Genomic DNA, 144,179 nt, shown 5'->3' with positions numbered 1-144,179 from the left:
TTTCTTAAGGAATCTCCACACTGTTTTCCAAAGTGGCTGCACCAACTTGCATTCCTACCAACAGTGTAAGAGGATTCCCCTTTCTTTACATCCTCTCCAACACATGTTGTTTACTGTCTTGTTAATTTTGGCCATTCTAACTGGTGTAAGGTGGTATCTCAATGTCTAACCATACTATTGAAAAATATTCCAAGTGTCTGGCAGGACAATTTGAGTTCTAATGAACCCAGGACTTTGATGGCTTCTATACATAAGGTCACCAAAATAAAATCTAAATTGGAATTGGGTTCTGAGTAGACATTTTAAAAGATTAGCAAAAGGCGGTTGTTTAGGAATCTGACTGGCACATTGTAAGTGGCTTGTAAGGTTTTATATGTGCTTGCAACAAGAACTCATGCAGACTGAACCCTTTGGCAGAAATTGAATACCACTATTCATCCAAAATGTCTTACGTTTTGAGCTCTAAAATTGCCATACACAGGCAATATTATAGCTTATTTGAGAGACAATTTCCAACATGTTACTAGGTATTGAAAGAAACCATTCCTGCCACTGAAATATATCAGATAATTTTGAAACCAGAAATAGCTATTATGTCTCAGGTAATGTTGGAGAAATTCCATAGACAGAGAGCAGCAAAACAATGTTCACTGACAAAATGGAGCTGATAGATCCAAAACCATGATGAGGAAAATTTCATTATGAGTTCATGCATACAAGACCTGGTTTCTTGACTACTTACAGAGTCCTATGATAGAACCCTTCAGGGATTTCCCTATCCCCATCTTAGTGCATCCTAAACCTTATGTTTCTCTTTCAGCAAAGCCTATTTTTGTCCCCAATTAGAACTGAGGGTTGAGTCACTGTTTTGGAAATTGATTGCAATCTACTTGATAGACAGTATAAAACTCTAGTGGGGTAGGCAAAGATACACACTAGGTGAAACTGGTGTCAGGCCATTTAACAGACACAGGTGGAATTAGGCTCCCACACTGAGAATACCACTTGGAACTATAGCACCCTTGTGCTATAGCCAATGGCCTCAGAGTATAATGAGACAAGGAAATTCTAGCTAATTAGATGAGAAACTCCACTTCTGTGTGATTTACTCAGTTATGGATGTCTCTTTGTAAATTTACAGAAAGACTCAAGGTAATTCATGTAGAAGTCCTCTCAAAAAACCGGAATTGTCAGCCAAGGAGAGATTGGAAATCTATGGAGATACCATAGTCAGATCCCTAGAACTAGTGACCTGAGTTCATGAAATGAGTATGCATGGGTATAATGAGGTTGTACAAAGTTAAACCTCAATCAAGTGCAACCACTAATGTGTTAAGAGACTGCTCTATGCTGGTACCAACAGGAAAGAAATCTCCTTAAGATGTTTCTAGGTGATATTCTACTGCTTAGACGCCATCACTTTGCTACAATGTATGAACTCCTACCCATAGCCCCAGGGGGCTAAAAATGGATATTGTTTAGAATTTGGAGTTGTTTCTGTTTTTGTTTTTCCTGTGCTTTGTTTATTCATTTCAGAAGCAACTGTGGCAAATACAACTGAAGTTTGGGATAGCAAACAGGCTATCAGTTTGCCCTGACAGACTGTATTTCGTCCAACCTACATACACATTTTATTTTACAAATGTATAACTATAAGCAAGAAAACATTTTAAACAAGATATGTTATATTCCTTAATACCCTCTGACTAGTGGTTTTATTGAATGCACAATTTCAAACACTAAGTTCCTTAAAAGAGGTGATGGGAAAGGTTTGAGAGCCTGGCTGAGTTAATTAAATGAGTATGTCCTGACATTGAATTTAGAAGGCATAAAAAAAAGGGACTCTCCAGGAGCAGTTATTAGGATCCGAAGAAAGGAATGAGATGTTAAAGCTCTGAGTGACCCAGAGTAAGTAATCAATAAATCATATTTGAGTAATTGCTTCATGGATAAACAAAGTCAGTGAAACTATTGCTCCATGCTCTGGTGCACTGTTATAGAGTCTTTCTTCATCATTGGGCCACTTGTCCCCAATTCAATTTTTAGTATCATTCATTCCTAAAAGTGGTCAGGAAAGAGGAATTTTGTCATCAAGAGAAAGTTATGTCAATATGTTGGCAACTCATAGGATTATAAAGCAACATAGATGAAACTAATGAAAAAGTCAGTCTGGTGGGCAAAAGTCTCAACCAAGGTCTGTGGTGAACCTCAGAATGTATTTTCCTTGATTCCATGGGGACTTAATCTTTCTCATCTCAGAATTATTGAGAAAGCCAATATCTTAACACTCAGTCACCTCATGTGTCAAGGAGAAATCTCATCAAAATGGCTTATTCCTTGCCATGATATTTTAAAATTTTTAGCTTGATTTAGAACTATCCATTGTATTCAGGGGTAAACAATGAAATTCTGAATACAGAATTTAAATGAAACCTCAGTGACAGATTGGTGTAGTTAGGGTTAGAGTGTTTGAAGTTGTCCTATGTGTGTTCTATGCTCAGTGCAGATTATTCTTTTGGAACTCACAAATGTAAATGATATGATTTTGACAATTTATTATAGACCAAGGGTAATGTAAAGTAATTAATGTGATCTAAAATACCTTGTAAAATATAAATAACATAATATAAATGCAAAATTTAAAAAAGGGGAATGAGATGTTGCCTGATAATGCATTTATATAACTTTTTATCTCTCCTCCTTTTCAAAATTTTTCTTTTCATTTACTTGAATTGGCTACCCTAAGGCAAAAGCTGCATTTACATATGCCAAGATAGGGAATGATATTGATGCCTAAGATATAATATCTATTAGCTAAATTTGTCAGTGCACATTACTAAGTGATTAGAATGGATAAAATTTTGCCCCTTGCACAATTAGATATAATTGTGATTGTGCCTTCATTACCAAGGGGAAAGGACAGTCTTACAACTTTTTACCTATCAAGTCCTAGACTTCCTGGAAACAGGATAAAGACCTGGTGAGGCAGTTATTATTGATGTTTCTGTTTACCTATAAGTAAGAATTACGACCAAACAGAGCCCCGCATCAAGGGAGGGAAGATATAGGTTAAAATAGATAATGAAAGGGGTGCCTGGGTGGCTAAGTGGTTAAAGCCTCTGCCTTCAGCTTGGGTCATGATTCCAGGGTCCTGGGATCGAGCCCCACGTTGGGCTCTCTGCTCCATGGGGAGCCTGCTTCCTCCTCTCTCTGCCTGCCTCTCTGCCTACTTGTGTTGTCTGTCAAATAGATAAATAAAATATTTTTAAAAAAATAGATAATGAAAGACAAAAGGAATTAATAGTAAATTAGAAGGACACCTATAAGTGTTTTGTAATTCCAGGGAAAGATGCAGTAATTTTATTCCCATAAGAGTGTCTCAGAACAAGAGCATAATACTGTTAGCTATCTCTAAGAGCCAGTATCATTTAGTGCCAAATAGAGGAAAAGCCATAATACCTATTTTATGCAAAGAGTGAAAACTGACTTGTGCTGATTTATGGTTTGCCTAAAAACTCGCTCTGTATAATCAGGGGAAAAAAGATGTCACAGTGCACACCTAGGATTCAACCAATAAGAACTAACATTCAATGCATGATTTGTGGACGGTATTTACTCTTTTGGTTCTTTTAAAATGTATCTGGAGGTAAGTATTACACTTGAGTTATGCTGCTTAGCTTCTGTACATGGTGTAGATTTAAAGGGAGATGCCAAATGAAGGCAGCTATGTGGGTGGAGTAGGATGCCAGTTGATACCACCTTTCCAGAAGATCAGCACTTGACCTGCTCCATTGAATACACTAAAATGTGAATGTAGATTAAGTACCTTTAAGAAAAATGGCATAGAAGCAGGGCAGCCTCAAGAGAAGGGAATTCAGGATTAGGAGGCAGTCATACATCACGAAGACTCTCCTTTTGAGATGCAGATGTGCTATTTATGGCAACCTGTACTGAGCTGTTTTTAGAGTTAGACTCTGCCCAGTGGAGAGTTTCACGCACAGTTCTTCTGTCTTATGCCAAAGGACATAGGCACAGCTCTTCTGTCCTATGTCAAAGCACCCCATGGCAGCAACAGTGTGGTGACTTGATGACAATTAGACATGGTAGGCAAGATGTGATGTAGGAATTTCAGTTGATTTATGATTCTAGGAATTTAATTTTCCCACTAGTTCAGGGGAACAGCATCAGCAGTCAGTTGGGAATGATGAATAATTTGTGAGTTGGCTAGTCATATCATTAAGCTGATGAAATACCAAACTCGTTATTGTTCTGATAGAGGGCTTAAATCTTCACTCAAGAAGGACAGTATAGATTCTGGTGTATTTAAAGATCCAGTCAGTAAGCTTAGTGACCTGGGCTAAGGTGGTATATTTTAGAGGACACTATGACAGATGCCACAGAGGGAAAAGGAGTGATTGTTGCTCCGTAATGTCTCAGGTGCCAAAGATGAAAAAGGAAATTCCATCTCCTATGACTCAGCTGGGATTGAATCCAAACGATCAATACCACGTTATTCTTATGTGGGGAAAAATGGATAATGTCCTATGATATAAGGGAATTTATATCTATAAAAGCTTATATTATGACATCCAGGATATGCATATGTCCATAAACCAGACAGAATGTGCAATTTACTGAATAATGGCTTCTTATAGCTACTCTAGTCACTGGAAACAGGAAAAGCTAATTTCTATTGGGAATGAAGAGAATATGATAGTGTAACTTTTAATCTCTATGTCATGGCATTATGATATAATGCAGAATTTGTATATTCATTAATAGAATTAAATAGAATCACACCTATTTGGTACCCTCTCTACCCCCCCCCCCATGAGAAAATATTTAGGGAGATTGATTTGAAATCCAATGATATAAAAATTACTGGCCAGAAAAATAAGAAGTGAAATCGGCCTCAAGAAGTTGAGAACCTTAAAAGGTCAAGAACATTTCTCTGAGATTCAGGGTGTAAATGATTGATCTAGGACTCTACCTCTTATAAAAATGCTGCGATGTTTGCTAGTGGAAAGATAAGGATGGTATTCTATACTTGGAAAGAAATGCCTTTTTATTAGGATCCACCAGTATGCCTAAATTGCTACTTGTATGTACACTTGAGAGTTTATGGATTCTTTTAAAGAATAGCTGACTGGAGAATAGGAGGTAGAAATGTAAATGTCCTTTATATGTGAAACTGAAGAGCCCCAAAAGGAAATGACTTCTTTTGAGAATGTTTCACACACATTGTTTATACCTTGTCCATTAATCCAAAACCACAATGCACAATGAAGTGGGAATGATGATTTTTTTTTTTTCTGAATCCATGTCTGAAAGATTTGGGTTATTTCACATAGAATGCATTTACCTGTGTCAATAGAATCATCATTTATTTTTGGTATTGGCTAAGAATTATGATTTTTGTGAATCTTTGATAATCAGTTTTCTGTGTTATCACATCATCAACTTAATTATAATCTGTATACTGAATAATCTCACTTTTTTCCCCAGCTGAGACCTATACTCTGAGCTGTAGACTCATACATTTTTTAACTTGATATGTCTACTTAAGCCTCTCACTTAACTCAAAATTGTATCATTTGACTTGTATCTCTCCAATTCATGTCAAATCTGATTTTTTCTCTTTCTCCCTGATGTACCCTCTTATTTATTTTTCCCTTGTCATTACCCAGAGAACACAAAACCCCACAGATTCTCTATTAAACTATTTTTAACATATCTATTTTTCAATAGAAAAATATTCAATAGAAAAATATACCATAAGTGCAAGATATGGGTTTCTCTCACTTAGATCATCACAGATCATCAAGTTGACCCTTCTGAGTTCCCACAGTCACAATATCCACACATGGTAATAAATATCATTGGAAAACGTAAAAGGTGTTAAGAAAAAGATTGGTAACTTTGGCTGTCCTGAAATAGCAGCCTCCACATCTCTGCAATTGAAGTAGTTAATTGAAGTGGCATTGTTAATCTTAGGTGAAGGGAATCTTCGATAAAGAGGGTAAAAATCCAAGATAGAAAAAGCCAATGTGAGAACAATAAGAGCTTTAAACTTATTATCACACTTAGCCCTTGCCACACTCAATCCTAGCAAATTCTCTGATTGTTATTATTTTGTAGATTATGAAACTGAGGCACCTAGAGATCAATGGTACCAGAATTCAAAATTACAACAAAGGCTACTGTAGGAGATTGGTAGTGAAAAGAAGATGGAAAGAACAAGAAAAAGGGAGGCAGAGAGACTCAAGAATCTAAAGTAGATTGAGTAATAGAACTTATCTTTCCACTTGAAATAACCAGTGAATGGAAATATATTTAACAGCAGTTTATAAGACAAGGAACATCAGAAAATGAAAGGTTGTGATCCCTGATGGATGGGAAACAAATGTGATGAGTCCTATGATTGTCCTGGATTATACCTTGAGAGAATTCTCAGGTTAAGTTTAGTGAGGGGAAACTCAGGTGGAGCATGATGGATTGATTCCTTGAGTTGAGGAAGTGATGGTTCAGGGAGACAGAGACAGCAAGAATTTGCAGCATAGAATATCAGAGAGGCAAGAGCTACATTGATAGAACACTCTGATGTATTTAATTATTGATAATTTTTTGGTGCCTTATCGAAGAAATCTTTGCCTAACTGAGGTCACAAAGATTTTTCTTATGTTTTCTTCAGGAAGTTTTCTAGTTTTACATTTTATAATTAGGTCTATAATCCATTTTAAATTAAATAATGTTGTATGGCAGTAGGTATAGATTAAAGTTTGTTTTGCATGGGAATTGGTATTCCTGTTCTAGTACCATTTTATAAAAGATTATACTTTGCCTTCAGATGAAACACAAGCCCTGATGACACCTCAATTTCAATCATGTGAGACCTTAAACACAGAACCCAGCTGTGACATGCTATACTCCAGAGCCATGGAGACTGTGAGATATCAAATATGAATTATTTTAAGCTGCTAAGATTGTGGTAATTTTTTATATAGCAATAGAAAACTAATATATATATTAATAAAAAAAGAGTTATGGGTAAACTAAAATAGTTACAACTGGTGATCACATGGTCTATCTAAAGGTAATATCACATGTGAAGTGTCTTCTTGGACTGTCCCAGATATAACAAAACTAAATCCTCAATATATTAAAAATATGATTTTTATAGTACTTAGTATATGGCTACATTTTACTAAATTTGTTAAGGATGGAATCAGCAGGGCAAAACCCCTGGTTCAAAAAGGAAATAAATGAAAAACAAAAGATGATAGAACAAGATTGCTCAATAAAACACAAAAGTGGTTAGTGTCCTCAAAGAGAATGAAATCATAACTTTTAGAAATAACTTCTCCACCAGATGAATCATTTTCATATTATTGACTCTACAAATCAACCACTAGAGTTTGGTTTCCAATCAATAGCAAATACAAGTCAAACAAAATTAGCTTCTTCTAGCTAATTAACCCTTAGGTGATTTTGTTAGGCAGGGCTCTCTGGTATGGAAAGGACATGCTGTCATTGTCCATCTTTATTTCCACATTTTGAATAATTTTTTTATTAATGGGTACTATTGATTGTGGGATAAGGTGATGAGTGAGAGCCTACTCATTAACACATTAAGGATCTAACCATTAAAATGACTTCAGAATACTGCAGGCTAGAAGAAATCTAGGAGTATTTAGACCTGCAATTATCAATGAAAGACACTACATTAAATACATTTATTTGTAATAATTAAATACAAATTTCACTAAAATAAAAAAATTCTTCTGAAGTTTATCAGTACATCTATATTATATGAATATATATTATTAAATAACAACAATAAGCAATTCCTTTTTAAACTCAGGTAGTTGAATGAGAATTCATACAAAAGTTATTTTTCAAATGATTGCCTTAGAATTACAATGAGAGCTCTGGATCCCATTAAGATTTTAGATTTCTGCTGATAAACTCTTTATTCCCTTCGGGACAGTCTCATTTTTATTTCATTTGTTTCAATGTCTTGGTTACCTCAACCTTCATCCACTTGTTATAATGCTATAATCTAAGTTTAGGTCCACCAGTTAAGTGACAATTCTCTGGGCAAGTTACTGTCAATTAATTGCTAAACCCCACCAAAAGGAAAAAAAAAAATTCTTAACCTATTTTCCTTTTTGCTATCATATGTTGTACTTTTCTCCAAGAGGATGTAAAAATACTTGTTTTTGTTTGTTTGTTTGTTTGTTTTTACCATTGTTTCCTAGAGAATATTTCTTAGAAGGAAAGGAAATATTCATTACTTCTCATCACTCAATCTAACACAAAACTGTTACTTTAGCTGGCATTTATTCAATGAATACAGGTAATTTAAGAGATAGGTGTTATACACAAACAATGAATCATGGAACACTACATCAAAAACTAACGATGTATTTTATGGTGACTAATATAACATTTAAAAAAAAAGAGAGAGAGAGAGAGAGATAGGTTAGTTAAGGATGAAAGTTCACATCTTGTGGGTAATTATTGGCCATAACTATGAGGGAACCAGTTTCTTGAAAATATTGTAACACTGTATTGAACTAACTAGTTTTAATATTCTAATTTAAGATGCTTTTAAACTTCTGGAATTTCTCTAGTGTTCTCTGTTAAGTCTATCATTTCAATTATAAGATTTTCTATAGTCTTAGTACCTTGTTTGTAAATCAAATGCATATAATTAAATGAAGATTTGGGGAGGAAAAACATTAATATTCCCTTTCTTTTTTTATTTTAATTTTCTTTTTATTTTTAAGTAATCTTCACATCCAGAGTAGGTTTTGAACTCACAATCAAGAGTTGCATGCTCCACTGACTGAGCCAGCCAGGCACCCCATCTTCCCTTTATTTCTTAATCAAAATTTGTCATTTTTAACTCATACTAACCTCAATTGATATATATTTTACACCTGTAGTTTAAATATAAATAACAATGTATGCCTGAATATTGTAATAGAATTTCAAATGTGATGCAAATTAGTCACTTGCTCAATATGTAACCAGTTATCACAAAGAATGTAGGCTAAATATTGTGGAATTTAGTCTTTGTTTACAAGAAAATTAATATAAAAATTTTATTCTGGAGGAATTTGAACCAGTGTCAAGTTTTCAAGCTCTTTTCACCTTGTGCTAAATGAGAACATCATCCCTAATATTGCTTTGTTCCTCTCTATTTTCTGTTGGGTGAATAAGCCTACCCTTTTTCAAATATGATTACCCTCTTCTTCAGTTTTACTATTCCTGTGGAATTAGATCACCTTATCAAGTATAGCAGTTCAATAATAGCCTTCCTTAAATAGGTACATGAAGGTCAACTTGAGACTTCCTTCTCTACAGGGATCAAAAAGAGGTATGAAATGCCATTACAGCCTAAATTCTGATTGTCTCTAACCAAGCAGAAGGTGTTTTTCTAAATAAATCAAAATTTATAACAGATGGCTTAGCACAAGCAGAAAGGAAATCATAAGAAATGTGAAAACAACTAAAAACTAATGAATATTAACAGTTTAATATTAAAAGGATCATATTAATTCATAACAATTGTATGTATTATTATTTTAATGAAGAAAGGATGTATTATTGTCAGTGATGGAGTTTGTTCTTTCAGTACATACTTATCTCTAACATCTGTTTTCATATAATTGTACACTAAAGCAAATTACAGTATGACTATAAATAAACAGCATGCTTATATTTCTGCATATTTTCTAAGCCCTGTGAATATACCATTTATTGCTCTTATAACTATCAGAATGTCAAGAGTTTTCAGTTCAACCACCTGCAATAGAATTTGTGTAGAATGATCTTTATAATTTCCCAGATGGTAGGATAGAGAAGTCTTTTTGCACATGTTTATGAATTTTTATATCCTCTGATGTTTTTCCTTAAAAACGAATTGATTTTCTCTTTTTATTCAAAATCTTATTGCCAGCAAAGTACTTAATGTTAGAAAATCCCCCCAAAAGTGAATTAGAATTCAATCATTCTCAATCTCATTTTAACTTATAGATTATGCTGAGCTTTAGGTAAAAATATGATGTGAGGTAGTCATATATCTCCACTGAAATGAATTTCATATTGGACTGACTTCCTTTGTCAAATTTGTGAAGATGATTGCAGACACACTCTTTTTCATATTCTCTCTGTTTGTCTTGTATAATAAATTACTTTAGTGAAACTTGACTCAGTTTCTGAAAATGGCAATGACATTGTAACTGCACAGTGAGCCATGCTTAACGTGGACTATGGGGCCATTAAGCCTATTCTCAACAGTGCAGCCTGAGTAACACACTTGAGGTCCATTATTATCCTACTTTTCAACTCAGAAACAATAATGGTGTCCTACATTACTCAAGCATAAATATTCCAAGAGACTTTCTATGATTGGGAGTCCATTAGCTCTCCAAACTCATCTCCTAATATGCACCTTGCTCCTTCCTTCCAGCCACACTGGCCTTCACACCTCTTCCTAGGTGAAACAAGACCTGTTCCTGCCTCAGAGGTTTTGCCCTTTGCCATTTTCTTTACCTGGAATGCTCATCTCCAGTACACAGCTAAGCACATGGCTGGATACATCACCTCTTTCAGTTCTTAGGTCAAATATTATTGCCACAGTGAGGCTTTTCCTATGCACCACCCTACCTAAAATGATCACTTTTTTCTCACCATGTTATTTAGTTCTTTGCTGCTTTAAGTTTTTCTTATCACTTATTTAAGTGTGTGTGTGAGTGTGTGTGCATGAGTGTGTGTGTGTGGTATAATTCTTACTACAAGCGAAGGAATGTATATCTTCCATTTCTTATTCTCATATTCTCTCTCTCTCTTCTTAATTTTCACTTTCCTGAACTAATTTCCAGTCTGTTAATCATTCTCGGTTTAACTAAGATCCTAGGCATACCAAAACCCTGTCCGATGCCCTGGGTAAGTTTGTTTCTTACATTTTTCTTTTTGGTATGGGGCACCAGGGTGTTGCTTCACAACCTTGGGAGCTTCCTGGGTGCAGTCTGACACCAGCAGGGAGAGACTGAAGGAAGAGGCAGACCACTTCAGAGTGATAGGGGGCAGTTTTTAATAAGGAAAGGAACTTACTTACAGGACTAGTCTTGAGTGGACACAAGACAAATAGATCTCCATATCCACCTGCTAATTTCAAAAGTTTACATAGAGGCCTTAACTGGGTTCAGTCCTGTATATTGTCCAGATAGTCTCATCACCACATTACAATCACAAGTCTGCATCTTTAGGGAGCTTCTGGGAGCAGAGAAGGCAAGTGGAATGCACAATGCAAGAACAAGGGAAGGCATGAGGAACCTTCAGATTGCCTGGGTCCAGCTTGAGGGATAACCAGTGATCATGTAATCCCCCAACACAGGGCTTATTTATTTCCTGAATTTGTAGTTTTAACATTTCCTTTAGATGGATGCCATATGGGACCTTTCTCTCTGCTGTTAACTGGGGTTTCATCTCAAAGCACTGCCTCTTGAACCTGGGCAGCTGACTCAGAGTCTATCATCTCCAACATGTGGACTCTCACTTTATCTTAAGTGTATTTGTGCATTAAATGAGGGGTGTCAGATAATTTACAAATATGCTGAAGTGGAGTGGGGCAGAGATAATGCTTTTCTGAAAGATGGGGTGAGTAAGCTTGTGGCTTACCACTTGGCTAGTGGTAGTAAAGACAGGTGCTGATACACAGCAGATAGCTGAGACGGCCGTCGTCTGGATTCCCAGGATGCCCTAGTAGTGTATCACATTGAGACATGGAAAGTAATATAATTGTTTTCTTTTTATTTAGTTACCCCAACAAATCATATTTTACAAAGGCAATATTTCTTTGGGCACTTAAGTAAATAACTTCCAAAATACTGCTAATGTTTTTATTTCATTTTCAAATGGATTCAGTCTTTCAATTAGTCGTAAAACATGGCATTGGTTTTAAGCTTCAAAAACACTTGTCAATGTGTTGTGGGAAAAAAGTATTACTTTAAGATGTTCAGATTTGCCTATTATTTTTAAAAGTTGAAGGTCTCACTTTTCATTACTTAGATTTTGGCATTACTTGAACACATTAAGCAGGCTAATACAAAATACCTAAGACCAAAATATAATACATATGTAAAGAGTTTCACTTGCATATATGGTCAAGTGATTTTTAAAAAGGATGTCAAGACCATTCAATGGAGAAAAACAACTTTTCAAAAATGGTGTTGGGAAAACTGGATATCTACTTCAAAAAAATGAAGTTGGACCCTAACCTTACATTATATACAAAAATTAATTAAAAATGCATAAAAAATCCTGCCAACTATGACAAAGGAAAAAAAATGCATTAAAAGCCTAAACGTTTCTAATAGTTTTTTTGGTGGAGTAGTTCAGGTTTTATGTATATAGTAGCATCATGTCATGTGCAAATAGTGTAATTTTTATTTCTTCCTTACCAATTTGGATGCATGTTACTTTTTTCCATTGTCTGACTGCCTTTTATCATGAATGGGGATCTTACTTTGTCAAATGCTTTTTCTGTATTTATTGAAATGAGCATATGGTTTTTATCCTCTCATTGATTTGATGTATCATGTTGATCACCCTGGCAACCCGGAAATAAATCACACTTGATCATGGTAAATAGTTCCTTTAAATAGTTCCTTTAAATGGTTTCTTGAAATGTTGGATTTTGTTTGCAAGTATTTTTTCTGGGGATTTTTTAAATCTATGTTTATCAGACATATTGGCCTATATTTATCTTTTTTTTTGTGGTATCTTTATCTGGTTTAGGTATCAGTGTGGTATTGGCCTCATAGAATTAACTTCACAGTTTTCTTTCTTCTCTTATTTTTAGAATAGTTTCAGAAGAAAAGGTATTAATTAATTAATGTTTGGTAGAATTTTCCTGTGACATTGTCTGGTCCTGGATTTCTGTTTGTTGGGAGGGTTTTTTTTTTTTAATATTATAAGCTGGTATAGGATTAACTTCTACCGTATATAAATAACTTCTAGAAGTCAGCAACACAAAAGTTCCCCATTAAAAAAAAAAAAAAAAAGTGCATAGGTCTTGAATAGTCATTTCTCCGAACAAGATATACAAGTACTAAGTACTTGATGACTAAGTACAGGAAGACATACTCAACATCACTAAACATTAGTGAAATCCAAATCAAAACCACAATGAGATATCACCTCATACCCTTTAGCATAAAATAACAACAGAAATAAAATTTTTTTCAAAAATGTATAAAAATTGGCACCCTTGGGCATGGTTGGTGGGTATAAAACATGGGAAAACTGCTATGCAAAACAATGTGATGGCTCCTCAAAAAGTTAAAAATAGAATTCTCAGGGTATATGGGTAGTTCAGTTGGTTAAACATTCCACTCTTGATTTCAAATCAGGTCATGATCTCAGCATCATGAGATCAAGCCCTGAAAGGCTCTGGGCTGGGCATGGAGCTTGCTTAAGATTTTCCCTCTCTTTCTCTCTCTAATCCTCCCCCCTCCCATCTCTCTCTCTCTCTAAAAAATAAAATAAATAAAATAAAATAAAAATAGAATTATCAACTGACATAATAATTTCATTTGGGGGTATATACCGAAAAGAATTGAAAGCAGGATCTTGAAGAGATAGGAGTATGCTCATTTTTTTAGCAGCATTACCCACAAGAAGCAAAGGGTGGGGCCAAACAAGTGTCCATCAATGAATGAATAGATAAGTGAAATGTAGTGTATAGTACAATGAAATATTATTCAACCTTAAAAAAAAATCTGAATCATGCTACAGCATGTATGAACCTTCAGAACATTATGCTAACTGAAATACACCAGTCACAAAAAGACATGTACTGTATGATTCCACTTTTTTTTTAATTTTTTATAAACATATATTTTTATCCCCAGGGGTACAGGTCTGTGAATCACCAGGTTTACACACTTCACAGCACGCACCAAAGCACACCCTCCCCAATGTCCATAATCCCACCCCCTTCTCTCAAACTCCCTCCCCCCAGCAAACCTCAGTTTGTTTTGTGATATTAAGAGTCACTTATGCTTTGTCTCCCTCCCAATCCCATCTTGATTCATTTATTCTTCTCCTACCCACTTAAGCCCCCATGTTGCATCACCATTTCCTCATATCAGGGAGATCATATGATAGTTTTCTTTCTCCAATTGACTTATTTCGCTAAGCATGATACGCTCTAGTTCCATCCATGTTGTCGCAAATGGCAAGATTTCATTTCTTTGATGGCTGCATAGTATTCCATTGTGTATATATACCACCTCTTCTTGATCCATTCATCTGTTGATGGACATCTAGGTTCTTTCCATAGTTTGGCTATTGTGAGCATTGCTGCTATAAACATTCGGGTGCACGTGCCCCTTTGGATCACTACGTTTGTATCTTTAGGGTAAATACCCAATAGTGCAATTGGTGGGTCATAGGGCAGTTCTATTTTCAACATTTTGAGGAACCTCCATGCTGTTTTCCAGAGTGGCTGCACCAGCTTGCATTCCTACCAACAGTGTAGGAGGGTTCCCCTTTCTCCGCATCCTCGCCAGCATCTGTCATTTCCTGACTTATTGATTTTAGCCATTCTGACTGGTGTGAGGTGATATCTCAAGGTGGTTTTGATTTGTATTTCCCTGATGCCCATTTATATGGAGCACTTTTTCATGTGTCTGTTGGCCATCTGGATGTCTTCTTTGCAGAAATGTCTGTTCATGTCCTCTGCCCATTTCTTGATTGGATTATTTGTTCTTTGGGTGTTGAGTTTGCTAAGTTCTTTATAGATTCTGGACACTAGTCCTTTATCTGATATGTCATTTGCAAATATCTTCTCCCATTCTGTCAGTTGTCTTTTGATTTTGTTAACTGTTTCCTTTGCTGTGCAAAAGCTTTTGATCTTGATGAAATCCCAAGAGTTCATTTTTGCCCTTGCTTCCCTTGCCTTTGGCGTTGTTCCTAGGAAGATGTTGCTGCGGCTGAGGTCGAAGAGGTTGCTGCCTGTGTTCTCCTCAAGAATGATGATGGATTCCTTTCACACATTGAGGTCCTTCATCCATTTTGAGTCTATTTTTGTGTGTGGTGTAAGGAAATGGTCCAATTTCATTTTTCTGCATGTGGCTGTCCAATTTTCCCAGCACCATTTATTGAAGAGGCTGTCTTTTTTCCATTGGACATTCTTTCCTGCTTTGTCGAAGATTAGTTGACTGTAGAGTTGAGGGTCTATTTCTGGGCTCTCTATTCTGTTCCATTGATCTATGTGTCTGTTTTTGTGCCAGTACCATGCTGTCTTGATGAAGACAGCTTTGTAATAGAGCTTGAAGTACGGAATTGTGATGCCACCAACTTTGGCTTTCTTTTTCAATATCCCTTTGGCTATTCGAGGTCTTTTCTGGTTCCATATAAATTTTAGAATTATTTGTTCCATTTCTTTGAAAATGATGGATGGTACTTTGATAGGAATTGCATTAAATGTGTAGATTGCTTTAGGTAGCATAGACATTTTCACAATATTTATTCATCCAATCCAGTAGCATGGAACATTTTTCCATTTCTTTGTGTCTTCCTCAATTTCTTTCATGAGTACTTTATAGTTTTCTGAGTATAGATTCTGTGCCTCTTTGGTTAGGTTTATTCCTAGGTATCTTATGGTTTGGGGTGCAATTGTAAATGGGATTGACTCCTTAATTTCTCTTTCTTCTGTCTTGCTGTTGGTGTACAGAAATGCAACTGATTTCTGTGCATTGATTTTATATCCTGACTCTTTACTGAACTCCTGTGTATGTTCTAGCAGTTTTGGAGTGGAGTCTTTTGGGTTTTCCACATATAGTATCATATCATCTGCGAAGAGTGATAATTTGACTTCTTCTTTGCCGATTTGGATGCCTTTAATTTCCTTTTGTTGTCTGACTGCTGAGGCTAGGACCTCTAGTACTATGTTGAATAGCAGTGGTGATAATGGACATCCCTGCCATGTTCCTGACCTTAGCGGAAAAGCTTTCAGTTTTTCTCCATTGAGAATGATATTTGCGGTGGGCTTTTCATAAATGGCTTTGATGATATTGAGGTATGTGCCCTCTATCCCTACACTTTGAAGAGTTTTGATTAGGAAGGGATGCTGTACTTTGTCAAATGCTTTTTCAGCATCTATTGAGAGTATCATATGGTTCTTGTTCTTTCTTTTATTGATGTGTTGTATCACATTGATTGATTTGCGGATGTTGAACCAACCTTGCAGCCCTGGAATAAATCCCACTTGGTCGTGGTGAATAATCCTTTTAATGTACTTTTGAATCCTATTGGCTAGTATTTTGTTGAGTATTTTCGCATCTGTGTTCATCAAGGATATTGGTCTATAGCTCTCTTTTCTGATGGGATCCTTGTCTGGTTTTGGGATCAAGGTGATGCTGGCCTCATAAAAAGAGTTTGGAAGTTTTCTTTCCATTTCTATTTTTTGGAAGAGTTTCAGAAGAATAGGAATTAGTTCTTCTTTAAATGTTTGGTAGAATTCCCCCAGGAAGCCGTCTGGCTCTGGGCTTTTGTTTGTTTGGAGATTTTTAATGACGGTTTCAATCTCCTTACTGGTTATGGGTCTGTTCAGGCTTTCTATTTCTTCCTGGTTTAGTTGTGGTAGTTTATATGTTTCTAGGAATGCATCCATTTCTTCCAGATTGTCAAATTTATTGGCGTACAGTTGATCATAGTATGTTCTTATAATAGTTTGTATTTCTTTGGTGTTAGTTGTGATCTCTCCACTTTCATTCATGATTTTATTTATTTGGGTCCTTTCTCTTTTCTTTTTGATAAGTCTGGCCAAGGGTTTATCAATTTTAATAATTTTTTCAAAGAACCAGCTCCTAGTTTCGTTGATTTGTTCTATTGTTTTTTTGGTTTCTATATCATTGATTTCTGCTCTGATCTTTATGAATTCTCTTCTCCTGCTGGGCTTAGGGTTTCTTTCTTGTTCTTTCTCCAGCTCCTTTAGGTGTAGTGTTAGGTTGTGTACCTGAGACCTTTCTTGTTTCTTGAGAAAGGCTTGTACCGCTATATATTTTCCTCTCAGGACTGCCTTTGTTGTGTCCCACAGATTTTGAACTGTTGTATTTTCATTATCATTTGTTTCCATGATTTTTTTCAATTCTTCTTTAATTTCCCTGTTGACCCATTCATTCCTTAGAAGGATGCTGTTTAGGTTCTTTCCAAACTTCCTTTTGTGGTTGAGTTCTAGCTTTAGAGCATTGTGGTCTGAAAATATGCAGGGAATGATCTCAATCTTTGGTACCGGTTGAGTCCTGATTTAGGACCGAGGATGTGATCTATTCTGGAGAATGTTCCATGTGCACTAGAGAAGAATGTGTATTCTGTTGCTTTGGGATGAAATGTTCTGAATAGGGACGCCTGGGTGGCTCAGTTGGTTGGACAACTGCCTTCGGCTCAGGTCATGATCCCGGAGTCCCGGGATCGAGTCCCGCATCGGGCTCCCAGCTGCATGGGGAGTCTGCTTCTCCCTCTGACCTTCTCCTCGCTCATGCTCTCTCTCACTGTCTCTCTCTCAAATAAATAAATAAAATCTTTAAAAAAAAAAAAAAAAAAAAAGAAATGTTCTGAATATATCTGTGATGTCCATCTGGTCCAGTGTGTCATTTAAGGCCTTTATTTCCTTGCTGATCTTTTGCTTGGATGATCTGTCCATTTCAGTGAGGGGAGTGTTAAAGTCCCCTACTATTATTGTATTATTGTTGATGTGGTTCTTTGATTTTGTTATTAATTGGTTTATATAGTTGGCTGCTCACACATTGGGGGCATAGATATTTAAAATTGTTAAATCTTCTTGTTGGACAGACCCTTTGAGTATGATATAGTGTCCTTCCTCATCTCTTATTATAGTCTTTGGCTTAAAATCTAATTATCTGATATAAGGATTGCCACTCCTGCTTTCTTCTGATGTCCATTAGCATGGTAAATTCTTTTCCACCCCCTCACTTTAAATCTGGAGGTGTCTTCGGGCTTAAAATGAGTTTCTTGGAGGCAACATATGGATGGGTTTTGTTTTTTTATCCATTCTGATACCCTGTGTCTTTTGACAGGGGCATTTAGCCCATTAACATTCAGGGTAACTATTGAGAGATAAGAATTTAGTGCCATTGTATTGCCTGTAAGGTGACTATTACTGTATATGGTCTCTGTTCCTTTCTGATCTACCACTTGTAGGCTCTCTCTTTGCTTAGAGGACCCCTTTCAATATTTCCTGTAGAGCTGGTTTGGTGTTTGCAAATTCTTTCAGTTTTTGTTTTTCCTGGAAGCTTTTAATCTCTCCTTCTATTTTCAATGATAGCCTAGCTGGATATAGTATTCTTGGCTGCATGTTTTTCTCATTTAGTGCTCTGAAAATATCATGCCAGCTCTTTCTGGCGTGCCAGGTCTCTGTGGATAAGTCAGCTGCCAATCTAATATTTTTACCATTGTATGTTACAGACTTCTTTTCCTGGGCTGCTTTCAGGATTTTCTCTTTGTCACTGAGACTTGTAAATTTTACTATTAGGTGACGGGGTGTGGGCCTATTCTTATTGATTTTGAGGGGCGTTCTCTGAACCTCCTGAATTTTGATGCTCGTTCCCTTTGCCATATTGGGGAAATTCTCCCCAATAATTCTCTCCAGTATACCTTCTGCTCCCCTCTCTCTTTCTTCTTCTTCTGGAATCCCAATTATTCTAATGTTGTTTCATCTTATGGTGTCACTTATCTCTTGAATTCTCCCCTCGTGGTCCAGTAGCTGTTTGTCCCTCTTTTGCTCAGCTTCTTTATTCTCTGTCATTTGGTCTTCTATATCACTAATTCTTTCTTCTGCCTCATTTATCCTAGCAGTGAGAGCCTCCATTTTTGATTGCACCTCATTAATAGCTTTTTTGATTTCAACTTGGTTAGATTTTAGTTCTTTTATTTCTCCAGAAAGGGCTTTTATATCTCTCAAGAGGGTTTCTCTCATATCTTCCATGCCTTTTTTGAGCCTGGCTAGAACCTTGAGAATTGTCATTCTGAACTCTAGATCTGACATATTACCAATGTCTGTATTGATTATGTCCCTAGCCTTTGGTACTGCCTCTTGTTCTTTTTTTTGTGTTGAATTTTTCCGTCTTGTCATTTTGTCCAGATAAGAGTATATGAAGGAGCAAGGAAAATACTAAAAGGGTGGCAACATCCCCAGGAAAATATGCTTTAACCAAATTAGAAGATATCCCAAATCGGGAGGGGTGATAAAGGGGATTAAAAGAGGTTCAAAAAGGTAGAAAGAAAAAAAAAAAAGGAAAAAAGAAAGAAAAAGAAAAGAAAAGAATTAAAAAAAAAAGAAAACAAATAAGAAAAATATAAAAAAGGAATAATATATATATTAGATAAACTAGTTAAAAAACGTTAAAAAAGAAAAAGTAAAAGTTAAAAAAAAAATTTACCAGAAGGCAAGAAACAAAACAAAAAGTGAAAAAGAAAAAAATTAAATTAACTGCAAGACTTAAAAAAATCACATTAAAAAAGCCATGAGTTTCGTGCTTTGCTTTCTCCTCCTCTGGAATTCTGCTGCTCTCCTTGGTTTGAATCCGCACTCCTTGGTAGGTGAAATTGGTCTTGGCTGGATTTCTTGTTGATCTTCTGGTGGAGGGGCCTGTTGTAGTGATTCTCAAGCGTCTTTGCCCCAGGCGGAATTGCACTGCCCTTACCAGGGGCCGGGATGAGTAATCCGCTCGGGTTTGCTTACAGGAGCTTTTGTTCCCTGAGCGCTTTCCGTAGAGTTCTGGAGGATGGGAATACAAATGGCGGCCTCCTGGTCTCCAGTCCGGAGGAGCCGAGAGCCCAGGGCCCCACTCCTCAGTGCGCCCTCAGAGAACAGCGCCCAGTAACTCCCGTCTGCCTGACCTCTTGCCGCGCTCTGAGCTCACCGAGCCTGCGACCAGTTCAAGGTAACACCGAGCTGTGAGCTTACTGTCGGCTCTGTCCCCGTAGCCGGCTTTCCTGTTCCAATACCCGCAAGCTCTGCGACACTCAGACACCCCCGATCCTTCTGTGACCCTGCGGGACCTGAGGCCACGCTGACCCCGCGTGGGCTTCGCTCCGGTTTAGCCTCTGGAGCGACGTCCCTCAGCGGAACAGACTTTTAAAAGTTCTGATTTTGTGCACCGTTGCTCCACCGCTTGCAGGGAGCCGGCCCTTCCCCCCGGGGTCTATCTTCCCGTCACTTTGGATTCACTTCTCCCCTGGTCCTACCTTTCAGAAAGTGGTTGTTTTTCTGTTTCCAGAATTGCTGTTCTTCTTGTCTTCGATCTGCCGATGGATTTTCAGGTGTTTGCAATCTTTAGATAAGCTATCTAGCTGATCTCCGGCTAGCTGAAGTAGTCTCAGCCTGCTACTTCTCCGCCATCTTGACTCCTCCTGTATGATTCCACTTATATGGAGTACGTAGAATAGTCAGATTCAGAGAGACTAAGATTCATAGAGAATCTTAGTTGCCAGGGGCTGGGGGAAGAAGTTGCTTAATGAATACAGATTTTTAATTTCACAAGTTGAAAATGTTCTGGAGACTGGCTGTGCAACAATTCGAATGCATTTAACATTACTGAATAATGTGCTTAAAAATGATTAAAGTGGTAAATTAAAAATAAAATAACCTGTAATTCACAGGGTTGCATACTTGAGATTGGACCTCTGGCAAATTCACAAATTCTTTTAGAGAAACATCAGTTTTAGTAATGTGAGAGGAATCACCCTGATTTATCTAGTAATTCCAAGACCCAGCACTGGAGGAGACAGGGATATGTAAATCAGAGGATGGTGTTCACAAACCGGGATCATAGTATATTCTTTAGTGTTCTTAGTTGTATGTAAAATTAATGTTTCAGCTATGTTAATATAAATAGATCTGGAGAAGTTAAATGAGAAAAATGCATAAAGATGGATGTCCAAGGGACATTGGTAAACATTTGTCCTTTGTTTCCTGTAGAAAAGTGGTTAAATATCCAAAATAAGAGTAGAACAATGATTTCAGCATTACAGAAGAACATATTTTGATAATTAATAAAATGTTGATACCTCTTGCTCTACTGCCTCTATTCAAACAAGTTATGATTCATGGTGATTTTTATTCTTTTTTCCTGTGCCTTACATTCTATGTAATGGAAAGGAATTTGTTTGATGGGTCAAAGTTTTTTGTTTTGTTATTGTTAAGAATTTTATTTAAGTTTAATGGTACTAATAATTTGGTATATTGCTAAACATAAATAAATCTTGAAAAGATTTGTCATGTCAATTTTTAGCACTATATATATGTGTGTGTATGTATATATATAAATATACCATTACAACCTAATCACTCTTATGAGTGACAAAAATTTTTATCGATATTTTCTAGAATGCAAACTTCTTTCTCATTCCCTATGAACTCCTGCAGATTTAAGCTACTAGAGAATCCTAAGGAAATATGCCCCTCTCTACCAAGCCAAAAATGGGGTGGGAGGTGCTATGATTGCATATGAAAAGTCTATAATCATTTATACCCATCCAGGAAACCTAAGGCATGTTATAATAAAGGAGAAATCTTACAGAAGATAATATTCCTGGGGACATTTTAGCATATGTTGAATTTTTCAAATGTGGACATGATCCCACTCAGATCTTATTCACTTGTTTCTCTTCCTTAATTGTCACTGGATATCCCAATAGCTGACTCTTTTTCATCTCTCCGGTCAGATTACACGGCATCTCTTCTGTGGGCCTGTTCATCTTGCCTGAAGAATGACTTGTCAAAGGACTTAATTTTTTTCTCATAGCATTTGTAACTATCTGAGGTTAGTTTATATTTTACTTTCCCCATCTATCTCAGTGGAATAGTTTCATGAATACAGAGCCTTTTCTGTCCTCTTGAATGGTAGATCCTTCATGCTTATTACACTGCCTGGCACAGAGAAAGTGATGTTTTGTGCATATATGTGTGTGTGTGTGTGTGTGTAAAATCTATGAATTACTACATGGTAACTGATATCAATAAATGCCACATTGTAAAAATTATTTTAAGTTATTCTAAATTATTAAAAAATTATTTTAAACTCAGCTTGAACTTCTTAACAATATTGGCAATAATCTAATATTTCTTTTGTTTTCAGGATCTCTGTCTCTATCCATTTTAAAATATCAGAACCAGAGGCTTATGTAGCTCCAGGAAAATGGTGGAAAATCTACTCTTAAATTTGTAGTATTATAATTGTGGTTCCTCTTTGTACTGATTTACATGATCCATTTAAATATTTTATTTATTTATTTGACAGACAGAGTAGGCGGAGAGGCAGGCAGAGAGAGAGGAGGAAGCAGACTCCCTGCTGAGCAGAGAGCCTGATTCGGGGCTTGATCCCAGGACCCTGAGATCATGACCTGAGCTGAAGGCAGAGGGTTAACCCACTGAGCCACCCAGGCGCCCCTCTACATGATCCATTTAAACGTAGTCATCTGGGACACCAGCTAATTAAGCCATCTGGGTGGCTCAGCTAATTAAGCAACTGCCTTCAGATCAGGTCATGATCCTGGAGTCCCAGGATACAGTCCCACATCAGGCTGCCTGCTCAGCGGGGAATCTTCTTCTCCCTCTGATTTCTCTCCTCTTATGCTCTCTCTCTCTGATTCTCTCTCTCTCTCTTTTTTTTTTTTTTTTAAGATTTTATTTATTTATTTGACAGAGATCACAAGTAGGCAGAGAGGCAGGCAGAGAGAGAGAGAAGAGTTAGCAGGCTCCCCACAGAGCAGAGAGCCCCATGCGGGGCTCTATCCCAGGACCCTGGGATCACGACCTGAGCCAAAGGCGGAGGCTTTAACCCACTGAGCCACCCAGGCGCTCCCTCTCTCTCTTTCAAATAAATAAATAAAATCTTTAAAAAAACAAACAAAACAAAACAAAACTTTTAAAAAACAAAACAAAACAAAATATTTTGATTTGTTTTGTGTTTTTAAGGTGATCATCTCTACTCCAGTACTGCAAAGCTCAGCCACATGGAATCTCATGGAAACTCTATAGCCATATCAAATGGGCCCAGCACGCTTCCGCTGTGCGACTCTGCTAGGCACTCTATAGCTATATCAAATGATCCATCTTCCCCTTTGAGGTGTCATCTCCTAGTAGCACTCATTTTCCGGTCCTCATCACTTTCAGGATCTCCAGCCTTTCTCAATTTTCAAAGATTCGAACTTCCATATTAAGTTTGTCTTTTTCAATTCTCTAAACATAAAGCTTTGTTTTTTAACACCCCTTTGGAAAACCAGTGGGCTCTTCTAAAGGGCCTCAGTGTTCTAAACAACAAAACCATTACTTTGACTTACCCAATATCTGCTGTAGAGTTGAAAAACAAAAAAGAAGAGATCAGACAAAACATATTTACCTTCTTCCTAAGAGTATGGAACTATCTTAATCACTTTTATGAATTAAATTCTTTTATCTCACATATAATTAATGAGAAGAAACTCAGTGAGATGTGGTGACAACAACTGTAAAAAATGCTCTTTGAAAATTTCTTAACAAAATACTCCTTAATTTATATCACACTATATATTATATATATGTAAATGATTAATAAGTTTAAACTTGAATAATATTTCCATTAAAAGCTGTTGCTAATTATTAATAAAGCAAACACATATTGTATATGAGGATTTAGACCACATCAAGTTTCAACTAAAGTGATCAATTCATGAATGAGAGGAAAGATGACATTTTCCCCAAAGATTAAAACTTGTCTTTGTTGAGACAAAGTGAAAAATTTAACAGAAAAAAAAAATTCTGCATATATTTTCTACTTCCTTCTACCACTTAGAGAAAGATTATAATCTGACATGCATGAGTAGAGGAGAAATAATGGAGAATCTAAGCATAGAATTTTAAAGATGTGTGAGTTTCTAGATGAAAATCTAGTTTGACATCCTTTATGCAAGAGAGGACAATCTGAGGCTTCTTAGTAGTGATAAAACTAATTAATACCAGATGCAGGTCTAAAATTCAGAAACCCTTACAGCTTGGTCTTGTTTTTTTTGTTTGTTTGTTTTCAATCTGATATAGATATTGAAAGGCTAATAGAGTAAACTTTTTTGTTGTTCTTACTGTTAGTTTGAAGTCCTATAAGAGAGTCAAAGTCCTCAAAGTTTTTGGAAAATAAACTAAATGTTTGGTAAGGCAAGAAAGAATTAGATTGAAAAAATAAAGATAGGTAATTATAGCATTTATCCTATTGACTCTTTTTTTTTTTTCTTTGTTAAAAATATGTATTCTTTGATTGGTGTGTATTTTGTCTTAAGACTTTTAATGAATGTATAATGTGATTTTTTTACATGTGTAAATATGGATCTAGAATCAATACACAAACCTGTTCCAGATACAGCCAATGAGTTATCAAAATCCATCACAGAATTACACTGTCCATCAATTCAAGCATCACTTTTTAAAAGCTATATTAATTATTATAAAGTAAAATCTTTGAAATAAATTTTGATATAAAAGTCAATAATCCAGATGTAGTTTTAAGTGGGAAATAAATAGATCAAAATCCATTTACAAGTTTATTCAAAAAGAATCTTTTTAGTCAATATGGAAGAGGGAAATAGGTAAGAATTATTATCTAGATCTTTACATGACAAGTCATAAAATACTACTATATTATTTTATTTTCCATATAAAACTGTCTTATAAACTTCAGTATACTCTAAAATAGTTTTTTTTTTAAGATTTTTATTTATTTATTTGAGAGAGTACAGGCAGAAACAGGGGAAGAGCAGAGAAAGAGGGAGAAGTAGACTCGCTCTGAGCAGGAAGCCTGATACAGGGCTTGATCCCAGAACCCTGGGATCATGGCTTGAGTGGAGGGCAAATGCTTAACCAACTGAGCCACTCAGGTGCCCCTAAATTTTAATACATTTTAAATGAAGAAAATAATGTATAAAAGATTTCTATGATTTACACAGATTTATACATTTAATCGCAATAAAAATAAGAAAGAATATTACTCTATGGATCTGATTTTAATAAATTCTCATATAAAACTATGTAGATAATGTAACTTCATGTCCAAAATTGGGAAATATTTTAGGCTTTTAGATATCTGATAAATTATCTTCTTCTATAACTTTTGGAAACTTTGATAATTTCTTATAGTGATCTACCTAATCAATTATTTGAACTCCTTTGGTAGTTCAGTTATAGATTTATTTGAATCCACTTACAGGGCTTTTTTTTTCTAGAACACAGGTAGTAGGTGAACTAATATGTAGCTCATCCATATGATAACTATCACAAATCTAAATGTGGATATGTTCACCAAGAACAGTGTATCTATATGCCTCTCTTGCTTCACTTCAAAAGTTCACACCAAATATATGTATGTTGTCATTCTCTTAGGTTTATATCTGAAGTACTAAAATGACAGGAAAACTGGGCAATGAGCTCTGATTTATTTAGGTGAATTCATAGTACTTCCTCTGTGACCTTGCTAGAAAGACTCCTATTCTTCCAGGTACTTAGTACTTTCTACTTCTGTAATTAGCACAGCACTGCCACCTAAACACAAGGAAATGGCATAGCTATTTAAGTATTTTCAAGGCACGCATGGAGGTAGATAGACCCCCTTCCAAAAAACAAGTTGAATGTTGAGTCTGGAGATACTCCAACAGCAAGGTAGTTACTCCTCCAAGGGAAACCAGGGGAGAGATGGCCCCAATGCAGGTAGTTCCAGGCTGGTTTGAGTGAGCCAGAGAGCAAGTCTGGCTACACGGTACATCTGGGAGAAGTTCCCACTAGGGAGCCAGGTTTTCTGAGGTTTAAATTTCCTTTCAGAGGCAAAAGAGGAGCTCAAGGGGTTTCTTAACAGTCTTGCCCAGATAAAAGGCAAAGGATATCTTAGTTTGTTTGAGCTGCCATCACAAAGTATCACAGACTAGGTGGCTTAAAAACAACAGAAATGTATTTCTCACAGTTCTGAAGTCTGGAAGTTCGAGGTAAGAATACCCACAGCATCAGGCGAGTGCCTGCTTTCCTGGTTCACAGGCAGCGTCTTCTCCTGAGTCTGCCCGTTTTGTGGAAGGAGGTAGGTTAGTTAGTGGATTTCTTTTATAAAGCACTAATCCCAGCCCTGAGGGCTCCACTCTCATGACTTAAGCACCTTCCTAATATTGTCACCTTTGTGTCTAAAAATTTCAGCATGTGAAAAAATGTGAATTTGGGGGAACACAAACTTTCAGATCAGTACAAAGAGAAAGGAAAGGTGGGGCTTGAAAGCCATCACCTGTTAAATACCAAAAAAATGGAGTCAGATGATGGCATTGATATTAATATTTTAGGATGAATATGTCTCACAAAGGCATAAGAGGGGAACAAAAATTATTTTGCCTGAACTTTCCTGTTTCCTGCCTATAAATCAATAAATGTGCTTTACAAAATAAATACAACTGTAGTCAAGATCTCTAACTTGTTAACAAATTACCCATATACTTCGTTCTAATTTCAGAATATTATAAGGTCAAGAAACAAAGAAGTTGGAGGAAAATGCTGTGACTATTGAAAGTCAAGAGGACCCCTGAATGGGATCTGAAAAGAGTTAAAGGTGAATGCAGTAGGTCAGGCAGGAGAAAATTGAATCTAATTGAAATTAACACAAGGTGCTTAAAGTTTATTCAAGAAATTCTGAAGAGTGTTGATTAAAAATAGGACAGGTAATGCATGCAAAAACAGGGATAAAAGAAATTAGGAAATAAATTTAATGATGTTATAATTTTTAATCATGGAATTATGAAGATTGGAAGCTCATAGATTCCATTAAAAAAAAAAGAATGAGAATGGTTTATTCTTTATGCAGCAAAATTCAATGCTAAGTTTTCCTAATGACAAATGACTATTACAGTGTTTTTCTTTTGTTTTGTGTTTAAAACCATGATTGGAAATCTGCAGTTATGTTTGCTTCATTTTTGTATGTTTCAAGCAATCCGCTGGCATATGAATTTACTTCCTGAATGGAGCTAACAGGAAGAACGGTGTAAGTTCCTAACTGATTCCAGGTTTATGAATAAATTTGCTATCAATTTCATTTTGATTTTCAGTAGCAGAAACACATTCTCTAGAATCTGATCACCACTAGATGAAAGAAATTGTAAGGTTCTAGACTTAGTGTTTGGAAGCATATGCCCCAGTCCATGGTGAACTCACTGAGATGTGTTAGCCTTTAAAACTGGGCATCATGGGAATGCCTTGGTGGCTCACACAGCTGAGCCTCCAACTCTTGATTTTGGCACAGGTCATCATCTCGGGGTGGTAGGATCAAGCCCCACTGCTGGCTCGATGCTCAGTGGGGAGTCTGCCTGAGATTCTCTCTCACCCCCTGTCACCACCCCCCGACCCTACATGCTCTCTCTCACTTCTCTAAATTAAAAAATCTTAAAAATAAACAAAATAAAACTGGGCGTCACAAGTATTTTCATATTAACTTGCTTTAAATACTTCACATGTAGGTCAGGATTAGATCATGTCTATTTGAATGGTTACTGTTAACCTTTTTTTTTTCTTTTTAACACAGAAATAACCAGTAAAATCAAGGAAAAAACTGAAGTTCTATAGTTATTTGTCATTATTTAGGGACAAAAAACCTTGTCATTTAGCCAGTAGAAAATAAATGGAGGCTCTGAAATAAAATAAACATTCTAGCTTTCATAAATTAGATTACTAGACTGAGATGCTAGATAAAATAATGTGTTTCAAGCATTTTGCTTTTGAGTTAGTTTGGTGTCAAAATTACTCCATGATTTTCATGCAACGTGCATGAGTCCAGGCTTCCCACCTTCAAAAGGGGTCACCTTTTGAATAATACGTAACCAATGTTATCTGAGCCCCCAAACTGAGTAAATGCAGAATATATAGTTTTTATTTTATTCTTCTTTAGCTTTGCTGATTTGCCTAAGGAATTGTTCATAAGTTGCAGAAACAGATCGGTTTCTCCTTTATTACATCCTGCTAGGATCCTTGCTCTGTATTTCTCCCTTCTCGTCTTTCCTTCTAATAAGTAGATTCTTTGCTCTACTTTGTTCCAACCTAATTCCTTATTGCCCAGCTAACTTCTAAGGTGAAGCACCATACGAAAACAGTAGAACATTTAGGAACACCACAAAAAAATTATCATACTAAGTCCAGTGTGTTCACTACACACAAATACCAGATTAGTATAAGCATCTATAAAGTGTATATTCTTTATCTCCTTAATAACGTACTGTCAACATTTCCTAACCAGTAAATATGCTTCAAAAATATTATTTAAGGCCTATACATTATTTCATGATATGGAAAAAATAATCATTTTAACCATTCCAAATAAGAAGAGTAAATCTGGGGCGCCTGGGTGGCTCAGTGGGTTAAAGCCTCTGCCTTCGGCTCAGGTCATGATCCCAGGGTCCTGGGATGGAGCCCCACATTGGGCTCTCTGCTCCGCAGGGAGCCTGCTTCCTTCTCTCTCTCTGCCTGCCTCTCTGCCTACCTGTGATCTCTTGTCTGTCAAATAAATAAATAAAATCTTTAAAAAAAAAAAAAAAGAAGAGTAAATCTTTTTTGTTACTATAACATTGAGATGTGTATTGTATACTTCAATCATTTATTTTTTCAACTCTGATGATTTCAGAAAATTGACTTGGGATGGATACTAGATAACTAGTATATGGTGGAAATCATGTTTTTAGTTGGCTATGGTAAAAATATTTCATTTACTACATTTGATATTACCAGATTCAGTCCTAGAAGTAAATAAAATTAGAAAATTATATTAGCATATGATTTTTAGAACCTGTAATTGGTGTACTGGTTCTTGTTCATTTTGTGTACAAAGAATAGTAAGTAATAGGAATTAGTTCTGTGTCGATAAGTATCTGCACACAAAAGCAATAGCTCACCAAAATAAATGTGCATTTAGAAACCTTGTTTCATTCCTCTGGCTATACTTATGTAAATGATATGTAAATACAGAATTTAACAGAAAGTTAAAAATGATTTCTAATAAGCATAAGAAATCGAGCCCCACTTTCCATGTTTGCATCAGCTGGGGGCAGAATCCTGCTTTTCTAGCTCCTGGTCTAGAATTTTTGTCATTACAGCACAATTAGGTTACATGTGCAGATGTTTGACCAAGATCTAATAATTCAAAATATCTAGGGCATTGCCTCAAATTTATTTCAATTTTATTTGTAATTTATTTGACAGAGATCACAAGTAGGCAGAGAAGCAGGCAGAGAGAGAGGAAGGGAAGCAAGCTCGCTGTCAAGCAGAGAGTCCAATGTGGGGCTCAATTCCAGGGCCCTGGGATCATGACCTGAACTGAAAGCAGAGGCTTTAACCCACTCAGCCACCCAGGCGCTCCCGCCTCAATTTTTAAGGATGTATTATTTTTATGAAAATGATACATTAATCTAGTTTGTCTTATCCAGAAGATTGTCTCTGAGTTTCATTCTGTTGCAAGAACCACAACATCTAGGCAGAGAAGATTTCGTGACTTACTTGATTCTGAACAGGTTTTTCTGTGGTGATTTAATACATTTTCTAGATAGTTTTAAAAAAAAATTATAATTTTTTATAAATATATTTATTTCAAGCATGAGCCTTTATGCTGAGGAAGAATGTTGGCTGCTCAATGTTCTTTTGGAGTCATTGTTCTGGAATTTATTTCTTATAAAATATTGATCATATTGCATATTGCCATCAAGGAGTTTGTGAAAAGATAGGACAAAATTGAGTAATTACATAGCTGTCACATTTCAACTTTATTAAAATTTACAATTTTAATATTTCTAGGCTTGCCTGAAGGGGAAAACAAATGTAAAATCTCACTGTGGCTACTAGGATGAGATGAGACTTGGTGTGAAAGTCATTTAAGAAAAGTGAAAAAGCAATAAAATTCCAGCTGTTTGGTTAGGAAAGGTTCTCCGAACTGCTTCAAACTCAGCCAAACAAACAGTCAGGGTTCTTCATGGAGCTCACTGTGGTTGATAATTGAAAGATTATTCCCATTGTATATTGCCCATTTGAAAAGTATACGTGAAACCAACACTAATATTCTCCTTCCTGCATGTGATAGTTTATTAAAAGGAAAGTCTTCCAATATTCTCAAAGATGAAGCATACTATATTTTTTACCTTCACTTTTTCAGGATTACATTTAACCATGCAAATGCTGCTTGAGAAAGAACAAAGTCCTGAGTCCATTATCCTGCAGCGTGTGCTTACTCCAGTTTGGAGAGAAGCGTTGCAGTCCTGAGTAGGGGAGGATATGGCTCTAGGACAAAAACCAAAAGAGAACAGAGCTGTCTACATTGTGCAAAACATAGTTTGTCTGTTTGGTTTTTATTTTTATTTTTTTTTAATATTGTATTTATTTTTTGACAGATAGAGATCACAAGTAGGCAGAGAGGCAGGCAGAGAAAGAAGGGGAAGCAGGCTCCCTACTGAGCAGAGAGCCCAATGCGGGGCTCGATCCCAGGACCCTGGGATCATGACCTGAGCTGAAGGCAGAGGCTTTAACCCACTGAGCCACCCAGGCACCCCTGTCTGTTTGTTTTTAAATAAGAGCTCTGGTTACCGATAAGTAAGTAAATAAATAAATAAATAAAATAAAGATATTTATTTGTTGTCAGTCAACATTTAAAAAAATATTTTAGGGAAGAGTTTTTATCAGTTTTGCTCAGAAACGCCCTATAATTCCTGATGTGGAGAAATGGGAGATCATTTTCAGTGGCAACTATTTTGGACAGAGGAATATTACACAAGGATTGGGAACAATTAACAATTGTAAAGGAATTATTTGCTAGAAGTCTTAGTTTCTTATGCTCACAGGTATGGAGATATAGTTTACATTGATATTTTCACTAATTAAAAACTGTACTTTAGGAATGTTAAACTAACCAATGTTTACATTCACTAAGTAATGAGAAAGTTGTAAAGAATCACTTCTGTTATCTACCCTTGTTTCACAGTTGCATAAATCCAAATGATCACAATTGGATCAATCTGTGATCAAAAGAGAAAAACAGCGATATTAAAATCACACATCATAAGCACATACATGCAGTGTTCAAAAGAGAGATGGTTTTTTTTTTTTTTTATCATTATTGTCAGGCACAGAGAAAGAAAAGAAAGCTTTACTATCAATTTGCTTTAGTAAATGCATTTCATTTGCATTCATTTTCAGAACTTAAAGGAGACCTAATCTGTCACAGGGCTGGAGTTATTGAAAAGCTCTTAATGTGTTGTTTACATATTAAGATTGAGCTCCAAAGTTCTCCAAGTCATTTATTTAAACCCTGGTGTGTGTGTGTGTGTGTGTGTGTGTGTGTGTGTATGTGTGTGTGTGTTTGAATTTTCTGTATAATTTGAGACATCTACTCAATGATTTAAGAACAGGAAGCTTCACAGTAAATCTACATACTACTTACATAATTCCATAATATTTAATTTGATTATATCTTATGTAATAAGCCATTACTTATATTCTAATATCATCTGAAGTATAAACAATTAGCCAACATACATATATTCACATTATGGGAGATGAATGGGTTATTACATTCTGCATTGAATTATCTTTTGTGGCTGGTCAAAGGTAGACATTAGAAGAATGAATATGTAAATTTTGACCAGTGATTGGCTTAATTGTAACACAAAATTCATTTTGGGTTGGGTGCAAAGAGATGAATTATACTGTTTAATTTTTACACGGAAAAGTCAATTACAATAAATTTTTCAGATGAGGGAGTCAAGCATAGATTTCTACTTCAAATGCCAAAAGGCAGGCTTTAAGAGCAAGGAAGACCATGGGTCATTTTTTAATGAACCATGTATTATGGCTGACATCTCTAAAACAAGGGAGTGACTTTGTTATCAATTCAAGAATCACCTTAAAAGTGAAACACTGTGCACTTAACCTTTATGAAAAGTATATAATGAAGAGGAAATCTTTTTTTTTTTAAAGAGATTTTTGTGAAATATCAGCTTTAAAGTATTATCTGTGCAAAATGCCAACCTGAAATACTGGGTTAAATGACAGCCAAACAATGTATCTCTACAGCATTTCTCTTTGCAACACAAGATGCACAACTAAGCATTAAAATCTCTAAACAGGATCAAAAGAGTAATGAAATGGGAACTTCTTCCTCAGGGTTATTTACTTCTGGATAAGTAACACCAATGTTACATGAAAAAATGAATTAATTGGAATATTATATATGTTAGCAATTTTAAAACATTAGAAGCAGAAACATTCCTTGAAAAGAACCTATGAAATACCCAATACCTGGTTGAGATGAAATTCCAAAAAACTCCCACCTCCCTCCTCTTCCTAGTCACTTTTTTCCTAAACACAAATGGAGCATTCTGGGGAGCTGCTGAGATGACTAATAACAATGAGAGCAACTCTGATTTTAAAATTTCCTCAGTGTCCCTACCCCAGCAATCTTTTTCTGTATTTCTACCAGAGAAAATGCATTTTTAAATTCTTGTTGATGTTAAGTCCATGGCAACTATTCAAGATACTCTGTAGTAAAGATTACTGGGGAAGTTGGAAGGAGACTGAGAATTGCGGTAGATGTGTCTTAAAAAATACCCTCAATGTGATGACTGAAGCGTGGCTTTGGACTTGAAAGGGAAGGCCATGGCTAGCTCTGAGCCAAACAGTCTCTGACAAGAAGTCTAGAGTGTAGTGCTGAAGCTGAGAGGATTGACCACCATGTCCTCTTCCAACTGACTTAGGGAAGGAAGTAGATAGCTTACTACTAATTTTAATACTCAAGTTGTAGGAATACAGTCTTAAATGACTCTTCTCCAGAATCAGTTCTAAAAGGTAAGTAACTTTTAGGAGTCTCTTAAAAAGCTTCATCTGGGAGCACCTGGGTGGCTCAGTGGGTTAAAGCCTCTGCCTTCAACTCAGGTCATGATCCCAGGGTCCTGGGATCGAGCCCTGCATCCGGCTCTCTGCTCAGCGGGAAGCCTGCTTCCCTTCCTCTCTCTCTGCCTGCCTCTCTGCCTGGCAAATAAATAAATAAAATCTTTAATAAAAAAAAAAAGCTGCATGTGGAGATATTAAACTATGGTGTAAGAAGAAGAATGTTTTAAGATACTGGAGACCACATATAGACACTCTGATTAATAAGCCATTTGAGAATAAATCATCTTGAAAGTCCAATCAAAGCAAACCTTCAGACTGCAAAGCCATTTACAACAGACTACCACCCTCTGAGGGAACACAAGTGAGAACTTCTTTGCCCACTCTTGAGCTACAAAATTTTGAGCTAAATAGAGTGGTTGTTATCAGGCATTGAGTTTTTAGGTAGTTTGTTTTACAACATGAACCACTGGAATAGCGCTTCCATAGTCGTGTCTCCTTATATGAGCATAAAATCAAAATAATAGTGATTATACATATAAAGTAAGGTAAGTAATAAGAAAATATTTGTTCATGAACTTAATACAGACTCTGATTTCATGATTGCATTTCATTTTAAACCCCTTGGTTGATAAGGCAAAATGAGGTCAAGAAGTCAAATTTGGTATATTGGTTGATTTGAGGAAACATACCTTCAATTACGAGGCGCAAAATCTCCTCATTCTATGTTCTGAGGGAAATTGATTTACATCAATCCATAAAAAATAGAATTTGAGCAATGCACATTCATTTATTAAGCAACTATTTTAAAGGCCTATTAAAAGTCAGACGTTATTCCAGTAACTTTGTTTAAAATGAACTTTGTTCCTTTCTATCAGAGTTTATAGTCTTGGGGTTTTGAGAGCAGGAATTCAGTTCTCCCACTCTTTATTTTAAAATCATGTGACTTGTGAAAAAAATGATAGTACAATGTATTTATATTACCTCCTTTACCTAGGTCTATGAATCAGTATTTTATCCAGTTATTTCTTTTTTTCCTTCTCTCTCTCTCTTTTTTTTAAAAAGATTTTATTTATTTATTTGACAGAGAGAGAGAGATCACAAGTAGGCAGAGAGAGAGAGGAGGAAGCAGGCTCCCTGCTGAGAAGAGAGCCTGATGTGGGACTCAATCCGAGGACCCTGAGATCAGGACCTGAGCCAAAGGCAGTGACTTAACCCACTGAGCCACCCAGGCGCCCCTTTCCTTCTCTTTTTATTCTTTTCCCTTTCTTTTCTTTCTCCTCCCTCTCCTGCACCCCCCTTCATTGAGACTATGGGAATACATTCTGAATAAGCTGTTTCTATCAATTAATGGGATAGATATTTAATATTAAATATAAGTAATATTAAATATTTTAAAAGCCTACAAAGTAGGTTACTTTTCTATTTATTACAAAGGATATAAAATGAGAAACTAATTAAAATTGTGTGATCAGGTGAGCCCCCTTTTTTTTTTTTAAATTTATTTATTTGTCAGAGAGAGAGGGAGAGCGAGCAAGCACAGACCCACAGAATGGCAGGCAGAGGCAGAGGGAGAAGCAGGTTCCCCGCCAAGCAAGGAGCCCGATGTGGGACTTGATCCCAGGACACCGGGACCATGACCTGAGCCAAAGGCAGCTGCTTAACCAACTGAGCCACCCAGGCGTCCCTGATCAGGTGAGCCCTATCTGGGAAGCTGGAATAAAGCTAACATAGACAAGCAGGCATCCAGGAAGAGGAGAAATGGTGGAGGAGAAGAGAGTGTCCCATCATCAAATATTTAGAAGGCCATCTCCAACATAAAGAGCAAAATGGAAGAATGGCTTGATATGATACTGGAAAGTTAGGTAGATCATATCACAAATGGCCCCCCTAATAGTTATTTTATGAAAACTTTATTCCTTTCCAGTTGTAACTGGGAGCCATTGAAATGTTTTAAGCATTGATCTGATGTGATTTAATTAACATTTATTTAAAATGCACTCTGCTGTGTAGAAAGATTACTGGGATAGCCAAAATATAAGTAAATTAAGATAATATGGGGATATTATAGTTTTAACTAAGATAGATAGGATAGTGGCATGAATTGTAGAAATGTAGACATATTTAACATATATTTTTAGCAAATTTATTGAGATACAATTTATATACCTTTATATTTTGGCAATTTAAAATGTACAATTTGTTTTTAGTATATTTATAGATATATGCAACCATTACTGGACACAATTTTTTTTCAAATATTTTCTCAAATTGGCAGGTTATCTTTTCTTTCTTTTTTACTCTACCCCTCCCCTGTTTTAAAAATACTTAGAAGCTTGTACCTCTTTCACGTATTTTGCCCATCCATTCCCTCTCTTCCTCTCTGGTAGTCACCAGTTTGTTCTCCGTCTTTATGAATCTATTTCTGCTTTTGTTGTTGTTGTCTATTCATTTGTTCTGTTTCTTAGATTCCATGTGTAAGTGAAATCACACTTTATATTCTAGTTTTCTAAACTTATTGAAGTTTGTTTTATGACCACATTTGAGACTCAGTGCCAGCATCCAGCTGGAGCCTGGATGAGAAACACTGACATCTTACTGCTCCCAAGGGGGGGAAAAATCCTTCTAATATCTGGGAAAAGATAGATCATTGTGTTCTTGGCTGTACAAGTCTGGAGTGGAGTTTGCACATTGTTGAGATGAGAGGGAGGAAGAAGAAAGGAGGAAGTGGTCTTGGTTCAAAATCATAGACTCTCACATTTAGTAGCAGTTTTTAAAGGTATTCTTGAGTAGATATTTCTTTATTGGCTTTTAATCCTTGGGACCATTCTCAGGGGACTCAAACCATTGGTTTTTTAAAAGTTTCACTAGTTTCAATGGGAACAGATCAGTGGAGATCCTCACACTGTCATGCCAGAAATTGATCTAGTAAGATATATTTTTTAAGGTAGAATCCACTAGAATGTTTTTGAGTTAGATGTGGTAATTAAGTGGAAAGAATGGGTAAAGTGTGATTCCCATGCTTATGGCTTGAATAAATTAACAAGTAATGGTTTTGATGACTAAAATGAGGAAATCTAGGGCATATCAAAATAAGACACACATTAACAGCAGTGCAGTGTCAGTAAAAAAACCCCAAAACATTTTGGAGACATAGATTTTAAGTGTTCTGTTTTTATAGAGATAATGTGAGATATACAAATGGACATCTCTATCGTATTCCTGTTTGGTTTTTATTGTGGGAGTTATAGGAATAAGTTGGCCTCTTATAGGCTGGATTTGCCCCGCAAGTATGTTTTATAGGCAGCAAGAGAGTTCATACAGTTAAATGTAACGCCTTCACATGTTTTCTTGGGTTTGTGTAGAGCTCCATCTCTTCCTATCCTGCATCTGGCTTCATCACAATTAGAAAACAATCTCTTGGTCCTTTAAGGTCCTTGGCTGTCTCTGTACTAGGGTTTGTCTGAATGAATATGGATATGATTCTGTAAGAAGGGGAAAGATTGAGAAGACATAGTCGCCAAAGAGATGAAGTCCCTAATATGGAATAATGGAAATAATGAAAAAGAAGGTGAAATTAGTAAACAAATGAAGAAATGGTGGAAAAACAATTTGTATACTCACAACTATAGTTGAGTTATAAATTTGACAGCAGAAAGATACCTTCTCTTTTCTTCAGACACACCATTTGAAAGTGAGAGGGGAGCCAGAGATTTGAGGAATATTGTAATAGAATGAAATCGACTTTGTCCTATTGGAAAAGCATAGTTATCAAGGGGGGAGGAAGATGTTCTGGGTGGTATAGAGTGCCCATTTGATGATCATGATTATGAAATAAATTAAGAACAGAAAGAATAATAATGAAAATTAGAAAGGTATCCTAACACTAATAACAGTGATTGTTAATATTTATTGCACATTTACTATGTTCCAGGAATAATTTAAGCATTTTATGTGCATGAATTTATTTATTCCTTATACCAACTCTATCAGAAAAGTAGTATTACTATGTTCATCTACCAGATGAGGGAACAAAGACATACAGGACTTAAATTATTTTCTGAAAGTCACGCAGCAATATTTGCAAAATCAATAGATTTGACTTATTGATTTGGGGAAAATGTTATAGTAGGAAGTTTGAGTTAGTGGTTTAAAGATAGTTCACTTTATGATAATGAAAACATACACAGTGTAACTACAGTATTGTAAAATAAAGGAAAATTCTTTGGAGTTGAATATGTTAGGATCTTAAGGAATAAAGTGAGATATACAGAGTATTGATGTATCATAGAGAGTAAAGGAGTGAAATTTAAGTGCTTGGGCTGGTTCATATGGTCTGTAACCAAGGGGATAATGCTTGAGACTGTCGTTGAAGAGCACTGGAGGGAGTATAGAGCAGGTACCCAGCTAAATGTTGTGAATTCCAAAGACACAAGAAATAATGATCTAGACACAATAGTGAAGAGTAAGGAGAATGCCATTCTTGTTCTCAAATTTAAGATATATGGCATGGTAGAAAAAAACATGTTCTAACTAAAAGGACTACAGGAAATAGTATATTCAGAGAGGGGGAAACATGTTTTATTTAAAGAATAGATGCAATGGGGAAATTCAGAAATGATTTTGAGAAATATAGCACTTGAGGAACTGACATTCCAGGAAATAAACTGAGGGAAGAGGTTGGGCAAAGACTAATGAGCTAAGTTAATGAATTGGACACGTGGGAATGAGAGTTCAGAAGCAAGGAATGGGCAGAGAGGTTTTCATTTTCATATCTACAGAGATAAGTAAGGAGGATGTGACATTTGGTAGATTTCATCTTGCTTATTGACTTTGTGGGTGGGCATTTCAAGCCCTATGGACAAAAGGGTATTGGCTGGACAATAAGGGATTATGGGCATAATTATTATTTTTAAAAATATTTTATTTTTACTTATTTATTTGAGAGAGAGATAGAGAATGAAAGAGAGAGAGCATGAGAGGAGAAAGGCCAAAGGGAGAAGCAGGCTCCCCGCTGAGCAGCGAGCCTGATGGGGACTTCAGGATCATGACTTGATCTGAAGGCAGTCATTCAAGCAACTGAGCCACCAGGCACCTGGGTATAATTGTTTTTGACCTTTCAAATGGAGAAGAATATCTGAATGTGGTGAAAGGTCGCTTTGATGAGATAGCCCACCTTATCTTCTCCTTGCCAGTAATTCTGACTTTTACTCTTATTAAATTGTGGAAAGTAGATCAGTATCAGCATTTCTTGGGGAAATGTGAGCTCTGAGTTTTTGGAAGTTACCAGGAGAATTAGAGGACTGAAGTGTCTCATAATTCATCTTCAGAATTGTCCTGTGGTGACTAACAACTGACGTCAATAAAGATTAGAAATAGAGTAACCAGTTTTTCAAAAAAATCCTACAGTTTGCATTTGAAAGCCTACTGTCTTTCTTTTCTTTTCTGCCCGGCTGCTTTTGGCTGCTTTTGGCTGCTTTACACAGGTACTTCAGCCATCTAACCTGAACTGAATTGATGTGTTTTACTAATTATTATGATGACAACTAATACGTTATAAAGAAATAATTCCAGGGGCACCTGGGTAGCTCAGTGGGTTAAAGCCTCTGCCTTCGTCTTGGGGCATGACCTCAGGGTTCTGGGATCGAGCCCCCCTCATTGGGCTCTCTTCTCAGCGGGGAGTCGCTTCCTCCTCTCTCTCGGCCTGCCTCTCTGCCTACTTGTGATCTCTGTCTGTCAAATAAATAAATAAAATCTTTTTTTTTTTTTAAAGAAAGAATTCCAAAAGAAGTTTATGTATACTGTGTATAAAAGGGATCATATGGCAGTAAGTAAATTAATTATTGGCTGAAACAGAATATGGACTTTAGTATATGTCAGTCTTGTTATGGCTATAGTGCTTTTTTTTATTAAAAATGAAGATTGAAAAGAGCAAGAATTTCAAGAATATTTGAGAGAGTGCTTATTTATCTTAAAAATTTTATTTTTAAACCTTCCAAGCACAGCAATGTGGTGAAGTTCACATGGCGAGAAGCACTTCTCACCATGTACAAACTGTGAAAATAACACATTTCATTAAAATAGGCATCTCTGAGCTAAGCACCAAGTCATGAAAGCAAACATGAGAAGCGGAAAAGAACATTTGGAAAAGTAGCTATTCCCTAGAGATCCTGAATCAGCTGTTCTTACCCAGAAAGACTTTCTATTCTTAATGTTCCATTATCCCAAGTCCCCTTCAGCTGCCGTTAGGTAATAACAACAACTCTTGAACTCTTGAGAACAGATTTTTAAATTTGGGGTTACATATATTTTGTGGACTGGGGCAAGTAGAGATGGGGAGTGCTTCTCCTCTGGGACCCAACAATCAAAAAAGTAGAGGAATAATGAAGAGAATAATATTGATCTTATACCAAGACCATTTCTACAAGGGCATGATAAGTGAGCCCTCTCCCCAACAGATTTAAGAATTCAAACAGAAGGGACTTGAACAAAAATTAAAGGAGCAGATGAAGGAAAAGATGTTTTAAGAAAATATTTAGAGGAATTCTTTAAAAATGCAAATAAAGTTATTGTTCTGCTTTTGTGAAATTAAAAATAAGTTTCCTATTGAAAGGTATGCAGGTAGTACAGAAAATTATAATGATAAACATAAAATGACACATAATTCTATGTCAACAGATGTAGATATTAATATTGAGGTGTACTTATTTCAGGAATATCACTGTGTATTATCTCTGTAAGCTCATATTTTGTATACATATAAATGACCTTATATAATGGTGAATAATAGAATATATCTATATATTTAAAATATTAAATATGTAAATATAAATACACATATTTATATTTTAGTTTACTTATTGAATATATAAATATATATCTATATAAAGATATATTTAATATATATACATATAATTTATAACTGTGTATAAAATATATACCCTTTTAAACCTGCTTAAAGTAATCAAATATAATTAAGATTTTACATATGTATATTGACTGTGTCCTAAGTAAAATGCCTAATTTAGCAAATTTAGTTTTCTTTTTTTCTTTGCCAAGTAATTTAGCGGTGAGTATTAAAATCTTTTATACAACTTTTTACATTGTTTTGTAATTATGGACATTATTCTATGTCTAATTCATTTCATTCAGCATCTTTCATCAAATAAATCATTTTCCACATTCTTCAGTTGCTTATTTTGATTAATATCTATTTCATCAGAATACTATTCTTAAACACTTATTTTGGAAATATAAAAGAGATGCTATATTTTCTAGAATTATAAATATAATTATTTTCCATTTTTCTCACCAAAAACAAAGAAAAATCTTTGGTTTTTAAAATTTGTGGATGAGGCTTATTTTTTCAACTCTGAAAGCTCAGTAGTCATTTCTTTATTGGTCTTAAAAATTAGTCTGAGGACAACCTGCCTTTTTTTCTGTAGATGAAATAACACTTTTTTTCTCTATAAGAAAAGATGCAGATTTTTTTTTTTTTAATTTTAGTTGGCAAGTTTTGCTTTCCTTTGACCTTCATCTTGAAGTCTGAGTTAATAACAGTCAACTTGACGTGATCAAGTACCCATTGTTGACAACAGCCCAACAGGGGGTACTAAACTGTCTTTCCTATCCTACCCCTGAACTTCTCCTTCCTTGAGATAAAGACACAATATTGCAAAGACATATTATTTTATTGGCTTGAGGTGCAGAGCCTAAATGTAAGGCCAGTAACACATGCTGTCTTGGTATCTGGTAAAATTGGCAGGACCTTGAGTGTCCTAACCACAAGTTCTCATTCCCACTCTTCTCCCATGGATGAAGTCCTATGGCCAAAGAGCCCTTGTTAACAAAGAGACAAGGCAGAGTTCCTACTTAACCCTGAGGAATGAGTTTCCGTTTTCTGACAGCCCATGGGATTATTCAAACAAACCAATCTCATCTTCCTGGGACCAGGGAAAACCTCACTCTCTTGGTGCTACAAGAGTGCCTAGTTTTATTGGTTCCCAAGTATAACTTCTGGGTTGCCTGAGTGGTAGCCAGTGTTACCTTCCCCTGGGTTGGGAGAATATATGACTAATAAACCCGTATCAATCTCACCTTTCCAGTGTTAGGTATTGTGTGTTTGGTCACCCTATAACCCCAAGTCAGGAAGCCCTTCTTCAACAATGGTGTGAATAGGATGCAAGTAAGACTTGGTTGCTCTTATCATTCAAAACAGTTTTTGAGATTGACTACTTGTAAATCTCTTTCGAGGGAGAATTTTAAACAGAGTATCATAATTTTCTTTAAATTTCTTTTGAATTATTTTTGTAAGTCTTCTAAATCTCCCCTCTATTCTAAAGCATTCATTCACTTAAATCTTTATTGAGGAGCTACTTTTCAAGGTGCTGATAAAATGCCAGTGGATAAAAAAGAGCCAATTACAGATGGAACTTTTATGCTAGAGACAGATAATAAAAAATAACAATACAAATGACAATAAAAATAGTAAATATGTAGGGTTACCTGGATGGCTCAGTTGGTTAAGGGGTTGACTCTTGGTTTCTGCTCAGGTTATGATCTCAGGGGCTTGGGCTCTGTGTTAGGCTCAGAACTCAGCAGGGCATCTGCTTGAAGATTCTCCCCTCAGCCTCTCCCCCCATACACTCATGTGCACGTGATATCTCTAAAATAAATAAACAATTAAAAAAATTGTAAATATGCAGTGTCCAAGATAGCAATGAGTGTTATAGAAAAGGGAGATTATAAAAGAACTATGGAGGTGATAGCTATATCACCTATGGAGGTGATAGCTATAATTTTAGCAGAGTGATGTTAGGGCTCTGCCCTGGAAAAGATGAAGGGAAGAAAGAACCACATAGGTATCTAAGGAAGAAGAATTCCAGGCAGAAGGAATAGCAAGTACCAAGTCCTGAAAGTGAAAGAATCTAGCTCTTCATCTTAAGCACATTAAATTATTAGTTTGATCTCCATATTTGTATGTTAAAGCTTTAGGCATAGGTGTAATCTTTTCCCAATATTATAATTGGGGGCTTCCCCCCCCCCCCAAGTGTGGATAGGTTCTTGACGTGACAGAAGGTTGTCAAGGCTATAGAAGTATCTTTCAGAGTAATTTCCTTTACTCTTTCATCCCAATACTCTCTCAAGAGGTAAGTATGTATTCTCTTCAGGTACATTACATATTTTATATGCTTAATCATGGTTGTTTGATGAGTAAATAATTTTTGAATGAATGACTAGCCCTATCTTTGCACAATTGCTTAATATAAATTAATATATGTAGACTAAGAGTTTGTTCCTACAGTATTCTTTATTCTTTATGCTCTTTATGTAAACAACAACTCTCCTCTAATAGGTTGTAAAAGACTCAGATTTCAATCTGGCCAAATCTAGCATTCTGACTATAGAATCTATACTTAGTGTGTTCAGGGATGTCTAAGTGGACCTAGGTTTTTGAAATTCCCTAAATTCAATTTTAATTTCTTCTGTATGAGTTTAGACAAGTCACTGAGATTGTGATAGTTTCTCATCTGAATATAATATCAAATATTACACTTTCTTACGACAATATAATAATGTATAGGTAAACATGCCATATAAACTACCAAAAATGTGTTTATTAAATCTTACACCTTATACTTTGTGCCTTTATAGCTGTCCTACATTCATTTGCCCCTCGTGGAAATTATGCCAAGCTTGAAAGTATGAGAGAGTGAAAAGGATTTTATTGCATACATATTTTCAAGTGGAGAGAAGAAGATGGAAATTTCATACCTGTGTATTTTCTCAGTAAGTAGGAAGGAACGTTCACTTCTTGCTGTGTTGGGGCATTTGGGATTTAGAACTATAATAGTGAGGAAAACAATTAGAAAATATATCATAGGGAATCCAAAAGTGCATAAAATAAATGAATTTTAAAAAACAGCTATAAAGGAGGTAAAGTGATTAAGAAATGATAAGTTCTTAAGAATACAGGGGGGAAAAAAAATCCTTAACAATATGCCCAAGAAAAGAGTTCAAAATCAGAATGTTTCGTGAATTTTGGCTTTAATATCTTCTCTTGCAAACTTTGGCAACGTAAAGAGAAACTGATTATGGATTGGCTTAAATTTACTTCCAGTACAAAATTGTTTGATGCAAAATGCCTTTATTTAACAGACTAAAGGAAACCACAACCTTATAATTTAGCATAGCTAATAAAAACAAATCAGTTAAAATGTCCATCAACTAAGTTCACTGTACTTCAGGTAATTAACATACTACAACCTTCCAGAAATTGCTTTTATATCCACCCATTCATCCTCACCCTAGTCTATGTTCTCATTTACTTGCCTCTATGAGCATCAAATTAGATTGTGATTGGGAACCTTGTTCCTGTTTACTAAAGTATATTTAAACACCCCTAGAACGAGGTAGGACTCAGCATTAGATACCAATATAACACTTGTGTGTTTTATTAGATACACAAAGCTTTTTTTTCTCCTCGAGTTTTCCTGACAAGTTATTGATCCTGTCTTACTATGTTCTTCACAGTGTCATTTTTGTTCTCCTCATACATCTCTATTATTCAGGCTTATTAACTATCCACTTTTTCTGACTTTTTCTATTTCTATATAAATTGACTAGGAGATACACTTTGTCTTTACAAAACTTATTTCCACTGACCAACATATATTTCTGGCCGTCAAGAGGGGGTATATTTGCCAAGTGAAATGTAGGACACTCAGTTAAGTTTGTTTCAGTTAAACAAAATAAACTTTTAAAATTTAAGTATGTCTCAACTATTTCATAGACATACATATCCTTTAAGAAACGGTTCTTTTTTCAATCTGAAATTTCAATTTGACTGCATATGCTACATTTATTTATTTTTACTTATTTTTGCCCAAACTGGTAAGCCTAGGCAAAAGATAAACCAAACTGAGATATAGTAATTATATAAATCAATTTTTTAAAAAATTAAATAAAAAGCACTGCTTTTAAAACTATGTCAAGCATACCTGGGTGGTTCATCAGTTAAGTGTCTGCTTTCAGCTCAGGTCATGATTCTAGGGTCCTGGGATCCGGTCCCGCATCAGGCTCCATGTTCAGTGAACAGCCTATTACTCCCTCTCCCTCTATCTCTATTGTTCTCTCTTTCTCTGACAAATAAATAAAATCTTAAAAACAAACAAACGAATGAACAAAACCCTATGCCAGTAAGATGTACATATGTGCACTAACATTTCTATTTTATGCTTAACATGTGTATTTAATGTGAGTTGCGCCTAGATTGACCCCTCCCCCCCCAAAAAAAGATAGCTCAGTATCACATCATAAATAAAGTTTGAAGTGTGATATCTTTTACTTTTATAAAACTTTCCATCTATCTGAAATATAGGATGTTGTAGGCCGTTAATTTATATCATGATGTATAAAACAGTGTTGTGTTGCAAACTTTAAGAAGTCAAGTTTTAGTGGGTGAAATGAGTTCAAACTTACGGAAAATGGGACTTCTACTTTTAGGTTGAATGGACTAACTAAAGTAAGATGTCATTCCCACTAAAAGAAACTAAAAAGCCAAAACTTCTCCACAAAAGTTATTTGTTTATAGACATTTAAAAGTGATAAAGCAGCATGGACCAGGGGACTAAAATTCTGGAAAGGAGAGCCCTGCAAAAAGATGAGCTAGAACTTTGTAGCTGGTTACCTATGATTGCATTAAATAAAGAAAGTTGTAGTTTGAATTTGTTCGAGTATACAACATTAGAGTTTGAAAATTCAGATTTTACCCAGTTAGGTTATTACTGCTGAGGAGGATACAAAGAACTATTTTAATGGTTTATGAGGCTGGAGAGAAAAAACAGGCAGTCTGTGAGGGCTAAAATACTGAGTTTTTTACAGATATGAATCTTGAAGTTGTACGGAATTAAATGCTAGGCAAAAAGACTCTGGAAATTAAAGAATTTTATTCATTTTCTTTCTGCAAAGCTATCATAATATTTAAATCTTGGAAACAATAAAATATTGCTTATTATCTAATATAGTAAATACATCATCTTTTTTTTCTCAATTTCCTTAAATCATTTGTGGTCAAGTCACAAAGATGGTTCCTATCATCCTCAAATAGTTCAGTATTTATTTCCAATAAATAAGAACATTATTTTATATAACCACAATATAACTGTCAAAATATGAAAATTTACATTGATATATTGCTATCACCCAATCAAGAATAACTCAATCCTAAAGATCTTAGGTGAAGCCATACAAGATAACTGACCATGCTGTATTAGAGGGAAATACAAGGTTCCAGATTCCTATGTTAGAACCAGAGAAAGCTGAGAAAGATATTTGCAAATGGCAACAATGTACAATGCAAGGAAACAAGCTCCAAGCAGAGCGAAACATGTGGGTCCATGTGGGGGATGGGGGCAGCTTGGTATATAGAGGTTAGAGTTTAAGTGGAGTGAGAAAGTCTTTCACATGACAGGGTGACCCAGTTTAGGATGGCAAGGACACTTAGGGCAAACAATGTACCAATGATGGGCTAAGAGTACAGTGAAGGACAGGCTGCACTGAGTGTTGGAGGCTGACTGAGCTGAAAATGATATCCACATGGTAGAGGGTGGACTGCTACAGGGAGTCAAAGACAGAGCTGGGTGAGAGAACTTTCCCATGGGATGGGATATGGGGTCAAAGCAGAATAAAGAAGATATCCCCATGGAGCAGTAGCCCTGGATAGGGTGTCGGCATGCTGGTTTATTTGATAATTTGGCTCAAATCATGTGACATTTGAGTGAGCAGGAATATCTTGTTTTCAAGTTTGATATTTTCTTCTATGTTTTGTTTCTTCAGGTTTGTTTCAGTTGGATTGGGATAGGTGTTTTGGTAAATCAATAGTTAAGGTTCTTATCATTTTCAAGGTAGATTATAAATTTTTATGTGCTTTATGATCTCAGTATTTTTTATTTAGTCATTTTTGAGGAAATATTTTACATTTCTTTTCAAAAAGTATATATCATACACTTCTGTAATAAAACTTTTATATGATTTAAAATGTGTAATACTTTGAAGATTTTCTCATCAATAAAATAATAAGAACTTGACAGTGCAGACTGATCACACAACCCCAAAATGTATTATAGACCGCAATTGTTATTGGAGGTATATAAATAACTTATATTCATGCAGGAAATTGATTATAATGGCATATTTTTATTTTCAGATAGCCTTAAATTTAAAAATTAAAAAAAAAACTTGAAGGTATTGAATACTGTAAACCAGAAGAAATCAGATGATTAGAGCCATCATATTTATAGAATGCTATCTGTAAAATCATTTTAATGTGTCAATGCTGAAATGCAACAGAAATCTTAATGCTTTTCAAAAAAGACTAGTGTTGGGGCACCTGGGTGGCTCAGTCGTTAGGCTGCTGCATTTGGTTGAGGTCATGGCCCCAGGGTCCTGGGATCTAGCCCCACATCAGGCTGCCTGCTTTGAAGAAAGACTGCTTCTCCCTTTCCCACTCCCTCTGCTTGTGTTCCCTCTCTTTTTGTGTCTCTGTCAAATAGATAAATAAAATCTTAAAAAAAAGAAAAAAAGACTAGTGCTCAGTAACAAATATATATTATCTTGTATACTTCTTTTTGATTATGTGGGTATTTCTGATGAACAATGCCAATTCTTAGTTCAGTTAATAAATGGGCATCATTAATTTTCTAATTCAGGATAGAGCATTGCAGTTGGCTTTATAAATGCATTTGATTTCTTTCAACTTTGATGAGTCAAAGAAATATGATACTTCTAGTATATTACAAGTTGGAGATAACAATCAAATATATTTTTCTCTTACAAAAAAATTAATATATTTTAATCCATGGGAAATGGGTAAAAATGAAAGTATAAAAAAATTTGTAGATGTCTATAAAGAACTATTCATAGGCATTTCAAATAGCAGGTTTATAGTGTTTTGCACAGTTATAGGCACACCTTGTTCTATTGTGCTTGTCTTTTATTGTGTTTTACAGATATTGCATGGTGTACAAATGGAGGTGTTGTGGCAATGCTAGGTTAAACAAGTCTATCAGTGCTGCTTTTTTTCCAAGAGCATTTGCTCACTCTGTGTCTCTATGTGACATTTTGGTAATTCCCACAATATTTCAAACTTTTTTATTGTATTTGCTATATTGATTATAGATCAGTGGTCATGGATATATTGCACGTGTGATGGGGCACCATAACACCCACACCCATCTGACAGTGAACATAATGCGTATGTTTTGACTGTTCCAGAAGCTCACTATTTCCCCATCTCTCTACCTTTCCTTGGTGCTTTCTATTCTCTTAGGCACAAAAATATTGAAATTTGGCTAATTAATAACCCTCAGGTGTTCAAGTGAAAGTTCATTCAATTAGGCAAACTTTACTGTTGTCTTACTTTAAGAAATTGCCACAGCCACTTGAACCTTCAGCAATCACTGTCCTGTTCAGTCAGCAGCCAATTACATCAAGGCAAGATCCTCTACTAGCAAAAACATTGTGACTTGCTGAAGGCCCATTTGGTGATTAGCATTTTTCAACAATGAAGCATTTTTAATTAAGGTATATACATGTATTTCTTTTAGATAAAATGTTATTGAATAATTAACATTTTATCTAAAAAAATACATGTATATACCTTAATTAATTAGTAAATTACAATATAGTTTAAAAATGACTTTCACATATACTGGGAAAACAAAAAACTCATTTGACTTTCTTTATTAGGATATTAGCTTTATTGTGGTGGTCTGGAACCAAATCTGCAAGGTACCAAACCTCCAAGGTATGCCTATAATCATAATCTATTAAGGAAAAACAAACTCAAAGGAAATCATTTCTAAAGTGAGATTTATTTAAAAGTAAGTTAAGTGAGATTATGACATAGCAAATATTAACAGTTAAAGACTCACATTTTAGCAGGGAAGGAGTAACATGGAAATGAAAACAGGGACCCATTGAGTCCATGGATATCATTGTATATCTGACATCTAAATGTGAGTTTATAGCCCAAGAAGACACTGTGTTGAGTTACTATGAAGTAATTAAAAATATATAAAACTTACATGTATATGGTCCATAAAAAGAATCCTAATATAAACAGAGAACAAAAAAGTTGAAAAGTACAGAGAAGAGTGTAAAGATACATGAGGCATGTAATTAACATACATGGAATTCGAAGCTCAGAAGAATAGACTTAACAGAATAAAATAAATATTTATAAAACTACTGTGTAAAGATTTTCAAATGCTGATGGAGTACATCAAACTAGATTCAAAACATTTTTTATACCCCCAGAAAAGAGAAAAGAAAACACATATAGTTCCATCATAATTCAGCTGCTGATAAAAACAAACAAAAGGCCTAAAAAAAAATTGGAAAAAATCAGTAGTTTCAATAGTACTAGAAAACAATATGCTAGCCTAGAATTCTATACCTACAAATATATTTTCCTTTGATAAAAAAGTAACATTTTCAAAAAAAAAACAAAAACAAAGAAGAAAGATATATATTAAGGGACTCTTAAAGAGAGTTCTGACAGAAGAAAAATGAGCCCAAGTTGATTGATAGAAAATATTAGAAAGAAGGGCAAAGACAGGGTGAAACAGAACGATTCTTTAGGTAAATGATGATAAAGTCTTGTGGACTTTAGACATATGTACAAATAAAATATATGGTAGTTGTTTCAGAGTGCCCAAGACTGCCTCTCTCTGTGGTAGTTCACTAGAAGGATTCAGGCTCAGCATACAGTTGGCCCCGCAGCCCCACATTCTGTATTACAGAAATAGCAACATAGTAACGTAGTTCAATAAGGGAAAAACATAGGTGAAGTCCGAAGCAATCCATGTGCTAGCTTCCTACCCATTCTGCCTCCCAGAAGAGATTACACAGAGGGTACCATCCTCACAGCAGAAAAAATATAGCAGCATTGTGCAGTGTTTCCTCCTCAAAGCGAGGCATTGGAGACTCCAAATTTAGGTTTTTGATCAGAAGCCTTTCACGTTGGCACACCTTTTTCAATGACCAGACTCTCAGAAGGAAAGCAGATGTTCACTATAAATCACACTGTAGGCACAGAGAAACAACTTACCAGTTAGGGAGCATTTCACAACCTAAGTTTCCAGATGTTAGGCAGCAGGCCTTCTAAAGATAGCAGTCTTAAGCCTTCTTTGTTAACTGTTTTCTGGGCAGTAACAATAGCACAAAAACTGGGAAGAAAAACTGTTAACCTGAAATTTCTTTCATTGCTCAGAAAGTGATAAATTGTTATCTCTAGAAGAACAACTAAAATAAAGATTGGAACTCTCAAGATAATAAATGAGAAAAGTCAAATGATATGGAAATGTCCAACTGATGCAAAAGAAGGCAATAAATAAGACATAGTGGGGAAAAAGGTAGTGCCATAAATAGATAGCACAGAACAAGTTGGTAGATACAAACCCCAAGATAGCACATACTAATGTAGTATGGTATCATAAAACAAAGATGGTCAGACTGGAAAAATGAATAAGATGTCAAAATAAACTAAAACCTAATTATATGGTGTTTATAAAAGGTACATTTCAAATGCAAAGATATAAAAACTCTGAAAGCAAAGGAATGGAAAAGATACACTAAATCAATGTACAAATTAAAAAAAAAAAACTAAGACAAAAAATCTCCAAAACTCTTAATGTTGATACCACACAGCAGATGCATCCAACAGGAATAAATAACCGTCTTAAATTTGTATACATCAAACAGTAGATGTATAGAAAATCCAATAGAACACGATATTAAAATAATATTATTTATAATTACAAATGCCAAGACATAAATTTAATGAAATATTTTTGTGATTTCTACAATGAAAACCAGAAAATATGAGTTTCACTATGTGTGTGTGTGTGTATAAATTTAGATACTCTAGGTGCTTTAGATATTTATGTATTTGTAACCATTTCCCCATAGTGGTTGCAGGGGAATAGGGGAAATGGACTTTTTTTTCCCCCGAGGCTATAGTTTCTTTTATGCTAGGTAAATACATTCTAGATATCTTCTTTACACCATAGTAACTGTGGATAACAGTACAGTATTGTACACTTCAAAACTTTTAAGCAGGTAGATTTCAAGTTAAGTTTTCTTAAAACACACACACACACACACACACACACACACGGACACAAAGAAAATTTCAGAGGTGTTGGATATGTCCAATACCTAGAAAGTGGTGATAGTGTCATGGGTATTTCCATATGTCCAAATTCATCAAACTGTACAGATTAAAGTTGTGTTCTTTGTAGATCAGTTGTACCGCAATAAAACTGTTAAAAAATAAAACAAAAAGACCACCTTTACACCAGTTAGAATGGCCAAAATTAACAAGACAGGAAACAACAAATGTTGGAGAGAATGGGGAAAAAGGGGAACCCTCTTATACTGGTGGTGGAAATGCAAGTTGGTGCACCCACTTTGGAAAACAGTGTGAAGATTTTTAAGAAATTAAATATAGAGCTACCCTATGACCCTGGTGGTGGATATTAAGGAGCATACATATTTAATGGAGCACTGGGTGTGGTGCATAAACAATGAATTTTGGAACACTGAAAAAAAATAAAATAAAATAAAATGGAAAAAAGAAAAAAAAGATCTAATACTTAGGAATATATCCAAGAAAAGCTGTCCAAAAACTTCCATATGAAAAACAGTTAAATAAATTGAGAAATATTTAGGAAGACCAAAAAATTTCTTCAGGTGTGGCATAATCATTATTTGAAAATTTATTTACTTTAAAAATGTCAATTTAATAAAAATGTTCAGCAATTTCAATGCAAGTCACTTGACAATTCTAGTATTTTTTTAAATTTTAGTAGTTTTTTATATTTGTTTTGCAAAAATTGAAAAGAAGATTTTAATTTATAGGGAAGTATAAGGCCAAGTATAAGCATGACATTTTCAAAGAAAAAATAAAGGTGGAGATTTGTTCTGTTTATCACACCCTTCAGTTCAGCCTCAGTAATTAAGACAGTGCTGCATGTGCGGACTGGGCAAGCATTGACATGTTGATGGAACAGAACAGAAGGCCCAGGAAAAAAACTTAGGCAAGGCCACTTGATTTATGATTCATTATAATTTAACTAGTTATGTAAAACCATGCCCAACTTCATTAGTAAAGAGGGAAATATACTCAGTTTTCTTGTACATGGCAAAACCCCATTAATTTCCTAAATGCTACATATGGCTTATTTACCTAAGCTGTGAATTAGCTGGGAATTGACATCACCTTTAACATTAATGAGATTTAGTCCAATTGGCTGGTTTACACACAGTTTAGTAATCCCAGCTTCAGTTTTGTGAAATAGTAGTTATTGTATATCATTGTTATGACAATAGGAAATAAGAAGAAAAGTGTATTGACTGCCTATTACGATCTTTTAGATGCTTCACTGTGATTATTTTGAAACTTTTATTACTTCTAATTTTTTTGTCAAAACATAAAAACAAAAATTCTATGTCCATGGACTTTACACTACAAATTTATTCTTCAGTCATCTGTGACAAATTTGCTGACAAAATAACTAAAATTCAAAAGTCAATATTGTGAGTTACATTTTTATTAGTATCACCTTACTGAAAAAAATCTTTTGACAGTTTAGTCTATTGATCGCTCTATTAACTAAATTTATTTTATAGACATACGTGGAATTTATTAGTTTTCAAGGGGAATACCATCAGGATGAATGTTGTCTCATTTTGATTAATAGTGGAGCTGAAAGTTGATGTTTGTACACTCCCTTCACATGATAACTAAGTGCTAAGATGCATATTTTGGAGATATTTGAGTTATTGTTATATTTTAATTTATATATTTCCACAATATTTAAATTTTGTATATTTTCCAGTAGAGAAAAACTGAAGAAGAAGGAATAAGAGAACTTCATCCTTTCTTTTCAAAACAGCTATTTGTCAAAATGCAACATTAAATGTTTGTCATTTTCACATTTGTTGGTTTCAAATACAGGGTTCAGAGAAACAGGCATTTCATAGTAACACTCATAGAAATTTGACTTATTGGGCTACCTGGCTGACTCAGTTGGTAGAGCATGAGACTCTTGATTTAAAGGTTGTGAGTTCAAGCCCCATGTTGGGGGTAGAGCCAAATTTTTAATAAATAAATAAATAAATAAATAAATAAAATTTTGACTTCACAAAATAATCTCCCAAATGGAAATTTTTTCCAGTTGAGTATTTCCCCATCCTCAATAGACTCATTCTAAATTCTCTAGACCATCTCCCTGTCAAAACCTGTTGTCAAAATCACTTAGGATGAATTCTGATTCTCATACTTTTCTGCCATTTGTGAATGTGAATTATTTAATCTATCTGAGTCTTAGTGATATCTCTATACATAGGTAATAAATCTATTTCTAAGTGAGGAAATGCAGATGAAATGAGGTAGTACATGAAAAGCATTTAGTAATGTGACCACCCTATATAACTTATGTTAAACTGTTAGGGTCCTTATTCAGAATTGCAATTCCTTGACTTGTTTTAATGTCTTTAGTATTCATTCAAAAGACTGCAATTTGGGCCTTAGTATGTTTTTATTCCCTGACATAGTATACTATACCTTTTAAATACTTCTAGCCTTTGGACAGAAATCCTGAATAAAAATAATCATAAATTTATTTCCATGAGTACTTAAAAAAGACTAGAAAATATTGTTAAATGTTTAAAAATATGGGAGAATTTTAATTTCATTTTTTGTTATATCTTGGAGAAACTGATTAATTAAATGTACTTAATTTTGGATTTCTGGATTCCTTATCCACCAGAGGCTTTTCCACTTTAATATTTATATTGCTTTCAGATGAATAAGAATTCAGCTTTTGATAATATGTATCAAAATAACCCACTGTAGAGAATTAGTAAAACCCACATATTCAAATAATTTTAGAATTATTTAGCTTTGCTTATTAAAGGGTTTTTTCTAATTATATTTTCCCTAAATTTGCAAAGTAATGCTGCACTAAGGTGGATTTTACATTATTCTTTTTGATCACTTGCTTTCCTCAGGTGAGCATAATTAATAAATTAATCATTTTAAGCATGTCTTAAAGCTGAGTTGATTCAATATCAGTTTCATTTCTGGAACACTATTGTTTGATTTTTGTTCTTTGAGAATAATTTACATTTAAACATTGTACCTAATAGAAATAATTAGACAACTTATTACAATACCATTTACTGTGCATCACCATGATTTTTGACACCCGCTCACCGAAAAAAAAATGATAGCCACAATCTGAAAATAGCAAATTACCTGAAATAATATCATATAAAAAGCAGCATCTCTTTAAAACACATTTACCTCCCTTCCCATCATGTTACTTTTCAAAATCCAATTAAAATTGATTGTGATTATATGATAGCTTAGAAAGACTTTTTTAAATTAAAATATTGATATGTTAAGCAAAAGAAACATTCGAGTTCTGATCTTTAAAAATTCTTGTCTTTTTTTTAATATGTTTTACTTGGAATATCTTACAGCTGAGATTTCTCTATCAATTAAGAAAAGTCCTGACTACGAAACTTTTCCCTTCAAGTTATAGGACTTAGGTAACTGCATATTTTAAATATGATTAAGTGGTTTTATAATATATGTTGTGAATATTTTTCAATTTGAAAATGAAAATATGCAGATTGATTTATAAGGAATTAATACAGACTTTCTGGTTTCCCAGTAAAATTTAAAAAAAATTAGATCAGACTATTCAAATATGGAGATGAGAAAAAATGAGATAGATATATATGAATCTGAAAAAATATATTAAAATGTTGGAAGAGACTACTGGGACAGAGAAGATTCTTTTTGTCTTCCACTATTTTTTGTCTTTTGTGGTTTTAATTGAACATTCTGCATAGGTCTATTTATCTCCTTTCTTAGTATTTCAGTACACTTCTTTCTAGCGGCTGTCTTAGATTTTACAACACACATTTATAGCCAATGAAAGTCCACTTTCAATTAACACAATATATATTATTTGCAGGTAGTATGAGTACATTATAACAACAAATAATCCTAATTCCTTCCTCCCATCCCTTATATCATGGATGTCATTTACCATTTTAACTTATATTTAGGTATTCATAAGTGTATCTGAATATATAAAATGTATATATATAAGCATAGGTAATTAAATACAGTGTTGCTATTATTTTGAATAAACTGTTTTCTGTTAGATTGAGAATAGGAAATGTTAAAGTTTTTATTTTACTTTCACTTATTCCTTCTTCTATTCTCTTCCCTCCTTTCTATAGAACCAAGTCTGACCTATATTATTTTCTATTCCTATAAACAACTTCTGTTAACATTTGTTGTAAGTAAGGTGTGCTAGATACAAATGCCCTCAATTTTTATTTGTCTGAGAAAGTATTTCCCCTTCACATTTGAAGGATAATTTCACAGGATACAGATTCTCAACACTTTCAATATTTCACTTCATTCTCTTCTTACTTCCATGCTTTTTAAGGCATCAAATGTAACTCTCATCTTTGAGCTTCTATAGGTAGGGTTCCCCCCCCTTTGGCTACTTTCCAGATTATTTTTGATCTTCTGTAGTTTGAAAATGATATGCCCAGGTATAGTTTTTAGACTTTTGCTTGCTTGATGTTCTCTGAGCTTTTTGTGAGTGGTATAAGACAGGAGTTCAATTTAATTCTTTTGCATGTAGCTATCCAGTTTCCTCAACATCAGCTACTGAAGAGAAAAAGCTGTAATTCACAATAGCAAGCAAACATATAAAATATCCAAGAAGAAAATAAGTGAGAAATAAGTCAGATTTATCAGAGAAAAAAACTATATACCATCAATAAAGTATATGAAACAACAAATACAAAAAATATATATCTTACTTAAAAAGAAAACGTATAGTTTTCAAAGATTTTTTTATCGAGAACTTAAATCTTTTTATCACAATGGTACTTTGAAATATCCACGGAACTAGAAATAATCTTTTTTTTAAAATCAGTTTTGTTGAGGATTATTTACATGCTATAAATTCATCAATTTTAAGTAAATAGTGGTTGTATTTTGACAAATGTATGCAGTGCTTTTCAGTATTACCATAATAAAAATAAACATTTCCATCATCTCAAGGCATTCCTTCATACTGCTTTGAAATCAATCCATGTCCCAAACCCAACAAACAATAATCACTGATCTTTCTTCCTCTAAGTTTTATTTTTCAAATTTCAAGTAAGTGGACTTAACATAGTATGAAAGGAAATAAAAGAAAAGAAAATATTACTACTGGGTTTTAAGAATAGCCTGTGCTTATAAAAGTCAAGCGAAGGACTTGACCTTTACTGTCTAGTGATATACCCTACCAGTGTCATAAAAAATGTTTATGAGTTCTAAGCAGTGGTTTTACTGTCTGCCTAAATCAATATTTTTAGTAACTTAAAAATTATGACCAATGAGAAGAATATTCTATATACTTTCTAAGAGACAGGCTTGCAAATACAAATAAAATACAAATGTCTAACATCTCAGTAATATAATATAGAAAACACTCTGTTGGAGCCAGGAAGCCTACGTTCTAGTTCCACCATTTTATTACCTTGCTATGTTATCCAAATACATTTTTAAATTTCTCTGAGACTCAGTTTCTCAGATCAAGGGTACTCATGATCCAAGTCTTCTAGCTACTGTAGAAATACAAGGAAACTCTCATATATACAAATATGTTTAACTCCAATCCTTCTAAATTTTCCCATGTTCTAAAAGTAAGCTAATCTGCCACACCTTAAAACAGACTCACAGCTACTAATTAATAGGTTCAATTACTCATTGAATGATATGTTGTCTGTCTGTATGTATGTATATACATATCTTTATATTCAGACATATACATAATCATATATATATAAATATGTAAATACACATAAATTCACATAATATATACATATAATCATTTAAAATAATATCCTAATTTATTGTGGATAGCACCACAATAAAAAAGATTTACCTAATGTAATTCTATTGTAAATACTCTCAGTTGGTAGGGATATAGAGATACTATATTTTTCACTTTAAAAAAAAAAATCTGGCTGTTTCATTATCCTTGTTTGAGATTCAGTCTTCTTTAGTTTGAAAATCCACAACCATGACCATGTTCAGTGTTCTTTCATCTTCTTTGTCTTAGAAGTGTTATAATTTTGACAACTAAACAAATATATTCAACATCTTGCAAAATTTACCAGGAGATGATGGTTTCACACAGCTGTATTCAAAGCACTGGGGAAAAAAAGTTGTCATTTTTTTGTGTGTATCTAAGTAACTGAACTACAACAATGCCATGAAGTACTTGTTAATTATAATATAAAATGGTTTACACAATCTGAATTGTCCCCAAAATGCATGGTTTTAGAGCAGCTGTTAGGAGGACACCTTAGTTTCCCTCTAATCCTTAATCTCATAAATGGATTTTATATAGAGAAATTCTTCTATGTGGAGGAGAGTACATAAACCCTCTTTTTACATCTGAATAAACATTCATGAGGAAAATTGTTTAAAAACAAAAAAAATATATTTTAGAAGGGGAAAAGTGTGGAATTTTTAAAATATAATGAATTTTTGGGTGCCTGGGTAGGTCAGTTGGTTGAGCCTCCACCTTCCACTCTAGTCACGGTCTCAGCGTCCTGGAATTGAGTCTGGCATTGGGCTGGCTCCCTGCTCAGCTGGGAGTCTGTTTCTCCCTCTCCTTCTACCCCTCTCCCTCATCATGCTCTCTCAAATAAATAAATAAAATCTTAAAAAAATAAAATAAAATGAATTTTCCAAGTTTTAAATAAATTGAAACATATTATTCTAATTATCAATAATTTTTATAACTCTCAAGTACTGTATTAGCAACTTACTTTATGTGTTTGACATCAGTTTTTTTCTTCATAAATGTCCAAATATTTCCAGATTTCTTTCAAACTCTGATTTTGCATGTAGGTTATATATAACTAAGTCTAAACCTATGATCCTACATTAAAACCTTGTTTTGTAATAAAGACGAAATATGGGTAGTAAAATAATAATTAAATAATATGCTAAAAGATAAGGAAATTATCTTTTCTCCAATTTATCTAATAAAATATATTAAAAATCATCCTTCAGTAATAATACCACTGTGTGATTAATAACTGTATTGTTAGCATAAAGTTTGTTTTAGCAGACTGCATTCTAAAAGCATGGTTTAAATCAGGGATTGAAAAACTATGGCCCATGTGCCGAATACTACCTGCGATCTGCTTTTGCAAGTAAAATTTTTTGGATAATAGCCTCATCCTTTCATTTACATGTATCTGTAGTTGCTTTCATGTTACAATAACAGAGCTGTTTAGTTGTGGCAGAGACATTATGGACAAAAATATTTGCTATCTGTCCCTTAATAGGAAATGTTTACCAAATCCTGGTATTTGAAAATAATCTCTTATCACACCACAGTAAAATTTTAACCACTTTAGACTAAAGTAGCAAGGTCAGAATTTGGTAAGTGATACAAAATCACAGGGAAGCAACCAATAAAACTGGGTGAGAGAAACTTTAATGGACCCACTCTGTGATAGGGTGTGTGGGGAAACCTAAGATTTGAGAGAGATTTAAGAGTCAAAGTAACCAATTGCCGATATGGACTTGGACACAGTTTGAATCCCAATTCAATGAGTTTTGTTTGTTTGTTTTAATGTTGAAGACAAACAAGATTATTGAAATGTTGACAATCAGAGGAATTCTGAGAACAATTAGAGATAACATCCTTGATAATTGGTTATGCCTTTAAAAATATTTTTTTGCTTGAGTGCGTGTGTGTGTGTGTCTATCTGTGTGTGGAGTGTTGGGTCAATGGTTATGTTCAAAATTTAGTTCTTATCTATAGAGATACATGCAAAAATATTTAAAGAACAAATGATGATGCTTTATCTTTGTTTCAAAGTAATTTTGTGGTTGTTGAGGGAAGGGAGTAGATGCAACATAAAGAATATATGATTAGCCATAAAATAATCTTAGTTAAAACTGACTAAAGAACATACTGGGGACATTACACTACTATGTCTACTTTTGTATAGGCTTGAACATTTCCCTAAATTTTTATAATAAATTTTTTATAAATAATTTTATAGTGAAGTATAATAAAGTGTTATATATATTATAATATTGTTTATAAAATTTATTATTTTGATTTTTATGATAATGAAATATTGTTAACATTTATTAAAAATGCCTTAAGGAACAGAGTTAATAGGGTGAGGTAGATTTGTTTAGAGGACTACTGTTTTCATGATAAAATTCTTGGTAATATTTGACTCTGTTTAATTATGTGACTATACTACTAGAAACTAGAAATCTGCAGAATAATCCAGAATATTAATGATGTTTTATCAACGATCAAGTCTTTCTTCTGCTATCATAAAGCACAAAGGCCAGATGGTCCTACTGAGAAATTTACCAAATTTGTGAGCTGAATTAAGTAAAGTTTACTTAAAAGACATCACAATTGATTAACCAATTTAAGGAGAATAAAAGCTAAATTTGGAAAGTACTTTTAAACTGCTACAAATTCAAATAAAAATAAGTTAGAGAAAATGTTAAGAAAAATATGAACTAATCAAGGTTCTTAAGAGTAGGTGTTTGCTCCCTAAAACATACTCTTAACTATAGAGAAAAAACTGAGAGTTCCTGGAGGGCTGGTGGATGGGCTAGATGGGTGATGAGAATTAAGGAGGGCACTGGGAGTTGTATGTAAGTAGTGAATCACTAAATTCTACTCCTGGAACTGATATTACACTATGTGTTAACTAACTGGAATTTAAAGAGAAACTTGAAACAAACAAACAAACAAACAAACAAAAAATCCAGAAATAAAAACAAAAGAGTAGGTGTTTGCTGAGAGCCATTTCTCAGCTTTATCACAATTCATTACCTCACTTCATTTTTGTCACATTTCAATTGTCACTTATAAAAGTTCTCTTGGGCCATTTTATATTAAATCCATAGCTCACCCCAAACCAGTATGTGTTTTTTTGTTTGTTTGTTTTTTTATCATGTAACTTTCCTTAATGTACTGTATTTCTACTGGTGTTTACTGTCTTTCAAAGGCACAAGTACCATAGGCTCCCTAGAGTCTAGAACGCTTCTCAGTAGTTAGGAGGTAGGTAGATAGACTAGTAGGTAGAAAGGTAGATACATAGACAGAAAGAATAAAATAGAATAAAAAGAAAAATACGTAGGTGGAGTTCATCCTGTATCAGTCCGGCTTTCAGTGGCAGCATAGAACAATTTTCCATAAAGTGTATTTTTTAATGTTTACCTTAGCAACCTGAATTAATTATTTGAATATGACCAAAAAAGGCCATTAAATTCCAATTTGAAAATAAATTATTGGTCAATACAGATGTTTCCCCCTCTATCAATGAGTCAACATATATAATTAACCAAATTCAGGGTCATCACTAATATACACATACCCAATTGATAGCCAGAGAGAAACAATAGTGATTACTATGAAAAAGAGGAAATTTAAGATTTGGGGACAGTGGTTCTTCATTTATTTATTAATATAGTTACTAATTTATATCACCATGACTTCATGTATCTTTATTTTATATTTCAGTAAATAATCTAATATTGTATTATTTATATCTTTTTAAAATTTTTCTCAGCCTTGGCTATTGGAACATTTTCCATTTAACCCCTGTGTGCAATGTGTTTTTTGTTTGTTTTTGTTTTGTTTTTAGCACTTTATTCTCTGACACCACAGGATTTTCAGGTTCACATTGTATTTTATTCTTCCCCAGTCCTAGAATCGGACTTTTCTTCGAGGCACCTTCATTCCTTAAATTGGAGAACAACATTAGAAAACAGGATCTGTACACTAGGTTTGCTCATTGCTCCTGGGGTGTTATTGCTTCTAAGCCACCTCAGGCAATAGAGAAAAGAAATATATGTGTGTATACTAACCTATGTGTAAATCATACATCCATAAATATTTCTATACATAACCATCTGTATCTATATCAGCTAGACAAGAGCTCCTGCTTAATGTCTCCCACTTTAATCCATGAGTGCATGGATCATTCTAGCTTTCTCCGCTTGCTTACCTGTAAATCTCCACTCCAACAATGATAAACCTGCTCCCATCATCTGCTAACCATTTACTTAACTGTTGAATAATAGCACACACTTATAGTAGTGTCAAAATTGTGAACCCATGCCCTGGTAGGAAACAACATTATCAAATAGAGTAATGCTTCCATATATTTTCTTTTGGGTTTATTCTTAAAGATTTTTCTTATTTCCAAAGTTACTTAACTCACACAATTTTCCTCATCCAATTCAGTGAGATTATTTCATACATATATATTTTTAAAAGACTTATTTATGTATTTTAGAAAGAAAGAGCAGGAGTGGAAGGGGCAGCAGAGGGAGAGAGAGAATCTTAAGTGGACTCTGTACTCAGTGTGTGGGGCCTGATCCAGGGTTTGATCTCAAGACCCTGAGATCATGACCTGAGCTGAAACCAAGAGTCACATAACAAGTTTTTATTTTTTAGCACAGTTTTGGGTTCACAATAGCAATGGGCCAGAGAGCACAGAGATTTCCCCTATATTTTCTGACCCCACACTGCACAGCTTCCCCCGTTATCAGCTCCCACACCAGAAGGGTACATTTATTATAATTGATGCACCTATACCAATACACTATCTCCCAAAGTACATATTTATATTAGTTTCTTGTACATTCTATAAAATTGGAAAAATATCAAATGACATGTATCCATAATTAGAGTATCATGCAGCCTAGTTTCAATGCCCTTGATGTCCTCTGTGATCTACCTATTCATCCCTTCCACCTCCCAACCCCTGGCGACCACTGATCTGTCCACTGTCTCCACAGTTTTGTTTTTTCCAAAATGTTATATAGTTGGAGGCATATGGTATGCTGGTTTTCAGATTGATTGTTTTCATTTAGTAATGTGCATTTAAGGTTCCTCCATGTCTTTCGTGGTATGTAGTTCATTTTTCTTTTCTTTTTTTTAAATCAGTTAGAATGGGAACCAGAGAGTAGAGTAGATAGTATTGACCATACTAATTTGAAAACATTTTAAAATAAGATTTATTTATGTATTTTTAGTAAAAGAGTGATAAAAAGAGCACAGAGATGGGGAGGGACAGAGGGAGAGAATCCTTAAGCAGACCCCTGCTGAGTGTAAACCTGACATGGGGTTCATTACCATGACCCATGAGATCATGATCTGCACCAAAACTAAGAGTTGGATGCCCAACCAACTGAGCTACAGTGCCCCTCTAGTTAATTTCTTTTTAAAGATGAATAATATTTCATTGTCTTTGTACCACAGTTTATCCATGTATATCTGTTGAAGAGCAGCTTATTTGCTTCTAGATTTTGGCAATTATGAGTAAAGTGGCTAGAAGCAAGTGTGCACAGGTTTTTTTTTTCTATTTTTGTTTTTCTTTTTTTTTTTTTTTTTAGATTTTATTATTTATTTGACATAGAGAGAGACAGCAAGAGAGGCAACACAAGCAGGGGGAATGGGAGAGGGAGAGCCAGAACTACCCGTGGATCAGGGAGCCTGACACGGGGCTCGATCCTAGGACTCTCAGATCACTACCTGAGTCAAAGACTGATGCTTAACAACTGATTCACCCAGGTGCCCCACAGATTTTTGTGTGTATATACATTTTGAACTCATTTGGGTAAATATGAATGAGCCCAACTGTTGGATTGTATGGTAAGAATGGGTTTAGTTTTATTAAAAAAAAAAAAAAAAAAAAAAGTCAAATTATCTTCCAAAGTGGCTGGATCATTCAGCATTCCCACCAGCAGTGCTCCCTATCCATGTGTCACCAGCATTCTGGATTTTTGCCATCCTCATTGGTGTATAGTGGTACTCATTGCTATTCTAATTTGCATCCTATGATGACATAGGATCTGGAACATTTTTTCCCATGCTTATTTGCATTCAGAAATTTCTTTGGTGAGTTGTTTCTTAAGAGCTTTGGCCAATTTGGGACACCTGGGTGGCTCAGTTAGTTAAGGCTCTGCCTTCGGTTCAGGTCATGATCTCAGGGTCCTGGGATCAAGTCCCACATCAGGCTCCTTGCTCAGCAGGGAGCCTGCTTCTCCCTCTGCCTCAGTCTGCCTGTGCTCACTCTCTCTGACAAATAAATAAAATCTTAAAAAAAAACCAAAAACAAAAACCCTTTGGCCAGTTTTTTAATGGGGTGGCTTTTTAAGTTTTGAGAGTTCTTTATATAATTTGCTTTTTGTTTGTTTGCTTATCTGAGCAAGTCTTTAATTTTTCCTTCATGTTTAAAGTATAATTTAACTGAATATAGAACTTTTCAGTTGTTTTTTTTTCTCTCAACTCTTTAAATATTGCACTCTGTATTCTTTTTGTTTGTTTGATTCTGTTGAGAATTCCACGGTAATGTTTTTCTCTGTTCTACAAAGATAGGAGATTTTAGTTTTCTTTTTTCAAGATTTTATGTTTGTTTTGGTTTTCTTTAGTTTGCATAAGATACGGCCAAATTTAAGTTTTTTTGCTTTTATATTTCTTGATTTTGAATGTTATACCTTTTGAAATTGTCACATAGTTCTCAAAAATTCTGTGGTTAAATTTTTTTTTTTCCCCCTCTGGTTCTTTATTTTGGGATGTCTCTGGTGACCTAATGTCAAGTTCACCAAGTCTGCTGAGCCCATCAAAAGCATTCTTCCTTTCTGTCACAGTGCTTTTGATTTCTATTATTTTCTCTGATATATCTTGTAGTTTCCATCTTTCTACTTACATTGTCCATCAGTTGTATGTATTCTGCTTTATTTTCCTTTAGAGCTCATAAATATATCTATCATATTTTATTAAGTTCCCTGTTTGGTAGTTCCAATATCTGTTGTTATATCTGTGTCTGTTTCTTATGCTTGCTTTGTCTGTTCAGACTGAATGTTCTTATTTTTTAGCATGCCTTGTAATTTTTGTTGAAAGCTTGAGTGTATGGTTTTATGTTATTCTGCTTCATGTTTAGTGGTCCTTGTAGCTATGTGTGTCAGATGCCTAAAACATCTCTGCTGGTCTTGTTTTGCCTTTTTTGCCTCCTCTGTTGTCTTTGACTTTATCTAAGGACTCTTCCTTCAGTAGAGACCGGATGGTTCATCTTGCTTAACTACAGCCTAGTATAATTATGCTGGAGACTTGGTGGCTGGGGATGAGGTGGGAAGGATAGGAGACAGCTTTAATCCTGATTAAATCCTTTGGTGGGTATATGTACTGGACTGTGACCTTCAAACATGTTCTTTGTTCTCCTCATTCTTTGTTCAGATGAGAAGACTGGAGGGACTTAAGAAGGAGAAGTCTTCTTTCCCCAGGTTGGTTAAAGCTCTGGTAAAGTCTTTCTCTCTGAAAAGTGGTACTTGGCTGTATGGAATCCTCCGGACATATTTCACAGTGGATATCCTTCCTCCACCCTCCAGAGCCATGGTGGAAACTTTCTCAGCTCTTTGCCAGTAACTCTGGTACTATTCCTGAAGGAAAACCCTGCAAGTGTGAGGATTCGTCTATGACTTCTCAAGGGCTTCTTCACTTTCATTGTGGTCTACACTCAAACTCTATCTAGCTCAAGAATTACTATTTAAGAATTCCTACCAGTTTATGATACCATCAGCTTCTGTTCCAGGGAGGCTTATCTCAGCTATAACCCTGGATTTACTTGTCTCTTTAGGTTTCAGGGTAGCAATTTGCTGTGCAAACCAAGATGTGTCAAGAAAAGTCATTGATTTTCTGTCTGTCCAGCTTTTTCTTATTGTAAGCATGCTGTAACAACTTCCAAACTCTTCACATGTTAGAGCCAAAATAGAAAGTTTCATATTTTTTATTGTAGAACAAATAATAGCTCTCACTACTGAAAATAATAATATTAAGAATGTAACAGGCTTAAGCTGTTATAAAATTTTGCAATTTTGATGGTTTCCTCTGTCCAGTACTAAATTAAAACTTTTGAAAATTCACCTTGACATGCTGTGAGACTATTTAAAAGCACATTCAGTGGAGAGTAATGCAATCAATTATGAGTAAAATAAAACAAAAGAGCAAGGATAGACAATTGAAATAGATCTCTGCTATTAACCACTGTGATTTTCTTTGGGATAAAGGTTAAGAAAGATAGAAGTGAATTCATTTTTTCCTAGAGGTTAGTTCAGATTTCTGTTTCTTAGATTAGTTCCCTGAAGGGGAAATCACAGCAATTTCTAAGTCTGCGTAATAAAGCTGAATAAAAAGAAAAAGTTGTGAAACTCTGCCTTCCAAAGTACATGTAGGTCCATTGTACAACTATAATTGGTAGTATGTCAAAACTGTATTGCTTTTTTAAAGATTTAGCTGTTTGGACCTAAAACAGTAATTTGTATCTTATTTTACATAAATTGGTATTCTATATTTATAAATGTTAAACTTTCCACATAGGAAAAAGATGAGTATTACCTGTAGCAATTTTTAAAAAAGGGATATGTTTATATGCACAAAATGTATAGCCTACTTTTATATCCACTAAAACTCCCAAAATATCTTTATTGTTGTATGGTTTAAAAAATTTATGAAAGACCTTAAAAATTAGTAACAATTTAGTCGTGATTCAAGAAAGTGAAGCTTGGTGAATAGGAGGTGCTCAATTAGTGGATGAAGCTTATCGTATCTCTGGGAAAATTGGATCCTAGCTCCTTGGACTAGTTCAGGAGCTCACTCAGTGGTGTAGCAGGATGATTACAAAACCCATTAGTTTATCTCCACCACTGTGCAATTACTTGTTGAGTATATTGAGCATTATAATAGGTAGTCAGGAGAAATACAAAGAAAGAAGATTTGTAATATACTGGGGATTCTAAACAAAAATTAAGATACAAAAAAGCCCTATAAATGTTAGATAAGTTCTGCTGAGGATGAGAACCCTATTAGTTCTTTGTGTAAAGCCCTCCAGCACAAAACAGAAATTTAATACAGCATTGGTGAGTGATTGTACTAAGAATTGAGAAGAACAGTAAATATCAATTGTAGTTCAATAAACATTGTTTTCATGTAAATACCAAGGGACATATAAGGTGGTATAAGATAAACCTTATTCTAAGGGAGATAGACCTCTTTCTGTACAGTTGTGATGAAGGCAAGATACCTGGGTAGAAGGATAATGAGTTAAGATGGATGTTAATTACTTTGAAATAGTTTCATTGAAAAAGTTCGGTTTTGAAAAAAACAAAAAACAAAAAACAAAAAAACAAACTTCTTTCTTCAATGGCAGTCCCCAAATTAGCCAGGAACCTAGTAGTGGGAACTGAGAAATTTCCAGGTATAAAAATACAGTAAAGGCAGTAAAGAAGACCATAGTAAATACAGAATAAGAAAAGTTTATAGATGTATAAAACAAACAAATGAAAACTTTCAAAATTGATAGGACAGTCTTGGGATAGGTAATACTTGATCTTTTTAGCACTAACTTCGCAAAGATATTTCAAAAAGAAAGAAACTTAAATAGAAAAAAAAAAGAAAGAAAGAAACTAATTAATTACCTGGGGGAAAAAGGGATAAAGATGAAATATAATAGCTTGATTTCTCTGATTAATTTAGTAAAATTTACTGTTAAAAAAATTATTCTATACTTAGTGAAAACCCCATATAATGTCTACCAATTCAACCACAGTTTCAAATAAAATAAGAGGCAGAAGGAAGACTTATTTAAACAAGCTTACTTTTTCAGTTTTTTTACAAACATTGTACAAAGGATATATGGATGTGCACTAATATCCTAAGTGTCAAAAATTTAACAAACATTTTGCCATAAAATATTTTACTGGCCAATGCAATAGACTGGAACTTGTGTATTTAATCCAAAGCTAATAATATGCATCTTTTCTTTTGATATTTGAAAAGATATTCTTGAAGGCTTATAATATATTTAGGGAAAAACTGGGATAAAGTGCTCTCAGCTTACAAACATCATTAGAATTTCTAGACATTTTTATGTAAATTGTGTTTTAATTGTACCATCAGTTTTAACCAGAAGAAGAAGAAGAAGAGGAAGAAATTTATTCTTTTTCCCAGAGTTTTGTATACTTTCAAAATGACCTCAGGAACTGGGATTCTAAAAGTTTTATATAGAAACCAAAAAATGTCAATGAGTACTTTATTTACTTATTTATTTATAAGATTTTATTTATTTGACAGAGAGAAACACAGCAAGAGAGGAACACAAGCAGGGGGAATGAGAGAGGGAGAAGCAGGCTTCCTACTGAGCAGAGACCTTGATGCAGGCTCAAAGTGGGGCTTGATCCCAGTATGCTGGGATCATGACCCAAGCCAAAGGCAGACGCCTAATGACTGAGCCACCCAGGGGCCCCTCAATGAGGACTCTGAAACATAAAATTACAACTTGGAAAACTAATACTCACCCATGTGTGAAAGTTTTAACAAACTCTCCTATTTTCTGTGAGAAAAATAGATTCCCCTACTGAAAAGAAAAACACATAAAGTCCTACATAATTATTGCTAAAACTTTTAACTGAGACTCTTACTATCTTTAATTTAAAATATATATGTTTGAAGTAGCTCAGATATGCCATAGTTAGATAAAAATGAAACAGTATAATGAAATTGTTAAACTGTATTATTAAATACAGAATTATTTTCTGGTTAGCAATCATTCCTTCATTTATAATTGTCCTTGTATTCTTACAGTATTTGTTCAAATTACTTCAGTTTACCATATTTTGGGGGGGAAAAACTTATACCTAATGAAAAACAATTTTATCCTTTACATGGAAGAATTTGTGAACTCAATTTTTTTTTTAAAGATTTTATTTATTTATTTGAAAGAGAGAAATCACAAGTAGATGGAGAGGCAGGCAGAGAGAGAGAGAAGGAAGCAGGCCCCCCGCTTGAGCAGAGAGCCCGATGCGGGACTCGATCCCAGGACCCTGAGATCATGACCTGAGCCGAAGGCAGCGGCTTAACCCACTGAGCCACCCAGGCGCCCCGTGAACTCAATTCTTTACTAGGAATATACTTCAATCAAAAAACTTTCATCTTATTTATAATTTTGGGAAGCATAATGGTAATATATGTCTGAGAATATAATTTAAATATATGTTTGCAAAAATATCATTACCTGAAATAGTATTTCAATGACTCATTTATTTTGAAGAATCTGGGGTATAATCAGATATTCACATATACTTATTTACATACATATTTTCTTATAGATTTTTAGACATTATATGTTTCTTTATGCACATAAATTATTTTTATAAAGGTTTCTGATCTCTCACTTGAGTAAAGGTAGAATGGAAAAAGATGACTTTTGGTATACAATAAAAACTATCCACCATGAGCTAAATAATTGCCACCAAAACTGACAATGGGAGAAAAAGGGGAGAATTTTTTTGTTTTTGCCTTAGTTTTAGCTCTCTGGTTTTTGTGAGGTTTTTTTTTTTTTGTTTTGTTTTGTTTTAATGAAAGCTACATTATTAGTGTGTTTAGACATTCAGTTCAATCCACAAAAGCAATTTTAAATTGTTATGCAGCTAAATCCTCTATGTTCACAAGCCATATTGCTTTCAATTTTTTAAAGAACAGTTCACTAAATTAAATAACTACATGTAGGATATCAGGAGAATCTAGCTAGCTTATCTCTTTTTCTATCTATGAAATACGTGGTTTGTATTTCAAAATAAATATTTTCCAATGAGCACTGCCATATATAAATACTTGAAGCTAACCAGATAGCTCCTGATATATCTTTTTGCATATTTGATAAGATACATCTTTTACTTGTTATTTTTATTTTTATTTTCAGTTTATTTATTTTAGAGAAAGAGAGAAAGCACATGTGAGCAGGGGGGAGGAGCAGAGAGGGAATGAGAGAGAGAATCTCAAGCAGACCATGCCCAGCGTGGGTACGATATGGGGCATGATTTCATAACACTGAGATCATGACCTGAGCCAAAATCAAGATTTGGAGGCTTAACCAACTGAGCCACCAGGGGCCCCAAGGCACACCTTTTAGTCCGTCTTCTTCCCATTTCAATGCATTTTTCAGTCAGTACTATGTACCATGTACTCTAAATGGATACCCAGTAGTACAAAACACAGATACAACTTACCTTCTCAAAATTGCAGAAAGATTGGAACAAATGGAAGATATTCAGGGACAGAGAAAACAGAAAAGCTTTGCATTTTCAGGTAGAGAATATTATATATTAAATACAAGGAAAAAAAAGCAAATCAATGTGCATAAGCCCTGGGCAGGGACACACATTCTCCTTAGGTGACTCACTGGTTACAGATGGGATGGATAGTGGCAAGAACTGGAGAAGGTAGAGAAAAATAAAGGTAATAGGTGCCTGGAAATCTTGTCAAGAGGTTAGAGTAATATATGGAGAATGATGTGGACATTGAAATGACGAGGATGTGAAAATGAAGATTTCATGTAGAGTCACTTTAAAATTTTGGCCAGTAGGGTGCCTGGGTGGCTTGTTGATTAAGCATCTGACTCTTGATTTCAGCTCAAGTCATGATCTCTGGGATGTGACATTGAACCCTTCGTCGAATTATGTGCTGGTTGTGGACCCTAGTTAAAAGTTTCTCTGAGCCCTTTCTCTCTCTCTTAAAAAAAAAAAAAAAAAAGTGGCCAATATCAGAAGGAAGATTTCCATACAGTAGTGTCTGAGGTTGGTTGCATTTTGAAAAGATAATCAGATAATCTACCATGGAGTGAGGGAAAGCAACAGACTAAAGGTTATAGTAGTTCAGATGAGAAATGATAATAGCTTAGAACAAGAAGATGGCTACTAAAATATAAAAATACTTACAAATTTAAACTGTATGTTAGCGGGAGAATAGATAGTGTATAGAGGTAGATTGGCCATCTGCAGGAGGATGAGTCAAATGGCAATCATAGATTTCTGGATTGATCCACTGGGTGATAGTGATCCTGTTTGTTAATAGACAAATTAGTGGGGAAAAATATAATGCTGTTGATTTTAACACTCAAGAGTTTTAAACAAGCTGAATTGCAGGATGTGACAAAACTGAATTTTACTTGATCCCCTGCTCTGTGAGAACAGGGACAATTAAAAATCTCATTCCCCTTTTATGCCCAGCAAAGATCTTACTGCAAGGAACCCTCCTTCAGTATGATTTAGTTAAGATGTACAGATGCCCCCTTAATTACTTATAAGGAAGTGAATCACAAATCCTCCTAATTTTCCTTCTTTGCCTCATAAACAATTAGCTGAACTCTTTTGTCCCCACCGATCAATCAGAACAAAATGTTTGTTGACCAAATTTTAGTTGTTTCCTCTAGGGTCCTGGACTTTAAGCTATTCTTACCCAAAGCCAATAGTCACCTTAGTAGGCCCTGTTGAGAATGGACTGAGCTCAAGTTAAAACATTTACTATCAACTGTGACATCATGTCACCCTCACTCAGTCCCTTTCCCCATTCCTGGTTCTTTCTAGCTTTGTTTACGCCTCCCATAGAGAAGGTCCATTGCTAGCTGACCATTCAGATGCTTGCACATCTCATGGTCAGAATGTTCTCTCTCTTGCTGTAGCTCCCTTTACCTTCTCCTTTTCCTCCCTTTTCCCTTTATCTCCTTTTCTCCCTTTCTTCTCTTTTTGGAATGAGGAAAGGTTAGGAGGTACAACTAACTTGGAGGAATTGAGTTAAATTTCTCCAAGAGAATGGCTAAATAGGGACATGAAGAATAATAGGAATTAGTTGGGATAAGTATTATAGGTGAGAGAACAGTATGTTCCAAGAGGGTTTACTGCCCTTGGGGGGAAGAAGAATAAAGAAGAATGAAAAAGGGTGATTGGGATTTGAGACATGGAAAGTCATGTTTCATACTTCACATGGCTTAAAAATAATATATGTATAACATTCATGCAGGATATGTGTTGAAGCAAAGTAAATTTCTGCTATAATAAAAAATAATTTTTTACTGTATCCCTAACTTGAAATTTAAGAAAGAGTATTTTTAAACTGTGTTTGTGTGTGTGTGTGTGTGTGTGTGCGCATGTATGCTCACACACATGCTTGTGCGTGTTTGTCCATCTCTATGTGTAGTTGTTTATTCTCTTCCACAATAGTCTTTATCCTAAAGACTTAATTCTTGGTATTTTCTTTTCATCATATTGCATTTCTCAAGCACATTATTTTTCTTAAAGTTGATCACATTCTTGAGAATGGAAATCAGTAATTGTATTACCTTTTCCTAAAGAAAATTGTAAATGATCAAATGCTAATATTTTCAGATAAATAATAGCTTTAGTGTTAATTATAAGAACTTTGGCAGTGTAAAAGATAACATGTATACTAAAAGTAATGTACATGGTAACCTTCATTTTAAAATAATACTCAATTTCAAATTATACTTTTTGCTAAAATTGCATCTTGTAGGAAATATATAATCATTGGACATATAGTAGACATCTTATTCTAAACATATATATAATTTTGCCTAATGACTATGATAAAATTTTTAAACTTCACTGCAATCATAATGGAGTTTTGACCCTTTCCTAGGTGATTTGTTTATTTTTAATCATTTCAGTAATGTATTTACTAATTGGATAGGTTATATTTTAAGATATTACATTTTTGTTCCTTATGGAGAATAACCTTACAAACTGACTTCCATCAGTTGCTATCTTAATTTAATACTGTGTATAACCCTCTCTGTTTACTCGGTATTCAGCTAAGTATTAAGTGAAATCATTGACACAGAAACTTGAACTAGAAAGATGATGTTTTATTGGTGAAATGTACACTGCATGAGTTTTTGTATAGGTTTTTTTAAGATAGACTATAAACATGTTTTGATGTTTTCAATTACTAAATAGAAGAAATATTTGATTATTGTAAATTCAGCTTAAAAATATTCTTGCCGGGGCGCCTGGGTGGCTCAGTGGTTTAAGCCGCTGCCTTCGGCTCAGGTCATGATCTCAGGGTGCTGGGATCGAGTCCCGCATCGGGCTCTCTGCTCAGCGGGGAGCCTGCTTCCCTCTGTCTCTCTCTGTCTGCCTCTCCATCTACTTGTGATTTCTCTCTGTCAAATAAATAAGTAAAATCTTTAAAAAAATATATTCTTGCCAAGAAAAATCTGGTAGATGGCCATGTTTTGGGTTATCTCTTTTTGTAAATTCACATAGTTGGTCAGCAGTATATTTTGTTGTTTCCTTTTGCTTTTACTTAATTAATTTATAATCTATAAGTTATCAAAGTAGTCTTTCCAACATCCTCAGCTGAAGTAAATGTTGACTTAGAATCCAATTATTCACATAAAAAGTTAGTGGTTACTTCCTTTAATACTCTATGAAGCTATAGGAAATACAAAGAAATAGAAATAATTTGGGATAAAAATGAATTTTTGAATAACTGTAATATTAGGTGGGAAATAACCATACATACTTACATATCTTCTCCAAAAAAGAGGGTGTCATATTTCTGCTGTTTTTCATTGTGGTTCTGTTGTGGGAGCAATCTTAAGGGGATGATTATTGAAGGAATTGGAATTTCAACTGGATCTGGAACTAAGGATAGGTTTTTTATATGCAAAAAGGTGACATAGTAAACGTTGAACATGCTTTGAACAAAAGTATGTGTAAGTAATATGGGAGATGTGAGATATCCAATCTATTTTGGACAAAAACAATTAATTACATGTTAGTGTGGTTATTGACATGGCTGAAAAGTACTTTGTAACAAAATAGATAAGAACTCAATTGAAGAAGGAATTCAGATGTTATTTCTTAGGTTATGGAGGATAATCAGTAAGAAAAAGGAGGAAGAGGAGGGGAAGAAGAAGAAGAAAAAGGACACAATGCACTTGGAGGCTTCATCCGTCAGTTCAGATTTTTGAATATAGAGCAGATCGGCTGAAAGGCTGTAGTAATAGCACAGGCTACATATAGTGACTTTGGTAAATAGAAAATTGGGTAAGACTCAAAGGTACAAACCAAAAATAACTCATTTTCCCTTTTTTTAGCCATAAACTGATTTGAGCACCTCCTATAAGCAAGGTATGGAGATTAAACACAGAGGGCAAAGCTTTTTTCTCTGAAGTAGATGATTGAGTCATGCTCAGGAAGGACAGTTCACTAAGATAGGATGGTGATCCAAGTAACATTTGGGTAGAGAAAAGGAAAAAAACAAAGGTGATTATGATGCCCTAAGTTTATCTGTCTAAACTTAGGTCTCTATGTTATTAGGAAAATCACATTTGGACAGAGAGAACCTTCCTCTAGACAGATGGATCTGGATAATTCAGTCAGCGTTTTTAATTTCAATAAGGAATTTTAGAGAAAAGTGAAAGCAGAAATAATTCCTCTCTTTGCTCTTGTTCTGCAATATTGTGACCTTTTAGTCAATTTCCTTGCCTGGGTCTTTACACTTGCTGCATGGAATAACTCTATTTCTCTATTAACTGACCTTTGGAATCTTCTTATTGCTATGATTTTCTGCTGTAAATATATTTAGTTACATTATTTAGTAACTACTATATATCAGCCATATTTTATTGATATCATTTACATAAATACTGATAGTTTTAAACCCCTGAATTCTTTCACATATGTTATTACTGGATAGAAACAGAAAATGTGTATTATTGTCAAGTGGGCATCAGAATAAGCTCCCAACACAGACTTAACTGACATGAATCTAAGTGGTGTTTTTTCTAACAGACTCTGCAGATAATACCAAGAAACACTCTGCTACATAATTGCTATCAAGTGTGCATAGATTATGATGATTATTGCCCGTAAGAGAGATCTAAATAAGAGTACTTGTTGATGGAACAAGTGTTTAGTGCTTCTTTTGAATAACAATCAAAGTACCACCACCAATATAAAAGTAGATGCAAAGACATTTGATTGTAAGGTAGATAGAGCTTTCTTTCTTCCTTTTTCTTTCCTTTTTGTAAGTTATAGAAATGTTTACTACACCTCCAATCCTAAAAGAACATTAATATATATTAAAAGAAAAAAAAAATTTGAGGAACAGAAGGGGATTATGTTAAATTGTTGTAATGCTTTATGACCTCATGCTGTAGTGCATGAAGAAGAGAATGTGAAGCACTATTGAAAAGCCCAAATAACCTTGATTTCAAGGAATCTTCTGAATGTCATAACTGCCTCATTAGGCAAACTGTTCACCAGCTGATTGTCATTGCTCTAGGGCAATCCAGAATAAGAATTTATTCTTTTTCTTTTTTGATTGCAATATTCAACAATATTCAATAAAATTATCCTGAAGATAGAAACAAGGTAAACAAAAACAAAAACAAAAAAGGCAATGTTCTTAAATGCCTTTTTCCTAAGTTTGACAATAAGGATGCATCTAGGAGTTATCTACATCATTTTAACTTCGCCCTTCTGAGAAATATAATAGAACTGCAAAATCTAGACAGGAGATCATGAAAAACCATGTTGTTTTTGACAAAGTTGGTGGTTTACATGCTAGTGACTTAAAGAGAAGAAGAAGGTACCTAGCTTTCCTCATAACATGACTATTTTATTTTTTGAGTTTTCAATTTAATAAATCCTAAAGAAATTGTGTTAATCTCAAGCATTAGATTCCATTTCACTTATCATATTTGAGTCACATTTAATATATGTCAGAGCTGATATTTCTAAGAAAATTTAGTCTAGCATCATAGAATTTTGGTACCTTCGTTATTAGATTTAGTCACATTTAATATTGCTATGTCTTATTGGAGAATTGATTATTTAATGCCCCCCCTTTATACCTGATAATTGTCCTTATTCTGAAGTCTGCTTTGTCTGAAATGAATATAGCTACTCCAACTTTCTTTAAGTACTGTTGAACATGTCCTATTCTTTAGCCTGAATCTATCAGAGTCTGTACTTAAAGTGGACTTCTGATAGAAAACATATAGTTGATTTTTTTAAAAGATTTTATTTATTTATTTATTTGACAGAGAGAGAGATCACAAGTAGGCATAGAGGCAGGCAGAGAGAGGGAGGAAAGGAAACTCCCTGACGAGCAGAGAACCTGATATGGGACTCAATCCCAAGACCCTGAGATCATGACCTGAGCTGAAGGCAGAGGCTTAACCCACTGAGTCACTCAGGCGCCCTGACTTTTCTTTTTTTAATCTGCTCTGACAATCTCTGTATTTTATTTGATGTATTTAGATCATTCACATTTATCTATAACCTCCTATTTGTTCTGTTTCTTTAGAGAACCCAGACTAATATAGCCATCAATGGCCTGCATGCAAGCATAAATCATTAATCAGCCCAGTTCCCTCTTTGGTAGCCCAAAGTCAAACCTGGACTTCCAGAGGTTCCTGGAGATAAGCATAGAGCTTTCCTAATCCAATTGAACTTCTCCATACTCTATGAGTCCATATATAAAATTTCAAGTATGTGATCAATTAAATAATATACTGTTTATATATACCATGCAATGGACACATATGTGCATGATAAAAGTATAAAGGAAAGCAAGGAAATGATAAACAGAGTAGTTATTAGCTCTTGGAAGAAATGAAAAAGGTAGGATTTGGGTAGGAACACAGGCGTGTTCTATAGATTCTGATTAATTTCCTAAACTCCATTGTAGATGTGGGTGTGTCTTGTTTATTAAAAGTCTTTAGACTCTACATATATGTTATAACTACCCTAACTGCATTGGACTTATTTTTGGTGGACTAGCCTAGATGTTTTTGTATATTAACTCCTTATATCCTCATAATGAGACTATAAGTTACCCTCATTTTACCAGTACAAATGCTGAAGTATAGCAAGGTTAAGTAAACTTCGGGTTACCACACAGCTCGACTTGTCAGTGGCTGACCTTAGAGTCTAATGCATGTAATCTGTCTCCAGAGTCAATGCCTTTAACTATTATACATAAATTAAAGAATGCTCCAAAAAATAAAGAAGAATCAAACTAATTAACAGATAACCTAACTTTACATTCTATGTCAGGATGTCTTCAGGGCTGCAAGGATACCAAGGTTTGTCAGAGCCCAGTGAGGACTTCAGCACTTTCTTCACGTGGCAGTATTCCATGCAGTTTCCAATGCTTACTAGGGAGATGGTTTGCACTATGTGATTCCAAACAGACAAACATCGATATACTGGTTCTTAGCTTTCTGGGAGATACTAGGAACATAGCAAGCATATTCTTCAGAAGCTATCACTCTATGTTACTGCATATCAAAAACAAAACAAATGAGCAGAAAACAGTTCCTTCCACTGCCTGATGGTCCTAACTATTTGGCACAATTCTGATTAAACACTTGTTCATCACAGGGGACCTGTGGTTGGTTCTTCTGTCTATGGGGATGGAAACTGCAGCTTTATGTTCAGACTTTGTAATACATATATTTGTATCCTGTAAATGTATATGTGTGTATTACAAACCTATATACAGTGCATATGAAAACATATGGACATAGATATTTTGTTCATTTTTTAAAATAATGAGCAACAAATTTATGTATTTAGAGATCTAGTTCTTCATCTTTTTTTTTTTTAATAGAAAGACAGTTAGTCAGTGTAGAAAAGGAAAATTGCATCACTGCCATGTTAGTCTCCAGAATCAGTGAGACCTGAGTTGTAAAAATGTTATCATGAGTTGTGTCAACTTGAGCAACTTATCTAAATTCTTGGGCATTTCTATTTCATCTGTAAAATAAACATGCAAGTGCATCCTTGATGAGGTAAGGATTAAAATAGATGATAGAAGTTTACATCCAGTAAACCCTAAATTAAATCCTCAAAGTTAATTCCAATCACTCTGATCTAATTCTACTGAGTTATTATTTCTGAAAATATTTAAATGCTTGTTGTGATTTTTTTTCTTGCTCTGAATACTTACAGTCCAAACTATAATCATTTCCTTAAATTTCACCCCATGTGTCAATGAATAAGATGAAGTCCCAAGAAGCAAGTTACTTTCAGTTTGGAGTATCAGGGGATTGACTATTAAAATCTCAGATTTTGGCTTCCCAAATGGCATACCTCACCTTTACAAAATAAGATAAGTGTTAAACTTTACTAAATCGTATGGGCATTTAGTTTATAGCTAAAGCAATTAGATGGAAAAATATAAAAAAGGAAAGATTTCAAAAAGCATTAAAATAATAGTAGGGTAATCGGTAATCCTCGATAATAAGTATTTGTTCTATATCTGCCTGATAGGGAAAATAAACATCTAAAATGTAATTTAGTAAGCAGAATTTTGATCTACAATATGCTATGAGTGAGTGGTATCCAAATGTTTGGGAAAGAAAAAAGTTGTTTAATTTATCATTTGGAAAAATGCCTTTGTCATTCAACTCTAACATATGCTGAGAGATAGAAAAACCACGATGATTTTTTTTAGCTTCACTTATATTTGAGAACCTGCTTGCAAGTGAGTTTTGCAGAAGGATAACTGCTAAAAACAACTGTGAAAAACCACCATGGGTTGTCATGTTTGGGGACGACTGTCACATCACTTAAGACTTACAAGCTGTTTTTCTTCACACCTTATTAAGAGTGTTGGATAAAAGAAAGTTATCATATCACTTTATCTATAACTTTGCCCATTTTCACATAATATTAATTTATAACAACATAAAAACTTATATTTAAACATAATCGTATGTATTCCTTAGTAACAATCTCTGTGCAAAGATGGTTAGAACTTTGGAGCCATGTGGAAAGAAGATTTTTTTAAAGATTATATTTATTTATTTTAGAGAAGGAGAAATCAGGGGAAGGGGCAGAGGAAAAGGGAGAGAATCTCAAGCAGACTCCACATTGTGTGGAGCGTGATGCGGGCTCAGTCTCAGAACCCTGAGATCATGACCTGAGCCAAAACTGAGAGTCAGGTGAGCCACCCAAGCACCCCAGGAAGTTCATATTTTAATTTTTTTAAATGACTATTTTAATGCATGCTTGACTAAAAACATCACATTAAATGACAAAGATACTCAAAAAATACATAAACTATGTAAAACATTGCCCACTTTATGTAATGATTTAAGAAAAATAATTCACTGATTCTTATAAAGCAGCTTTTATTATTTTCATTAATTAAATATTTTCATTAATTAAATCCATATATAAATTGATACGGTCTTAGCATAACTTACTATACCATCTGGACAAAATCCAAACATCATCTGTAAGATCAGAAAACAATTTATATTTTCCAAATATCACTTCTTAATAAGGAGGGGAAACATGCAGACAATATAGGGGAAACATGCAGACAGTATCTCTACACTAAAATATAAATTAAGGATGGGAGGAAGAAAAGCAAAACATCTTTTGGAGAGGTCTATTTTACAAATTTTAGCAAACAACTAATTGTAAGACAATAAAACGATAGGAAGATTCTAGAGTGATAACAAGGTAGTATTTTGAAACATTACATAGGTCATATGAGATTATTATCACTGATGAAGCTAAAATTTGAAATTATGTAAACATTGTAACAAACTTATTACCTTAGTTTTGTTAGGATACAGTACTTATCTCTAATTATTCTAATAGCCACTTCTAACCTATTAAAAAGCTTCAGTGATGAGAACTTCATATCTCTATGTTTAGTCTTCATGAAAATCATGGGAATTAAACATTATAAACTGTAATTTTCAGATAAAAAATAGTATCAAAAAAGAAGTGAACTCTGGGATGTTCAGGAAATTACTTATATTCCTGTGGCTAGTAAGTTCAAACCCAGACCGGCTGGGTTACAAGAACCCTCACTGGCCCATCTTGGTCTGCTGATTGATTGGAGCAGCAGTGAATTAGACGTGTAGCACAGACCTTCCTTCAGCTTTTTCGGAGGAACAAGGAAGCCAAGCCACACAACATGGGATTGAATTTACCCCACTGATAGCCAAAGCTAAAGGTTCATTTTATGCTTCTTTTGTAAAATGGCCTCCCTTACCTGATAAAAATATTCATTCCAAATCTCCACTTAAACCAATCATTTTCAAAACTCTTGTGGCTCCATCAGCTAACTTCCTTCATTGCTCCAGGATCCTAGGGCACAAATTAAGCCTAGTCTAAGGTTCCCAGGATGCTTCTCCATGTAAAATGCTGCCAGATTCATAGACTTAAGCAACATCATGATAGATTTAATAAATGGGCTTTCTGTAACAGCACACTTTGGTAACTAAATCAGTTTTATCTCTTTGAATACTGATCTAAAATCCAGCTCCTGTATGAGCTCATAATCATTCAAAATTATTGACAACTTCATTAAAGGGTATTTTTCTTTGTTGTCATAATATTTGTATGTACAAATAACTCATGAATTTTTATTCTATCATGATGATCAGTCCATGGCAAAACTGATTGTTGCTAGCTAGGGTTTCTTATATTAAAAAAAAAAAAAACTGTACCTAATTATTTGTAAAATTCAGGGAATAGTAAGATCTTGTAATTCTATATTAAAGATAATTAATTTCTGAATCACTGATGAAAATTGTCAGAGCAGTGTAAACATAAATTCAGTTAATGAATTGATTTTTACTTTCATATATATTACACTAAGATTAGCATAATCTTATACATGCAGGAAATATGCATATTAAATTTGAGACATCAGATATGTTTAATTGTTCCTTTATATATAAAAAAAATTCCTTTATATCATGTGTAATATATCAAATAATTCATCATTTTGCATGGGCATTTCTTTGACAGGATCAATATTATTTTAGAAAAAGTAGACAAAAAATTCTTTGGGTAATACAGGTAGTGTTTTATACTTTGTCACCATAATCCTCATGCTCCCTGCCCTCCTGTGTGGTTGATTCAAAAGTTACAACGTAAAAAAAGCCAATAGTGTTCAATGGAATTTTCAACTTCACAGCACCACTCAGTTATGTGTTGATCACTGTTTGAAAGTGAGTTGAAATGTGTCCTGGCAAATTGTCCAACAAATGTTCCAAATGACTAAAGCATTCATCTGTTCCAAATTGGACTATTCAATCCTTTCATACTGGGGTCTTTATCAAGTCCTTTGCCTCTAGAAAATCACACCAGCTTTCCTTGAAATGCCCTAAAATAAAATTTTTATAAAGGGAAGATCATAGACACTAAAAATGAAAAGGTTTGTTACATTAGAATTAAAAAGGAATTGCAAATGCACAGAAAAAACCTTGATGAACTCATTATATATATGTAAAGGTTGATAGTGAGCACGGTCCTCCCAGCTTTTAAAGTTTAAGGTGAGTGTAAATTTTGCCTGTGTTTTATTTAAAACAAGAAGACCGAGAGACAGTGATGTTCCTGTCCTGACCTAATTTACAACTGCAAAACCTGTACAGCCATCTAATTTTGACTCGGTATTTATTTTTGAAAACCTTTTTTGGCAAGTGATTTTGCTTCTCTGCCATTTCCCTTCCCTTGATGGGATAATTCATTCATTCAAGAGTGCCTTGAAATTCCTGCTCAGTTGCTTTAACAAAAGAAAAAATTTAAAATAAGTACAACAATTTACAAGGCTTGTGCTAACACTTCCTAGAATGTATACCTGTTGATATTCTAATTGAGTGCATTCTTGGGAAGACAGAAGGACCCATGCATTCATTTCCTGACTTTTCTTTGGACTAAAAACTAAAACTGAAATTTAAACATATTTCTGATGGTAGCCTTCTCATAAAAACTGAAAAGAATGATCACAGCACTTATTTCTCCGTAAAATTTAAAAGTTATTTACACAGGGATACGGTAATAAAGTACAAGAAATAAAACCAGAATAAAGATACTGAAACTAAATTTCTTTTTTTTTTTTTTTTTTTTTTTTAAAGATTTATTTATTTATTTATTTGACAGAGAGAAATCACAAGTAGATGGAGAGGCAGGCAGAGAGAGAGAGGGAAGCAGGCTCCCTGCCGAGCAGAGAGCCCGATGCGGGACTCGATCCCAGGACCCTGAGATCATGACCTGAGCCGAAGGCAGCGGCTTAACCCACTGAGCCACCCAGGCGCCCTGAAACTAAATTTCTAATACCACATTCAACAATTAATTTTGAACATATCTTTTCATAGAACTATGTGGTGAATCTTTATATAAACAGTGACTCTGTCACATGTTTTGGTAGGTAAAGTATATTCAAAAGAGTGGCCCAATTAAATGTTCTCTTTGTTATTTCTCTTTAGTCATAGGTTAATCCTTTTGAGTCTTTTAACTAGAAATAATTTTTGTCTATAGTTTGTAATTTGATTTTTGTTACTATTCAGATCTTTAGAGTGGCTTTACTTTAGGCTTTTTATGATTTTTATTTTAGCGTAGTTTTAGATTTACAGAATAATTGTCAGTATAATCCAGAGAGTTTCTGTATAGCCCACACTGACTTTCTGCATTACTAACAGAGTGGTGTGTCTTATTAGTCATAACTAATGAACCAATAAGGATACATTATTATTATTATTATCTAGAGTTCTTACTCAAGTTTCTTCAGTGTTTCTCTAAGAGATATCTCTTCTGCCCCATTTATTTATTCAATATTTTAGTTATATCAGTATGTACTCTACTTATAAAAATTTATTTTATATTTTGTTTTAAAATCTAATAATAGTTTATTTCTTTTACTCAAACTATTTTAGCTTTGGCTACAAGGAGCCCATTAAGTTGGCTCCTGTGTTCCTTTGAAATTCCCATCATTGAAGTATTTTTGTTTTGTTTTAGTACTTTCTTACTATCTTGTATTATAAAATTATTATAATATAAAATTTTATATAAATTATATAAAATTATAAAATAATTTGGGAATAGTACAGATTTTTTGCAGATAGCTGGAGTATAAAATTAGTTCAAAGTTAATATAAGCATTTAGTCATATATAGATAAGACTCTTATAAAGCATAATATATTAAAATTAAGACAGCATCAAAATATAAAGACTAAAATGTGTCAGAAATAAAAAATAATGTTTACTACTGTTATAGGTTAGATTTTGTCTCCAAAAGGATATTCTGAAAACCTCATTCACAATGTTTGTGAATGTGATGTCATTTGGAAATAAGATTTTGCAGATGTCATCAAGTTAAGTTGAGGTCATACTATATTAGGGTGGACTCTAATTTTGGCTGATACCTTTATAAAGAGAAGAAAGAGACACCAGACACACAGAATGAATATGTCCATATGAACACAGGGGTAATGATTAGAATTGTTTTCTCACAAACTAAGGAAGACCTGGAACAATCAGAAGCTGGAAGAGGCAAGGAAGGATCTATGCTTAGAGAACTGCAGTGAGCATTACTCTACTGATATCTTGATTTTAGACTTCTGTCCTCTAAAACAGAGAGAAAATAAATTTCTGTTGTCTTAAGCCACATGGTTTCTGATACATTATTATGGCAGTCTTAGGAAACTTATGTAACTTAAGTGTCAAAATTCAAAATACTACTTTGAGTTCTTGATGGGTCAAATGTATATAAAAAATACATGACAGTAAGTGTCACAGTAAAATATAGTTTTAGAAACCTTCTATTTAATTTATATTCAGTGCTAAACTCTGTTCTAGTATAGAGTACATCATAGTGATTCTGTAATATGAAACAGTTAATATCTTCACTTTATTTTATTTTATTAAAGATTTTTATTTATTTATTTCTCAGAGAGAGATTAAAAGTGCACAAGCGGGGGAAGTAGCAGGCAGAGAAGGTGATAGGCAGAGGGAGAAGTAGATCCTGGCTGACCATGGAGCCTGATACAGGACTTAGTTCTAGGACCCTGGGGTCATGACCTGAGACGAAGCAGACATTTACCCGACTGAGCCACCCAGGGTCCCAATATCTTCATTTTATAGGTAAAACATTTTATGAAGTGAAACTTAACACAGTTAAATGGTTAGCACAGTTAATATGTATCCAAGTGAGAGTATGAAATTTGAGTCATTATAATTAATAAATCTGAACACACACACACACACACACACACACACCCCTGTCTACCTTTGAATCTATCAGAAGGTCTTTGTATCTGTATACTTGTTTTTTCCCTATCTTTTTATCCATCCCTTTATCCATCTTTCTATTTTCTCCCTCCTTCTCCATCCCAGTCATTCTTATCTCTTTATCTCTGTGTTCTTTTCTTTAAAATGTTTCCATGTTTCAAAGAAAACATATGTTTAGTTTTTGAGTGGCTGTGGAGTAAAAAATAATCATAGACGTCTAAATGAAACGCTGAATGAAGTGTCTCCAAAGAAGACTTAATATGTGCTCTTTAACCCCAATGAAGGGAAATTATATAAAAAAATGAATTTCTACACTTAAAAAAAATTGTTTTGGTTTACCTGTTTTTACAAAATAGGCATAAAGAACTCTTGAAATGGGAAGAAATAAAACTTAAAATTTTAGATGACAGAAAAATCACCAAATACTGAATATTAAAACCTATAATGAATGCTTTAGGGTATTCTTAGAGACAAAGTTGGAGCTTTATTTATTTATTTATTTAATTTTTAAGATTTTATTTATTTATTTGACAGAGATCACAAGGAGGGAAAAAGGCAGGCAGAGAGAGAGAGAGAGAGAGAGAGAGAGAGAAGCAGGCTCCCTGCTGAGCAAAGAGCCTGATGCGGGACTCAATCCCAAGACCTTGAGATCATGACCTGAGCCAAAGGCAGAGGCTTTAACCCCCTGAGCCACCCAGGCACCCCAAAGTTGGAGCTTTAAATACTCCTATTATCTTTTTAGCAATCCAAAAAATACCTGTGTTCAGCTCAATTACTAGTAACAGTGGAAAAAACAATAATTTCTCAGTGAAACAGATTGGGATTCTACATTGACCTGGAGATTATATATAGGCAAGCTTTTACCATCCTTGGTCAAAATCTAGGCATGGAGGGAGGAATAGCAGAATTGTGTCAGAAAGAGAGGTGGAGATAAACATGAGGCCACCACGTAAGAATGGTTCTGTAAAGAGTGAACTAAGGAAATACAAACTTCAACCTCTCTCCCTTTTCTCCTCTGACTTGCTCCCTGAGATGCCTATTGGCTCAACCCTACCTGAACTGAAAACATGAAATCCATTGATATGGCCATTATAAGTGAGCCACTAGGAGAGAGAAGAGGTGTCTGTCAACAGATAGGCAGTGGATTTGAAGGGGAATATTGACTGAATTGTCATATATACTTAATGAATTACTTCTTTAATTGAATCCTGACTGATATATACCTGGTGGTTACATTGGCAGAGCTTAGAGGGTTAAACTTCTAGGACTCTCACTGTTCAGTGGATAGCCTTTCACTTAATCTCACTATTTTAAATGAAGCTTCTTCCACTCAGAAAGCTTCATTCCTGGAGTTCATGCTCAGCTTCAGCATCTCAGCAAATGAGAGATGCAGTATTTTGCAGGAGCGAGGGATGAGAATTATCACACAGTGCAAAAAGATAAAGAGTACTTGAATCCTACTTCCTCAGCCCCACATCTACCTTTGAATAGTGGACCTAATTCTGTGCCTTTCTGGGGTTCTAAGATACAATCAGTTTCTGGCTGAAATTTCAGTTTGGATAGGTTTGCAAAAATGTTACTTTTTTTTTTTAATTTCCAAAATGTAGTTTATGTTTTCATTATTAATTTTGATTTTTCTTGTAATTTTAAGTCTCTTTACTAAAATTTTAATAAAGTTTTAAGACAGGTGGATGTGAAAATGTATCTCAACATTCACATCTTTTTTTATTCTTTTTATAAGATTTTATTTATTTATTTGAAACACAGAGATCACAAGTAGACAGAGAGGCAGGCAGAGAGAGAGAGAGAGAGAGAGAGAGAGGAAGTAGCAGGCTCCCTGCCGAGCAGAAAGTCTGATGCAGGGCTCGATCCCAGGACCCTGAGATCATGACCTGAGCCGAAGGCAGAGACTTTAACCCACTGAGCCACCCAGGTGCCCCAACACTCACATCTATAATCTAAGCACATGTTTTAGAAATCTCATTCGCCTCCAACATGTGGTAGATACTAATCATAGAAAAGAAAAAGAATATGTCACTATTTTTTTATTATTTATCACTTTAATTCCAATAGAATTACCATGCAGTGTTATATTAATTTCAGTTGTATAATAAAGCGATTCATCCATTCTATATGTCTTAATAAGTGTAATCTTAATCCCCTTCACTTTTTTCACCCATGCTCCTAATCACCTCCTCTCTGAGTCTATTTTTGCACAAGTCTTTATTATAAATTATATAAAATTATTATCAGGGTACTTGGGTGTATCAGTCAGTTAGCCCCCAACTCTTGATTTTGGCTCAGCTCATGATCCCAGGGTTGTGAGCTCAAACCCCACATGGGGCTCCATGAGAGGTTGAACCTGCTTGAGATTCTCTCTCTCTCTTTCCCTTTGTCCCTCCCTCCTGCTCATGCTCCCTCGCTCTCTAGAAAGACGAAAGAAAGAAAGAAAGAAAGAAAGAAAGAAAGAAAGAAAGAAAGAAAGAAAACTACTATCCCTTTTTGGAGATTAAATTATTAATATGTTGTTCAAGAGTGATGGACTCTGTGAGGAAAAGTTTAAAGTATAAATGTATAAATGATAGAGTACTGTAATGGAAAAATTATGTCACTAAAAAGGGTATCTTTTGTTTATTTGTTTGGTTGGTTTTTTGATGACTACTCAGGTGCAAACACCAAATAACACCATGAAAGTCATAAGGCAGTGAAAGAGATGAACTGTAACACAGATCTAGAGGAGGAAAGCATAGCATGCACCATGGAGGGGCCACACTGAAAGAGCTCCAGTGGAGTGACTCAACTAGTCAGGTGGGGAGCCCAGAGAAGAGGGAGAGAAAAAGTGAGAATCTGTAAGCAGTGCCTTTGCTGTCAGGGAGGTCAGAGTGGAATATACAGACAAAAAATAGGACGGGGTTTCATTTGGTGTATGTGGATATCAGTAGGTCACAGGGAGGAAAGGCAAGAAGGGGAACTTGTGAAAGGGACCAGCCATATCATACTGGCACACCTAGTCACCTGGGCAAGGTGTGCACAGCCTGTTTGTGGGAATGTTGAGACATTAGGAATATATGAAGTTTTGAAAATTCACAATATAAATACCTAGGATATTTAAGGCAGAGGTTCAAACATTGAAGATAATGTCTCTAATTTGACTGGGAATAAAGTATCTGCTCTGGGCAAAACATAAAGAGAACATGAAGGGAGAAGAGATGTTAAACTCTGAGAAAACTGAATAAATATAACCTTGATAAAAGTTATGCAAATCTTTAAGAATTAAATGATCTAACATAATAGATATATATATAATAAAAAAGATTAATGAACTTCAGTTTAATACTGAAATCCAAGAGGGGTACTTTGATAACAAATTTCTTTGAACTACCTTTGGATAAGACAAATAATGTACATTTCCATTTGAATGTGTAATATGTTTATAACAGATTGTTTTTTAAGATTTAATTTATTTATTTGATGGACGGAGATCACAAGTAGGCGGAAAGGCAGAAGGCAGGCAGAGAGAGAGGGAGAAGCAGGCTCCCTGCTGAGCAGAGAGCCTGATGCCGGGCTCGATCCCAGAACCCTGGGATCATGACCTGAGCTGAAGGCAGAGGCTTTAACCCTCTGAGTCACCCAGGCGCCCCTATAGCAGATTTTTTTAGTGAGTTTTTTTTAATTGCTTTATTCTCTGGGGATTTAATTGTCACATACATGGAACTAATCTCTAGAAGGATCTTGTGGTAACTATAATTATATAGAAATCTATTTACTTAAAGCACATATTCTGATTTATGTTGTGATAATATCTATAAATTAATTTTAAGGCCAAAAAAAAAAGGATGAAAATGATGTGACTCTATGTGGAAGTAGACAACAAACAATTTTAACAATTTCAGGAAAAAATACATAGATTCTTTAATGATGTACTGTTAATTTTTCTCTTCTCATAAAAGTAATTTCTTTTTGCAATTTTAATGTTGTTGCAAAATTTTATTATACTATGACATTTTTCTTAAAATCTGTTAGCTCTTTGACCGTCTTTATGTATCAGCTCTCGATTTATGGAAATAAATTGCCCTATAATTGCTTTTCATCACTGTTGTTAGAGGCGACAGGCCAACATGGTACTCAGGTATCACTGGTGCTGTCCTACACATCTTTCTTTGCCAGTTTTGCTCACTGCTATAAATGATGATGTATGTCACTTGAGAAGTGTTTCACACCTATTGATCTTCCCAAGACTGATATGCCCTACGTAAGTTCTTTTAAGCATTTGTACCCCTCAGCACAACTAATCACTGTTTAGGGATTAGCCAACTTTCTTAAAAAATTGTTTGGAAATGAGTTGTATAACAAACCTGATATGAACAATATTACAGCTTGAAATCTAATATCGTCTTGTGAACAGATTGTTTCACATGTGTTTCTTTCTCTAATAATTCACAATGGGATAAACATTATTCTGTGTTTTTGTTTAGCTTCCTCTGGAAAAGTTAAGCTGGCTGACTATGCAAACAACTGTCAAGGGCCCATAAAATCCACACAATACATTCCCTCCTTTGAAGTCAAACCTGATTCTTCCTCTTAAATACAGGAACAGAGCTTCACAGTTGTCAGAGAGGATACACTTTGTTTTTGTATCGAAAAATCTACTCTTATTGTTTATTGTTGTCAAGTAGTTTAATACTTTTCTTTGAGTAAAATATTGTACTTTTTGTATTTCTGTTAAAAATTCCCAATTCCAACACAAAAATAAAAAGGAAGGATACATTTATTCTTATTTACTTTTAGGAAATAATGTTAATATTCATATTTTATACTTTAAAAAAATTAAAGAAAGTTGTGCAGAAAGAGAATTCTTTATATACAGAAATATAAATATTAATATAATTTAGTATAATATCTTCAACAAAATGTTTTATCAGTAGAGTTTTTAATTATAAACTGAATATCTGTCACCTTGAAATTTACCTATAAAATGAGGAAAATGCCATCTTCAGGAGTTTTTGTAAATATTAAATGAGATAATATGTATAAAGCAATTAGTAAAATTCTAGTCATGGTATAGATATTCAATAAATGAAAATGTTTTTAGGTTTATGGATTATAATGATTTTATAAATTTTATGTCTAATTCTGATGATTAATGATTATTTTAATGTCCTTTCCATTATATACACTAGGGAGCATTTCAGATTTCCAAATTGATATATTAGTAAAATATTAAAATTTGATTTAGTAATAAATAGGCAAAACAGGAAAATGCAATAAATTGTATTTCTTATGCAAATTAGGACAATAAACTATAAGAAAAAGAAATATGGTTGAAGTATGTAAATGAGCAGAATGAAATGAATTACTGCAAAATATAAATTATCCAGACTGTTGTTTACTTAACTACAAGACCTATAGGAGAGAACTTTAATCTTCAAGAAGTCTCTGGAAGCCTAAAATTGTAAAAGACAATGTTAGACCTTTAGATTCAGGAAGTAAAAACTGTGGCTCTATCTTTAAAGTATAGTTAAAGCAGTGGAACAGTTATATAAATGATTAATTTGGTTGGTGTATTCTGGAAAACTATGCAATTATGTTTAACTTAAGTTGTCTAATTACATAATAGATACCTAGTCAGACACATAGTTGACAGATCTTTGTTGCCTTCTTTTACATATAAAATCAGAGTAGGTAATGCAAATTATGTTTTGTTTCCCCCTCAATGTACATATTGATTACTTTTAAAGAACATGCACAATCTCCACAATACTTGGGCTTAGAATTTTTGTTGCTGACAAATACAACTAGATCATACATCTGGAAGATATCAAAGTGGTAAGCAAGGGAAAATCATTGCTTGTGTGGCTTTTAAGTAAATAGTGGTATTCTTAGCATTGATCAGAGAGGACTTCCAATATATTCCATGCTCCAGAGAGTTATAAATTAGTGATACTCTCAGAGTGATTTATTATTAGACTGAAATGCTATATAGAAAAGGTTTTTTGAAATTGATTTTATATTTTGAGATTTTGAAAATACATCTTATTCAAATTCTTTCTCTCTATAAGTGGATGTTCAGTAGTACAGATTCTTTCTTTTTCAGTAATTGTCATACTGTCAAACAATTCACCAAACTTTTTATTTTTATTTGCTTAATTAAAATTTACAAAAACAAAATTTCTACTAATGTTTTATAATTCATTCAGACTTTTCTAATAAAGTTTAGTGTACCCTAAAGGACATAGTATCTAAACACTACTTCTCAGTTACAAAGAATGCTGAAGAATAGTAATTTTCAAATGGTCTGTTGTTTGTCATGCCCATTTGGCCTGATTCTAGTCATATTAATTAAAGTCATCTGTTGTTGGGGTGACTGGGTGGCTCAGTCATTTAAGTGACTGCCTTTGTCACAGGTCATGATCCCAGGGTTCTTGGATCCAACCCTGCATCAGGTTCCTTGCTTAGTGGGGAGCCTGCTTCTCCCTTTCCCTTTGCCTGCTGTTCCCACTGCTTGTGCTCTCTCTTTCTGTCAAATCAAATGAATACACACAATCTTTTTTAAAATGTCATCTGCTATTGTAAATATATTGAAAAGACAGAATGTGGGAAACAGATCAGACATTTAATTTTATAAATTTTGTTTGCAAAAAAAATTGTTTTCATCAATTAGTCTATACTACTAATATTTTCATGTGTGAGAAGCATATCTTATACAGAGAGTTGTGAAATAGCCTGCTTTCTAGTCATTAGAATGGCACTGAATTTTTCTATATGCTACAGGTTTAATTTCCTACTAGAAAAAGCAAGCAGACTGAGATGTTCAAACTTGAACATTCATTTTAAAGTAAAGATACATAAAGAAAACACTCAAGGAAATAGAAGGCCAGTATAATTAAGTAATATACAGCAAAAATTAGCTTAAAATGAACAATAGACCTTAACACAGAGGCTAAAGCTACGAAAAACATTAGAAGATGGGGCACCTAGGTAGCTCAGTCGTTAAATGTCTGCCCTGGGCTCAGGACATGATGCTTGGGTTCTGGGATTGAACTCTGCATAAGGCTCCCTTCTTAGAGGGAAGCCTTGCTTCTCCCTCTTATATTCCTCTTGCTTGTGTGCCCTCTCTCACTGTCTCTCTCTCTGTCAAATAAAATCTTAAAAAAAAAAAAATTAGAGGAAAATAAATTAGAGGACTGCTACATTATGACCTTGAGATTGCAAACAGTTGATAGATAGAACAAAAAAGGCACTAATTACAAAATTAAAAATGAATTTAAAAATTTTGAAATATGATAAGTTGGACTCCAGGCAAGTTACAAACTAAAAGAAAATAATACTTGCACACACATACACCCCTAAATATATATCTGACATAGAATTCATATCCAGAATATACAAAAAACATTTACAATTCTATAATTAGAAAACAATCCACACTTTTTAAGTGGTGAAAGATTTGGACAGTTTACAATATATGATCTACAAATTTCCAACAAGCACTTAAATAGCTACTCTATATTTTAGTCTTCAGAGAAATAGGAAAATAATACAATGAACTATTGCAACATAGTCCCCATTATGTCTAAAATTAAAAAGATTGCTAATACCAAACCTTAGTGACAATATGGAGGAACGGGAATCCTAATACGTTGTTGGTGAGAGTATAAAGTGGCACAGCCACTTTGGAAAACAGTTTGGCAATTTCTTACAAAAATTAACATAGACTCATCATAAGACCCAGTAATCTTACTCCTAGGTACCGCTCTACAGAAATGAAAACATGCCCACATAGAATCTTGTGTACTACATGCAGAGCAGGTTTATTCATAGAAGCTCCCAAACTGAAACAGCTAAAAATTCATCAACATAAATGCATAAATAGTGATATGTACTTAGTAATATAAATCCATGAACAGCTAATAGACACAAAAATATGGATGGAACCATAGACGGAATCATAGAGAGCAACATCTTAATAAGAAAGATGCCAGACCCAAAAGGATATACCTGTTTGATTTCATTTATATGGAATTTTGGAACAGGCAAAATTAGTCTGTCATGACAAAAAGTAGATCAGTGTTTACCTGGGGTTGAGGATGGTTCGGGAACTGACAAAAATATTTGAGCCAATTAAAATGTTGTATACCTTGAGTAAGGTAGTGTTTGCAAGATTAATTATAGGTATCAAAACTCATCAAGCATTGTACAAAATCACTATATTTTGATATTATACTTTAATAAACACTTAAAACTTAAAATGTAACTGCATACAATTAATTATATGTTAATAGTTATTATAGGTACACTTTGTTTTATGTAAAATTTGTGTTGAAACATGGAATTGCAGTTTCATATACTGAATACTTTTTGAGTGTATATTGGCACTGCATTTCATCATATTCAACGTTTATTGGACATACTGAATACCAGAAGGTTATTTTAAGGTCTGGAATATAACTTTACTGTTATTTATTATTATAAAAAATTTTAGGTGCTATAATTTATTTTACAACACCATCATGCCTAAGTCAGGAATTGCATTTCTAATTATTAAAAGTTTTCCCACTGGAAAACAGGATCCATATTGCACTGTTTCTTTCATGATTCAGTAGAAAGGAAAATTTAGAACAAATGAAGATCAGAAATTGTGCTTAAATTTTTGCCATAGTAATCTACCCATTCTGAAGTTTCTGAACTTCTTTACAAAACAATGTAATCTAAATCACTCAGAAGTTTCACCATTTGGTCACATGCAAATGCAGGATGTCATCATTTGACCTTGGCATGACATTTCAGGAATTTAATAGCCCTGGAAAGAAATATTTTAGTATCAGAAGAGGTTTTTACATATACAGCATTTCCCAAAACACTAGGTAGCTATATCCCTTTCGTTGAGAAACTGAAACTATGAAATAGTATATTTTATTTTGTTAAATCTAACTATGACAGAGCTACACTATTTCCAGATCTGAAGTTTACCATATATACGATGTTAGAATAGCATTAACATTTCTCTCTTTAATTTTTTAATTTATAAAATGGGTATAATTATATCTATTAGTACCTTAAAATATTTTCAAGATCATGTAAAATATTTTGATAGCTCATGAGCACATAACAAATGTGAAATCTGCCTATGAAAAAGCATTTTGGTTTTTATTGGCTATGAAAAGCAAAAATTGATTTTGTTACTTTTATAAAGCCTCTTTATGATCTTAATAACATACCTAATTCTAAGTTTTAAAATTAGTCCTTAAGTTAGGAGTGTGGCCTTAATGGCATGTTTCTTGATGTTTATAAGTGATTATTAAGTCATGAAGGTAGAGTTAAGGCAGATAAAGTGTCTAATTGGGTATTAAGGCTTTTTTGGCCAATACATTTATATTTCTCTACCATTGAAATTTGGAAAAAACTATATTGATATATGTCTTCATGTATTATGTAGTTTAATTTTTTTAATGCTTTAAATAACAAAAATAAGCTTGTCTTGGTATCGGCATGACATACAGACCAATGAAAAGGATGAATGATTAATTGATGGCGTTCATTTACAGGGATATGTTTAACAAATACTCTACCTGGTATAGTGTGTTTTAGATATTGGGAAAATAAATAGCAATCAAACTGATGAGAATTTCTGCCCTCATGAAGTTTATATTCTGCTAGTGGAAAGGGTAGAAAAAATAAATAAAATATATGTTATAACTTGTTTTTTTTTGCCTCCCTAATAAGAGATACCACCAAAGACAATAGTAATTGTCTGATGCGGTTTTTAAAATAAGATCTTATCAGGAAAAACAACTTACAATTTAAAAACCATGGGAACTTACACACGCAACACATGTTCTGACACAAAGAAGCTAGTGGGAGGGCAAGAATCATGATGGCTAGTTCTTAATATGAGCTATAGTTATTGCACTGCCCCATATGGCAAGGTAATTCTCCAAGTGTCAGTCTGACCCCTGATTAAACAAGCCAAGATACTGAAAATGCAGGCCCTATGAAGATTTGCTGTACTTCCAGAGTGTTTACCTCTACTATATCCCCTCCGTGTGCAGGTATATTTGTTGTAAGGGGAATCAAGCTGATCAAGAGATTACCTTGGGAAAAGAGCATAAGATTGAGAAATAATCCCCATTATTGCCTTTTATACCTTTCCCTTTTTACTTCCACATACCAAATGTATAGGTCTATTTTCTTGGTTTCTGATATATACTATGCTTACTTTCATAAAATTTTATGTCTAAGCTAAAAATCAATGAAATATGTCATTGCTGTTTAGAAATTTTGAAGTCAGTGTTCAATAATTTCCAACGTGTTGATCCTGCTGTGGATCTATTTCTGTTGTCTTATTATTCCTGGTTCTTTTCCTTAATATACCTAGCCATTTTTTATTGAAAGCCAACTATTCTATGATGATCACAGAAGCTCTGGATAATTGGTGTGTTTTCTTTCGCATCCTGTTCTTTGTCAGCAGCTACAGTAGGAAGCGATGTCCCCAGTCATCCAGGAACTGAGATGCCTTGAGTCAAGGTGTGGACAATCATAAGGCTTGTTCTACTTTTGATTTTAGTTTAATTGCAGGGTGTACATCTTGAGAGGTCTCGACTAAGAGCCTGTGAATTTTTCTAAGGCCATTTCTTCACTCGTCCATTAATTTCTCCATAGTTGTAAGAAGAGCAAAAGCTGGGGCACCTGGGTGGCTCAGTGGGTTAAAGCCTCTGCTTTTGGCTCAGGTCATGATCCCAGGGTCCTGGGATCTAGCCCTGCATCAGGCTCTCTGCCAAGCAGAGAGCCTGCTTCCCTTCCCCTCTCTCTTTCTTTGCCTGCCTCTCTGCCTACTTGCGATCTCTGTCTGTCAAATAAATAAATAAAATCTTTAAAAAAAAAAAAAAGAAGAAGAAGAAGAAGAAGAAGAGCAAAAGCTCCACTTTGGTTTTCCGTCACTTCCTGTTTGTTTTCTTAGGCATGTCATGAACAGCTTAGGAATCACAAATATTTGTGAAGAAAATCAATGCACAGAATTGGGCTTATTGTCTGTACCTCCTGTTTACTAGGATATTGACCCTGCAAGTCCTGTCTGCCTCCAAGTAGTCTTCATGCCCATGAAATAATAAGAAATATACAGAGATGAGTAGTCTCTGGTCATGGTTTCTGCTAGCATTTCTGGTAACATTTCATCTTTGCCCTGGGTTCCAGACATGGACCTTCTCAAACCCTTGGAATTTCTTGGGTGATGGGAATGCCTTTTATTTTAATGAGACAATGATTGAATGGGTCTGGTCACTAGAAAAAAATCAAGCTACAACTAGCTTGTAACTCTCAACCCTACCTCATCCTCCAGAAATGGAAGAAAGGCTAGAAGATGAATTAATAATCCATCACATCTGCATAGTGAAGCCTCCATAAAAATCCCAAAGTATGATGTTCAGAGAGCTTCTGAGACAGTAATGAGTCCCAAAGCCACATGGACAGAAGCTCCTGTGTTTGGGACCTTTTCAGATGTCACCCTTATATCTCTTCATCTGGTTTTTCACCTGTATTTTTTTTTTAGTCATATCCTTTGTAATAAATTGGTAATTTTAAGTGAAATATTTTCCTTGGTTCTGTGAGCCTGAGGAGGAGGTTGTGGGAACCTCTGACTGGTAACCAAGAGGGACAAAAGTTGTGGGTAACCTAGAGACCCATTACTTGCAATGGGATCTGAAGTGGGGGTAGTAGTTTTATGGGACTGAGTCTTCAACTCTTGGGTCTGAATTACTCCGCTTAGTGTCAGAATTGAGCTGAATTATAAGACACCTAGATGGTATTGCAGAATTGGTCAGTGTGGGAAAACACACACACACACACACACACACACACACACACCATCTGATGTCAGATGTACAGTGTGAGAGTAAAAGAAAAGCAGTGTGTTTTCTGTATATTACCCATTCCACATTAGAGTTGCCAAATTACCCAAGGGGGATACTTGCATGTACAATGTTTGGGTTTATTTTCATGAAGTTTCCTTTCTTCAAGGATCACGATCTCTCAAATTCTGTCACACATGTTTTCAGATGCCTGAAAAAAATATCCTCAACTATTTTATCCAGCTATGCTTGTTTCTAGTGGGTAAATGATTTTGTTATTAACTATCCCAAAAGAACCAAAAATGAAAGTCTAGAGTGTTTATGAGTTTAAACATGGTACCCAGAGCCATCTTGCTAGAAGAAATATTGATAGCAAATTTCTCATCAAATCCCTAAGAACTAGTGACGTACATGATAATAGGAAGATACCTGACAGGAAAGGCATAGGAAGAAATGTGTAATTAATTTCTCCTTCCAAAAGGTTTTACTTTCATTTCTTAATGTCAGACCATATGAACAAGAATTTTAATACAGGGCAAAGGAAATTTCATTTTAATTTTCTGTACACTATAACCCTGTTAGATCTTTGAAAAAGTGTTACACCATCATAAAATTAGCATTTTAGCTTCTTTCCTCCTGTGAACATAATTAGAGGACTTGAGTGAACTACCATAACTTAGAACAGTATGAACTAATATGAAAAGAGTAAAAAATTAACTCAACGATGACATTCTTATTATTTTACCTGGCATTGCTGGATAGGGCTCCCCTCTCTTTCAATTGTCTATACTCTGGACCAATTCCTTGCTATTTTCTCCAGATGACTTTACGTTATTACATTCAGATATACCTTATTCCTACTTGTTTCACTGGAGCACATAGTGTTTTCCTCATTAAGTGCAGGCTTCTTATCGATAGGATATAGGCATTATTGAAGTATTTAGATCTACCATTTTTGAAGTTTTAGATCCACCATTGATTACCTTAAAGGCATAATTTTCAGAAATTTTCAGAGAAATTTTGTAATCACTATCAAATGACCACATTTTTCAGTCAACCCTCTTCAAATCCATGCTTAGTAATTAAAACTCTATGCTTTGCAAAGTACAAGTTAGCATAAGCATTTCTTAACTGGCAAAACTTTGTCTTAAAGCATTTATTTCTTTCTGAAAACTATAAATCAAATGGCATTATGATGTACATTGAAAAGCAACCACATTATTTTAATGGCTTTGTTTTATAAATTGCTTTTGAGATATATATATATATGCATACATATATATGTATATATATATATATATAGCACTTGAAATTTATTTATTTATTTTAATAGGTATATGCTTGCTATTGGTATGTTCAAGGACACTTGAACTGTATGAGATTTCAGAGGGGCAAAAACATGTCATATCAAATACTATCAACAAAAAGCTAATGAGAAATAATTCCACAAATGTTTGTTTCTCTTTCTTGCATGAATAATTTAAATTCTAGTTAAAATTATTTAAAATTCAAAATTATATAATACATCTTCACCTCATTTATGTTCCTATACCATTGTATAGTATCAAACAGCCTAACATTCATACAATCATAAGATGTCACCTACATAGATTTCCATTTATATATAAGTATCAGTGAAACATGACATCTTTTACATTGAGTTAGTTATTTTAATCTAACAATAAGTAAGTCATAGAAGAATAGTAGGATGTCCTATAGTGTAAAGAACAATTACTAAAAGTAGGGTCATTATGATATGATTATCTTTCTATAAAGTTATTCGTGGCCCATGTACCTATGTATTTGCTTTTAAAATTTCATATCTGTAATATTTTTATGTTGCTAGTGGTGCATATATCTTACCATATAATATGATACCAGTTAATCATAAATTAATATGTTATGCAGTAAACATTTCCTCTCTATCCTTCTTAATAGTAGAAGTGTGGAATTCTCCATAAAATAATTGCAATTTTTAAAATATGATTTTGCATAAGCTTTCAGTCCTTACCTCTAAATTAGCTTATAAAAATATTATGCTCTAAGGATGTATGTATTCATCATTGATTTTTCTCTCTGATTCCTTATTTTGCCAAGTTTGGGCTCCAGTTACAAAACTCAGGCTTTGTATTTTGCAGTTTTTTGCATTTTTTTTTGAGATCAACTTCTTTTTATATTTTATAAATAAAATATAATGGAGGTCAAGTGTATCTCTGATTTTTCTTTCATCACTTTTTTCCCTAAAAATGCTCTTATCTTTAACCAGAGCCAACAAGCATTTAAGATCTACCTTGAAAATTAGGGAACTATGTTGTAAATTACAGTTCGCTGATTCTCATTGAAACAAATTCTCTTACTCAGAACTAATTTTATATTGTAACTACTCAGTATTTAATAAACATTCTGAAAAATAGTTTTCTTTCAGATTATATGACTGTATGTTAGAAAAAAATTTCTTTTGTTTTTACTGTGAAGCACAATATGGGAACTAAAGAAAAATTTAAGGTAACCCACAGCCACAGGCACACCTCCTTCCCCTTCCAGTCATTACCCGTTCCCCTATTATCTTTCCCCTGTTATGCATTGCATTGGAAACTAAAAAAAAAAAAAAAAAAAAAGAAGAAAAGAAAAGAAAAGAAAAGAAAGCATTCTACTTGAATAATATAACTAAGAGTTAAAAAAATGTTTACATACTAGAAACCATATGATGTGTATTTTATATCTAATCTCCTTTAAATGATGTCTTTGAGATTCATACATAATATTATAGGCACAGTGGTTCATTTATTTTTATTGCTGTGTATAAACATTATCTCAATTGATCAATTTATTCTCATTTCTATTGTTTTGGCTATTGCAAAAAGATGATGACATTAACTTTCTTGTATATGTCTTTTGACACAGATTTACACAATTCTGTTGGGTATGAGTTTTAAGTTGCTGAATCACATATTATGTATATACTCAGCATTAGTGTATATCACCAAACAACTTTTAAAAGTGATTTTATAGGGGTACCTTGGTACCTCAGTCTGTTAAACATCTGCCTTGGGCTCCAGTAATGATCCCAGGGTTCTGAGATCAGCCTGAAGCTAGGGTCCCTGGTCAGCGAGGAACCTGCTTCTCCCTCTCCTTCTGTTCTCCCTCCGCCCCACTTCTGCTCACTCACTCTCTCTTGTGTTCCTTCTCTCTCAAATAGATAAATTAAATCTTTTTTTAAAAAAGTGATTTTATAAATTTACACTAACAAAGAGAGTGAATGGAAGTTTCTTCTGTATAGCCTCTCACCTCATAACATTTTGTATGTCACACATATAATTCAGAATCCCAATATAAATTTAATTTGCTTTTCCCTATTGTGTATTGCCTCGGTTAATGGTCCATTTTTTATGTATTACATTTTATGAAGTGCCTATTCAAACATTTTGCTCAATTTCTAATGTGGCATCTGCTTTGTTCTTAATTTATTTGTAATCAAATAGTTCCATATTTATTAGAGATGTTGAAAATGTAGTAAAACCTTCCTACACAGAAGTCTCTAGATTCAGACGGCTTCTATGGTAAATTTTGCAAACAATTAGGGAGAAAATATATCCATTCTATTAAAAACTCTTCAGAAAATTGGAAAGGAGAGTATTTCTCTAATTACTATATGAAGCCAACATTGTCCTGATGTAAAAATCAGGCAGGAAAATTCAAAGAAAATTTTATTACAGATCAATATCCCTCATGAACACAGATATAATAATTTCAAAAATTACTCCTGTAAATATTAAAAGTTAATTTAAGAATAAGCCAGTGTAATTTATCATTAGCAACCTAAAAAAGAGAAAAAAATACTTAATATTCTCAAGAGATGCACAAAAACATTTTATAGAATCTAACAACAATTCTTGTTGAAAACTTTCAGCAAATTAAGACTAAAATGGAACTTTGTCATATACAATAAAGCTACATTTAATATCATACTTAATATCATACTTAGGTTGATTTCCACCTAAGATCAGGAACAGGAGGACTACATATATTCAAAGTGATAGTGAAAGCTCTTTCTACTGTAACAAGAAAAAAATAGTAAAAGTCATTCAGTTTGGGAAAAAAGTTGTAAACCTGTCTTATTCAAAGAAAACTTGATATTTTATGTAGAAAATCTAATGAGAGATGCAACAAACAAAAATAAACTACCAGAGGGGTGCCTGGGTGGCTCAGTGGGTTAAAGCCTCTGCCTTCAGCTCAGGTCATCCCAGAGTTCTGGGATCGAGACCTGCATAGAGATCTGTGCTCAGCAGGGAGCCTGCTTCCTCCTCTCTCTCTCTCTGCCTCTCTGCGTACTTGTGATCTCTGTCAAATAAATAAATAAAATCTTAAAAAAACAAAAACAAACAAACAAACAAAAAAACTACCAGAACTAACTAGTGACTTCAGAAATGTGAAGGAAAAAAGGTTGATCTTTTTACTTATAAAAAACAAGAAATTGAAATTAATAAATCAATAACTATTGCAATAGTATTGAAAAATAAGACAGTAATAAATAAAACAAAGATGTGCAATCCCTTTATTCTAAAAATAAGTGTTGCCATGAGAAATTAAAGATCTAAATTAATGAGCTATAGAATGTTCATGGATTAGAGGACTACAAATAGTTTATATTTCAGTTCTCTCCCAACTGATGTATAAATTCAACAAAATCCCAATTCAAATATCTCACAGTTTTGTAAAAATTAATTCTAGATTTCTTCTGAAGAAGCTACATGATCCTAAACTTTGAGAAAGAATAAAATTGTAAGACTTAACATTATCTTGTTTTAAGACTGTTATAAAGCTACAGTAATCATTGTATTATGGAACAGTCATAAAGACAGATAAATTGATGATTGAACAAAATAGAATCCAGAAACATACCCAAAAGTACATAAATGTATGATTTTTGACAAACATGCAAGACAATTTAAGTGGGGAAAGTATAGCTTTTTCTTTCAAGAAATTGTACTGAAATGATCAGATATTCATTTGTAAAAAATATAAACCTTGATACATACTCCATACCGTATACAAATTTAACATAAAATAGATCACAGATCTAAATGTAAAACTTGAAACTATAATATTTATTGGAGTAATCTATCTGGGTTTGGAAAATATATATATATATATATATATATATATATATATATTTTTTTTTTTTTAAAGATTTTATTTATTTATTTGACAGAGAGAAATCACAAGTAGATGGAGAGGCAAGCAGATAGAGAGAGAGAGGGAAGCAGGCTCCCTGCCGAACAGAGAGCCCGATGTGGGACTCGATCCCAGGATGCTGAGATCATGACCTGAGCCGAAGGCAGCGGTTTAACCCACTGAGCCACCCAGGCGCCCCGGAAAATATATTTTTAGATATGATACATAAGGTATAGTAGGTCAAAGAACAGTTGAGACTTTGTGAAAATTAAAACCTACTCTTTAAAAGACACTGTAAAAAGGGGCTCCTGGGTGGCTCAGTTGGTTAAGCCAAACTCTGGATTTCATCTCAGGCCATGATCTCAGGGTTATGAGATCGAACCCCACATAGGGCTCCACACTCAATGTGGAGCCTGCTTAAGATTCTCTCTCTCCCTCTTCCTCTGCCCCTCTGCCCCCCGAGAAAATGATTATTATATTTTTAAAGTAAAAGACACTGTAGAAAGAATGAAAAGACAAACCATAGAATGAAAAAAATATATTTGCAGGTCAAATATCTGATAAAGGACTTGAATCTCGAATTGATTAAAAAAACTGCTAAGTGATTTGTTTAAAAATGACTATAGCCTTCTCAATATATTGCTCCCACTTTTTTGGTAAGTGATTCTTTTGCCTAAATTTATAAAACGATTTTCCTTAATACCCCAATATTTTTGTTCACTTATATTCTTCAATGGTGCATTGGCAATCCCACACTCAGACATTACAAATATTAATGACAGTTCCACACACAGGGGGAGAGCAAATTGACTGGAAGACTGCAAGCCTAATTGCCATTTCTGGAGTATTCCATTTTATATTTCTCTGGGGACTCTATTTTCCGTGCCAATAAGTCACATCAGGTAATGTTGATAAAGTAATTGATTGCATTGGTTTCAGTGTGCTCTGCTTTATGTATAGAGGGATGAACAACTTTATTTGTAACAACTGAGGTTTATCGATACCCTTACCCATTTAGAACTGTTTTGTGAGACATCAAAAATGATGGTTAACTCATATGATGCAAATCACTTGGGGAGACTAATTTCTACCTTAAATGGCATATGTTCTATCTTTCTGGGTAAATGAAATGTTTTTATGGAAAGAAATGAAATCTAATTGGCTGGATTATAGCAGTTGATTTGACTTCTATACTAATTTGAATTATCTGGTATCAGATTAAATATATTGTTTCACTAGTTTGTCTGATGCTATAAGTAGCCAAAAAACCATTGGGCTAAATAAATGGCTTCAGAGACCTTCCGTAGGAGTTGAATAATTTGTCTTTGTTGGTTGAATGCCCTGGGATTCTGGGCACTCTCTCAAACCAAGAATTTCAGGTGGTTGTGGTAATGTTGCCACCTCTCCACTACCTTATAATCACACTTAATTAGTCGCAGCAGGTGGGAGTAGCTGGCACAGTTGAATAGCTCTACTCACTCCACCAACAATTGGCTATTTGTTCAGCAAATGAAAAGGACTCAGCATGAGAAAGGAACAGACAACAGCTAGGCAGTAGCTGGTGTTCCACCAAGTCATCTATTCTTTTTTTCTTTTTCCACTATAGAATTTGTCCTTTTTTAAAAGATAAATTGGTGTATTACCTTTTCTAGGTAAGTAAACTGTGTGTGTGTGTGTGTGTATCTATACACATATATTTGTTCATATATTCAATATGTATACATATATTCAGTATGTATCTTTTATCTTTTAAAATGTATGAATTGAGAGGCACCTGGGTGGCTCAGTGGGTTAAAGCCTCTGCCTTAGGCTCAGGTCATGATCCCAGGGTCCTTGGATTGAGCCCCACATCCGGGCTCTCTGCTGGGGGAGGGGGGAGCCTGCTTCCCTTCCTCTCTCTGCCTGCCTCTCTGCCTACTTGTGATCTCTGTCTGTCAAATAAATAAATAAAATCTTTAAAAATAAAAAATAAAATGTATGAATTGAAATTGGATTTTTTTTTATTGGCTAGTGAAAATCCTTTTCTTCCAGATTCCTACTTCAATGATAAAGTATATATTAAATATAGTTTTTAAAAGAATGAAGGGCAGGGCACCTGGGTGGCTCTGTGGGTTAAAGCCTCTGCCTTCAGCTCAGGTCATGATCCCAGGGTATGGGATGGAGCCCCACATCCTGCTCTCTGCTCAGCAGGGAGCCTGCTTCCTCTTCTCCCTGCCTACCTCTCTGCCTACCTCTGTATGTCAAAATAAATTTTTAAAAAATCTTAAAAAAAAAAAAAAGTTTGAAGGGCTTTGTAATGTGACACTGTGTTCTAGACATAAGAGACATAATAAGGACTTCTGGAAACCTCCCGTTGAAATTCTTTAATGAGTATCTCATATATATATGTATATATACTATTAGTTTACCAATATAAAAGCAGAGAGAACCAGGACTACTTCTGAGTTTGAAATAAAGTTTCTTCCATTTAGAAACAATGACAATTTGTCAATATCTGATTACTTCAAAATGACACCACATTTGTTTTTTTCCCCTTTGGGTCCTTAAAATAATGATTTTTATAACTGAAAGTTGTTTATTAAGATAATTACTTACTATAATTATTATTTTTCTTTGGTTAGTTTTATAATAAGCCTCATTTTATTCCTTTTGGTGTCTTTTTACATATATTCTTTAACATTATTTTATAAAATGGAGGTTTTGTCTAGGGAAAAACATTTTTTTTTTTATTCCTAGGCAATTTTGGAAGAGGAGTGTGACAAAACTAAGTTCTATGGCTTCTGGTTTTAAAGGGAGCAAAGTGGTATCTTACATAGACTAACAGAAAACTTGAAATTTACACTATTAATAATATTATTGTGAAAAATTTGATTAATGCCTGAATCTATGTAATAAATTTTCTAACTGTTATTTTCTGGGATTTTTCTAAGAACAATCTTTCTTTCTAGGAATAATCAATTTCTCTTCCCCTCAAAAAAACTATAAGTCAAATAAGGAAAATAGAATTATTAACATATTTTAACAGAGTAAAAATAAACGTGATTTGTTTGGGCACCTCTGAATTAGAATAGGTTATTGTTTAAACAGTACTTATTTAATATACTCATATATAATATAGCAAAACATTTATGTGTTAAAATATGTGCTGATGCAACTTATAAACATTTTCACTTCAGTAAATTAAATTCACGTACTTGTGATACATAGCTTGGATTTTCAGAACTTAAATATTCTTCCCATCTTTCAGATTTTACAATGAGCATTTTATTTGTTAAAATGGATACAAGATGAAGGTGGAAGTTCTGAAGTACAGAAATACGTAAATTTCCGCCCCTGACCTCAAATACTAGAAGTTGACTAATGCCTATGACTGTAGTTTGATTTCCCCCAATTCCTTATCCCTCAGTTACACAGGCATAACAAATACTGAATTTTGTATTTACACTGCTTTAAGTAGAAAGAAAATTTTGCCATTGTGCCATATTATCTTTTTACAGTACAGCATCAGCTATATCTTCTCATATGTTTCCTGTCCCATTTGAAAGAAACCTAGATCTATATTTTTTGACACAACTGTGAACAGCATTTGGGGCTAGACTTTGATATGGAGAAACATGTAATATTTAAAAGGAGGAAGGAAACCCCATCAATCGCCAAAGATGATTTTTAACTCCATATTTGTGTTTTAATATAAATAATCTATTGAATATGACTACCAGCCAGTGAAGATGCTATGCATTTTCCTGAGATTTCAGCAGCCACCTGGTATTCTGACATCAATACAATTATCCCTGCCCTTTGCTTCCTCCCTCTTTTTTTTTTTTTTTAAAGATTTTATTTATTTATTTGACAGAGAGAAATCACAAGTAGACGGAGAGGCAGGCAGAGAGAGAGAGAGGGAAGCAGAGCAGAGAGCAGAGAGTGCTGAGCAGAGAGCCCGATGCGGGACTCAATCCCAGGACCCCGAGATCATGACCTGAGCCAAAGGCAGCGGCTTAACCCACTGAACCACCCAGGCGCCCCTGCTTCCCCCCTCTTTTTTTTTTTTTAAAGATTTTATTTATTTGTCAGAGAGAGAGAGGGAGAGCAAGCGAGCATGCGCAGGGAGAGACAGAGGGAGAGAAGCAGGCTCCCCGCTGAGCAAGGAGCCCGACGTGGGACTCAATCCCAGGACTCTGGGATCATGACCTGAGCCGAAGGCAGCTGCCCAACCAACTGAGCCACCCAGGGGTCCCTGCTTCCCCCCTCTTAAAGGAATTCTGTAAACTTGAAATTTCCTATATTAATTTCTTTCTGTCTCCCATAGAGATGTTTCTGTGCTTCTGTCTGTACCTCAATGATACACAATGTATATTTGAATCCAAAACAAAATGTAGGTTTTCTTTTATTTTTTTGAGACTTATAAATGGCTATTTAAGTCTAAATTGTCCATGACTTGTTTTTTTACTCAACATTAAATGTCTGTTATTCATTTATTATGTTTTATGTAGATGTGGATCTTTAATATTTAAGTTTGTAACATCCCCCTTGTATGAGTTTAGCACTATTTCTTATCTACTTTTTGTGTTGATAAACCTTTGAGTTGCTTCCACTTTTATTTTTCCTTTTTGTTGTTTGTTTGTTTGTTCTGTACTATAAGCAAGGTGGCCAGCTACATTCTTAAGAAGTCTCCTGATCCATGTCTGCAAGTTTCTCTAGTATATATACACAGAAATTAAATTACTAAAGTGGAAAGCCAGCACTTTCAATTTTAAGCAGTGATACTATATTGTTTTCAGAATAGATTGCAATGCAAGTATACCAGAAGTGTTCCTCTCTCATATATTTGCCTAGTAATGGCATTGATGTCTTACTGATTATTGACAATCTAATAGATTTAAACTGGTATCCTACTATAGTTTTAGTTCACACTTCTTTAATTATTGATGAAGTTCAAAATTTTGTCTATTGTTAATTATTTTATTTTTGTGAGCTATTTGTTAATATGACTTTGTCAAATTCTCCAATATATTATTTTTCTATTACATATGAATTTGTTGGAGTTTCTTATACTCTCAGGATATAATTTCATTGAAAATGCATTTATTTCAAATAATTTCTCTCATTTTGTAGTTTGTCTTTTCACGTCCTTTTTGATGTCTTTTGAATAAAAGAAACTTTTACAAGTTAGCTTTTTTTTTTTTTAATTTTTTATTTTTTATAAACATATATTTTTATCCCCAGGGGTACAGGTCTGTGAATCACCAGGTTTACACACTTCACAGCACTCACCAAAGCACATACCCTCCCCAGTGTCCATAATCCCACTCCCTTCTCCCAAACCCCCTCCCCCCAGCAACCCTCAGTTTGTTTTGTGAGATTAAGAGTCAATTATGGTTTGTCTCCCTCCCAATCCCATCTTGTTTCATTGATTCTTCTCCTACCCACTTAAGCCCCCATGTTGCATCACCACTTCCTCATATCAGGGAGATCATATGATAGTTGTCTTTCTCTGCTTGACTTATTTCACTAAGCATGATACACTCGAGTTCCATCCATGTTGTCGCAAATGGCAAGATTTCATTTCTTTTGATGGCTGCATAGTATTCCATTGTGTATATATACCACATCTTCTTGATCCATTCATCTGTTGATGGACATCTAGATTCTTTCCATAGTTTGGCTATTGTGGACATTGCTGCTATAAACATTCGGGTGCACGTGCCCCTTTGGATCACTACGTTTGTATCTTTAGGGTAAATACCCAATAGTGCAATTGCTGGGTCATAGGGCAGTTCTATTTTCAACATTTTGAGGAACCTCCACGTTGTTTTCCAGAGTGGCTGCACCAGCTTGCATTCCCACCAACAGTGTAGGAGGGTTCCCCTTCTCCGCATCCTCGCCAGCATCTGTCATTTCCTAACTTGTTGATTTTAGCCATTCTGACTGGTGTGAGGTGATATCTCATTGTGGTTTTGATTCGTATTTCCCTGATGCCGAGTGATATGGAGCACTTTTACATGTGTCTGTTGGCCATCTGGATGTCTTCTTTGCAGAAATGTCTGTTCATGTCCTCTGCCCATTTCTTGATTGGATTATTTGTTCTTTGGGTGTTGAGTTTGCTAAGTTCTTTATAGATTCTGGACACTAGTCCTTTATCTGATATGTCGTTTGCAAATATCTTCTCCCATTCTGTCAGTTGTCTTTTAATTTTGTTAATTAACTGTTTCCTTTGCTGTGCAAAAGCTTTTGATCTTGATGAAATCCCAATAGTTCATTTTTGCCCTTGCTTCCCTTGCCTTTGGCGTTGTTCCTAGGAAGATGTTGCTGTGGCTGAGGTCGAAGAGGTTGCTGCCTGTGTTCTCCTCAAGGATTTTGATGGATTCCTTTCGCACATTGAGGTCCTTCATCCATTTTGAGTCTATTTTTGTGTGTGGTGTAAGGAAATGGTCCAATTTCATTTTTCTGCATGTGGCTGTCCAATTTTCCCAGCACTATTTATTGAAGAGGCTGTCTTTTTTCCATTGGACATTCTTTCCTGCTTTGTCGAAGATTAGTTGACTGTAGAGTTGAGGGTCTATTTCTGGGCTCTCTATTCTGTTCCATTGATCTATGTGTCTGTTTTTGTGCCAGGACCATGGTGTCTTGATGATGACAGCTTTGTAATAGAGCTTGAAGTCCGGAATTGTGATGCCACCAACGTTGCCTTTCTTTTTCAATATCCCTTTGGCTATTCGAGGTCTTTTCTGGTTCCATATAAATTTTAGAATTATTTGTTCCATTTCTTTGAAAAAGATGGATGGTACTTTGATAGGAATTGCATTAAATGTGTAGATTGCTTTTGGTAGCATAGACATTTTCACAATATTTCTTCTTCCAATCCAGGAGCATGGAATATTTTTCCATTTCTTTGTGTCTTCCTCAAATTCTTTCATGAGTACTTTATAGTTTTCTGAGTATAGATTCTTAGCCTCTTTGGTTAGGTTTATTCCTAGGTATCTTATGGTTTTGGGTACAATTGTAAATGGGATTGACTCCTTAATTTCTCTTTCTTCTGTCTTGCTGTTGGTGTAGAGAAATGCAACTGATTTCTGTGTATTGATTTTATATCCTGACACTTTACTGAATTCCTGTATAAGTTCTAGCAGTTTGGGAGTGGAGTGTTTTGGGTTTTCCACATATAGTATCATATCATCTGCGAAGAGTGATAATTTGACTTCTTCTTTGCCGATTTGGATGCCTTTAATTTCCTTTTGTTGTCTGATTGCTGAGGCTAGGACCTCTAGTACTATGTTGAATAGCAGTGGTGATAATGGACATCCCTGCCGTGTTCCTGACCTTAGCGGAAAAGCTTTCAGTTTTCTCCATTGAGAATGATATTTGCGGTGGGTTTTTCATAGATGGCTTTAATGATATTGAGGTATGTGCCCTCTATCCCTACACTTTAAAGAGTTTTGATCAGGAAGGGATGCTGTACTTTGTCAAATGCTTTTTCAGCATCTATTGAGAGTATCATATGGTTCTTGTTCTTTCTTTTATTGATGTGTTGTATCACATTGACTGATTTGCGGATGTTGAACCAACCTTGCAGCCCTGGAATAAATCCCACTTGGTTGTGGTGAATAATCCTTTTAATGTACTGTTGAATCCTATTGGCTAGTATTTTGTTGAGTATTTTCGCATCTGTGTTCATCAAGGATATTGGTCTATAGCTCTCTTTTTTGATGGGATCCTTCTCTGGTTTTGGGATCAAGGTGATGCTGGCCTCATAAAATGAGTTTGGAAGTTTTCCTTCCATTTCTATTTTTTGGAACAGTTTCAGGAGAATAGGAATTAGTTCTTCTTTAAATGTTTGGTAGAATTCCCCCGGGAAGCCGTCTGGCCCTGGGCTTTTGTTTGTTTGGAGATTTTTCATGACTGTTTCAATCTCCTTACTGGTTATGGGTCTGTTCAGGCTTTCTATTTCTTCCTGGTTCAGTTGTGGTAGTTTATATGTTTCTAGGAATGCATCCATTTCTTCCAGATTGTCAAATTTGTTGGCATAGAGTTGCTCATAATATGTTCTTATAATAGTTTGTATTTCTTTGGTGTTAGTTGTGATCTCTCCTCTTTCATTCATGATTTTATTTATTTGGGTCCTTTCTCTTTTCTTTTTGATAAGTCTGGCCAAGGGTTTATCAATTTTAATAATTTTTTCAAAGAACCAGCTCCTAGTTTCGTTGATTTGTTCTATTGTTTTTTTGGTTTCTATATCATTGATTTCTGCTCTGATCTTTATGAATTCTCTTCTCCTGCTGGGCTTAGGGTTTCTTTCTTGTTCTTTCTCCCGCTCCTTTAGGTGTAGTGTTAGGTTGTGTACCTGAGACCTTTCTTGTTTCTTGAGAAAGGCTTGTACCGCTATATATTTTCCTCTCAGGACTGCCTTTGTTGTGTCCCACAGATTTTGAACTGTTGTATTTTCATTATCATTTGTTTCCATGATTTTTTTCAATTCTTCTTTAATTTCCCTGTTGACCCATTCATTCCTTAGAAGGATGCTGTTTAGGTCCTTTCCAAACTTCCTTTTGTGGTTGAGTTCTAGCTTTAGAGCATTGTGGTCTGAAAATATGCAGGGAATGATCTCAATCTTTGGTACCGGTTGAGTCCTGATTTAGGACCGAGGATGTGATCTATTCTGGAGAATGTTCCATGTGCACTAGAGAAGAATGTGTATTCTGTTGCTTTGGGATGAAATGTTCTGAATATATCTGTGATGTCCATCTGGTCCAGTGTGTCATTTAAGGCCTTTATTTCCTTGCTGATCTTTTGCTTGGATGATCTGTCCATTTCTGTGAGGGGAGTGTTAAAGTCCCCTACTATTATTGTATTATTGTTGATGTGTTCTTTGATTTTGTTATTAATTGTTTTATATAGTTGGCTGCTCCCACGTTGGGGACATAGATATTTAAAATTGTTAAATCTTCTTGTTGGACAGAACCTTTGAGTATGATATAGTGTCCTTCCTCATCTCTTATTATAGTCTTTGGCTTAAAATCTAATTGATCTGATATAAGGATTGCCACTCCTGCTTCTTCTGATGTCCATTAGCATGGTAAATTCTTTTCCACCCCCTCACTTTAAATCTGGAGGTATCTTCGGGCTTAAAATGAGTTTCTTGGAGGCAACATATAGATGGGTTTTGTTTTATTATCCATTCTGATAGCCTGTGTCTCTTGACAGGGGCATTTAGCCCATTAACATTCAGGGTAACTATTGAGAGATATGAATTTAGTGCCATTGTATAGCCTGTAAGGTGACTGTTACTGTATATGGTCTCTGTTCCTTTATGATCTACCACTTGTAGGCTCTCTCTTTGCTTAGAGGACCCCTTTCAAAATTTCCTGTAGACCTTGTTTGGTGTTTGCAAATTCTTTCAGTTTTTGTTTGTCCTGGAAGCTTTTAATCTCTCCTTCTATTTTCAATGATAGCCTAGCTGGATATAGTATTCTTGGCTGCATGTTTTTCTTGTTTAGTGCTTTGAAAATATCATGCCAGCTCTTTCTGGCCTGCCAGGTCTCTGCGGATAAGTCAGCTGCCAATCTAATATTTTTACCATTGTATGTTACAGACTTCTTTTCCCGGGCTGCTTTCAGGATTTTCTCTTTGTCACTGAGACTTGTAAATTTTACTATTAGGTGACAGGGTGTAGGCCTATTCTTATTGATTTTGAGTGGCGTTCTCTGAACCTCCTGAATTTTGATGCTCGTTCCCTTTGCCATATTGGGGAAATTCTCCCCAATAATTCTCTCCAGTATACTTTCTGCTCCCCTCTCTCTTTCTTCTTCTTCTGGAATCCCAATTATTCTAATGTTGTTTCATCTTATGGTGTCACTTATCTCTTGAATTCTCCCCTCGTGGTCCAGTAGCTGTTTGTCCCTCTTTTGCTCAGCTTCTTTATTCTCTGTCATTTGGTCTTCTATATCACTAATTCTTTCTTCTGCCTCATTTATCCTAGCAGTGAGAGCCTCCATTTTTGATTGCACCTCATTAATAGCTTTTTTGATTTCAACTTGGTTAGATTTTAGTTCTTTTATTTCTCCAGAAAGGGCTTTTATATCTCTTGAGAGGGTTTCTCTAATATCTTCCATGCCTTTTTTGAGCCCAGCTAGAACCTTGAGAATTGTAATTCTGAACTCTAGATCTGACATATTACCAATGTTTGTATTGATTAGGTCCCTTGCCTTCGTTACTGTCTCTTGTTCTTTTTTTTGTGTTGAATTTTTCCGTCTTGTCATTTTGTCCAGATAAGAGTATATGAAGGAGCACGTAAAATACTAAAATGGTGGCAACAACCCCAGGAAAATATGCTTTAACCAAATTAGAAGAGATTCCAAATCGTGAGGGGGGAGAAAGGGGATAAAAAGAGGTTCAAAAAGGAAGAAAGGAAAAAGAAAAAAAAAGAAAAAAGAAAAAAAAAAGAAAAGAATTTAAAAAAAGAAAACAAGTAAGAAAAATATAAAAAAGAAAAAATATATATATTGGATAAACTAGTTAAAAAACTTTAAAAAAGAAAAAGGTAAAAGTTTAAAAAAAAATTTTACCAGAAGGCGAGAAAAAAAAAAAAACAAAACAAAAAATGAAAAAGAAAAAAATTAAATTAACTGCAAGACTAAAAAAAATCACAGGGAAAAAGCCATGAGTTCCGTGCTTTGCTTTCTCCTCCTCTGGAATTCTGCTGCTCTCCTTGGTATTGAAACCGCACTCCTTGGTAGGTGAACTTGGTCTCGGCTGGATTTCTTGTTGATCTTCTGGGGGAGGGGCCTGTTGTAGTGATTCTCAAGTGTCTTTGCCCCAGGCGGAATTGCACTGCTCTTATCAGGGGCCGGGTTGAGTAATCCGCTCTGGTTTGCTTTCAGCAGCTTTTGTTCCCTGAGTGCTTTCCGTAGAGTTCCGGCGGATGGAGAATACAAATGGCAGCCTCCTGGTCTCTGGCCCGGAGGAGCCGAGAGCCCAGGGCCCCACTCCTCAGTGCACCCTCAGAGAACAGCGCCCAGTTACTCCCGTCTGTCTGACCTCAGGCCGCGCTCCGAGCTCACTGAGCCTGCGACCGATTCAAGGTAACACTGAGCTGCAAGCTTACTGTCAGCTCTGTCTCTGTAGCCAGCTTTCCCGTTCCAATACCCGCAAGCTCTGCGACACTCAGACACCCCCGATCCTTCTGTGACCCTGCGGGACCTGAGGCCACGCTGACCCCGCGTGGGCTTCGCCCCAGTTTAGCCTCTGGAGCGATTTCCCTCAGTGGCACAGACTTTTAAAAGTCCTGATTTTGTGCGCTGTTGCTCCGCCGCTTGCCGGGAGCCGGCCCCTCCCCCCGGGGTCTATCTTCCCGTCGCTTTGGATTCACTTCTCCCCCGGTCCTACCTTTCAGAAAGTGGTTGTTTTTCTGTTTCCAGAATTGCTGTTCTTCTCTTCGATATGCCGATGGATTTGCAGGTGTTTGCAATCTTTAGATAAGCTATCTAGCTGATCTCCGGCTACCTGAATAGTCTCAGCCTGCTACTTTTCCGCCATCTTGACCTCTCCTGTATGATTCCTAAAATTATAAAAATAGACAAACTGTGAGAAAGATAAATGATAACACACTTAAATAGCCTACATAATACTCTTTGTTAATATTATTACATATAATCTACAGAAATTTATGCTTGTTATTTCCATGTTTTTGTCTCTTGATTTGTCTGTTATTTTATTACATATGTACATGTAGACTGCTCTATTTACAGGACCACAGAACACTCAAATATAGTCAATCATCTTACAGATTACCTAAAGAGACCAGAATCCATAAAGTTTGGTCTGTGAAATTGGGATAATCTGTTTAAGAGTTAGGATATACAGTGTACATGAAATCACTCTGGGCACCTTTGGGTAAATTCTAGTGGGATAAGGAGACATCCATCAAAAGAGCTGAAAATTTACAGCTCTATAAGAGGTCTATATGACAGTTGATTAGGAAAGACATACTAGATATATTAAAATAAAGTACAAAAACAAAGTAATGTCTTCCATTAGGAGTATGCTTGACATGACAGAGCAACAGGAATTTATTTATCTAACTATAAAGAGATATTCTTCCAATGATATTCAGTTTTAATAAATGACTTTGTTAATAAAATCCCAATTGATATCTCTGAAAGAGTTTTTGGTGAAAACTGAGAAAATTTCTAAAGTCCATCTGGAAGAAAACCCAATATTATTAATAACTAGCTTATTTTGGGAAAAATTTAAAAAACAATGATTATTAAAGCTGGGGAAATATGCATCCCTCAGGTATTAAAATATATTATCAAATTGCAAGAGTGCAATGTATAATTTTAAGGAATGTGAAATAAGTTAAAAGAATAAAACAGGAACAGTAGAAATAAAATATGTAGACAGGTTTTCAGCTGTGTGTAATCAAATGCAATCATATCTGATAGTAAACTCGTAGATAAGAATCTCTTAGTTATTCTAAAGTATATTAGATTTTTTAAAAACTTTTGGACCTTTCAGGAATAGGCAGGTGCTAAATGTTCTGTCAGTCTTCTACATATGTTGATCTGCTTAATGGAGAAATTTAGTAATGTGTGCCAATAGCCACAAATTTGCTTTTGGAAAACTTTAAGCCTTTCTTATATTTCTTATTGTAAATTAAAAGTTTAGTTGATTCTTAAGCAACTTCCAGGAAATAAGTACATAAAGAAATGTCTAATCTGTGTGACAATAAGACATAATTCTAATTTTTCAAAGTTTTGGCAAGTTATTTAAATAAGTAAACAAGGAAAAATTTTTTTCCCACATTAGAATGTAACTTGAGATTGAAATTTTACTCCATATCTGAAAATTCACTTAATTTCTTTTAAAAAATCACTTAATTTCTTTCATTATCCCAGAAACTGCTTGCTTTTTTAATGTTTGTATACATCTGAAAATCACCAATTTTTTCTTTTTTTTCATTTTAAGCTATCTATCACATTCAAAGTGACATACCTTAGGATGTCTTTGGTATTTTAACATTACCTTTAATTTTCAAATTTTAATCACTTGTATGTAAAACTAAAGTTCTTTTAAATTTTAAGCTATTGACTTTTAAAATGTGAAATACATTTATTTTCTCTAAAATGTTGGGTTTTTCTTTCTGACCTTATTCATAATTGTGGCATTTTCCTTCTCAGAGAAATGATTAGTTAATTATTTTAAATAATAATAGGCATCCTATTTATCTTAATTTTATGTATCAATATATTTATATTTATACCTATTTACATCTATCTATATATTTTGCCTACTTTTAATTTGTGTGAAAAACTAGTTATTTCAAAAAACCAAATCCCACAGTAAGTGAGAAACAATAACAAAAGCTAATTTCACCATGTTCAACAAGAAAGGAAGATTTAATCATTGCTGTGAAAATTATGACAGATACACATGACGGTAACTATTTCTTAAATCTAAAAAAAAATAGGGGCACTTGGGTGGCTTAGTCAGTTATGCATCTATCTCTTGACCTCAGATCATGAGTTCAAGCCCTGCAATAGGCTCCATGCTGTATGTGGAGTCTAGTTAAAAAGAAAAAAAAATTAAAATAAAGAAAAATGAAATAATATTAATGAACAACAATTTGAAAATAAAACTTTACCTTTACTGAAGTTTGTAAAGTAAAGCAGTAGCCTGAAAAGCATAGCTGTAGAAGCTTTCCATATGGAAAATATAATGCATACAATGTTGATCATTTATAAAATTAAGAAATGTGCAAGTATTTAACAACTTAAGAACTAAAATGATTTTCACTATTACTTTTCTATTGTCATTAAGTAAAATATTTAATTGGTGATGAACATATTCAATCTGAGATAAATGGACAGAAATTACTGATTTGTTTCTGGTTTATGTTAGACTTAATTTTAAGATACAGACAAAAATGAGTATAATGTGCTAAACTTCTTTATAAACATATAAGTACATCTGCCACTTGGTGTGATTCTAGCAGTAATCACTTAGGATATATCCCTGGACAAAAACCACAGATATCTAGCAGTGGGCTGGAGTTGGGAGGTCCTAGTTTATGAGATCACCTTGTTAATTATTTAGGATGTTTGTTAGCTATTCATTGACTACAATCAGCCACAGTGGGAATATTCACACCATGAAAATCATGCAAACAATTCATATCTGGTCTTTCTTCTTCTTCTTGTTTTTCTTCTTGTTTTTCTTCTTCTTCTTCTTCTTCTTCTTCTTCTTCTTCTTCTTCTTCTTCTTCAGAGCCATTTTACCCATTGCAACTATCCCTTTTCTAGCACAGAGAGGCAGACAATAAAAATATGCATAATAACTAAATATACCATATGGTATGTTAGATGGGATAAGAGGTAAGGTTAACAAAAATAGAAAACAGTGGTAGAATTTTGTGAGAGGTAAGTAGTTAACTGTGCAAAATAGGTTAGTGAGAGTAGTCTCATCAAAGAAAACCAGGGAGTGTTTTAAGGAGTTAACCATACAAAAATCTGGAAAAAGTGTTCTGGACATAGAGAACAGGTAAAAAAAAGATTTTGGTTTGAGATTTTGCCTGGTACCTGTGAGGAATAACAAATAAGCTATAAACTGGAGGAAAGTGAGCAGGGCAGAGTAGGAGAAAAAGCAATCAGAGAGAAAACAAGATCATCTTCTAGAAGCTAGAAAGAAATTTTGACTTTTCCCTCCCTCTCTGTCTCTCTCTCTCTCTCTCTTTTTTTTTTTTTTTTTAAGAGATGGAGACAGGGAGTGGAGGGAGGGGTATAAGAATCTTAAGAGGGTTCCACACTGGGCATGACTTTTCCTTCTTGATGGGATTGAGAACCTGCAAGATTTCAAACAGTGACAGGATCTAATATGTTTTTAAAGATAACTCTAGCTTCTATGATGAATGGGAATTAGCATGTGGGTGGCATGTGAACAAAACTGGAAGAGCTTGCATTAGGATATACCCCATAAGGATAGCAGTTTCATGAGAAAGGATAATAGCTTATATCAGAGTAGGAACAAAGAGACATGATAAGATGTCCTGGGATTCTACATATATCTTAGAACTAGGATTTAGATAGCTAAAAAGGATTTAGTGGTAGCAATTGCACATGCCTTCATCACTATTAGCTAATCATTTAAAGGTGGATATTCTGAAAAGTTAAGCTTCAGTTGTGACCAGTGAGTTGCCTTTGGCATAAAACTTTCAAATGCATAGTTTATTATAATCATTGTGACCTAGGCTCTCACTTTTGTGGTGTCCTTAATTTTGGAATTTTATAATTGTTTTAAAAATTAGCTTAACTTTTTTTTTTCAGTACTTCTGAAGAGTTAACAATATCATTTTGAATTTGAACTAATTCAAAGTTTTATTACATTTCTGTTATCATGTATCATGAGATGTTCTTGTTCATCAAGAGTGTCACTAGTGCTATAATTAATATACCACCAACCTGAGACCATTGAGAGGCTTCACATTGGATATCTGTGTATTATTCATCTTGTAAGTCAACATATGTTTTTTACTAATGAATTGAGGTGGTATGGGATTTCTAATTTACTTGAAACTAAGATTTATATTCTTTCAAGTCCCTGGCTCTACTAATAGAAATCTACTTCAGGGCACATTTCAAGGTACATTAGACACCATCAACTATATTCACACAATGCTTCCATTGTTGAAACATTAAATGACCCCCTCCTCAACCTGAACACAGCATCTAGTCACTGTGGAAATTGGCAGTTAGCAGAAATCTTTCCTGAAGATGTACCAAATGAACTGTGTCTGAATTAAATAATTATTATTTCATACATAAAATGTTAGTTCAACCTTCAGAGGAGTTTTGCATTCAGGTGGTAGCTTGCTATACATTCTGGGAAAAAAAACAGAACTCTATAAAAATAGCTGATGAAAGGAATCATCTTAGGACATCTTTATCAAACAACAGTCCCATATGATGACTTTTGACATTTGGCAATAATTTGCTTGGGGATACTTCTGATGTGGTTTGGGAATATAGTGAGGTTCAGTGGGGTGTGGTCTAGAGCTGATGACCAAGAAAGAATTAATGAGACATCTTAGGTACAGAATGGTGGTTTATTAAAGCATGTGGCCAGGAGCCATGGGCAGAAGGAGCTGATGCACCGGGGTGTTGGGAAGCAGCCAATGATATACTTGGGAGTTGGGGGAAGTAAGGAAAAGGGAGGATACCTACAAGATACCAATACTTGCCTCGGGTATATATATTTCTAAAATTGAAATGATCACATAGAATAAGTATATACATACATATATATATATATATATATATATGTACATATATATATATGTGAGATTGCTACAACTGAAAAAGATTTAAATGTCACATCAAAAGTCTTACTTAAGGAATGTGGTAACTAATACCAAATGGGGTCATAAAACATAAGCCAGACACACAGCAGTATTGGAACTAAGTTCATCTTTCCTAAATTCATATTCTGTGCCACTTGAGTCATGTCATAGTGTATCTTCTGGACTTAATTATCATTTCCAAATTTGTTTGGGGTATCACATAAGAGTTTTCTAATCTGTAGTTCAACATCAGAATCTTATTGGATATTTTGAGAAAATATTAAAAATGTCAATAAAACACAGTAAGCACAGTAATAATTTTGAAAAATATTTTTTCTTTTTTTTTAATTTTTAATTTTTTATTTTTTATAAACAAATAATATATTTTTATCTCCAGGGGTACAGGTCTGTGAATCACCAGGTTTACACACTTCACAGCACTCACCAAAGCACATACCCTCCCAATGTCCCTAACCCCACCCCCCTTCTCCTAACCCTCCTCGCCCCAGCAACCCTCAGTTTGTTTTGTGAGATTAAGAGTCACTTACAGTTTGTCTCCCTCCCAATCCCATCCTGTTTCATTTATTCTTCTCCTACCCCCTTAAGCCCCCATGTTGCATCACCACTTCCTTGTATCAGGGAGATCATATGATAGTTGTCTTTCTCCGCTTGACTTATTTTGCTAAGCTTGATACGCTCTAGTTCCATCCACGTCATTGCAAATGGCAAGATTTCATTTCTTTTGATGGCTGTATAGTGTTCCATTGTGTATATATACCACCTCTTCTTTATCCATGTACTGTTGATGGACATCTAGGTTCTTTCCATAGTTTGGCTATTGTGGACATTGCTGCTCTAAACATTCGGGTGCACGTGCCCCTTTGGATCACTATGTATCCAAAGTGCAATTGGTGGGTCATAGGGCAGTTCTATTTTCAACATTTTGAGGAACCTCCATGTTGTTTTCCAGAGTGGTTGCACCAGCTTGCATTCCCACCAACGGTGTAGGAGGGTTCCCCTTTCTCTGCATTCTCGCCAGCATCTGTCATTTCCTGACTTGTTGATTTTAGCCATTCTGACTGGTGTGAGGTGATATCTCATTGTGGTTTTGGTTTGTATTTCCCTGATGCCGAGTGATATGGAGCACTTTTTCATGTGTCTGCTGGCCATCTGGATGTCTTCTATGCAGAAATGTCTGTTCATGTCCTCTGCCCATTTCTTGATTGGATTATTTGTTCTTTGGATGTTGAGTTTGCTAAGTTCTTTATAGATTTTGGACACTAGTCCTTTATCTGATATGTCATTTACAAATATCTTCTCCCATTCTGTCAGTTGTCTTTTGGTTTTGTTAACTGTTTCCTTTGCTGTGCAAAAGCTTTTGATCTTGATGAAATCCCAATAGTTCATTTTTGCCCTTGGTTCCCTTGCCTTTGGCGATGTTCCTAGGAAGATGTTGCTGTGGCTGAGGTCGAAGAGGTTGCTGCCTATAGGGATGCATTCCTAGAAACATATAAACTACCACAATTGAACCAGGAAGAAATAGAAAGTCTGAACAGACCCATAACCAGTAAGGAGATTGAAACAGTCATTAAAAATCTTCAAATAAACAAAAGCCCAGGGCCAGACGGCTTCCTGGGGGAATTCTACCAAACATTTAAAGAAGAACTAATTCCTATTCTCCTGAAACTGTTCCAAAAAATAGAAATGGAAGGAAAAATTCCAAACTCATTTTATGAGGCCAGCATCACCTTGATCCCAAAACCAGACAAGGATACCATCAAAAAAGAGAACTACAGACCAATATCCTTGATGAACACAGATGCGAAAATTCTCACCAAAATACTAGCCAATAGGATTCAACAGTACATTAAAAGGATTATTCACCACGACCAAGTGGGATTTATTCCAGGGCTGCAAGGTTGGTTCAACATCTGCAAATCAATCAATGTGATACAACACATCAATAAAAGAAAGAACAAGAACCATATGATACTCTCAATAGATGCTGAAAAAGCATTTGACAAAGTACAGCATCCCTTCCTGATCAAAACTCTTTAAAGTGTAGGGATAGAGGGCACATACCTCAATATTATCAAAGCCATTTATGAAAAACCCACCGCAAATACATTTTTAATGGAGAAAAACTGAAAGCTTTTCCGCTAAGGTGAGGAACATGGCAGGGATGTCCATTATCACCACTGCTATTCAACATAGTACTAGAAGTCCTAGCCTCAGCAATCAGACAACAAAAGGAAGTTAAAGGCATCCAAATTGGCAAAGAAGAAGTCAAACTATCACTCTTTGCAGATGATATGATACTATATGTGGAAAACCCAAAAGACTCCACTCCAAAACTACTAGAACTTGTCCAGGAATTCAGTAAAGTGTCAAGATATAAAACCAATGCCCAGAAATCAGTTGCATTTCTCTACACCAACAACAAGACAGAAGAAAGAGAAATTAAGGAGTCAGTCCCATTTACAATTGCACCCAAAACCATAAGATACCTAGGAATAAACCTAACCAAAGAGGTGAAGAATCTATACTCAGAAAACTATAAAGTACTCATGAAAGAAATTGAGGAAGACACAAAGAAATGAAAAAATGTTCCATGGTCCTGGATTGGAAGAACAAATATTATGAAAATGTCTATGCTACCTAAAGCAATCTACACATTTAATGCAATACCTAACAAAGTACCATCTTTTTCAAAGAAATGGAACAAATAATCCTAAAATTTATATGGAACCAGAAAAGACCTTGAATAGCCAAAGGAATATTGAAAATTTTGAAAAATATTTTAATAATTGAAGTAAAATACAAGTTTGCATACTATATATTTTGAGTTATCCCTTAGTAGCATTACACTTACAAGTGATGATTTATGTTAAATATAAATTAATTATTTTATGAAGAAGGATTTTTATTTTTATTTTTTAGTGCACCCCTCCCTCATCTTCACTGAAGGATTCTTAAATCTAATAGCAATGGCTTTCAGTAAAGTGAGTATCTGTGGATATTTGGCCAAGTTAAATTGCTTATGTAACCTCATAAATCAAAAAGAAAAAAATACAATCTGATCAAAACTTGTCAGATGGTATTCAGTGGTGTTGAGTTGGACAATTAAATATATATATTCTCTGTATATCATAAATAGTGACAAGCTAGAGAATATTTACCAAAGGCCATATAAAACAAGTCCACAGCTAATATCATACTCAACAATGAAAACCTAGAAGCTTTTTCTCTAAGATCAAGAATGAGACAAGAATGCCTATACTTGCTACTTTTATTCAACATTTTATTAGAAGTTCTAGGCAGAGTAATAAGGCTAGAAAAAATAAAATGCATTCAAGTCAAAAAAGAAGTAAAATTGTCACTATTGTAGTGGATGTGATACTTACTGTACATAGAAAATACTGAGGATTCCAAGAAACTGTTAAAACTAATAAATGAGTTCAGTAAAAGTACAGAACGCAAAAATCAATATACAAAAATTTGTTTTGTATCTATCAACTAATAATGAGCTATCAGAAAGAGAAATTAGGAAAACAACCCTATTTATAACTACATAAAAAAGAATAAAATACTTAGGAATGACTTTAAGAAGGAGAATGACCTACACTGTGAAAATTATGTCATTGGGGTAAGAAATTGAAGACACAAGTAAATGGAAAGATATTTTGTGCTTATGGATTAGAAGAATTAATATTATTAAAATGTTCATATTACCCAAAGCAATCTATAGATTCAATGCAATTCTTGTTTAAAAATGTAATGACATTTTCATAAACTAAGACAATAGTCTTAAAATTTGTTGGAACCATAACAGACCTTGAATAGCCAAGGCTCTCTTGAGAAAGAAGAACAAAACTGGAGATTTAATGCATTATGTATTTATTATTATTATTATTTTAGATTCCACATATAAGTGAAATCATATGATATTGTCTTTCTCAGTCTTAATTATTTTACTTAGCATAATGTCTTCAAGGTTAGTCTGTGTTTTCTCAAATGGCAATATTTTATTTAAAAATAGAAATAGAACTCCCAAATTCATTACATAATTTTAGATAAAAGCTCTTGAGAGCAGCTAGGGGGAAGAAATCCCTTATGCACAGAGGAAGGTCCATGAAAATAACATCAGACCTGTCCGCAGAAACCTGGCAAGCCAGAAAGGGCTGGCAAGACATATTCAAGACACTTAATGAGAAGAACATGCAGCCAAGAATACTTTATCCAGCAAGGTTGACATTCAAAATGGATGGAGAGTTAAAGGGTTCCCAAGACTGGCAAGCTTTAAAAGAGTATGTGACCACCAAGCTGGCACTATAAGAAATATTAACAGGGTGGGGGGTGGTTTCTATAAAAGAAGAAAGAACCCAAGAGTAACATAGAACAGAAATTTACAGAGACAATCTATAGAAATAAGGATTTCACAGGCAACATGATATCAATAAAAACGTATCTTTCAATAACCACTCTCAATGTGAATGGCCTAAATACTCCCATAAAATTATGCAGGGTTGCAGATTAGATAAAACTACAGGACCCATCCTTATGGTGTCTGTAAGAGACCTATTTTGAACCTAAGGATACATCCAGACTGAAAGTAGAGGGATAGAGAATCATCTTTCATGCCAATGGGCCTCAAAAGAAAGCTGGGGTAGATATTCTCATATCAGATAAATTAGATTTTAAATGAAAGACTGTAGGCAGAGATACAGAAGGACACTATATTATTCTTAAAGAGTCTATTCACCAAGAAGATCTAACAATAGTAAATATTTATGTCCCCAATATGGGAGGAGCCAACTACATAAGACAACTGTTAATTAAGATAAAGAGTCATATTGATATAAATACATTAATAGTAGGGGACCTTGCATGCATGCCACTCTCAATAGACAGATCATCCAAGCAGAAAATCAATAAAGAAACAAGAGCATTTCATGAATAGAGAGAATAGAATTGTGGTTATGGTGAGGGGTGGGGAATGGGAGAAGGGGGTTAAAATGTACAAACTTATTTATAAAACAAATAAGTCATGGGAATGTAATGTACAGCATAGGGACAGTTAATAATACAGTATTGTATATTTGAAAGTTTCTAAGGGAGTAAACCTTAAAAGATTTCATTACAAGGAAAAGGAGTACAACTTGTACAGTGATGAATGTTATCTAGACTTTTGATCCTTTGACAGTACATACAAATATGAAATCACTATGTTGTACATCTGGTGAAACAAAATGTATGTTTCAATTACTTCTAAATACTTCTAGAAATTTGCTGAAGTACAAATTAATGAAGTCTTTGATGATGCTTTAATCTGTAACTTAACTAGCAAGACAAAAAAAATCTCGCTTTGAGAGCCATGAAGTTATCAGTGAGCACCAGCTATAAAGATACACATTTTGTATTTTAGATAGTATGATATTTCCCACTGTTGAAGAGAAGAATTTAAATAAAATTACAAACTAAAACTCATAAAAAATACCCCAAAACACTGTTTTTTGTTGAAGAAAAGAATTTAAATAAAATTACAAACTAAAACTCATCAAAAAAATCCCAAAAACAAAACAAAAAAAAGTTGATGCTGTTGTGTAGACACCACTCACTGCCCAATCCTACAATGGTTGATTTTCAGAAAATTAAAATCAAAATGTGAAATGGGATCAAACTTCTTAGTGCAGGTTGACAATGTTTAGGCCTTAGCATAATTGTACAAATTTGCTCAGTACACACTCATTCAGAAGAGATCTTCAAAGGAATCAGGCGTTTAGAGAAAGTGACAAATCCACAGAATCAGAGGTTATTAACAAATCTGAAATAGTAATAATAGATTCTTGTCTGCCTTTACATTCTTTGTCATCTCTCTGTCAAAGTAAAACACTCTTTTCTTCAAAAGCCTGGGGGTGCTAACATAACCAGGCTTGAACCTGGCCAGTACGCTGGGACCCAGCTGAAATCTTCTGATAGGATTCAGAAAGACAGATCTTGCACACCTTGCTATCAACTTTAAGGTTCTTCTGGAAGTTGCTTCATGGCTTGGAAGAGAGCCGGGAGTCTGGCTCCACAGAATCAGAGGAACCAGGCATTCCTGGCTTCTAGTCTGGCTTCAGTCTCAGTAGGGAGGGGGAGCACAAGGAACGTGATGAGGTAGCTGAAAGTAGACGATTAGCAACACAGACCACTAACAGAGTCTTTGCCTCACTTCTCTGCATCTGGAGTAAAGTCCTTAAGATAAACGATTAGCAACACAGACCACTAACAGAGTCTTTGCCTCACTTCTCTGCATCTGGAGTAAAGTCCTTAAGATAAACGTGGGGAATGATGGCAAAGGAGCACAATGGGTTACAAAAGAAAACAAAGTAACAAAACAAAACTCTTGGAAAGTGCATGGATTTCCTTAATCTCCCAAGCCTCTGCCAGTGCAAAGGACTCCCAGTTTCTCTGTGGGTAGGAAGGACAGGTGGCCAGACTTAAGTTTCTTGGGATTTTACAGTCTATGGAGTAAAGCTACTTCAGGCTTCTGTTTGTTCCTCCTGTCAAAAGTTCAGAAATAATAGAAGTAAAACCAATGAATCACAGTAGTAATTAGTTTAAGTTTATTGTGCATACACCAAAAAGGCAGTTTGTGAACTGGAAGCACACAAACCAAAACATTGACTAAGGCTCAGAGGAGTGTTATAATTACACAATGAGGAGTCAGTGACTGTTTATTCTTCATAATGATGCTTTAACCATAATGACTGGTTATAATATCAGAATTTTCTTAAATAACAAGGAATTGATGGTTACCTGTATCAACCTTGGGAAATAGTTTAGGTTTTTAGAGCCATTTTTATGAATTTTAGAGCCATAAACAAGTAATTGTGGAGGTCAAGTTAGTCTTGCAAAATAAGCTAAATTAAACTATGTAAAACTAAACTGGTTTTGCCTCAGGGGGTTTTCAAGCCTGGTCTCCATTTGTTTTTCATATTAACACTTATTAGATAACAAAAGGGGCAAACAAGCAGAAAAGAGACAGCTGTCCCCTTCACCATTAGCAGGCTTTGGGTAAGAGCTGGTATGTTCTGGAAACAGAGCTGCTTTTAAAAGCCAAGGGACTCCCCCAACTCCCTTCAGACCTAGGATGCCAGTGTGAAGACCCACGTTGGGAATAAGTGTGTGGAGGCTGCCTGGCAGCTCCTCTTGCTGAGCACTCAGAGCATCTGAGGTAAGAGGGGGAAGGGAGGCCTGCTGCAGTGTGGGACTCTTGGCTTAGAGGTGAGAACTGTATCCTAAACTGCCTGATAAAACGCATCTTCTGAGTGCTCCATGCATATATGGTAACTTAGTCTTTGTTTTTGTAAGAGAACGTTGAAAAACAAAATTAAATCTATTATTAGAATTTTAAGTATACGTAGCAATTTGTTGATTCCTGATTTTTGTATTAAAACAAAGCAGTCATATTTTTCTTCTCACTTCAAAATAATTTTAAACTTATATTAATGCTGCAAAAATAGCAACATTTCTTTCTTGAATCATTTAAGATGGTTTCTTACATAATCTTTTACTGCCCGTGAATACTTCAGGATTGAATTTCTTACACATATATTTTTCTATATATCCATAATACAATGTCAAAATCAAAAAATTAACAATGATCCACGACTATCCTTGACCCATGATCTTTAAGGCCCTTGCAAGGTTCCGTTATCACAGGTCTCCACCACTCTGTTTAGTTTTCATGTCTCTTTGTTTTTCTTCAGTCTGTAATTATTGGTTGTTTTTTGATGTTTATGACTGTGATCCTTTTGGAAATCACAGGCCAGTTATTTTATACTCTTCCTTGGTTTGGGTTCACTTAATTTCTATTAGATTCACATTACATGTTTTTGCCAGAAATATGGTAATATAATATTGTGTTGCTTCTGGTGATGATTTTGGTTTGCTTCATTATTGATGATGTTCAGTTCAATTCCTTAATTATGATGGTGCCTGACAATTCCTTCCTTACAAAGTTATTTAATTTCCCTCTGCAGAAAAAGTACTTTTAAATGTTTTTATTGAGGTATATTTTATCCTAAAATGCCATAAAATTTACCCACTTTAAATATCTTTAAATATCTCATTCAATGACTTTTAATAAACTTACCATAATTTTGTGAAAACCATCACAATAATCCATTCAGAGTATTTCTATCACCTTAAAAAAAATTGATATGTACACTTGTAGTCAATTTTTATTCCACCCCCAGCTGGAGGTAATCAACTGATCTCATTTCTTTGAGGTTTGCAAACAACCTATTCATCAAACTTTCACTCACAATTTTGAGAACTCATTGATGTTTAATGGCTACTGTATCTTGTTTCAATATGCATTCTCCCAATGACTAATAATGAGCATCTTTTTGTACGCTTAAATACTTTCTATGTATCTTCTTTGATGTGGTGTATGATCAGAGATTCTGAACATATAACTGAACTTTTGGATCCTTTTATTGAATCTTGAGTTCTTTGTATATTTTCTATATCAGGTTCTTTAAGAGATTAAAAAAATATTGCAAATAATTTCTTCCATCCTGTGACTTTTCCATATTTTAAACAGTAAATTTTGTAGAGCAAGTTTGTAATGGTAATACATCAAATTTGTCCTTTTTTTGTTTCTTCATGGATCATGCTTTTGCTGTTATATCTAAAAGCATCACTAACCCCAGGGTCATATAGATTTTCTCATAGGTTTTATTCTAGATGTTTTATATTTTTGCCTCTCATATGTAAGACTTTGATATAATTGAGATAATTTTTATATATGGGAGAAGGTCTATGTTCTTTTTCTTTTGCATACAGATATCTAATTTTACCAGCACATATTTTTGAAAAGACTATTTCTTTTTTCCATTGAATTATCTTTGCTCTTATGTCAAAGTTCAGCTGACTGTATTTGTGTGGGTCTGTTTCTGTGTTCTCTCTTTTGTTCCATTTGATCTATGTGTATATTCTTTCACAAATATTATGTTGTTATGAGTACTGCAGCTTTATAATCTGACTTGAAAGTAGGTACTAAGTGTCCTCCAACTTTGTTCTTCAATATTGTGTTGACTAGTTTTAGTCCTTTGCATATCCCCATCAACTGTAGAATCAACTTTCAATATCTACAAAATAGCTCACTAGGATTTTGATTATGGTTGCATTGAATCTGTAGATCAAGTTGAAAGTGACATTTCAATAACATTGTGTCTTCTAACAAATGGACAAAAAATAGAGTCCATTTATTTAGACCTTCCTTTATTTCTTCCTTTGGTTTTTCTGCTTAAAGAATTATTTATTTATTTATTTATTTTTAGATTTCTATGTAAGTATTTCATTTTTTGATGTAATTTTAAATGGTACTTTAAAAAATTTCCAATTCTAGTTGTTCATTGCTGGCTTATTAAAAAGGAATGGACTTTGATTTATTTTCCTTATATCCATTGACCTTTGCCAACTCACTGCTTAGTTTCAGAGCTTTTGAATTTTTGTTTTGATTTTCTACATAGATAATCTTGCCATCTATGAAGTTTATGTATCTCTTTCCTAGCTATATACATTCAATTATTTCTTATCTTACTACTTTAGCGGGGAATTCTAATATTAGGTTGAAAAGCAGTGTTGAGAGAGTACTTCCTTGCCTTGTTCCAAATTGTTAGGGAACAAGTGTTTCATTTCTCACCTTAACTGTAAGTTGTTCTATTTTATTTTGTTTTACATATTCCCCTTACTAGCTTATTGAAGTTCCCTTTACTCTTGTTTTTTGAGATTTTTCATGATTTTTTTCCATATAGATTATTACTACATGGCTTTTGTTACCTGATCTCATAAAATGATAATTTACAAAGATTGCTTCACAAATGTTGTGTGAGCCTTGCATTTGTAGAATACATGAAACTTTATTTTGATATATTATCATTTTTACATATTTTGGGGTTTGATTTGCCAATGTTTTGTTAAGGATATTCATGTCAGTATTTATGAGAAGTGTTGGACTATAGTTTTCCTTTCTTGTTATGTCTTCATATAGTTCTATTATAAGTCTGACATCATAAAATGAGTTAAAAACTATTCTGTCATACTTTCTGGATAAAAAGACTATACTCTGTTAAGTGTTTGGTAGATTTCACCTGTGAAATCTAGAGTCCAATACTTTTTTTGGAGGGAGAAAGGGTTTACATTATTGAACATATTTAATAAAGAGCTATTCAGGCTATTTCTCTTAATATAATAGTATTCTTTAAGAGACTGAAAACCTTGTGTATGTTATCAGATTCGAGGGCATAGAGTTGCTCATAGCATTTACACATTTTTCTTTTAATGCCCATTGAATAGAGTTAGGAATAGCTCTAATTCTTTTTTATTGAAATATAATTGATACCCAGTATTATATTAGATTCAGATTTACATCTCTGCACATTATGTGACACTCACCACAAGTATAGATACCATCTATGTATAAAGTTATTATAGTACCATTGACAATATTCCCCATGCTGTACCTTTTATCCCCATGACTTATTCATTCCATAATTGGAAGCCTGTGTCTCGGCTTCTCTTTACCCATTATGTCCATTGCCCCCTCCTCGGGAAACCATAAGTTTGTTCTCTTTGTACTTATGGATCTGTTTCAGGTTTTTGTTGTTGTTGTTTGTTTGTTTGTTTGTTTTTTAAAGATTCCACATGTAAGTGAAATCCTATGGCATTTGTCTTTCTGACATTTCAATTATCCTAATGCCTTCTAGGTCCATAGCAAATGGCCAACTTTCCTTTTTATGGGGAAAATTGTATGTGTGTATCTATATATATATGTGTATATATATAGATACACGCACACACATACATATACCACCTTTTCTTTTTCCATTCATCTATTATTGGTCACTTCAGTTGCTTCCGTATTTTGCCTATTGTAAATAATGCTGCAATGAACATCGGGTGTGGATATTTTGAATTAGCGTTTTAATTTTCTTTGGATAAATACTCAGCAGTGGAAAGCCTGGATCATATGGAATTTGTATTTTTAAAGAGTTTATTTATTTATTTGACAGACAGAGATCACAAGTAGGCAGAGACACAGGCAGGGGGGCAGGCGGGAGGAAGCATGCTCCCCTGCTGAGCAGAGAACCCTATGCAGTGCTCGATCCCAGGACCCTGAGCTCATGACCTGAGCCGAAGGCAGAAGCCTAGCCCACTGAATACTCAAGTGCCCCTGGAATTTCTATTTTTAATTTTTTGAAAAACCTTTTTACTTTTTTCCAGTGGCTAGACCAGTTTATTTTCCCAGGAATAAGGCAGAGGCTTCCTTTTCCTCTGTATCTTACCACTTATTTATTTTCTTTTTGATTCTGGTTATTCTGACAGGTGTAAGACATATCTCATGGTGGTTTTGATTTGCACATCCCTGATGATTAATGAGGCTAAGTATCTTTTCATGTGTCTCTTGGCTATATCTATGTCATCTTTGGAAAAATGTCTATTCAGTTCCTCTGCCCATTTTTTAACCTGATGATGATGATAATGATAGTGATGATTGATGTTGAGTTGTATATGGTCTTAGCTCCTTAGTGGATATATCATTTCAAATATCTTCTCCCATTTGGTAGTTTGCTTCACTGTTTTGTTGTGTTTTCTTGACTGTGTAAAAGCTTTTTATTTTACAAAAGCCTGATTATAATTTTGAGGATATATAATATTGAGTATGCAATGTAAGAGGTTCTTTCTAGAATATTTTTTGAGCTACATGAGTTCCATCCTTCTGAACCGCTAGAAAAGGACAGGGGACATTATGTACTGACATCCTTTTAATCTGTATTCAGGAATCCTAAGTTTTATAGTGTATCTACCTACTTCATCTCAATTAAGACTCATTACGCATTTGTTTATATTTTGCTAAGATATAAGCCACAGGACATATGACCAAAATATTACTGCCCTGAAATTTTAACTTCAAGAAACACAAAATTAATGAGTGAGAATTATTTTGCTGATTTATAATGATCCATAGAATGTTAATTTGTGATTAATGGTATGCTATAGCGTGACAAACACAGTCTAAATAGAGAAATAATAAGTCAGCAGCTAAAGATTCTGATAAACACACATCACTTTTTTTTTTTTAGATTTTTATTTATTTTATTTGACAGAGATCACAAGTAGGCAGAGAGAGAGGAGAAAGCAGGTTCCCTGCAGAGCAGAGAGCCCAATGTGCAACTCAAACCCAGGACCCTGGGATCATGACCTGAGCCAAAGGCAGAGAGGCTTTAACCCGCTGAGCCACCCAGGCACCCCCACACTTCACTTTTGTAAAGACTTTTGAGATAGTGTTCTATGGTTGGGAGTTGGTGTGTAGGAGTATCCCTAGGATCAATGGCTATGGAATGGAAGGAAGGAAAGTGAGATTGGGCAGATAGAAAAGTCAAATTCTGATATAGGCCCAAAACTACAGAAGGAACTCCAGAAGTAGAGTGCCTCTTCATAGTTGTTGAAAGGTAGGTTGAAATTTCCAGGATTTTATAATCCCATATCAGTCAGTCATAGGATGGCTGTAACCTTCCCCAGAAAGGGATGTAAATTTGGTCAAAGTAGGTGAGATGATCCTTGAGAAGGCTGACAGAAAAAGGATATAGACCAGCAGTGCATTTACCAACTGGCACAAGCCCTTCATTAAAGGGATTCCTTAGAGCTGCTGTAATAAATATCTTACACTGGGCAGTTTAAAAAACAATATTTCTTCCTCACAGCTCTGGGAGCTAGGAGTCTGAAATCAGAATGCTGGCATTGTTGGGATTTGGGTGAAGGCCTTTTTTCTGGTTGTGTTCTCATATGACATTTCTTGGTGAGTGCACAAAAAGATACATTGTGTTTCCTTCTCTTTTTTAAGAGCATTAATCCCCATCATGAGAACTTCATCTTCATTAGCTAATTTAACCCTAATTACCTCTCCAAGGTTAGGGTTCTGCATATTCTAGGCAAATGCAAACATTTAGTACATAGCAAGGGGATTCTGGATAGCACATCATGACATAGTCTCATTAATCATTAAAAAAGTAAAATATGTTCATTATATTCATAAATGATAACATATATCTTTATATCATAATCTTGTAGAAAAGATAAAATCTTTGAGTACAATTCCTGAAATTTCAGTAGGGAAAATAGCAGCTTACTTTCAAAATGATAAACACTGGCAAGATTGAATCTCCTTAGAATATTAGCTTAATTACACAAATAATATATGTTCCCATTAAAAAATTCCAATATGGTAGCAGTGTAAGGATAAGAACAGAAAGTCTTCTTCACATTTTACAATGTTAATTGTGTTTTTCCCTAAAGTAAATGGTTTTGTAAATTGTCCATAACTTTAACTATGACTTCTTATAGATTTTAAGTGTGTTTTAGTGTTAATTTTTTTTTTTTTTTTTTTTATTTTTTATAAACATATATTTTTTATATACATATATTTTTATCCCCAGGTCTGTGAATCACCAGGTTTACACACTTCACAGCACTCACCAAATCACATACCCTCCCCAATGTCCATAATCCCACCCCCTTCTCCCCAACCCCCTCCCCCCGGCAACCCTCAGTTTGTAGTGTTAATATTTTTAAATATAAAATATTTTAATGAAAAACTAAAGCCTATGTTCCAATGGAATTTCAATTCATCCTCATATTTGGCTCCATCTGAACACCTGATTTAGTTAACAAAAGTACTTTATTCCTAGGCTTTCTAAGGCTCAGGTAAGGTTTAGTCTGCTACATCCCTCCGTTGCTGCCTTAAATTTCAATTTCTTCTGCTAAGTAAGATACTACTTGTCAACCTTCATTAAAGCTTCCGGTCTTCTTTGCTGCTATCTCTCCTGTTCCCTTCGATTTTGTAATGTTTGTTGGCATTTCAGAAGGAAATAATATTAAGAATGTGTATTAAATTTATCTTGATTAACTACAGATCCATGTATGGGGATAGCCCTTATTAGAATCATCACAGGTGCCTTTAAAGATATTTATGCCTAAACTTTTCCTCAAATAATTCTGATTTAAGTGGTCTGCCATGAGCCTCAAGATAATTCTGATGTATGGTCAGAGACAAACATCATATAGGTATATTACCCATATACCAAGGAATAGATTTCAGAAAGTCTGTATCATGACCTAATAGGTAGAAAGTACCCTGGGGATGTTGAATTTGATTCACTTTACTTCAAACTAAACAACTGGGAATGTTCTAAGGAATATAGTTAAGTTCTTATATACCTATATATAAAATACATAAAAAGCTTATTTTTTACACATTTCTACTATATGTGTGTGAAAATTTTTTTTTATTTTTTTTAAAGATTTTATTTATTTATTTGACAGAGAGAGATCACAAGCAGGCAGAGAGGCAGGAAGAGAGAGAGGAGGAAGCAGGCTCCCTGCTGAACAGAGAGCCCAATGCGGGGCTCGATCCCAGGACCCTGGGATTATGACCTGAGCCGAAGGCAGCGGCTTAGCCCACTGAGCCACCCAGGCGCCCTGTGTGTGAAAATTTTAATAAAAATGTTTACATAGGTTTACTTCTTTTACTTCTGTCACATGGAAGTATGTTTTTGTGTTCTTTCCATATATATATATATATATATATATATATTTCCACCTCATTATTTTTATTCAAATTTTTTGTATTTTATTTTATTTTTATTATTTTTTAAAGTATTTATTTATTTATTTTAGACAGAGCTCAGGAGGAAGGGCAGAGGGAAAGGGAGAGAGAGAATCCTAAGCAGACTCCCCACTGAGTGCAGAACTCAATGCCAGCTTTGATCTTATGACCATGAGATCATGATCTGAGCCAAAATCAAGAGTTGGTCGCTTAACCACCTGAGCCACGCAGGCACCCCCAAATTTCTCTATTTTATAAACCACTTTTTAATTACTAGAAATATATTCTCGTTCTGCAGTTTTTATAAACATCCCTATATCTAAATATCTTCGTACATATATGTAGAGTATGTTTTTTGGGAGCCATGAGGCCTGGCCAAGGGCAGGAGTCCCGCTGGGTTAAGGCTTGAGCTGCACCATGCCTGCTAACTCCAAGCGAGACTCTACCAAGGGCAGAACGAACCCCACAGGTTAAGTGTGGCCCAGGCAGTCTCTCGCTAGCTCTAGGACCTAATATCTCTCCTGTTGATAACTGTTGTCCTCTAAACCTACTTTCCTAGATCTAAGCACATTTATCCAAAGTAATGGAGTGCTCAAGGAAGGACGGATCAGAGGATGAAGGATAAAGAGTCCCTAAGCACATAAAGCTTCAAAGTAAGCAGATGATATCACTGACTCTAAAGGCCCTTCCCTTAGGTTGTGGATCTGTTTCTCAGAGATTCCATGGGTTAATTGTTCCTGTTGGAATGAGAAATGCCCTTTAACTGCAATGGATGTTTAGAGCAAATAACGTTACCAAAATCTTTTATAAACATATTGTCTATAGAATGATTAAGCCTGCTCATTCACTAAGTATCTAAGTATAGCTTATATTTACCACACACTAGTGTCATGTCACCGTCTTGTTTTCTACTTCTTCTTCCTCGACCCTTAGACTACCTAGTTCATCCCTAAAACTTCTCGATTTCCGTTAACCCATATCCTGTTTTCCTGAAGTTCCTTATAGATATGTTACATAGTGCACATATTTTTGCTACCTCCTAAAATTTTTTGGCCCTTTCTCAGAAACATGATTACTCAAGAAGCAAGACCCTATCCGCCCCCCCTCCCGGCACCAGTTTGTACCTATTATAGCTTACACTAGAATAACTTGTGCTGAACAAAGAAGAGTTATCTGATGAACATTTAAGTCCTTAAATGTCATCTGTATGAATGTAACTCCCCTGCCCCCATTAAACTGTCTATATAAGAAGCTTGATAATCAGAATAAAGTAGAGACACCTGACTACACACATATTTAAGATATATAACTTATAAGGTACTGGCTCACACAGTTATGGAAGCTGAGAATTCCCATGATCTACTTTCTGCAAGGTTGTTGGTTCATAAGCTTGTCCATGTGCAAAGGGCAAGAAGAGTTCAAAGAATGAGGCAGACCACTCAAGATTGGTTGATAACAGTTTTAATAAGCAAGGGAACTTACCTACAAGGTTTGTCTTGGGCAGGCACAATGCAAATAGATTTATGCACTTCCCTACCATAAACTTATAGGTAAAATCTCTTTATAAACTTTATGTTCAGTCATGTATACCATATAGCAGTCTTAACATCCTACTCTCTCAAGGCTATGTTTTTGGAACAGTTCCCACTATGGGAATGGTGGTAAGAATGTACCTTCCAAGTACAGAGGAGAGGGTGAAGAGCCTCTGATTGCCTAGGCTCAGCTTGCTAGTTACCAAGTGGCCACATCCTCTCAATTACTTCCTCCAACAAAGCTGTAGACCAAGAAAGTTAGTAGTGTAGTTCAAACGTCTGAAGGCTTGGGAGCTAAAGAGATGGATTCCAAGTAGAACCAGGAGCACTAAGGGCAGAAAATCATAGTGTCAGCTCAGTCAGGAAGAAAGAAAATTTAATCTTCCTCTGCCCTTTTTTTTTTTTAATTCAGCCTCTCAACAAATTGGACAATGCCCACTCACATTTGAGTGGGCATTTAGATGCTTTACTTAGTCCCACCAATTTAAATGCTAATCTCAGAAATATCCTCATAGACACACCCAGAAATAATATTTAACCAGCTATCCAATCATCCAATCAACTTGATATATAAGACTAACAATTCATCACCATTTAATCTGAAGAGTCGGAGAATCAGCTTTCCAGGAGCAGAAACCTCTGGAGCCATAAACTATTACATAATACTATTAAGTATTCCAATAGGAATACTTAAATAGTAACTGACAAATTGAAGGAAACAGAGTGTAGACTAGCATCATATAGTTAGATATTCCTGAAGGCCACAATCTTAATGGGTCCTCCAAACTTTTGTGGGTTTTACTCCCAGCAATCTCACCACATTCTCATGGTAAAAACCCAGGAAAAAAGGCCCTATGCTGGAGCGTTTGGGTGGCTCAGTCCTCAAGCTTTTGCCTTCAGCTCAGATCATGATCCCAGGGTCCTGGGATCGAGCCCCACAGTGGGATCCTAGCATAGCGGGAAGCCTGTTTCTCCCTCTTTCACTACACCTGCTTCTGGTCCCTCTCTTGAGGTGTCTCTCTCTGTCAGATAAATAAATAAAATCTTAAAACAAACAAACAAAAACTTTGTGTTTCTGGTAAGGGGAGCAAAAAGTAACCATTTTGAAATACCCCTGGAGAGTTCGTCAAAACATTAATTCAACAAGGGAAGTTTTTACTAGAACCTTATTAGACTTGGAATAAGGAAAATTATCCAGCTCTAGAATTCCTGTTTCATGTAAGGAAGGAGGGGGAAGCTAAAAAACATCTTAGCCTCACTGAATTTGGGATCTAATCATAGGATTAGAGGATACTCTCCCTATCTCCATACATTTTTACCATTACCACCACATCAACAGGACTTCAGTAAGATAATAGTGAGTTATAGCTGAGAGAGCTGACAGCCCAGACTATATTTAAGAAAGAATTCTCAGGGAAGTCTAAAAACAAGAACAATGAAAACAATGACATTAGAGGTCATAAAGACTCTGGCACCTACAACTATAGCAAACGTTAAACAAAATATAACTCCTAAACAAATTAACTTAAAACCTTACACAAAAGGTCTTTTACTTCAGTTCTAATTACCTGATCATCATGTTCAGCTTTCAACAAAAATTAGAAGGCATACTAACAAGGCAAGAAAAAGCACATTATGAAGGGAAAAAGCCAGAATCATAAACAGGCTCAATAGGACACAGATTTTTAAAAGATCAGACAGGACATTGAAAAGACAGCAATTAATATGTTAACTGCTCTAGTGGAAAAGCAAAATAGACAACATGCAAGAATAGATGGGGAGTGCAAGCAGAGAGACAGACAATCTAAGAATCAAAAGGGAACGCTAAAAATAAAATATGTAACAGAAATGAAGAGCATTTTTAATGGGCTCATAATTTTACTGGGCACTGATGAGTAAAGAATCTGTGAGATTGGAAATTAATTAAAAGAAACTTCCCCAACCAAAATTAAAAGAGAAAAAATAACGAAAATATTGAAATAATGAGTAATAAATGAAAAATAATAAAAATAAAACTGAACTGGCAATACCCAGTGCTGGTGAAGATGCAGAACAGCAAGGATTCTCTTTCATTGCTAATGTAAATACAAAAGATACAGTCACATTGAAGGATAGTTTGTCCTTTATAAATCACTTTTTAAATCTAAACATTGGGTCACTAGACTTTTCAGCACCCACACTCCTGGGCTTTCATCCATTTGCTCTGGAAATCTGTGTAGGAAATTTACATGCCTATTTCTAAATGAAAGAAGTCTTTATGAAATGACTATATACTATATGGTTTTAATTATGTAGTGTTCTGGCAAAGGCAACACTGTATAGACATTAAAATGTCACTGAGTACCAAGGATTTTTAGGGTGGTCAAGCTATTGTATGTAGTCCTGTAATTATGGATACATGACATTATTAAATTGTCAAAACACATGTAACTTAAGTCTATGAAGTGTGAACTATAATGTATGTGAATTTAAAAAAAATAGCTTTAGAGATTTGAGGAAGGAAAGCAGTTTGTAACAAGAGAATCATTCTGTGTCATAATGTATAAAACAACCTCACTTAAAGGGATGGGTGGAAAAGTGCTGAGCTAAGGAATTTTAGAAATGACTGGAAGATGTTAGAGTAAAGGCTACCGGCACTACATATAAACACTGCACTCTCACTAGTAAATTTTTTTCTCATGGATATGGGTTAAAAATTCTGATACTTGTATGTATAATACAGGAATTTTAAAAAATGAATGGGAGGCAGAGAGAGTCAGACAGTGGGAGCCATGTGTCTAACTGGAAATTTACAGACCAGGAAGGATAGAAAACATAAGAACAAGTGGGTAGCTTAAAATAGTTACAGATGATTACATGTACAGATAATTATATGTGTGAATCCATGGGTTATTATACATCTATACTTATTTGATCTGTCAGGTAAGAGGGCCTAACAGAATGACACCTCAGTAATAATGAAGTCCTCATTTTCTAAAACTATCTTCCAATAAAAATATACCATAGCTTCTTGGATGCCTGTTTTTAGAACTGGGGTAGTGAATATACAAGATGAGTCTGGAGCACTTTGTGCTGAACATAAGGTGAGACATATAAGACATAGAACATAACACATATAAGCTGCAACATTGGGATGTGAGTCTAAGAGACACATGAGTCATCTGAAAGAGCTCCCATCTTTCCATCCAAAGATGGAAAAAATTGAGCAATAAAACAAATGAGTTAATATTGGATTCTAACTTACAGTATGAGATATCTATGAGTACATATTGATATAAATAAATGGTTGAATAAATTAATGGGAAAGAAAAATCTCCCAGAGTGAAAAAAAAATTCTAGGAATTCAAGTAGAATTCATGTAGAATTCATGTACTCCTAGAGTACAATTTTTTTTTTCCTAGAAAAAAATTCTAGGAATTCATGTAGAATTCATGTAGAGAAGAGCACGATTCCCTACTCCTTAAGTGTGGGCTGTGCATAGAGACTTCCTTTCAAAGAGCGAAGTATGCAAGGGAGCTGGGAGTCACTTTATAGTGGAGAATACTGATGAACATAACACCACAAGTCATGTTGCTAGTAAATGATCTTGGTACGATAAAAATGACACTTACCTCTGTAATCATACTCAAAAGCATAACTCCAGTCTAATAATTAGAAAAACGGGAAAATTCCCCTAGAGGGGTCTCCTACAATATACCTGGCCAGTACTCAGTACAATTCCTTGGACCGCGAGGCTATCAAAAGTGAGGAAATGTGTGAGTGCTACAACAAAAAAGAGACCAAAGAAGCATGACAACTAAATGTAATGCTCTATCCTGAATGGGCTGCTAGAACAAAATAGGACATCAGCTTAAAAAATAAGGAAATTTAAGTAACTTATGAACTTTGATAACCTATCAATGGTAGCTCATTAATTGTAACAAATGTGTACCTAGTAACGTCAGAGGAACATAATAGGAGAAACCGTACATGGTATATGGCAAACTCAGTATATCTTCTCAGTCTTTCTGTAAATCTAAAGCTGTTCTGTGCAAAAGTCTATCAGATGTGATATGTAAAAATTGGTATGTGTATTTTTTATTTGATCTTGCTTTCTTGAGAAACAAAATATTTGATGAATATGGGTATTTCTTTTTCCATTTGGGTAAGCAATAAGAAGCTAAGTTTTATAATTGTGTTTTACCTTTGTTTTGAGTAGTCATTTTTTTCCAGAATTATTTAATAATAGTTTATACTTCTAAAAAATTAAGACCTACGCTATTATGTTTTGGGAAAAGAAATATTCACTGTATCTGTACACAGTAGCCTACTCAAAGAGATAAGCTATTGTTGACAATAGACTGTTCTAAGATATTCACACTAGTGTTCTGTAATAAGCATTTATTTCTCAGTTTGTATTCCAAGGTATCATTTGTACATATTACCACTTTGTATTCTGCATCTTAATTAATAACTCTTCATTCTAGTCTCACATATACCTGGGCTCTTCTGGCTTCTGCCTTGGAACTTAGAGATCCAAACTGAAAAGTATTCACCTTAAATTTTACGGAGTTCCTAGCATATTGACTCTACCTATTTGTAATGCAAACTTTAATAATACTTTCCCAAGTTGGCAAATACTATATTTGGACTTTGCCTCTGAGATGGAGTTTACACTTTCAAATAATTAGGCAGGTCCACATATTAGCTAAAGAGAATTTTATAGATGTTTGTTTTATTGATATGAAATGTGTATGTGTCTCTTTCACACATACACACACACACATACCCACAGGAGTCTAGTAAAGATATTAAACAAAAATTAGCATTTATTACATTAATTATAAAGGACAGAAACACTATTACCCCTATTCAACTGTTCAATGGTAGATTTAAATGATTAGTGGACCTAATCTTTAATGATTTTCCAGTTAGATTCTAAATAAGTAATGTAGATTATCAGGCAGTTGGAAAAACAAGATCACATATTGTTTTTTTTCCTCTTTCATGAAAAGCATTCACTTCTTTATACATGCACTGAAGAAATCCATGCAAATCACTTTTCTTTGTTAATACCATTTAACAATAATTCTAACAGCTTAGAGTAAAAATTGAAAAGTTCATGCTTATTTCTAACATGTTTATGTTAAGAACATGTTAAACATAGGACAAAACGTACAGTGTTTATGTTCAATTTAGTCCAACAGTTACTGAATTACAGACTCTCAAGTTTGAAATTCTTTATTTGCAATGTAAATTAAACAACTAGTATTCTATATATTTGTTACAGGCTATTTGTTTTGTTCCAAAAGAATTTAAAGCTTGCTAACTCAGTTCCCATTAACAAACCATACAGCATCTTTCTCATCATTCTTTTATAAGAAAATAGCTTAATAATTGTTTTTCCTTTTGGGGATTTTTTTGTTATTATTTATAAATAGTTTCTCTTTTATTTTACACAAATCAAATAATAGCTATATAAGTTAAAAAAAAGATAAAGTTAATGCAGTTTTCATTGTGTCTATGGGCTTCACAAAATTGTCCTCTGGATATAATTTTCTTAATTGTTAAAATTACACTGAGTATTATAAAATCCCATTACATGCTAAATAAAACAGATTTTCTTTAAATGACAAGCTAATTTGAAGTGCCATGATCAAATATAAACTAACTGTAAGTAAGAAACTGGTTCTTCTTTACTAATATTCTGACTTTTCTGGCAATACTGTGCTTTTCTAAGTTATAAGGTTAAAGAAACTTCCTTATGATTTTGTGCCCATATGTCTTTATTCCCAAATCTGAAGTGTATATTAATTTGCTTTTTAATAAGGAACAGAATAACCATTTGTGATTAATTAAATTCCCAAGTAGCTTTAGTAAATTTAGTAGCATAATGATTATGAAGATTTATTTAAAACATGATTTTTAAAACATACTTGGGGTCGTTCAAACATGTCAACTAAAAGTTTGTACTTCAAATTAAAATTAACTATAATTTGAGGATTTCAGGGATCTCATATATGCTGTGTTAACAATCTCAGGGTTTAACTTTCTTGTCAATCTTAATCTTACTATTTTTAAGTAAAAATTCCTTCTTCTGGTACAGAAGATAAAGCAGAATAGCAGTTGAATGTGTTCATAAATTCTTTGGCTATATGTTTGTATTATCCGTCTGTTTCAACATACTTTCTAGTGTTGTTTTGCCTCCAAAGTCAGCTAAGGGAATTAATATTAATGGAATAGTGGTAGAATTATAATGAAGTCAGACAAATTGCTGATAGAAGAATACAATAGATGTATCTTTATTTTCAAGAATGTGTCATACACGGATGGAACTAGAGGGTGTTATGCTAAGCAAAATAAATTAATCAGAGAAAGAGAAATATCATATGATCTCCCTGATATGAGGAATTTGAGAGGCAGGGCCCAGGGTTTGAGGAGTAGGGAAGGAAAAAATGAAACAAAATGGGATCGGGAGGGAGACAAACCATAAGAAACTCTTAATCTCATAAAATAACCTGAGGGATGCTGGGGAGAGGGGGGTTATGGAGAGGGTGGTTGGGTTATGGACATTGGGAAGGGTATGTGATATGGTGAGTGCTGTGAAATGTGTAAGCCGGACGATTCAGAGACCTGTACCCCTGGGACAAATAATACATTATATCTTAATAAAAATAATAAAAAGAATACATCATAAAAGTAACAATATTCCATTAAATTTGTAAGTAGAAATTTTCAATTAATTACTATAATCTCTCTAATCACTTCTTCCTAGTATATAAACAAATACTAGATGTATTTTCTAAAGAGAGTTATGACACATTTTTAATTTTTGTTTCCATTCAATGATTCTCCTGCCCTCAGAGTCATGTTTACACATTTAATTTGAACCTTTATTAGTTTTGCTGTGAAGAAATCATCAGGTTAAGCCAAACTTCTCCTTGTCCCGAGTCTTAAACATCATACATTCTCATGTAGGTTGTGTTTTCTGTGTTTATAGAAAGGTCATTTCTTTGAAACACATATATCTAGTCTCTTTCCTAAGGCTATCATTCTTTAGTGTGTGTCTGTGTGTGTGTATTTAAACTATCTAGTTGAAAATAAATGGACATATTATGCTGTCTTTAAAGTTTAATAAAACAATTAGAATATAATTATATATATACATACACACATAGAACTCAGAGTGTATACATCAATGTATTTGACTAAAAGAATGGAAAGACACAAAGTTATTGACAGTATTTGTCTCTGAGGGAATATAAGATATTTATTTACTCCTCTATTTAATTCTTATACATATGAGCATTTATTACATTTTAAATAAGAAACAAAATCTTTACTAGAGAGTGATCTTTACTCTTATCTTTTATTTTTTATTTATTATTTTAGGTTTATTTCTTGCAATGTGCATATTTGTATATAAAATACTGATGTGTTGAATAACAAAGGAGAATATCCCCAAATACTTTGGCTTTTTGTTACAGAAAACAAACCTGCTAACAAACAAAATCCATCATCTGGAGGCAGTGACATGCGCAATGTCAAGTACTCAGAGAAACCATTGTTTTAACAAAAACAGTGATGACTGGAGTCAAAGAATATGCATTGAAAATCACCTGTAAAACTTGTTAAATATTTCTGCTGTCCAACCTTTTTTATTGTGATTTAGTTTTATTTTCTAACAGACCCCAAGAACAATCCTTTAAGTGCCAATAAAAAACCTCTGATCTTATTTATGTGACTCTAACTAGTCATTCCTGCTGGTCTTCTGTTAAAATTTATCAGTAAGACCTTTTAGATGTACATCAACCATGGAACAAAGGTTAAAACTTTTGTATCTATTTTAATATATAGCTTACTAGCTTTTAATTATCTCTTCTGATTTCAGTAATTCCAAGCTGTCAGTGATTCCTAGCATGCAGAATGCTGTCTCTTAATTCTGTTCCAAGAACCTGTTTCTTATCACATATCATATTATACAGATTTTTTTTTTTTTAAGTAGTCTCCACAGGGCTTGAACTCCTGACCCTGAGATCAGACCTGAGCTGAAACCAAGTTAGATGCTTAATTTATTGGGCCACCCAGGTACCTCTGTACAGATTTTTTTCTGAGTTCCAGATTATTCAGAGTATGGAACAATGTTGCCAAATAGGAGAACTGGGTAGAACAAAGAATGCTCTGAAGAAGGACCATCAGATAAATAGAAGGATTTTTGTGTGGACTTAAAGTATGATCCCCAAAAAAGGGCATTTTGATGAAGTCCATTTTTTATATGTTTATTTTTTGACAAGACTTAATTCCAAATATCTGCAATGATTCCTGTAAAATTTGCAGACCGTTTGGGCATTATTTACATCTAGAATCAATAAATTAAAATAATAATAATTCCAGAAAAAAAGTTGAAAAAGTAGAATCTATTTGTAAGGGCAGATTCACTTTTAATTTGTCCATTTGCTATTGCATTCACTAATTTTCTTAGAATTTTATTATACTATGAAAATCATACAGGAGAGAAACTGATTTGGACCAATATTCCTGAAATAATAAATTGAAATCACTTTGGATATTGAGTGATAGTGAACTTAAAAACATATAGACTTTTCCTGAAAACCAGGACCAAAAAAAAAAAAAGTGGGGGGTGCAAACAAACTAAAAACCCCAGAGTAAAGGAAAGGTACTCTGTTGCTTCCTTTCCTGAGGAATTAACTAACTGCATCTTGCATTCAATTTAAAGACTTTGGAATCATCATTTTTCAAATAGGCTACCTGGTTTGTTTCTCTATCCCCTGAGGTAAATTTGATGTTTGTGAAGCAAGTACAGTTCTCACTGGCTTCTAGTTAAAGTCGCAAAACTTTACCTTCTTTCTCTTCCATTGCAGCAAAATTTTTAGAGTGTATCATTTCCTTTGAGTTTCATGTAATGACTCAGTCAGTGCTAGCAGTTTATTCCTTTGGGCCATCGATTGCTGTTTCCAGATTATTAACTTTCTCTGCTAATTTGTTCAATTTAGACTTCAAACCTTTATGCCCTCTTTGCATACTATCCGTCTTTTTGTCAATTTTCATTAGTAGGGCACGAGTGCAAAGCCACTAATGACAGACAGTTCTATTGGTTCATTTGATTGCTGTACTACTCACAGAATGCTCCAGGTATAGGCTGGGAAAAAAATAACTCGGCGTAGCATTTATATTGATAATTTTCCTGGCTCCTTTGATCTAATTCTAACCATTCTAAAGCTCTCTCAGTCAAAGCTTATAAATCACATACCTTTCCTGCAGATAAACCGTCTTGCATCTTGATGACTGAACATCTGGATCCAGTCTGTTTATATTTCACTTCATTGTGTGATGCCAGGTTTACTTTATTTCAAGTAAAAAAAGTTATAATGAGGTTTTGAAGATTTGCTGAGTTGATCAAATTAATTGATTTTCAATCTTCAATGCCAAATCCCAGTGTGGTGACACATGTATTTTAAGATACTGGTAGAAGAGGTATAATTTAGGGTCAGAATTTACCATATTAGTTAATGAGTAAAATTGAAATAAGAGAGATGAATTTTTTGTTTATGAAACCTTTGCATTAAGAACTATGATCTCTAATGATCATTGTTTTTGTTTTTTTAATATTCTGGTAAGATCAAGTTTTAGGCATAATTCTTTACATACACATTTTTTGTACTTAGCAATACTTAGATATGTGTTTAAGTAATTCATGCTATAAGTAGCGTGTGCAACAGACCTCAAATATGTGAATCAAAGTAAAATTTAAGAAATCATTATTATTTAATATCAAAGTTTGTTAAAAGAATTGATACCCGTGATAAACCACTGATCACAATTATTTTGCTGTTAATAAAACATACTTTTCTTAAGACATAAAAAATTCAAACCATCAGGGTGTATATAAATGCCATGCGGTATAACTGAAATGCTGGTGTTTCTATTATGTCATTATGAAATGTTAGGAAACTCTTTGACACTTCTTATGGCTGCTACCCAGAGTTACATGATCCACAGTTAACATTTAGGAATATTTTCTCATTCTAAGTAGGACATTTAGACTATACAACGTATTAGGAGAATGTTTTACCATTAAGACTTAACATCCCACCAATGATTCCATGGTATTCTTATGTTTCTATTCCAAAGTGTAGCATATTTCTATAGGATATAGGATCTATTCCTATAAGATCGCCGCAGGTGGGGGTTGGAATGTTTGACTGAAGAATATCATTGACAGCTAATACAAATAAAAGCATTTTTTGGAATCAGAAATTCTCTGAACTATGCAGATTCAATTATGTTTTTATGAAGTGACATTCATATATGAGGAAAGGATATACATTTTTACACATCTATGTTTTATAACAAAAAACATAACTTATGCATGAAGTTAAATAACATGTGCTTCAGTTCTACTTACTTTGTTTTGAATAATAGTATATTAAAAAAATAAGAAGCTAAAAAGATTATAAAAGTCAGGTATCCTAATGCTTGTTTCTAGTATAGAATTTAGTTTCTAAATTTTCAGTGGATCAAATTCCAATAGTTGGTCATATTCATTGAAATATTTCAGCACTAACATTAAAAATTAAAACTAACAAAGAAGTTTTTTAATCTCCATGAGTGGATTAACATGATTTCATAAGTACATGAAATAAATATGCTTTATCAAATATTCCAGTGTATTGTTTTGCACAACCAGAAGTTATTCTGTTGGCACATATAAAATTCCAAAGCTCAGTATTATTATCATAAAATAAAAAGCTAAGATTGAATCTGAAGTCTTAATATAATGTAAGATCATTTTATATAAACTTTATAATAATAACAGATATGTACATACTAATAAAACCAGAATAATAATTCAAAAAACAGTAAATTTTCATTAGCATATGTATTTAGAAATGGCATTCCAAAATAGTCTAGTATTAAATTAGAGTAGAATTAATAGTCCACCTACATGAAATGTGTCAAGACTCAAGATATCACTAAGAAACACATTAGGTCAGAAACAGAAGGCATTTTTATAATAGCATGCAGTTGGTAATTATTGCAATTTACATTAAATTCTCATACTTCTTGTTTCTTCTGCTTTGTGAGAGAAGCAGATACTGAGTAGTTAAAGCCAATTTTTATAGCTTCAATAAAATATAATAGACCGAATTTAAATGGCAATTTTATAGAGTTAACACAATAGTTTTAAAGAAAGTTAGAATATTGAAAAATCAATGAATCAAAAATATCCATCAAAGACAGTAGTAGTATCTGATTTATTGATCTTAGATGTGGGTGAAATAGCTTTATTATCTTTATAAGTTATTTCAAATAAACATTACTAACCAATTATTTTTATTGCTATTTACAAAATCTGCAAATTCATAAGATAACTCAATTTTTCCATGACTGGCATTGTATTTAAAACATTTGGATCTACATCTATGATGTAGGGAATATAAATAGCTGCTTTTAAAAATATCAGCCTTGACTCAAGGCAGACAGCTCTGTTCTCTGCATTCTCATGAGTCAAATGGAAACAATCACACCTCTGCCTGCTCTCTTCACAGTCACAGATATGTCCTCACACCCTTGTCAAATATGTTCCTGGGGGATAGCATATAAATCAAACTTATGTAAAATATTATATTTTCGTTCAAGACTCAGTTAGGAACCTATATCTATATCATTCTAACCCCTATAGTCATAAGAATTCCTAGTTTAGTACTCAGCAATTTAGACTCGTCAGTTCTATTCTTGGTATTATTTTGACCTTTTACTTCCAGTCTCTTACTAAGTTCCTGTCACTCTCCAAGTGTCACTGCCTCGAAAAACCATCCTTAGAGACAAGTCCTCTTATTGTCCTTTGCCAGTATTAGACATGACAGCTTTAAGATGAGTCAATCAGTGGGGATTGAAGCAAGAGGTACAGTTCAAAAGACAGAAGTTAATGTGGACAAAATGCCAACAAGATTCACACGATAGGTTGTGTCTGGAAGCAGGAAACTTCACTGTAAATTTGAAGCTACAGAACTACAAACAGGGTCTCAAAAGAGAATTAAAAAAAAAAAAAATGTCCCAAGAATGAAACCAGATCTGTATTAGTGTTCAAGGTCAGAATCTGACTAAGGATAAATGTCAGATCCTGAAGTTCCAACAGCAGGAATTTTCCATCTATTCTTTTGATTGAGATAATTCAAGTCTTCACTAGCCATCCTACACTTTGAGAATCAGGGGATAGGATGTGAATTATTTGGAAGTTCTAAAGAACTTTAATCTATCAAGGAATATGAGAATTAATGAAGCAGCTTTATTCTTATTCTGTCAAAGCTTGCTTGTGCAAGACAGTAAGAATATAAAATGTGGAGACAAAATTTCCTTCTTTTATGGATAAAAAAACATTATCTTTATTCATTTATAAGGTTGTTTCCACATCTTGGTATTTGTGAATATTCCTACAGTAAACATAAAACTGCAAATAGCTCTTCAAGGTCCTGATTTTAATTCCTTTGAATATGTACTAAGAAATGTGATTGCTGATCTTATGGTAGCTCTATTTTTAATTTTTGAGAACCCTCGATACTGTTCTCCAAAGCAGTTTACATTTCCACCAACAGTGAACAAGGGTTCCGATTTAACGGCATCCTCCCCAACCCTCACTATTGTTT

The sequence above is a fragment of the Mustela lutreola genome, chromosome 2, assembly GCF_030435805.1.
Source record: "Mustela lutreola isolate mMusLut2 chromosome 2, mMusLut2.pri, whole genome shotgun sequence".
Lineage (NCBI taxonomy): Eukaryota > Metazoa > Chordata > Mammalia > Carnivora > Mustelidae > Mustela > Mustela lutreola.
This window is presented reverse-complemented; position numbering follows the sequence as displayed.